This window comes from Mustela putorius, unplaced genomic scaffold (assembly GCF_011764305.1).
Source record: "Mustela putorius furo isolate JIRA1106 unplaced genomic scaffold, ASM1176430v1.1 tig00000992_pilon_pilon_pilon, whole genome shotgun sequence".
Taxonomy (NCBI): Eukaryota; Metazoa; Chordata; class Mammalia; order Carnivora; family Mustelidae; genus Mustela; species Mustela putorius.
In genome coordinates this window covers 2,327,814-2,471,992 of record NW_025421526.1, presented here as the reverse complement: position 1 = coordinate 2,471,992, position 144,179 = coordinate 2,327,814, and the positions used below count along the sequence as shown (strand labels likewise).

The following is a 144,179-nucleotide window of genomic DNA, read 5'->3' as shown; positions in this document are numbered from 1 at the left end:
CGGTACCGTGGGAGGCGTGAGTGAGGGACGGCGGGGTATTTCCTCACATCCCTGCGAGTTGGCACAGGGAAGTAGGAGCGGCCCGGAGCGCTGGGTGTGCGCTGCGGCCTTGTCATTTGTCCGCTTCTGTGCTCCTTGTTAGATGGTCCCCCTTCCCGGGACCTCTGTGAGCACAACGGGAGTGGTGATATGTGTCTTGTAGGGAGTCTGCATTTCCAGCCCAACACCCGCTCCAGAGCCCCCAGGACAGTGTTGCTCAGATTCACGTGAGAAGGGATTAAGGATATTCTCTGTTGCAACATCAGTTATTTTTACCTGAATTATCCTTATGTAAGTGTGTCATGTTGGATCGATTATTCAGTTAAACACACCAATTAACTTTACTTGTTCATTGTTTTCTTCAAACGTAACATATTCCCTTTGATAGTGGAAGTCTACCAAGCCATCTGTCTAGAAGAAAAGTACACTGAATTCACGTTTCGTTTTAGGTCTTTGGAAAACAATTAGCTGCAATTTCTTTTGTGGACATTAGAAAGAACATCTGATTTTAAAAAGAAGAATATTCTCATCACTGTTTTTAATTCTAATATTTGCTAAACTTCTAGGCACTTCTGTGTAAATGCAAAGGAGCGGGGACAGAGGGCGAGATGGGTGAGGAGAAGACTCCGCCCGTGGGGCCGGGGGAGAGCGGGAAGGGAGTTCACAAGGCGGGCTCCTAGTCAGAGAGTCGACAGCGTCCGTATGTTTATCTACTCTTCCTCCTCAGATGTCCCTGAAAAGACAGCAAATGAGTACAAAAACCTTCAGCTCCTTTTTGTGGCTTGTTTCCAACCCTGGGCAGAAGCCTCAGCAGATCAAGCGTACATTTCTGGAATAAAGAAACAAGCCAACGAGACTGTACCGACATCTAAGCCCTGGTGCCGAAGGCTGCAGCACGGGTGTGAGCGACTTTCCTGGAGTGGCCTGTCTCGACAGGTGTAGGGAGCCAGTGAGGAAGGTGGGCAGAAGGTTGAATACAAAACAGCTGCTTGCTTCCCGCAGAAAGGAGCTCCAGGCTCTACGGAGAGCAGGTGTGCAGGGCCAATGACACAAGGACATTAGCAAGGTGCACGGTTAGTCTGGAGAGGGTGAGTTCTCCTAGGGAAGTAGCTTCCCCCATAGAGAAGCTCTCATATTCTGATACTGGAAAGGAAACCCTGATTGTCCTTGTGCTCTCTGCCCAAGTGTCTTAAAGACTCTGTGGTCTCGGGCGCCTGGGTGGCTCAGTGAGTTTAAGCCTCTGCCTTCGTCTCAGGTCATGATCTCAGGGTCCTGGGATCGAGTCCCACATCGGGCTCTCTGCTCAGCAGGGAGCCTGCTTCTCCCTCTCTCTCTGCCTACTTGTGATCTCTATCTGTCAGATAAATAAAATAAATAAATAAAATCTTTAAAAAAAAAGACTGTGTGGTCTCAGAGCTATATTAGTTAATTCCAGTATTTATCAGATAGTTTTTAAATGCTATAATGTTTTATGTTTTACTATTTACATCATATGTGATTGTTTTGACTATAGCTTATAGGTTATTTGCTTTTGGTACTTCTTTTATCATTCTTCTAATTCTAATCTTTTAATTCTCTCCCATCCTTCTTTTTCCTGGCAGTATTTCATTCATACTCTCCAATGTTTTACATTGTTTTAAAGTTCAGGTCCATGGATTTTAAGTAAATAAATATTTAGCCATGCATACCTGTCTTATGAGCAGTTTTATGTAATACGCTAAATTCAAAATGATGACACAAGCTTAAAGTAACACGTTGTAGAAACTCAAAGTTTAATTGACAAAGGATTGAGTAAATAAACACTCAGAAAGACACTGACTGACCTAGCAGTGTCAATATTTATGAAGTAAGAGTCACAGATTTCACATGATCGTTAATAAAAGCTGGTGCTTTCGTTGGCTGGGGGAGCGTGTGAAAATCCCTCCCGCCTAAACGCAGGGAGACAAGCCTTGTGATGAGTCACTACCTGAAAACCCGCCAACAATGAGAACGCGTTCGCTCTGGTTGCAGTAACGAGGGTGAAGCCGGCCCTTCTCATGGGCTACCATGGCCCTGTTCGAGCGCGAGCAGCGGCAGCACCGTTAACACCACGAAACCGACACCGCCTTCCCGCACAGCTTTAAACATACATGAACAGTTCGGGTGTGAAGTACAGGCCTTTCAGTTCTTAACCGAAAGCTACAGTTACAGTTGCAGGGCTCCTTCTTACTCTCGGGCTATCTGATGTGTACCTGCTCCCCTTTGCACGCATTTATGTATCATGGGAATCTCTAATAATAGCTATTAGAGACCATTTTCTACCTTCAAATCATGTGTGTTGTTACAGTTCAAAAGCACTAACCCTGGAACATAATTTGTGATCTGGCTCACATCTCACATGATGAAGTCAACAAACAGATAAGAGGAGTTTATTGTGAAACATTTTTGAGTGTCCCTCAGAGCTGAAACATTGTTTTCAATGTCAAAATGGAAACAGAGTTCACTGGAAAATTTGGAGCAGAAATAAAGCATGCCGGGAGGAGAGCCCTCCACAAGTCGGCTTAGCTACTCCTCATCCCCTCCTCACTGGGGGTTAGAAGCCTGTTGCTGGGTGAAATGCCCCCGATTCGAGTTTGCAGCTGCAGAAAGTGAGGGTTTCAGAGAAGTCGGTCGACATGTTCCCCGTCACAAATCAGTGTTAGTCCTTGCCAAGACTTACATAGTAGTGCTCAAAAGATTCTGAAGAATGTTAATTTACTGAGGCCCTGTATCTTGCTTGAAGGGAGACAGATCCATTAAAAAAAAAAAAAAAAAAAAAAAAAAAAAAGGCCGTTACTTTTCATTTTCCCCACAATTTATTTATCTCATTAAAACTGAAAACTGTTGAAAAAAAATCACGTCGTTATCTCATAAAACTGACATCTGTGTCTCTTATGATCTGTCACTTTATTTTTTTTTTTTTTTTTTTTTTTAAAGATTTTATTTATTAATTTGACAGAGAGAAATCACAAGTAGATGGAGAGGCAGCCAGAGAGAGAGAGAGAGAGAGGGAAGCAGGCTCTTTGCCAAGCAGAGAGCCCGATGCGGGACTCGATCCCAGGACTCTGAGATCATGACCTGAGCCGAAGGCAGCGGCTTAACCCACTGAGCCACCCAGGCGCCCTGATCTGTCACTTTATAGGAGGTTTTGGAGTCCCAGATTGAGTCATGTGGTGTCTGCTCTGTGCTAGTCTGACTTTCGCACAAGAAAAACAAAAACACGTAGGATATCAGGGATATTCGAAAGCTGAGGGTTTCATGGGAAATGGTATCTTTACGTTGTAATGTGGCTTTGCTGTGCTTGAGATGTGCACAGTGCTGTGAGATCCAGAGAACAGCTCTTGGAGCAGCCCGGAGTCAGGAAAGGCCTCCTAGAGAGGCCGTCCTGGCTTCTTTTTTTTCTGTCCCTTTGTCTGTGGTATTTGCTTATTTAAAAATTCCAAATAACACATGAAAGTATAAACAAGAGAGTAGAATTCACCCCAAATCTCTTTACCCAGAGATGATTACAGTTTGATATTTTGGTGAATACCCCCCTAGGCAAATGTGAGTGTGTGTGTGTTTGTCTGTGCGAATAGATAGAATTTTATACAAATGCGGCTATTTTCCACATGTTATTCTGTGTCCTAGTTTATTCCATATCAATGAATTAGAAATTCTGTCACTTTTCACAACTATATAGTATTCCCCTATAGTTTATACCTTTGTTTAGATCGTCTCTGATCAAAGTACAATTAGGTTGTTGCCCTTCTTATTGTTGTTTTTAAATAATTCTGTATTTGGTATCATTGTATATATAACTCTGGATACTCAGGCCATGATCTCTACAGATTCTCTGGAAGAATTGCTAGACCGAAAATGACACACATCTGAAATTTTGATTTATAAATGCCAAACTGCTCTCCAGACAAGTTATACCAATTCCTGTTGCCATGTTTTCCTGGGCCTTTGTCAACATGGAATTTAATCCGCCGTGTCTTTGCCAGACTGACACATGAAAATTCCTTCTGTTCCAGTGTGTATTTCTTTAATCATTAGTAAGTTCGAACATCTTTCCACATGTTTTTGTCTCATTTTAAAACTTTCATGAATTATTACTCTCTTCATTGGCATGTCTGTCACCATCTGGTTGATTCGCGAGACTCTTCTGGTGCCTGGGCCGTGGACGTTTGCCCATCGTAGGCATAATGGCTCATATTTCACCGCTTTGTCGGAGTCAGACCCATCAGTCTTTTCTTTGACTTCCGTGTGGGTGGTGAAAAGTCCTCTCCACATCAAGATTTCTAGAAGCTTATAGTTTCTTCAATGACTTCTATGGTTTAATTTTTATATTTAAGTATCTAAGCCACCTAGAATAAGCTGTGATACAAAAATCCGAGGTAAGGTTTCAGTTGGCCATCTGTCTTGAGTGACATTTTTTCCTTGATTTTAAATAATGTGTAGAGTAGTGATGAAGAGAATGGGTCTTGGAGGGAGGTTGTCTGAGTCCAGCTGCTGGGTCCACAGCTTACAAACTGCCCTGACTGCTCACACATAAAACAGGGTTAAATAGCGATCTCTTGAGTGGTCAGGATGACATACATTTGTGTATGTCCAGGGATGAGGAGAATACATGGCACATTATCAGAGCTCACAAAATAGTGCTGAATTCCTACGCCACATGGGGTTGTTTCTAGACCCTATTCTGTTACACGCACTAGAGTCTAGAAGTTCAAGGGTCAGTACCAATTCCAACTATAACATAACATACCTGTGGACAAGGTCTCTCATTCTTTTTCAGAATTTTCCTAATTCTTCGAGGATTTTAATTCTACTAGGTAAGCTTTAGAGTTATTTTGTTAATTCTAAATAAACTCATTAAGATTTTGATTGTTGTTTTAGAGAATAAATACTATTACTATTAGGAAAAATTAATTTCCTTGTTATTTTGAATTTTTCTTCCTGTTAAATAGGTATGTCTTTCTATTTGTTTGAGTGTTTCTGTTATATAATAAATGTTCATAGTTTTATTCCTTAGGTCCTTCTCATTTCTTGAATGTTCTGAGCTACATCTTAGAGGGTGGATAGGAGAGAGCCAGACAGAGAAAGAGAAAAATTGGTCCTGCCTCTTCAGCTTCCAGAAGTCATAGTTATTCTTGAAACACTCCTACTTCTAGAAATAATGTTCTTTAGTCAATCCACATAAGATACAAGTAGTAAGCTGAACTGCCAAAAAAAAAAAAAAAAAAAAAAAACCTTTCCACAAAGATCTTTCCTACAAAGAAGTGGGAAAGGCAGGCAGCCAGGGTAAGAAATATTTATGCAGCTGTTGCCCGAACGAATCCAGGAAACTTGTGGGGACTGGCAGCCACATACATGCTCAGCTTTTCCTGAGCCTACTGACTTGTTTAAGAAAATCTAAAACCCAATATGTGTGTATGAACTAAGGGATCTGAGTACCGCTCGGTGTGTGTTTGCGGGTGTTTGAACTGAGCTGGACCTGGGCACGTTGCTGAGGTGATTCCAGGTTTTCTCCGTTGCCTGTGGCTCCAGTTTCCATCTGTCCCACCTCAGCTTTCGAACCACGCCTGTGGGACACCAGCACCATGGTGTGATTTCCTGCCTGCGCACTCCCATTCTGTGCCCTGTCCCTCGACATGTCCAGTCCTGAGTAGTGGGGCCTGGTTCATCTGGGCTCACCTGAATATGAAATAAACAACTCCTCTTCCTCTCCTCAGAAGGTCCCTTATCACAGAATTTTAAAGAAATTTATGATCCCCATCATGTGATAGTTTACTACGACGCTCTCTGCCACTTAAAGGTATAGGGTTGCATTTTCCCCTTCCTCAAGCCCTTTAAAAATACAATGTATACTTGTGTAAGGGAACTCATTTCATTCTTAGGGCATGAGTCCAGCCTACAATCCAACTGTTGAAAAAAATAATTAGGCCATTGCTTTTCTCTTTCCCACCAGTCTAATCTTAGGATCTTAGACATTTTGTGAGACAGCTAGGAAGACAGAATGCATCCAGTACTGTCTTCACATTAATTAAAATGTGTACCTTCTGAACTTAAAAAAATACAGGTTGTTCCATTAATAAAGTTTTTTCTTCTAGTAGGCAATATAACCTTTACAGGGACTGTAGGCAGAATTCTGAAAAGACAATTAGAACACAATAATTGGGAAAAAAAAAAGTTGGTAATTTATTATGCAAAAAACGTAGATCAAAAATGTCCTAAAATTAGGTCTTGTTCATGGTTGCACCATTCCGTGACTGTAGTAAACACCATTTCATTGTGTCCTTTACATGGATGAAATGTATGGCCTGTGAATCACATCTCAATAAAGCCATTTTTAAATAGCCACTGATATCCAAATACCTTGGAGCCAAAGAAAGACAGAAAGACAGAAGGAAGGAAGGAAGGAAGGAAGGAAGGAATCAGTGTAATCTGATTTAGTAATGGACTGCGTTACATAACAAGAGTGGTGGGGCGCCTGGGGGGCTCAGGTCATGGTCTCAGGGTCCTGGGGTCGAGCCCCGCGTCGGGCTCTCTGCTCAGCGGGGAGCCTGCTTCCTCCTCTCTCTCTGCCTCTCTGCCTACTTGTGATCTCTGTCTGTCAAATAAATAAATAAAATATTTAAAACATAGCAATAGTGGCTAAAGCGGCCGGGGCGGCTTCTTTGGAGCAGGCAGCTGTGGACACTCTCTTTAATGTTCCCCATCAGGTGATGGGGAAGGAAACACTCAGCATCCTCTGCTTGCCCAGGCGGGCGCAGGGGCTACAGCGCTGCACTCCGGGGAGGCCGAGCCCCGCGGGGCCGGGGCCGGGGCCGGGGCCGGGGTCGGGGCCGGTCCGAGCTCGGCGGGCCCGGCCCGACCGCCCGCAGCGCCCCCGACGCGCAGACACGCGCTCGCGTCCTCGCGGTACGAGCGACCCGGTTTTCTGCAACGGATCAGGTGGAAGAACTGTTTACAAACGGTAAATTCTCCACCGTCTTTAACTCAGCGGACGCTTCCTGATCAAAAAGACTTAGTTTGCGATTCGAATCGCGTTTCAGGTCCTCGGGGCCAGCACGGCTTTCTGCGGGCAGGACCGGTCTTCCTCCTCTACAAATAAACAAAAATGGCAAGTGTTTCCCGTATCTGTAAACCCGCATTTTTAGACTGCATTTGCTTCGTCGTGGCGTCGGGTTTCTCTGGATTCTCAGAAAGTCGGCCTGGTTATCGCTCGGGGCGCGCCGTCGTGTTGGGGGAGGAAGGGCCTCCCCTTCCCGCGCGGGAGGACCAGCCTCTAAGCTAAGCGAACGGAGACCTGCGTGCTTTACGGGAGCTTGTGAGAAAGTACGCGGGGACGACTTCTATTATCTATCCAATGTTCGGTTGAAGTACTTAGAAGGCAAAACCAAACCTTTGTCTCTTGTTCTGAAGAGCAACAGGAGGAGTCACATATGCAAATGGCACGGGGACGTTCTTGAGGTTGGGATTTGGGACCGTTTCTTCCCCGTCCCTCTCAGTAGGGCCCCTGCGTGCCCGAAGTTTCCTGGTGCTGTTCCTCCCTCCTGTCCTCCAAGCGTCCAGCCGTTAGCAGCCCGGGGTTCATAAGAGGACTGTTAGGAAGTTTTAAAGATATATGATCTACTGATTAATGTATATTTAACAAATTATTTCGATTAGATAATACTTTTCACCTTCTGCTCGGCCACTGGCTGTGAAGTATCCAACAATTTTTTGGTGTGTCATGTTGATTTTCCAATATCATTTTTAGTCTAAATCAGTAGTTTTTAGTTAGTGGCCTATTGAAGGCCCAGAAGAAAATCACGGATGAGTATATAGGGGTATAAAGAGTTGAATAAAATAGAACCCCTAGTTTTTGGGACTTTGCAATCTAGTAGACAGGGTAAGCCAAGCACACCAGTCACCCTACAGCAGGGCATGCTGGGAAGGGCAGCCATTAAGACATCCGCTGAGCATACACCATGAGCCTATCACCAGGACTCGTGTTAAGTGGAATGATGCACAAAAAACAAAATGCTAAGCATCAGAGATATTGTTTGGTTATCGGAAATGACTTCATGAAGAACATGGAATAAATACGTCTTTAAACTTAAAGAACACACTGGAAGAACCCATTTTTGTGAAATCCATTGGGGAAAAAAAAAAAAAGAAGTGCTGTGAGTAGTCTGCTCTGGCCAGAGAAGTAGGTACCTGTACAGAACTGGCAGGAGATGAGGGTAACCAGAAGAGTTTATCCCTATCATAGAGGTCACAGATGCCGGTTTATTATTTTTTTGAGGATTTATTTATTTTTGAGAGAGACAGCATGGGTGGAGGGAGGAACAGAGGGAGAGGGAGAAGCAGACCCCGCTCTGAGCACAGAGCCTGGTGTGGAGCTTGATCCCAGAACCCGGAGATCATGACGTGAGCCGAAATGGAGTATGACACCTAACCGACGTCAACGCCCACGGGGCCCCACAAATGCCCAGTTTCAAACTGGTGCCTCAGTTTAAAATTTACAGAAAATGGGGAATCAGTTGTGTTGTCCAGCTGAATTCTTAGAAGCGGAAGACACTGGGTATAGTTGAGAAAGGAGCCGAGAGAAGACTGAGGTGACAGGAAGCAATTTAAACTGGTGAGAGTACCACGTGGCTTGGACCGGGACAACTTAGAGAGCAGAGGTAGAGAGGACATGATTTCTGGAATGCCTGCACATATGGGAACACAGAGAAAGACACTTATGATGACTGCAGGGTTCTGAACCTGTTGAATAATAATAAATTAGCAGAAACAGCGTAATAGAAGAAAACAGCTCAGGAAATTGGAGGGTATGATGCTCTCTGGTTTAGTTTTACTGAGTTTCAGGGGTGGGCAGCTGGCAATGAGAGTCTGTAGCCAGAGAAGCGAGGCCAAGCTCAGCGCCGTGGCCGTATCGTGGTCAGTGAGGTTCACCTGAGGAGCGGTTATTGCTAAAAGAGAAGCCAAGGCTAGAAATATCAGCACTCAGGTGACTGAAAATGATCATTAGATTCAAGGAATGAATGTAGTTACAGGAGAGAGAAGGAAAGAGGACAGGACTGCTGTACAGTTTGGAGGAAATCCCACATTACCAGTTGGAAGGAGAAGCGTGAGACCCTGAAGATGGTTACGAGTAGTCAGGAAAAGAATGAAAAACAGAAAGCCACGAGTGGGAGCCAAGGCGGCTTAAGGAGGAAGAAAGCGCTGGCGAAGGTTGTACAGTGATGGACAGTCGTGCCGAGAAGGTCTCTTGGGTGGTAAAAAAACCTACCCTTGAGCCCAGTTATCTCCATTTTAAGAGATACATTTATCATATTGGAAATGCTCTCATTCTTTTATTTTTAGCTTTTCAAATAAAGTCTGACAATATCTTTACCATTGCCAGTTTTGGAAATTAGTCTCTGATAAAATTTAACTATAATGTCTAAATGCTGATCAAAACGTTCCATAGCTTTCACCATGATAAAGGCCTATCATTCATAAATATGCTTCCTTTCTCCAAATGCCAAGCACAGACAGATGGTGTATGAGAGAAGATCATTTACAATGCTCTCTTTTTCTTCGAGCTTGATTTTCTAGGGTTTTGGCCCACTTGATATAGAACATAGATTTGGGGGTGCCTGGATAGCACAGTTGGTTAAGCATCCAAACTCTCGGTTTTAGCTCAGGTCCTGACCTCGGGGTCCTGGGATCAAGCCCCACGTTGGGATCTGTGATCAGCACCAAGTTGGCTTGAGTTTCTCTCTCCCTCTCCCTCTGCCCCTCCCACTCATGCTCTCTCTCTGTTTCTAAAATAAATAAATCTTTAAAAAAAGAGAGAGAGAGAGAGTGAGAACATGGATTTGGTCCTGTTAGAGTTGAATTGTGTCCCCTCCAAATTTATATGTTGAAGTCTTAGCACCAGTATCTCAGAATGTGAGCTTATTTGGAAATAGGATTGTTGCGGATGTAATTAGTTAAGATATGGTCCCATTGGAATAAAGTGGGATCCCAATCCTTATGAAGAGGAGAGACTGGATCACAGATACACACAGGAAGAAGGCCATGTGAAGACGAAGGCAGAGATTGGGGTGATTAGCCAAACCCAATGAAGGCAAAGATGGTCCCCAAACCAGCAGACGCTGAGAGACGGGCATGGGATGGATTCTCTCTCTCAGACTTCAAAAGGAACCAGCCATGCCAACAGCTTGATCGGGAAATTGCTGCTTCTAGAACTGTGAGACAATAATTTCTGTTGCCTAAGCCACCTAGGTTTTGGTCCTTTGTCGCACGAGGCCTAGTAAACCACAGGCCCACAAGCAAGTAAGTCAACAGCGTGTCTCCCCAGTCGTGCGCACGGAGCTCTCTCCTGCTGCAGAGAGAAGGTGACTCCGTTCGCTCTGAAGAACGCGTATTCGCAGGAGCAGCTGGGAACCGCTTTCTTCCCGATTCACTCGTTTCCCGGAGACAGAGGTTCTTTGACCAGAGTTTGCATCGTGAGGGAACAGCCAGTTTTGGAGAAAAAATCTCTTCTGCTCCATGGGACTGAGACTCTTCTAAACCAAACTAATAATAGAGCTGGCGCTTTGGCAATGACCGGCCATCGCACGGCTGAGCCATCAGAGTTGTTACAAAAATAAAGCCCAGGGACGGTGTCCATTACAAGTGAGGGTTCCGAGTAGGTGTTTTTAATGGAGGAAGTGATTATGATTTCTGGAAATGTACTGTTGGTGCTGCTTTTTTATATTCAGTGTTACTGGGAAAACAGACCGACCGCTAGTTTATAAAGCAGCCTTTTGTACAACTTTGGACATTTAGAGTTTGTCGTGGTTGCACCTGGCTTGGCACAAGATTCTCTCTATACAGTGGAAATATTCTCTGACGGTCGAATTTCTGAGTGGGTGGCTTCCATGGCAGAGCTGCTGCGCTCCAGGCTCCCTTTAAGAACAGGGCATTAGACGTTTCTATTTTCAAGACCTTTAGAAGCTGTTCTGTGGCCAAAGTTTTTCGTCCCAGACAAAACAACCCAGATTCTGGCTAACATTTCCTGGATTTAACATAATTTTATAAAACATGATACAAAGCCATCACTGGCCAACTATTTCTATAATCTAATTTAGGCCTCTCTTCTCTCCACGCCCCCCCCCCCCCACCAAATGCCAGAGCTTTCAAGGGATCATTATCTGAATTTGTGGATTGTTGTGATTACTACAAATCACCCAGGAAATAAAATTATTAAGACGAACCTGTCTGAACCCAAGAGGATATGGTGTCTCGATTGGTGACACTAGGTTGATCTGGTCCCACCTTCCAGCTCGCCTGTGGCCGCATCATCTCCTTCCCTCGGTTCATCACAATTCCCTACCCAGTACTTTTCAAAGAAGAGGGCTTTGCATTGAAAGTTTTAAAACTTCAAACGGCTGTCCATGTAAGCAGTTGTTCAAGTCAGTAAAAGGGCAGGGGAACAATGATAGGACCACTGTGCTGCCCGAGCATTGCTTGAAGAACCAGCCATAAACCAGAGTAGCTAACGTGATAACAAGAACCCACATGGGGCTCAGCATCTGGGAGCACAGGGAACGGGAAAGCTGTACGATTCTCCTCTGAAAGAGGCAGCAGCTGCCCAGCTGATTTCTGCCAATGGAAAGTGGGCCAAGCGTGGACAGACTTCCTGATTTTCAAAGAGAGACCAAAAAGATAGATTTTCTTCTTCATGTCAAATCTTCCCGTGTTTGTTTGTTTTTAAAGATTTTATTTATGACCGAGACAGTAGAGAAGGAACACAAGCACAGGGGAGCTGGGAGGGAGAAGCAGGCTCCCTAGTGAGCAAGGAGCCTGATATGGGGCTCGATCCAGGACCCCAGGATCGTGATTTGAGCCGAAGGCAGACGCTTAATGACTGAGCCACCCAGGCACCCCACTTCTGGAGTTTAAATGTGAGAAGCTGTATTAGCTTCCTATTGCTACTACAGCATATTACCACAAACTTAGTGGCTTAATGTGAATTTATGATCTCATAGTTCTGAATGTCAGAAGTTTGAAATGGGTTTCGTTGGGTCAAAATCAGGGTGTTGGCCCGGCTCTGCTCGCTCTGGAAGCTCTAGAGAAGAATCCATTCGCTCACCCTCCCGGGGTCGAGAGGCTGCCGGCGTCCTGTGGCTTATGGCCTCCTCCTCCCTGTTCAGCTGCGCAGCATCGTGTGATTCCTCGGATCGGACCGTCTGCTCCCTTCATCACGGCTCCTTTTCGGACTCTGACGCTCCTGCCTTCCTCCTTCTCGTGTAAGGGCCATCGTGGTTGCGCTGGGCCCACCGGAGTCATCCCAGACCCCCTTCCCAGCTCAAGATCCAGCTCCTTAATCCTATTGGCAAAGTCCCTTTTGCCGGGACAGTGACGCAGTCACAACTTCTGGGATGAGCACAGGGACATTTTAGAGGGGAGCATTTTTCTCTCCATTCCAGAAAGGGATTCATTTCTTTTTTAAAGCAAAGCCCCAAACAAAGTCCATCTGTGGCTATTATTTTGTGATTTTGGTTAAACTGTCTGTACTGTCTCTGGGCATGAATGTTTGTCCTTTAGAGCTGCGGGTACCCAAGCCAACGGTGCTCTCTGGCATGGCGAAGAAAGGACTGTCTGCAGCTCACACTGACGGCAAGTTCTCAGAGGCACCTGCAGGCGACCGTCTGCGCCACCTGGATTGCTCTGCCGGGAAAGAATCCCACCGGCCTCTGCCGAGCAGGTCGGGCTGCAGCACCTCGGGGATTTACTCTAGATGGAATGACTTGGGGGTGACAAGCAGCAAGGGAAGGGCAACCACTGCTTTTAGGAATGGGGTTTCCCCAAGGTCAAGTTGTTCGGCAGAGGTCACAGGAAGTGCAGAGGTTACCCCAGGAAGGCGCCGACGCGGCAGAGGGGCGAGGGAAGGTCTATGTGGGACCTGCGGCAAGGGCTTAAACTCGTTGGCCTGTTTTGCTCCTGGACCATTTCTACTGAACTAAATTACTCCATTCTCAGCCCAGTTCTTGGGTCAGGTCGCCTCGGCGATTTGGCGAAGACTCATAGTCAGACAGCTCTGCGGAGCGACAGTCCGGCAAACGGATGGGTTGAGCAGAAACAAGAAGGACAGATCCTGTCTGCTGGTCCCAAGGGGGGCAGCCTCCCCAAAGGGGGACTTCGACTGCAAGACCTCGAGGGTTCCCGGCTGCCCACGGAGCCATGCCCGGTGCCAGGGGTCGGAGGACTAGGGAGGAGCAACTGCTGGGTGAATAGTTCGGAAAGATGCCGGGGTCAAAGCCGACTCCTGAGTGTGCTGGAGGGAAGCCTCTTGTGCAGCGAGAAGGGCAGGCACAGGAGGCAGGGGTGAGGCCCACAGGGTCACGGCCATTTGTGACATTGCACCTGCCTACAGGGAGAGCACACCAAGAGGCAGACCACTAACTTCTGCCTTCCGCCAGCAGTTGGACGGTTTGGTATATTGGTGTTCTGACACTATTTCAGTGTGCTTCAGGGGACATTAGGGTGAAAACTAATTCATGTCGCCGTATTCCATTTCAGATATCCGCAGGAGAATTTTCTATTCACTTCTGGCTGTGGTCCTATGTGACCTTTACCAGGTCAGTGTTTCTCCTTAGCTGCTGTCACTTCAAGAGTTTCCCCTGCTTTTTCCTGGGGAGAACCTTGGGCCCAGACGCAACCTGGCACAGGGCGAGTGACATTAACCGCCCTCGTAGCAGTGATCTGACGAATCAGGTTGCTTCTCAGCTTTGTTGGCCCCTTGTATGGACCCAAGCAAGGACAGAGTCCGCACATGACTGTGCAGCCTTTTCACATGACTCGTGGGCTATCCAGGTCAAAGCTGAAACAGGGCAGGTAGGCTCAGCTGGGACCGCGCCTGGCTTGGGTTTGCTTGTCTGCGGGCAAAAAGACCACCTTCTACTCACTCCAGGAAGCACTGACATTGCACTGAGAATATGTGCGCGCACACTGCAAGCACATTGTAAAGAAGGATGCCCCCCTCGCTCAGGACGCCGCCATGTTTGCCCTCAACGAAGGACTAAAATACAGAGTAGGCTTTGGGCACATGGCATCGGGCTTCACCTCGGGCAGGTTACTTCTTAACTTGTTAAAGAAAAGAATAAGATCCATTTCACAAGAATCTTATGAGGCCTAAATGGAGTAATGAGTGTGGAGATACTCTGTAATTCTAAAGTGTCATAGACAGTATCGAGTTATTATTTGCGCAATTTGAATTAGATCTTACCTTTTCTGCATACTGTGTTCTTTGGGAGAAAACACCAATAATCTCACTGATTATCTGGCCTAGGTACCTTCTAATGTTTATAATACTTATCTAAGGGCATCTCAGCTCACTAAGTTGCCTGGAGCCCAGATGCTGTTAGTTTAAAAAAATTGTTTTTGAACTTCTTGGGGAAAATAAAAAGCCAGAACTAACCCAGAACACCCATCCAATAAAGTCTGCCGCACGAAGTACGAAAAGCGCACACTGAATGAGTCTGAATGAGAGCTTGGGGATTCAGGATCCTTTTATAAATTGATAATTGTATAGAAGGATGGATCTTATTAATTTCCAATTTGGCAAACGTCCCCTTCCTAAAACAGAGTTAATTGGTTCGATGGAAACATGTTGATGAAATATTTTGGGAGGAGAAGCAGATTGGGTCATTGACAAACTATTTCCCATGCACAAAGGCACTGGTTTACTGGCTGTTGAAAACACCTGGAAGACTTCATGTTTCACCTTATGATGAACTAGAACAATAGCATCGTAAAAACATTCCTGCGGATTATAAAGCTGGTCAACAGGGACTACCTGTCAGGGACGCTCTCTGAGTCTGGCAAAAGTCAGATCACTGTTCGGGTGACTGGGTGGCTCAGTGGGTTAAGCCTCTGCCTTCAGCTTAGGTCATGATCTCAGGGTCCTGGGATTGAGTCCCGCATCGGGCTCTCTGCTCTGTGGGGAGCCTGCTTCCTCCTCCCCCTCTGCCTGCCTCTCTGCCTACTTGTGATCTCTGCCTGTCAAATAAATGAATAAAATCTTAAAAAAAAAAACAAAAAAACTTAGACCATTGTTTCTTAACTCAGTTTTGGCTTCTTTGTCAATCTTTCACAAATAGTTCGTATTCTCTTGAGGAGGCACATCTCCGCCTGTTACTAAGTCGATCCTTTGACCGAGTGAATGGAAGGGTTTGTGTTTGCCCATCTCGCTGGGCTGGTTGTCAGGAGGGAGTTAGTTTTGTATCTTCCTGTAGACAAAGAAGAGATAAGCCTCCTCATTGACAGGCTGACCTTCACAGATGCTTAACCCGCTTCAGAGCTGTCTGCTGCTGGGAGTGGTGTACCCATCCTCGGGGGTGAGGGGGGGTGCTCAGACTTGGTGCACACAAACAGTCATTGCTGTGGTTCTGTCCCCAGCATGAGGAAGAAGCTCGGTGGGCCAGCTAAGAAAGAAGTGAGTCTAGAAAAATGGTCTTGAGTCCCAGTTTGCCATTTCCCCCCCCCCGGATAAGCACTGCTACATTATTTTATGTCTTGATTATAGTAGACCCTTGAAATACTCAAGGGGTACCCCTGAGATGTGGAATCCTTAAATGCAAGAATACTATTGGAGCTACAAAAGACTGGAGAGAAAGGTGAGAAAATCCAGTTGAAATAGAGATGCTCACCAAATCCCATCTCATTCACTGGTGAAACACTCACTCCCCTACTCCAGCCTCCACGTGGGCACCAGTTTCAAGTGACAGGTCCTTTACTTTTGGGGTTACTGGCAAATAGCCAAACCCTGTTGTGTTAAATCTTTAAGTCAATCACAAGAGTCTAATATAGTACCTACTTCTTAGGTTTGTTGTGACTATGAAAAAAAAATGTAATGGTGGAAGAAAACATGTATGTAACATGTAAGTAAGATCATCCATATAATTGTATAGATATAGAACACTGTATAATCCATAAATGTGAGACTCCTTCCTTCCAAAGTGTTCACCTGAGAGAACGAATTTGGTAAGAGAATTCTTTCTCTTTAGGTGAAGATGTGACAAATGTAGGTGGTCTTCGGACATTTTTTTCTAGAATTCTCTAGGCTCATGGATTTTGGAAAAATCCGGCTGATATCATACATTGGCTCTGTGGCCACAGTCGCACAACCAGGAAGTCAGGCCGCAGCTCCTCATTCACCCCTCCTCGGCCCTTCCTAAGTTCTCTTGTCTGTGCAGTAGGATTTTGCTCATTCACAGTGTGTGGGTGTGTGGGAGGAGATGGTATTGTTTTTCAAATACAGTTTCTCATTTTGAGCCACATTTTGTAAAAAAAAAAAAAAAAAAAGATTTTAATGTGGCTTAAAAGATGCACCACAGAGTTATCATAAATCTCAGAATTAAATTAAAAATGAAAGTTAAGAAAATCAACAATCATGTAATGACTATATTTGGGTTCCTGTGGGAAGTCAAACTCAGAAGAGAAAAAGCAGAAACAAGTTGTCTAGAACAGATCATGTGTGTCTCTTAATTCCTTTATATATGCACAAGCTAAATAAGATATTAAAAATAATTACTTTTAGCACTTGTCCTAGGGGGCAAATGAGGTATGATTTTCATTTTAACATCTCCTGAGCTTGAAGTAGAGAAGCATGAAAAGAAAGAAATCAATAGGGGCGCCTGGGTGGCTCAGTGGGTTAAAGCCTCTGCCTTCAGCTCAGGTCATGATCCCAGGGTCCTGGGATCGAGCCCCACATCGGGCTCTCTGCTCTGCGGGGAGCCTGCTTCCTCCTCTCTCTCTGCCTGCCTCTCTACCTACTTGTGATCTCTGCCTGTCAAATAAATAAATAAAATCTTTAAAAAAAAAAGAAAGAAAGAAAGAAAGAAATCAATAACCCTAACGAAAATGAGGGTGGGAATGAACCAACAAACAAATGGTTTTAACACTTTTTTGGGAGTTGAAACTGACTGAGAATGGCGTGGTGAATGAGACAGGCTGAGAGCTGAGGTTTTACAGACGATGGAGCTACGGGGATGTAGAGCCGATGCTCGATAACGAATCCCAGAAAGTCTCTGGCCTCCGAGTCAATAGCAAGCAAATGGGAACCGGAGTTGAACTAGGGGATTCGCCCGAGGTCCGCAGTGAAGCCGCTGCCAGCACGGGCACATCGGGTCCTCTTCCCCGAACCAACACATGGGCAGACGGATGGCACGTAGAGCTTGTCTGCAAATAAACTGACCAACGTTTGGGGGAAGCAAAGATGACTGACCCTCCGTCACCCGTGGGCAAAGTACAGGAAGCGTTGCTGTGCCTGCAGGACAATAAGCTCATAGTGTGACACAGCAAAGCTGCAGCTCTAGGTGGAGGAGAAGGACATATGGAAGGAAAGGCAAGAGTGATAATACGCTGACATCTGTCTGGTCATTCATTCATTCACTCGACAAATGCGTGCTGAGAACAGCTGGGTGCAGGCCTGTTCTGGTCACACAGACAACATCTGACGTCTGATGGCACCAGACAAATCTCTCCATCTTCATGGAGCTTACAGGACTCCCTTAGTAAGTGAGGCTGCTAGAGACACTGCAACTGCTTTTGGGATATCCTATTACATTAATCATAATTACTTATATAATAATAATTTGGAATGTGGGAATAAGAAATAGAAGTTTAAGTATGTTGTTGTAATATAGAAAGATAAGTAACAGAAAAACTATGAATGATAACATACATGGCGATGAGTAGAGCTGAGTAAGTGCCCGGACTTTCAAGCTCTTGTATACGGGATTCATTAGATACTGTCTAAAGCGGACACCCTGAAACAGATAAAATCATGATATCTAGAATTAGGGAGGCCGTCACCAAAACTGAAAACAGAAACAGCTGAAAGAGTTTGCCTGTGGGGTGTGGCACGGAGGGAGAGAAGAGAAGGACCAGACGGTTATCTTTGTGTTCATCATGTCCTGCTCGCCTGGCTGCCGTGCGCACGTGTTATATGGGTTAGCTTGTATGTTTTGAATTAGGTGACCTCTAAGAACAGTTGTAAGCAAAGAATGAGACTCCTTTTTCATCTACCAACTGTCATGGGATTAAGCACAAAGTCATTAGAAATAGATTTCCTTTCTCTATCTTCTAGTAAGTGTTTACAAATAGATGCCATTTCATTGCGTTCTCTTGCCTGTAATAAATGGTGGGGTTCCAAGAATAAGTCTGCGAAGGTAAGTGCTGGAAATGAAGGCTAGCCTGGGAGCCGTCCGTCCGTTCGAACAAGATAATGCTTTCCCTTCCCCCTCGTTTACCTGTACTTAACCAACAGCATTTAGAAAAGTGGGGGTAACATTTACTTAGTACTTATTTTGTATAAAGCTCTTTGCATATGATAAATCACTTAACATACTCAACAGCCTGGTGGTATTGACATTAATTTTTACATCTGATAGTTGAGGGAATTGAAGATTAGACAAACAAAGAAGTTTGCTAATGGCAATTCAGGGGGTAGGTGGAGAGCTAGATATCCAACCCAGGTCTGCCGGGCTCCAGTAGCTATGCTCTTTCGTTCCTAACCTTTGGTTTCTCCAGTGTGCACCTTCTTAGAACGAGGCCAGATTTTGGTATAATTTCATTGTAGGTTATATTATAAGTCAATATTGTCTATGATTTAAATTTCTGTATGTGCCCAGTTTTTCTAGGTACCTATTGATAATAAAAGTACATATCTATTAGTTTCCTAAAATTTAGGCAAAAAAACCCCTTGTAACGTTTTATTTTCACCCTCACCCAATAATATCCTTCCTATTCCCTATGTTGTATTTAAAAATTTTTTTCAATGGTACTTTGTCCCTGAACAAGTCTTTTGGTCCACTTTATGACCAACTTCGCACACAGGATCTCTTGTATTGCTATTATCTGCTGAAATGACACAATGGTCCTCTCTTGAGTCTACTGTTATCAAAAAGAAATATACTCCAGGACCAAGTCAGATGCACATACATTTGGGGGAAATAGTAATAATAATAATAATAATATAAAATAAACTGGCTCCTGTTTTGTGTACATATAAGGTGTCAGATGCTTTTCATGAATCATCTCACTTAATCCTCTTTCCAGATCTGTGGGGCAGACGTTGTGATCAATATTCTACAAATGGAGACTGTAACCTATTGAGGTTAAACTTTATGTTCAGACTTGGCATAAACCAAGGAACTGATACAACTAAGACTTGAAGAGTAGGTGTAGGAGTATGCTTGTCATGCTTCTGAAGCTGCCTGACATAAATAATTTTACATGTTCTGTCATGCTACCCTTGGGGGCAAGATAGGCAGTTGAATAGTAGGGTTGGACACTGTGACCAGTCTGAAATGGATTTGCTTCTACCGATGCCACTGGAGGGAAGTGGGATACATTCTCTATCTTATTTGGTTCCATGTTGTTATTAATGGATTAGAGATGTTCTTGCCATGTTGTTGCTTTTCCTCTGATTATTATTATTATTTTTATTATTTTGCAGAATATACAAAACTGGAAAGAAGAGAGGGAAAGTGAGAATGAGAATCTTAAAAAATATATAACAGGTTACAGCAAGGATCTGATTTTCTGACAAGAGGAAATTAAATAAGGGTGAAATCACAATCATGCTTTTGTCTGAAAAGTTACCTATTTGAACACAGGGGAGGAAAGATGAAGCTTAGTAAAAACTCATGCAAAATTTGGCCATCTTATTCATCTCAAGCCTACATTACCATCCTCACAATGATAGTTCCCAAATACCTGTCTCCAGCCCAGCCCTCTACATGGCTCTAGTCCTGTGTGTCCGGTAGCTCTGTTGATTGCTCCTCTGGGTGTTATATGTCCAAAAGACTTCTGAAACTTACCATGTCCAAGACTGAACTCTCAAGCCATCCCCGCCAAGCCAGGTCCTCTTCCAATATACTGAAATCAGTGAATATGACCACCATCTGTTCTGCTAGTAAATTTAGGCACCATTGTTGATATATCTTTCTCCCTCATCCTCGCTTCTCCATCTTTAATTTCTCCCCACACCCCATCCATTTTAACTCCTAGAATCTCAGAATTTGTCACTCTTTCTTCTCTACCACTGCCTTATTTTCCATGGGACCATCATTTCTGACCTGTGGTCCATCTGGTCTCAATGTTTCTACTCTAGCCCTCTTCGACCCACTTAACATGCATGAGTGAGAGTTTCATCACACAAATTAGATTGAGTCATAGGTACATGTACAAGATTAAATTCCTCTAACGCCTTTGCATTTCTCTCCACTACAGATAGAAACCATCCCGTTTACCTTCTCGACCTCGTCTCCTCGGTCTTCCTCTGCTCTCTGTACTCCAGCGCTATGGGTTTTCTTTCAGTTCCTTGATCACAGTAGCCTGGATCTTCTGTGACCCTTCTGCCACGTCTTTCCACAGGTCCTTCCTTCTGTCGGACATATTCTTTCCTCCTCCTCATTTGGCCAATGCCTAGTCGTGCTTCAGGTCTCTCTGTTCAGGCGGCATTCCCACAACTCTTTAGGTTGAGATTCTCTTGCTACATATTCTTATAGCTGCATGCTCTGTTCCTGTCCTTTGGAGCTCTTATCTCTGTTTATAATTCATTCATTGGTTTGCATGACATATTTACTGACTGCAATGTGGCAGAATTCTGTGCTAAGTGCTGGGGATAGAATGATGACTAAAACAGCTAAGGATCTTCATTTGGTGATGGAGGAGGTATATAGTAATCAAACCAACACTGAAATATAAAGTATGTCCTTTGGTGAAAGTGCCACAGAGAAAAATACAGCAGACAAAGAAAATAGGAAGTACCTATGTGGGCACAGAAGTGTGTGCTATCTTAAATAATCAGGGGAAAACTGAGAAGGTAACATTTAAACTAGATGAGAGGATGAACCTTGCACATATCTGAAGGAAGACTGCTCCAGGTAGAGGGAAGAGGAAGGGCAAGAGCCCTACGATGGAAGGACGCTCCCCACGTGCAGAGAGCGACAGGAAGACCAGTATGTTAGGAGCAGATTAATAGGGGAGATGATGACAGAGAGAGGACTCGGCTGAGGCAGGACCTCAGAGGTCAATATAAGAACTTGGCTTTCAGTCTTAGTACGTGGGAAGTAGTTACCTAATGTAAGCCAAGGATGTGATCGGACATATGTTCTTAAAGGATTACATTGGCTACTGTGTGGGGAGTAAACTTCACGGGGGGATAAGGCTGAGGAAGGGTGGAAGCAGGGGTATCAGTTGGGAACTTTTCTCCACTGATTCACACAAGGTCAGGTGGTGGATTGGTCACGATGCTAACAGTAAAAGTAGCGGAAATGGTCAAATTCTGGATATTTTTGAAAGAAAGCCAACAGAATTTGTTGACAGATTGAATATGTGTTACATAAGAAAGAAAAATCATGAATTATATTAAGGTTTATAGCAGAGGTAACTAGAAGGATGGAGTCATGATTTGCGGAGATGCACAAATCTATGAGAGAAGCAGCTTTGAGAAAGGTCGTGAGTCCATCTAGACATATTGACTTTAAGATGCCTCTTACATATTCTGGTGGACTTAGAGAGTAAGTAGGTAGCTGCACCTATGAATCTAGAGCTTGGGAGAGAAGTCTGGGTAGGGTGACGTGGGACTGAGGAGGTTCATGGAGCACAACACTCTGGTTCTAAAGCCCAGAATAATCCCGGGCAAACTGGGCTGAGGTTTTATACTAGGTCTGGGGTATAGATATGAATGTGTGCATCTTTGGCTTATAGATGATTCTGCTTACATGAGAGATCTAAAATAGTTAAATTTGTAGAATCCCACATTGAAATGGTGGTTGCCAGGGGCTGGCAAGAGGGGACACGGGAGTTCTAACCACTAGGCTTAAAATTCCAGTTAAGCAAGAAGAGTAAGCTCCAGAGATCTGCTGTACAACGTTGCACCCATGATCAACAATACCGTATCACACACTTACGATTTTGTTCAGAGACGGATATCACTTTCAGTGCTCTTACCGCAATCACATACATACATACGTAATAAAAATTTAAAAAGAAGTTTAAAACCATCTTCCTCCTAACATCTTTCCAAGTTTCTACTTCAGCTAATTTTACCACCACCTACCCAGGAACTAAAGCTCCACATCTGGCATTCATCTGCCATTACTTCTACCTTACTTTCACTCTACACATTTAATTAGTTGGCTAATCTCAAACATCTCAAATACACTTCCTCTACTCCATTCCTACTGACATTTCTTCAGGTCAGGTTTCCACCATTGCTCACATGAACCAATATAGTAACTTTCTCACTAGAAATCCTGCCTCGACTTGCCACCCCATGTAAGCTTGTCTCCACGTTGCTGACAATGACCTTTCTAAAGTTTAAACCTAGTTGTTCACTTCCTGGACTAATACCTTTCGAAAAGTATCTTATTATCTTCCAGATAAAGTTAAAAGCTCTTCCAGCATATAAAATCCTTCATAATTTAGTGCCCTCTGACCCCAGCTCCCAGTCCTACTCCATTCCATACACTCTCATCCACCAGTAACAAACCATTAGCAGATACCCGGATTTGCCAGCCCCCTTCATACCTCCCTGGGCTTGCCATGTTGATACATTTACCGTTATGCTATGCTCGGTGGCGAAGTCCTGTTCCTCCATCTCGACTCAACTAAAAATCGCTCTCATTCATGAATGTTTTCTTGATGTGCCTGTTGGTAGAATGAGCCCTTTTAATCCATGCTTACTGCCCTCAGAGCAATTGTTACAGTGCAGTGCAATGACTAGTTTTCATGTCGATTCCCCCCTAGACTGAGAGCATCTGAGGGCGGGATCTGTTTCTCACTGTCTTTGTGTCTCAGGTACCCGACAGAGCATCTGACCCATTGCAGGTATTCAAAGAATGGTTGCAAAGTGAATTAAACTCATCTGGATTTTCTAATTTCTTCTCATCAGATTTCTTCAACAAAAGAGGGAGAGAATTATGGAAAGATTCATTTTTATCCTCACCCGGCCTGTGATATGAGGCTTTAGCAGACTGTAGAACGTGAAAGGTGAAGAGAGATGGTCTGTGGTGTGCGTTTGCAAACATCTGGAAGGCTCGAGGTTAACAGGATGTGGAGAGCTTAGTCTGCCTTTGTTTTTGCCTTGCTGTTTCAACAGGAAGTATGCGAGTTACCAAATGCCCGAGATGATACATTAGCAAATTACAGGGAAGGACAGAAGAGGCAGTGAAGCGTGGTTCAAAATCCTCATGTGCACTCGGCTTCTAGCTTGTTCTGCCAGGACCCTGCTTTCCTTATCAGACAGCTGGAGCGGACCGAGTCATGTGGAGATTACAGAACTCGCTCCACGGCCACTTCATGCAAGTCTTTATGCTTTCTTCCTTACGTCTGTGCAGCGAAAGAGAAGGGCTTACTCTTCCTGTCTTACTATTCACATCGGAATGAAGTCAAAATAATTTTCAGGCCGCAGCTGTTAATAATTACAGAGAAAGCATGTTATGGCTACACAGTCAAAGCAGTTTTTGTGTCTGAGATGATGACACGCAGTTAACAGCTGCTTTCCCTACTCTACCTGTTTTCATTTTCTTACCTTCAGTTGTATTTCTTCCTGTGACAGACACCACACCTATCCCCTGTCCTTTGCTTGTCAGCTGCAGACTCCACCAAGTCCAATTAAGACTCTGACCTTTGGTCTCTGGGCTGTTGACAAGTCTGTCATTAGCGGTCTCTTAGATTTGAACCCAAACAGTTGCTAGAGTTTATAGTCGAATCAGGAAAGCAGGCTCCCCGCCGAGCAGAGAGCCGGATGCGGGGCTCAATCTCAGGACCCTGAGACCAAGACCGGAGCCAAAGGCAGAGGCTTAACCCACTGAGCCACCCAGGCGCCCCTACAGTAGAATTTCAACACAGTCCCCAAATTCTTCATGAACAAGACTGGTCTTCCTCTCCAGACTTAATTCTTCTGCTCCGATTTTGTATCCTGTAACTGAAGTGTTTGCAGCTTCTCCAAGCAACCTATGGGCAGGTGTACACAGAGTTTTAATTGTGTTTCAGCAGTTTGGGCCTTTGTTTACGTTCACGAGTTCCTTCTGTGGTGTCTCTTCCTTTTACCTCCCTGGCTAGTTCCTTTTTGTCCCTCACAGTTTAGTTAACGTGTCTTCTCTTCCGGAAAGTGTTTCAGATTTCCCAGTTGGCGCAGATGGCCCTCTGCCTTGCTCCCAGAGCACATCGTGCATAGTTTCATCTTCCAACTTACGGCATTTCCTCAAGCGTATGTGTTTCACTCCAGCCTCTCTGTTAACTCACAGCTGCCGGCAAGAATGCGCCTCGTTCTCCTTATCTTTGTGTCCCGTTCTGTCACGTGCTCAGTACGTATTGTTTGAACCAAACTGAATAGAATGATGCCAAACATGGGGTTTTACCTTGTATTTCTCAAGATATTTTCTGAGTATGATTCTATTCCCATCACCATGTCACAAATAGAGAAACATGGGCTATCCGATCAAGGAGAGAACCTCAAAATTCAAGCTTCTGGGAAGAGTCATCTACGCACATTTTCCTCATGCCTCACTCGCCTTTCACAGCTAAGTTCTCTTCAATCCACCACGCCACCCTAGCTGTCCTGGCTTCGATCTCAGCAGTGGCCATATTCCAAAATCCGACGTATGCCTCCAGGCCACCCCTTACTTGTATTTCCTAAGTGATCACTCTCCCTACTTGAAATTCTCTTTCCTTCCATTTTATGATGCGGCGTCGCGTAATACACACTCTGGTGTTCTTTCTACTCTACCCGGCCCGTCCTCTCCTGTCCCTTTGCTGGTGCCACCTCCTCCACTTAGCACTGGGAGTTCAAAAATCAGTCTCGGACTCTTGTTTCTTTCTCACCCTGCATTCTTTTCCTGTGATGTCTCATCCATCCCACAACCTATAAAAAACACTATGTATACACCAGCAACTCCAAGATAGGTTTCTGCAACTCAGATCTCCCTCCTGAGCTAGGAAGTCATCCACATGTTTATCTGCCGTTCCCTCTCGGTTGCCTCTCATGCATCTTGATTTAAACATTTCCGAATCCAAACTCATTTTCTTACTCCTCAACCTACTCTTCATCTAGTCTTTTCAGTCTCCCATCCCCCACCTTCCCAAGTGTCCGTGGCAGGAATGCTGGTATTATCCTTGACTCTTGTTTTTTGGTAAGCCTCTGTCCATGCCCCTCGTAGATGAATCTTGAATCTGCCCTTGTCCTGGCTCAACTGCCACTATCTCTTGGCTGAACTCCAGCGATAGCCTCCCAACTCCCCACGCACCTGCTCCTGCCATCCTCCTGTTTTGCTCATTTCCTTCAGTCCTTTCTATTTATAGATCAGCAGAGTATTCTTTTAGAGATGAAGTTTTAATCATGTTATATTCCTCCCTTTCTCTTTAAAGTGTTCTCCATTTCTCTTAGGATAAAACAGAAAATCCTAGCGTGGCTTGTAAAGGCCCCGTATAATCAGCTCTCACTTTTCCACTTCTCCAGACCTTCCCATTTGGGCCCTAAACACAATAACTGTAGCCTTATTCGTTTGCTCTTTTTTCATTTTTCTTTGAAAAACTCTTCCCCTCTAAAATGTAAATTCTATGAGACCAGTGTCCAAGTCTGTTCTGTTGATCCCTGGATCATAGAAACCTAGGATAATACCTGATGTGCAAAGATAGTCAATAAATATTTGTTGAATAAATGAATCAATCAGTTAATTAATAACAACTTCTTTTGGTACATAAAAGTAGGTCATCCTTGGGGCACCTGGGTGGCTCAGTGCCTTAAAGCCTCTGCTTTCGGCTCAGGTTACTATCTCAGGGTCCTGGGATTGAGTCCCGCATTGGGCTCTCTGCTCAGCAAGGAACCTGGTTCCCCTTCTCTCTCTGCCTGCTGCTCTGCCTACTTGTGATCTCTGTCTGTCAAATAAATTTTAAAAATCTTAAAAAAAAAAAAATAGGTCATCCTTCATGGCTTCTCCTCGGGGCAATTCTCCCAAGTCAAGCATTCTTAAGAATCTTTATTTTAAGAATTAGACTCAGCCGTCCATGTTATTCATTTTCTTTCCATCATTTGTTTATTAGTACATAAAAGTCAACTATATGCCAAACACAAAACTAATAGAAATAAAAATACAGCAAGGTACAGTGAGCAAAAAAAGACCCCAAAGTGTATATGGAACTGTTCTTTAATATTTTAAAACAAATATTTACTAGTTTGAGAACTAGCGTGCTGGGATGCCTTTCCGAGATTTGAAAGATGATGACTGCTAGGAAGTATGGTTTTTTTCTCTTTCTGCTGCATAGTCAGGACTATGGTGCTTTTTCAGTCTGCATATGCCCTGTGGCATTGTGGTGTGCTAAACGCTAGTCTGTTTTTACTGTGATGATTCTAAGAAACTAATACAACCCTTTTAGGAAAGCATTGTCATTTTGATTATTTTCTTCGGCTTGGCTGTCTTGGCTCTCTCACAGATTTTTTGGTATGCTTTAACCCCAGTCTAATATTGTCAGGAGTCTGACCTGTATTTTGGGGAAGTCAATTGTTTCCTCATGCCAGAAGCAGCGTAAGTTTACAGCACTCAGTGCAAGAAACAGTAAAAGCTAGCCAATGTTAGCAGTCGACTGAGTTGCATATCGGTCATTACTCAGCTAACAGCACTGCACCTTCTTCATCAGATAAATCCTAAGCAGGAAATGGCAGGAATGTGTCACGTGACCGTGACTCAGCATTTTCCACAAGCGCTCTCTCACTCACCGTGGCACTATTGAAAGTTCAGCAAATAGCCAGGCTAGTCATGGTAGGTAGGAGACTATCAAGGCATATGCATTTAACTAAAAACAATTTTATGTCAAAAATGTTAGCACTGCCAGGAATTCACAAGATTCGGTTATTATTTGTACACTTGTTTTTTTTCTTCCCAGAGATAGATACCAGTACCCTGGTGCTAATTTAGTACTGAGGAGTTAGCAAATGGCAGACTTGAAAAATATCTAGGGTCACATGTTTAGCGATAATTTTATTTATTTTAGTTACTAAATCTCTTGCACACAGGAAATCAGCACAGTTTGCTTCTGAAGATATGAAAACTTGTGATTTTAGCACAGCATTAATGCTTTATTATACTGAGAATATTTACTGAGAAGAAGTTGGCTCTCCTGGGCTTCCATAAACATTTGTGGGTTTTTGTAGGTTGAACAAAATATGTAGCATTAAAGGACTGCAAATTCCTAGACTAAAATCTGAGGCAAAGTTCAAATTGCTTTTGCTCTTTTGTTCTTGGCAGACTGTTTTTTCAGTCAACCACAGTGCTGATCCTGCCCAGAACTCTCCTTTAAATGCTGTTTTATTAAAATCTTTCTTTAAATCTGCTTCAAACTGTTAGAAGGTTTTCTGGGAGGAAAATTAAGAGACCGTAACATGGTAACTTTTTAAAAACAATTTCTATGGGGGCCTGAGTGGCTTTAAGCATCTGCCTCCAGCTCAGGTCCTGATCCTGTGGTCCTGGGATCGGGGTCCCTGCTCAGTGAGGAACCTGCTTCTCCTTCTCCCTCTGCTTGTCCTCCCCCAACTTGTGCTCTCTCTCTCTCAAACAAAAAAATTTTTTTCAATTTAAAAACATTTTCTAGAATCACCAAGTAGTATTAATGAATCCAGAAAGAGCCATGATAACTGAAATATTCAGTGACTGAGGTAGTTTCTTTCATTATGATGTCCTCTAGATCAACTTGTGTTGTAGCTCTCTGCGTTTAAGCCCCCGTCACAGAAAACTGGTAGAATAAACATTTGCCTTTCCTCTGGTGCATGGGTGGTTCCAGGTGACACAGTGGCCTTTATTTTGTGGCAGAACTCCTGGAATCAGTCCTAACTAACAAACACCTCCGGCTCGGCTGCGTGGGTGTGTGCAGGCCTCAGATGACACACATCCCCGGGCTGCACTCGCTGGTGGCTCAGGCTGATGTTAGAACTCCAGGTGCACTAACCCACGCTTCGTGGAAGGAGAAATCATGATCCTGGTTGTTTGTTTTTTCCACATTTCCCAGGGACTGTTCTGGCAACGTCTCCTCCGCTGGGGAAAGCGCTGTTTGTAGGGTTGGCCCCGGGAACCATGGCCACGAATCTTCTTCCCTTTCTTCCTTCTGGGGCGCTCATGCCAAAAAGGTGCAAGATAAAAGACACTTGCAGCATTTAGTGTGGGTTTTTTTTTTTTTCACTTTGGGCAAGGAGTGGCTGACCAGAGATGGGAGGCTGGGAGAGATCAAGAGGAGGCCTCCCAAGAGATCAAGAGAAGAAATGGTACGGGGACAGAACACGGCGCCAGAGAGGGAACCATTGGCAAGCTTTACCTGATACTCTGGGTCTCCTTGAGAAGACCTGCTCTGTGAGGATCCGGGCGCCAGAAATGAGGGAGAGGGCTGAGGAGAGAGGGCAAGGACCAGCTGGAGCTCAAAGGCTGAGTGTTGAGGAGGAAGGAGAGTTAAAAGACAGCCAGCAAGGACATTAGTGGCCTTGCAGTGGTTAGCAGGACACTAGGACTTAGTAAAAATGGGTCAGAAGCAAAAGGGGACCCATATTCCACACGTCAGAAAAAGATCAGAAAATGACCAGAACAGAGTATGTACAAAAGTAAATATTTAGAATGAAGAGGGAAATCCTAACAAATTACAATCATTTATGTTTGCTCTTACCCAAAAGCATGTGACTGAGGGAACGATTGCCAGGGCTCCTGTTACGGCTCAGGAAGAAGGGCTTAAGGCTTCCAGCAGCATCAGCCTCGTGGCAAATCCGACTCTGGCCACGAGGATATAAACGCCACTGACGTGAACGCAGCTAAAGTCAGTGTCTGGAAGGCGGTACGTGGAGGAAGATGGATGCATTTACAATTCCAGCTTCAAAATGGTCAGTGTAAACTCAGAACGGCTCTAACTCCTGATTTTTTATACAATTCAAGTGAGACCATGCATATGAAGGTGTTCTAAAAACTTGTAAAGTTCTTACTAATGTTAGATATTTATTTTCTTACATTCTGAAAAAGCCATTACATCTCAACCATTCACCAAATTTATCTAGGACTTCAATGAGCCTATTTTTCCCCTAGGCAAGCTCCTTAGAATTTTGTTTTATAACTACTGTGAAGCACTGTGTCTCATTTTTCCTAAAACATTGTTCTCTCAGCTTCGATGATTCATATTGGAGAGAATAAAACTGTTTCAGTCCCCATTTAAAAATGATTTCACTTTCATCATCTCTCCAGACTAACGTTCTAATCTTTGCTTTCATCTTCTCTTCTAAGCCCTCAGTTCCTTTGATAACTTACTGTTCTCATCCTTGTGCTCTCTCGAGACTAATCCTTGTGATTTTTCAAGGTGCCTGGCCGGAACTGAAACAATGAATGGAAAAAGTATTATAAATCATTTGCGTTGTGTGTCTGTGCTTCTGCCTGTTTTCCAGTTCTGCCTAGCATTTGGTTAATTTTGGGCAATAAGTGGTAGATTTGTTTTCCATTTGCTATCTTCCTTAGAGGAATTTCAACAGTAGTTAGTTGGGATCATAGAGGAAATTTGAATAGGATAATCCAGGATGCAGAGGAAGTTTGGAAGAGCGAGCAAAGTTCTAGGGAGAATTAATGAATAAAGCATATGGAGGGGCGCCTGGGTGGCTCAGTGGGTTAATGCCTCTGCCTTCAGCTCAGGTCATGATCTCAGGGTCCTGAGATCGAGCCCCACATCGGGCTCTCTGCTCAGCAGGGAGCCTGCTTCCCTCTCTCTCTCTCTCTCTGCCTGCCTCTCTGCTTCCTTGTGATTTGTCTGTCAAATGAATAAAATCTTAAAAAAAAAAGCATATGGAAACTACGAACTAGGACTCCAATGAGAAAGAAGCATTTGAGAGACCACCGGAGGGCAAGCCTGCTCACAGAACAGGGAGAACCGGTAACTGGCAAGATAAGGGGTTATGATCCTGGAGGACAAGCAGGAAGTTAAGTCACCAGGTTGATATAATGGAGGCGAAGCTGTACCCTGTAATTGGGTCAAAGGTTTTTCATGATGAGTGGCCAGTGTGGGATGGGGTAGGAGACCAGGATGATCAAATAGAATTTGTGGGATAGAGATTAGAGATGTTCCCACTCTGTCTTGATACTACAATCATCTTGACACTTTTTTTTTTTTTTTTAATTTTATTTGTTTGAGGGAGAGCGAGAGCATGACCTGGGGAGAGGGAGGAGAGAGAATCTGAAGCAGAATCCATGCCAGGCTCAATCACGAGATCATGACCTGAGCTAAAACCAAGAGTCATCTGCTTAAGGGACTTAGCCACCCAAGTGCCCCCACCTTTAATTTTTTTTTTAAGACTTTATTTATTTATTTATTTATTTACTTGACAGAGAGACACAGCGAGAGAGGAAACACAAGCAGGGGGAGTGGGAGAGGGAGAAGCAGGCTCCCTGCGGAGCACGGAGTCTGATGGGCTTGATCCTAGGATCCTGGAATCATGACCTGAGCCAAAGGCAGATGCTTAACGACTGAGCCAGCCCCAAACATGTCAATGTTCTTAAAGACATGTCAATGTCCTGGGGCCATAAACCAACTGAATTAGAATCTGGAAGTGGACCTAGGCTTCAGCAGATTTGGAAGAATTATCAGGTGATTCCAGCTTGCGATTAGAACAGAGAACTAGGGTTGGGGCCCTGGTTCCCAACTGGAGAAATTTTTATGACCCTGGTGGTGCAGTGGGCCTTACTCCTGACCATTACATTAGAGCATTCGGGAGTGAGATCTAGGTATCCCTGTTTTTAAAATTCCCTAGGTGATTCCCATGAGCCACCAAATTTAGGGACTGTTGGATTAGAGGGGCTGTAGCCTGTGATCTACTGTGCATTACAGATACAGTGAAATTATGTTGTGTGATAGACCTTGTATATTAAAATCATACTTGCGGCCTTGAAGTTTAAGGCACAGAAAATAATTCAGATACTGTGGTTTGTCTTTGTTCTGATGCCTCAGTACACCCTTCTAATTTAATGGAATTAGAATAACAAAATCTTGAAAACTACAAGAGACCTCAGGAAAAATGCAACTCAGACTCCTTCTCTTCTACATGAGAAATAAGAGGCCCAGAAAGGATGGTGAAATCGTCTGTGATCACTTGGGAAATTCATGACAGAGTGGGATCCTCTGACTTAAATACTTTTCAGTCTTCTTCCACAACGTTGGCTACATTAAAAGACTTAGTTCTGAAATGTTAAATGCTAAAAGGAATAGGATTTAATTTACAAAATCTAGACAATGAACAGAGTTAATGTGATGTGACCCATCCACAAAACTCAAGGATCACTAGAAGTAAAAACTACTCTTGAGGCATAAAATAATTTTATTTTAAAACAAGAAAATCAAAAAATAAAATAAAACAAGTAAATTAGGTTTAAAAAACCTAATCCCCAACATGCTATTTGTGAAGTTGCTGGCCACGAGAATCCTTTAAGCCATAGGGACAGTCATTGTACAGCCACTCTGTTTTTTTAGGGAGGCTAGAATTTTGGGGGACTTTAGACCTGGAAACCCAAATACTTGGATTTCCTAAGGTCATCGGATAAACTGTAAAAGAAAGTTTTGCAATCAGTACCTAGACCCTCAATCATGAGGTTTTCATATCCTCTGAGTTGGTTAGTCCAATTCCTGAATGAATCTAACTTCATAGAAATCAGAACAAAAGGAGATCTCTTTGGGGGATAAAGTTAAATGCATCTGATTACACGGTTTGTTAAATGGACACCCTTCCTTGTGTATTTGTGGACTTGAGTTCCAGTATACAATCTTTGCAAAAAATAGAGTGGGCGTTTCCCCTGTCCCTCAGGGGATATCATTTGTCAGGCTCTGTAGCCAGCTTTCAGGCCCGTATCTTTGACAGTGGCTATGGTGAAGACACAGGAGTGCGATGATCTGGCCTAAAAGTGATGGGAAGGAGGGAATGTGAGTACGTTAGATCACAGAAAGGCTTCCATGGACTGAAACGAATGGCCAAAATCTAAGCAGATGCAATTCAGCAGGTAGAGAAGACTGCAAGGCCTGCCCTTGGACACAGTACAAGGCACCTGAGGGAAGAGGACTCTCTACCTTGCAGCACTTGAAGGCTTCTCATTGGAGAGGGTGTTGTTGCTTAAGGCCCACAGACCGCCACGCCTCTGAGGGGCTTTGCCATGGCCCAGAAATTGCCTGTGGCCTTCTCTAAATGCTTAAAATAGGAAAAATCAAAACAAAACAAAAAACTAACAAGCCCCCCCCCCCCAAAAAAACAGATTAGACCTAAAGGTTTCAACTGGAAAAAGTAAAAGGAAGCTATCAACAGATTTTATTTCCATGTGAGGAAGAAATTCCTCTGTTAAAGCTATCCAGAGATGGAATGAGCTATCCTGGGAAGTTTCAACTTTCCAGAACATTTGGAAAGAATATCAGAGGGGACTTAAGCAACAGATGGATAGTTGAAATACGTTATTATGTTTCTTCAAAACAAATGACTGTGTGCATGGAGAGAATGCCTGAGTACAGCTCACCTGGAGGGTGGCGGGGTCGGGAGATCTGGGACCATTGAGGCCCTGGACTACACAGGCTACAGCAGAAACTGCGGGTAATAGGGCTGCCTCCTCTAATAGATCCTGGGTCACAGACTATTCCCTCAAAAGGTTCTCTGATGATTTTGTTGTGCCCTTGAGGGAAGACTAATAGGAGGACTTACTCTACGATGAGTTCACTATGGCATCTGATAGACAAGGTCCCCACACACTGTCACTGTGGGGAAGCAGAGAAATAAAGTATGAGGGTGTAGCAATTCTGAGTGTGGGGTGTGAAGTTAGGCCGACTGAATTTCACTTCTACCCTGTGTTTGCTGAGTGTAACTTTGGAGAAGTTGTATAGCCACTCGGTGCTTCCTTTCCTCCTATCTAAAATGAAAATAACTAGTGCCTCCATGTAGGCTGGAGAATCAAATAAACATAAAAACCATGTAAAAGAATTAAAAATGATGATAAAAAATGTTAGCTATATTCTTGTTGTTTTTTTTTTAGGTACCTGTTGAAGGTATTTGAATTTTGTCATTAACTGTCATTTATTCACTGTGTGATATAGGGAAAATTCTTTACCTCTCTGGCTTCTTGTTTCCCACCTATAAAACAGTGACTACATTTCTACTAGACAAAAATAATATTGCATCTAATTTCCCTTAAGAGTTCAGAGTCGGGGCACCTGGGTGGCTCAGCTGGTTAAGTGTCTGCCTTCGGCTGGGGTCACGATCCCAGGGTCCCAGGATCAAGCCCTTTGTCAGGCTCCCTACTCAGTGGGGGTTTGAACCTGCTTCTCGCTCTGCCCCTCTCTGTGCTCATGTTTTCTCTCTCAAATAAATAAATAAAATCTTAAAAAAAAAAAAAAAGAACTGAGTGAAAGGACCCTGGAAGGTCTGACTAAGGTAAGAGAGTACAATAATTTTACAAATTTATGTCTGTCTTAGAACATTAAGTCTTAATTCGGAGGCAATGCTCTAGGGTTGGAAATCGCCAGCAAGGTGCACGGATCTTCCCTGTCGTCAGGCATGGGTAGAGCCTCACCCTTGTTCTGAGTTGACGTCTCTAGAACTTAACCCAGAACTTGTAATTCAGAATATCTGAGAGAGATTTTTTGGGATTTGTAGATTCCCAGCACTTCGCGGCGGTTCCTGGCTTGGCTCCTGGCCCGAGCTGGGACTCCCGGCCTGGAAAGGAGCGTGGCCGCCGCAGCCCTCGGAACCCGCAGGGCTTCCCGACAGCGCTGTCCCTCCCGCCGCAGCCGGGTGTTGCCGCAGCGGGAGTGCCGGTGGCCGGGCCGGCCAGGAGCTCTGCCCTGCCTCGTGGTCTACTTAGAAGCGCGGTTTGTCTTGAAGGGAGGCCTCGTGTGCACGTCCGTGTGCGTCCAGACGCACAATCCTCCACTAACAGCCAGTGAAGCCTCCTCGGGAAGGTCATAGGTCTTTGCTTGAAAACTGAGCTTCAGACGCCCAGTCAGCTGCGGCGTGGACGCGCCTCGGGGCGGCCTCCTTGCTTCGGGCTCCACGGCGAGCAGTGCGCGCGCTGACCCACCGGACCGACATGCGCGCTCGCTGCGGCGTCTCCTTCCGTAGAGCGGAAATTCGTCGCGGACCTAACGTTTAAAGACCCGCAAGGACAGCTCCGGGGCACCTCGAAGTTCTCGCGGGCAACGACTGACTGAGAAGCTCGTTCTAAGTTTCTCTGTCGAGTCACGGCGTGTTTTCCCGAGCGGAATCAGAGCCTCGGGGCGGCCGAGGCCGGCCCTTCCGTCAGTTCCCGGCGCTCCCGGAGGAGGGAGGAGGATTTTACCACGTCCTTCTCTCAGCGCAGGGCTTGCGGCTGGGCCTTTCTCCTCCCTCCCTCGTCGCCCGAGGGGTCGCCGGCGGCTCTTCCAGCGGGTCGTCGCGGAGCAGGCGGCCGCGGCCTCGCACGGCGCCGGCAGGGCTTCCTCAGGCTCGTGAGCTCCCCGCGGAGGGTCACGGATACCCGCTTCCGGTCGCCGACACCCGCTTCCAGTCGCCGACACCCGCTTCCGGCCTCCGACACCGGCTTCCGGCCCACCGGGCCCGGCGTCCCGTACCGCGGAAGGAGCCCCGGCCGCCCCTGAGCCGCCTCTGAGCCGCGCTGAGCGCGGGGAGCCGCCTGACCGCGGGCCGGCTGAGCTGGAGCTCCCGTGTGCTGAGCGATGACTTACAAATGTCCTTCTCGGAAGGAGAGTTTATTTGTTCTCGAGAGAAGGAGAGACTGCACGCGGGGGCGAGGGGGAGGGGCAGAGAGACTCCCTGCTGAGCCCCTCTCGGCCTCGTTAGGAGACCCTGAGGTCATGACCTGAGCAGAAACCAAGAGTCCGACGCGTAACCCCCTGCACCCTGGAGGCTCCCCGCAAGAACATCTAAAAAATGGAAGTGAATAGTCCTGTCGCTTCATGCAGAATCCGTGACCCGATGGGCTCTTCCCCCCTGGGAGCTGCCCCAGAGCAGGCGGCGTTTCTGGGTGAGCGCCTGGAGCCGCGCCGCGGTCCGCGCCCGGGACAGCTCTGTCGCGTGCGTGGCGGGACGGAGAGAGTTCCAAGCCTCAGACGTTCTGTAAGAGACCAGCGGAATTACCGAGTGCCCCGAGAATTACAGATACCGAGAGGTCGTTGTCAGGCAATGACGCTGATATAAAAGGGAGAGTCAAGATTATTTCCAGGAAGGTCAACATATGGTGAAATTCTATTTACAATTATAAATGTCAATAAATAATTGGCGACCTGGTCAGAATTACTACAAAACATAAATAGTAAAAAGAATTGTTTAAGCAACTGTGGCTTTTTACTTGTAAACAGACAGAATATCTCATAGTAGGCCTTAAACTGCTGCCTCGTAGAGATTTTTCTTCCTCTTCACTCGGCTGTGTGACAGGACTGTCATGGCTTTTTTTTTTTTTTTAAGATTTTATTTATTATTTATTTGACAGACAGAGATGACAGGTAGGCAGAGAGGCAGCAGAGAGGGGGGAGCAGGTTCCCTGCTGAGCAGAGAGCCCAAGGGGCTCGATCCCAGGACCTGGGATCATGACCTGAGCCAAGGCAGAGGCTTTAACCCACTGACCCCCCAGGCGCCCCATGTCATGGCTTTTGAAAACAGTTCCTTTTGAGGCACCATCTCTGGTCTGAAGCAGAAGAAAGCATTCTAGACCGGCACAGGTGAACTAAATTTTCCCTTTCAGAAAGGCCATGGGAATAAAATTAATTTATGCTTTAAAAGGTAAAGTAAAAAGTATGAAATTACAAGTAGGGGTTAGGGTCCCTGACACCTGCTCAGTCAAAAATCTGTATCTAACTTTTGAGTCCCCTGAAACCTAAGTACTGATACCCTACCACTGACCAGAGGCCTTACTGATAACATAGAGTCAATTAACACACATAACATACAGTGTATAATCTACACTCACCTACAATTTTGCATTGTACTACAATAAATGAAGTTAGAGAAAATAAAAAGAAAGAGAAAAAGCATTTACAGTATTATACTGTATTTACTGAAAAAAGATCACATATAAGTGGAACCCATGCAGTTCAAACCTGTGTTGTTCAAGGGTCAACTGCATAAGAAAACACTGAGAAATTATGAGTGAGACTGATCAGAATTACTGAACTACTTGAATGAATGAAATATTTAACTATTATGTTGTATACCTGACACCAATATAACGTGTGATAATTTTTCTTCAGTAATAAACATTTTTCAGTGAAATTAAAAAAAATATTTCAATAGGAAGGCAATGGTATTGCTTTCAGATAGAGATAGGCCCTGGAGCACGGTTAGCATGTCTTCTAGCAGTCGCTGCTTTACAGAAAATAGAAGGAGGCCGGCAGCTCTGTGAGTGAGGCTGTGCCGGAGGAATCTGCTCACCATGAAAAGTTCCTGTTGGCAACTATTTACTTCAAACTTTAATACGATTTACACACTCAAGTAGATACGTGTCCTTGAACATGGGATTACTCTGTTAATGGCTTCAAAAGGAAAAATTTAAATGTGGACCATTTCTGAATTACCCAAACTGTCAGAGAAAGGATGGAATTAATGAGAAATTGGTCATTTTAAAAGTTGAATGTGTGTATGGGCAGGGAGGAGGAAGAGGGGACTTGAAAACATAACTCTCTATTTCATTCACAAATGTAAGTTTATTTAAAATGATTTCTAACCCATAAAGAGTGAGAGATAGGAGTGCTAGAATATGGGATTTTCATTCCAAAAAAAATTTCAAAATTAGAAGTTCTGATTAGTAACTCAGTCAGATCACAAAGTACTTCCTCATTGTCAGCATTTCTGTCACCAGATCCCTGGCTTTGCAGTCCTCAGACATGAAGGCACCCTTGTGACTGGCTTAGGAACCTGGCACTTTGACCTCCAACAAAGTGGAATAAAAATAAAATATTCTCCAATCATGTGATGTTTGGATTTGAAGATGACCCATAAATCTTTTTCAGCTGTAATTTTTATAAATGGCATAACATGAGTAGGGGTTGAGGAAATTAGGTGAGGGGAAGGAAAGGGAAAATGAAGGTTGTCCGTCCTCCAGGAAGAAGGAGTGTAGACATAGTATGGAAAGGGCTTCACTTTTTTTTTTTTTTAAGATTTTATTTATTTACTTATTTATTTGAGAGCGAGAGAGAGGGACAAGCAAAGTCCGCACCAGTGTGGAGCCCCGAGGCAGCGCCCGATCTCATGACCCTGATGTCATGACCTGAGATCCTGACCTGACCCCGAGATCAGGGCCTGACCCAAGTGAAGAGGTGGAGGCTCGCCTGACCACCTGCCCCGGGCCCCAGGGAAGGCTTCACGCGGTCGTGCAGCTTGAGGCCGGCCCCTGGTTTGGAAACTACTGCTGGATGCTGCACGTAGCTGATGTCCCCGAGCGTCCCCTCCCAACCTGGGCCATCTGTGCTTCTCATCTTCAACCTTCTCTTACAAGAAACAGTGTTTGATTCAAAGAGCAGGGAGCTTGCTGACCCTGTGTTGTTAGGAAAATTGCAGAATTTATGGTGATTCCCGCCCTCCCTCCGGGCACTTCATGCTTCCAGGCAAACTTTGCTTTTAGTGTCTTTTCTTTTTCTCCACTGGGATGGCCCCAAATATTGTCAGATTTTCCATGAGTCTTTATCCTACACATCTTCTCATTCTAAGTGTGTGACTTTTATCACTTAAATCTTGGATAAAATTAATCTCATTTATTTCTCTTCCCTGTCCTTCCAGCATTAGTAACTTCGCCCACACCCCCTCCTCGCATCCTGTCTCCCTGGGGGATCCTTCCCTTCCTCCCTGGGGAATCCTTCCCTTCCTCCTTCAGGACTTTGCTCGGTCAGTTACTGGTGGCTTCACATTCTGCACTTGGCCTCCTTCCTTGAGCCAAAAAAGACTTAAAAAATCTCTTAACTCTGCTTCATCATGGACAAATCCAGAACCTCGTTCAGGTATCCCCTTCCTTGGCTTCTTTAAAACAACCACACTATTGACTCTCTGTTTTGCTTAGTTCTCTTACCTCTTTTACTATTCCTTCTTGGTTCCTCTCATTCTTTCTGCTTCTTCATATTAAACATTTTTAATCAGCCAGGATTCACCCAGGATTTACTTGCCATTCGTCCCTCTCCCTGTCCTCCAGCGTTAGTCATTGTGCGCACGTTCCTGCAGTGTCCACGGTTCCAGCGCTCCCTCAGCGGCCCCTATCAAATCTGTTCCTCCTGCATCAGTCCCTCCTGGAGCTCCCTTTATGTGTAAGTGACAGCAGCTTTGACATAGATGTGACTCTGGGTGATTTATTTAAGTTTCTGGGTTTTTTTTTAATGCGTAACGTTTGATGTAAGATTTCATAACATAACATTTTTGTCGTGCTCTGGGAATAATAAGGCCAATGGAAATGTTTTATTCCTAATGAATGTTTTTCTGAGCAATAAAAGTGAAAAGCAATGTTCGTGGATCCAGTGGGGAGCCTGTGGAGGAAGCAGGAGTAGAAGTCAACAGGGGAAGCACCGAATTTTGCTTGCAGAGGAACTAATACTGCTGGATAAATGCAGAGTGTGACCCTGCCAGCGACAAGCATGAGAAAGCAGAACTAGTCCTAAAATAAGCGATTTAAAATGCTGAGTTTTATTCCATTTAAATATCAGCATAATCCAAATAAGAAGACTTTGTCTTGCATTTTCTGCTGGTGAATTAGCACTTTCCTTAAACATACGCATTTATAAATATTAATCAAGTGATAGATTGCTTATTATCTATCATCTCAGTAGTAATACATGAAACTGTTTTGAACTTAGGCTTTTCTCAATGATTTGTTACATTGAAAAAGCATCGGAAAAATTTTATTTATTCATCAGTTTAACAAACTGTTTTTACATAGTGCTCTGTGCCAGGCACAGTTGCATTGTGGTGAGATTATTATAAGACAAGGGTGCTTGCTTCAAGAAACTTAAGAAGAAAGCTATACAACTAGATAACACACAAAACAGACACATTTAACAGCCAAAAAGAATCATTTTGCTCAGAGCAATCAGTAGAATAACCCCATGACTGGAGCTTGCCCGCCCCCGACCCCGGGTCAGGTGACTGCAACAACTCAGGAATGCTGACGAGTTACCTGCCCTAGACCTGTCTCTCTGGGTCAACGTCCTAAAATAATCTACGGCTCCTTCAGGACTAGAGTCTGCCCTATTTTCTTCCTCCTCACCCATCAACTCTTCTCCTTTCTGTATCCTATTCCCATGGGACTGACCTCACTACTTCACCAAACCATTCCCACTCCCCACACCCCATTTCAATATCCTGACTCTTGAGTTAGTTATGTTCTAGAATCTTAGAACTGATTGGACAGTTTTAAGATCTGCCATTTGAATGTTCTGATCTCAGGTTTCAGGACAATATTTGACAATTTGAAGGTGTTGAAGAAAATTAAAGTGCTTGCTTGGGTCGCCTTGATTAATAACAAAACCATGTGAAAGGTAATCTGGATTTTTGAAGTTAGAGGCTAAAAATGATAATTATTTCTTTCATCCCTAGAAGGTTTAAGAATGAAATGGTATGTCTTCAAATGTTTGAGTAACGACTCTATTAATTAGGTATGAAGAACTCAAGATAAAACTTGGAGAAAAATATATTATTTTACTCTTTGAAAGGTTTTGGACCTCCTGGAGTAGTTGAAACCCATTTGATATAAAAATCTGATTTAAAAAATCAATGCTCCATAAATTTGGGCAATACTTACTGCTGGTACTTGTTCCCATGAACAAACATCTTCTTATGAAGGAAAGGCCAATATTTCCTTCCTTTTCAAGGGAACTGATTACAGTGACTGTTTCTATTTTGGTAAGATACATAAACACATTTCGACGAGAGCAAAAAGCAAAGCATAGCATGGTTGGTGATTCAGCAAAAATGAGGGTGGCTTTGGTCAGCAAAAACAATTTAGATTTTTCTCATTAATGAGTGCCATTTCCACTAACTGGCAAAAACATTGCTTTTAAAGTTGCCTTGAGAAAAAAAGTAGACTGTTCATGAAAGTCCCTTCACTTTCAAGCGTGTGTTAGAATCATAACAAAAGTGACTCTCAGGGAGGACATTTCCTGGGAATGAGATAATGATTCAGTATTTGGCCAGACATTGCCTTCCAGATAACATTCTTTGCCAGCTTTGAGGTTTCTGTGTTTTGGACTACAAACTGCCAAAGTCAACGTTTTCATACATAAAAATAAAGACTGGAATGGCTTTTCAAAACTTGCATGCTTAGTTTGTGAATATGGCAATGTATTTGTAATCTGAGATTTTTTTTTTAATTTCAAGAAAATTAATTTGATAGAAACTAATGCAGCTTCATTTTTCCTTCTCACAAAACAAAAAAAAAGCCCAGCTGGACTGTTGACACAGGGAGACAGGGTCAGACAACGCCACCAGGATAGGCTTTCCATGGTCACAAGAGTAAATACACCCATAGTGTAACCAATGCAAGGAGAGGTGAGGCACTTCACGGGGAGGATTTATTGGAAAATTAGAGTTTAAGTATTCATCCATTCAACAAACATGTATTGACCATTTTCCATGGCAGGGAGCCTCTGACATCACTAAGCTTTCAGGCCAGTGGTGGAGATCATCGAGGAAACAGACGTAACCAGGATAACATTTTGAAAATACTAAGCAGATGTCATTTTAATTCCCACTAAATCATGATCTTCTGTGGCTCCCCACCATGTAGGCCTACAGATGGACAATCGGACCCAACTTAAGACCGAGGAGGTATTGTTATAAGGATGAATAAGGGCCAGAGATTAGATAATATTAGGCAGAAACACAAAGAAGTGTGAAATCCTGGATCCCAGTGAGAGCATTCGAGGAACTAAAGAGATTTTTTTAGCATGGCTGGGCAGAGGGAGGAAATGGCAAAAGACGGGGGTGGCGAGCAGAGGCTAAAGAGTACAACGCCTAATTGCCCTCTGACCACATATTTGGTGTCCTCGAAGAACTGGAAGAGGGCTATTGTGACTGGAGCATGCAAGGGGAATATTTAAAATCGTCCGTGTAAGTGGTATCCAATCTGAACGTTAGAGTCTAATGAATTAACCCAGCTTGGGGCGCTATGAAATAGCCCAGGATGTTCGTTCTCAAGATCCTATTGGAATGAGAGCTTCGTGTGAGCAGGAAAGGTGAGAAGGACCTGGTGTTTGGTCAAGTTGCCCAGATATCTGAATTGGATGTGGGGAGGATGGGCTCTGCCCAGCAACCCCTGGGTGCAGAGTCCCAAACATTCCGAGGGCTCATCTGTGACAAGAGTAGGCTTAGGTTCTGGCTCCGGAAAGAGCAGGAGAAAGTATGTGAGGCAGCTCTGAGGACTCTCCCCCGTGCCCTTGCCAGGGGCAACTTCCCTAGAGGAATAGAAACTAGCATTCATAAGAGGTTTTGAATATGGCCCCTGGAAGAGCTATAGAGCCCCAAGATGGGGTTGATGGGAGAGCGAGACAGGCCTGGGGGCACTGCACAAGGTAGTTATTTTACTTAACTATAAGAATCAGAGGCACCCAGAAAGCGAGTCCATAGTGTATGTCCAAGAAAGAGTGTTGGGTTCAAGTCAGAAGAACTAAATCAGTTGCGGTTCCAAAAGTCAGGCAGGAATTCAGAAACAAGATGAGGATGAGCAAAAGCTCAGGAGCAAAGGTGTGTAGGTCTGGAATCGTTGCAGTGAGCAGAGTCATGATGCTCGGATTCGCCTCCGTGGGCCACCAGCTGTTGCTGCACGAATGCGTCAGCCTCAGTTAAGACACAGGGTCCGGGTAGACATGTCCAGAAATGAGGGACAGTGCTGACAAGGTGGTCAGCATGGGTTGGAACTATCCCCTGCGAGACCACTCCTCAAGGCAAGTCATGGTAAACCAAAGAAGTTACCAAGATCCTCAAGGTGGAATCACTGACATTGGAAACTACTGTCAAAAGAAATCGAGGAAAACCACAGAAGAGAATCCCAAGAATGAAAGGTAACTAGAGGATGGCACAGGGAGACCACACAGCTCTGTGGCCTCCATCAGGTTTCTCTGAAATTCCAGTGAAAGCTATTTTTGCTATAAGACAAGGGAACAGAGATGCGGACTCGGGAAACAGAAAACTCCTGACAGGAGTCTTAGACCAGTTACTTTAGAATTATAACCTATCCTTGGACTCCTGGGAGAAAGTAAGAGAAAAGATAGCTGCTTCTGGTTTGCAAACTGGCAGGTCAGAAATAAGATTTCTTCCATGATGACCTGATGACCTTTGGCATCCTCATCTATTTTTATTAATACATCACCTTGTGGGGAACTTGGCTTCTTATACCTGAGCAGAAAATGTATTTATAGAGGAGTTATTTAGTTAGGGAATAGAAATAGAAGCTGTGGGGGCATCTCTGGCAGGATTTTTTTTTAAAGATTTTATTTATTTATTCGACAGAAATGACAAGCAGGCAGAGAGGCAGGCAGAGAGAGAGAGAAGAGGAAGCAGGCTCCTGGCCAAGCAGAGAGCCCGATGTGGGGCTCGATCCCAGGACCCTGAGATCACGACCCAAGCTGAAGGCAGAGGCTTAACCCACTGAGCCACCCAGGTGTCCCTGGCAGTATATTTTTTTTTAAGGTCTACCATAAGAGTTATACTTGGTGATTTGAACTTAGAGCCAAACAAACAATTTCTTTTCTTATCTTTTTTTTGAAAAGATTTTGCTTATTTATTTGAGAGACAGTGAGAGAGAGAGAGCACAAGTTGGGGGGGGGGCAGCCGGAGGGAGAGGGAAAGAGAGAAGCAGGCTCCCCGCTGAGCAAGGAGCCCAACATAGGTCTCCATCCCGGGACCCCAGGGTCATGACATGAACTGAAGGAAGATGCTTAACCAACTGAGCCACCCAGATACCCCTAAACAACCAATTTCTTTTAAAGCAAGAACATCTATAAAGTTGTTAAAATAAGGAACTAAAAATCCCTGAGTCTTAAGTTTTAAGTAAATGGAAACACGAACATATTAAGTAATCTTGCACGTGCCTTTTGTACTTTTTGCTAGGTCTGTTTCCTTCAAGTATATTGTTTATCCTTCTGAAAAAAGAATTAAAATAAATGATATTTAAAGTAGTATTATAAAAATGATTTTATTATTAATCTGTTAAAATTAAATGAATTTAAGCTGGCTAAAATCTTCAAAAATTTTTTAAAAATACAACTTTTAAGACAGATTATGTTGAAATAGAGTAGGGGGAAAGAAGAAAATATTTATAGTCTCAAAATAGTAAATGAGCTGAAAACGTAGATCTGAGTTTCTTGATAGGAAGGGGAAAAGTAACTTATGTTGGGTCATATACTTTTTAGTATCTAGTGTAAGGAATTGTATACCTTTGTGTCTGAAAGTACATTTTGTTTTTCCCTATATTCTGGGAGGAATTTATCACAAAAATCATTACATATGAGACATCTGATAACACATTCAATTCATAGGTGAAGAAATGCAGAAACAGTCTTCATTGGGCGATTTCTTACAACAATCCTTTCTAAAACAGAAGGTGGAATGTTAAGACAAACTGGTGAAAGTATGTCTGTGCTGGGGTAAATGAGTAACGGGATTTTTATGTGGTCTGGTTGCTGCGCTGGTAAACTGGTGAGAGGCCAGGACAGCGAACCCCACACCCCCCACATGTTTCAAATGTCTCAGATGAGCTTGGGAGAAAAGGAGCAGAGGAGGGATTGAAAACAAAGCCTGCTTTACAGTCTTAGGATTCTGGCTTATAAAGTGACAGGAATTCCTCATGGAGCTATTACTTGTGTAGGAAACAAAGTCCAAGTTCTATTAAGTAAGTTAAATGCTTTTGCAAATTCCTGCCCAGATGGAAGTTTCTGCTTACATTTTCACAGAAGTGGATTGCCATGAAAGCAAGGTCTGGAAAAAATTAATGGTATAGTTTTCACATAGTAAATTGGCTACTGCCATGTTATTTGAAAAGAATATAGAATATTCATCAGCTAACCGAATTAAAAAATGCTTAAACTCTCATTTTCTAGCTCATGTGGTTGATATTCTATTGACACAGCTGTCTTAACCAATGTGGGGCAACACACTGGCTTTTTAATGATTATGATTCATCACCATTTTGCATAGGGGAGTATGTTGCAGAGAAAAGCAGCCCATGGTGGTCAAGACTATCATTAAGAAAACTTGCTTTGTGTTTTTTTTATTTGAAATTTTTTCTTGAGATAGACATAGATTCGCATGCAATTGTAAGAGGTAACACAGAGAAATCTTGTTTACACACTTCCCAGCTTCTGTCAATGTGTAACATGCTACAAACTATAATGTGTCATCACAACAAGGATATCGACACAAATAAGTCCAGTGATGTGATTCAGATGTCCCCAGTTTTGCTCGTGTTCCTTCGTGTGTGTGTGTTTCATGCTACACAGTTTTACCACATACAGGTTTCTGTATCACCCTAGTCAGCACACCGCAAACTATTCCATCAGCACAAGGATCTCTCCCTTTGTTTTTTATGACCATATCCTTGTCTCTTCCCCGTGCACCACTCACTGCCACCCAAACCCCTAACACCTCCTCCTCTGTCCTTCATTCCTAATGTTTGTCCTTTCAAACATGTTACACGTTATGTAACCTTCAGGACTGGCTCTTTTTTCACTCAGCCTAATTCTCTAAAATCCTTCCAGGCTGTTGGAAATGTCAAAAGTTTGTTTCTTTTTATTGTTGGGTAGTACCATGCTATGGATTTCTGGTTTGTTTAACCATTCATCAGTTGAAGGACTTCTGGGCTGTTTCAAGTTTTTGGCTATTACAAATAAAGCTGTATGAAAATCCAGGTGTGGACATAACTTCCATTTCTGTGGGATAAATGCCCAAGACTAACTATTGGGCTGAGTAGCACTTGCATGTTTAGCTGCATAGGAAACCACCAAGCTGTTCTCCAGAGTGGCTGTATCTTTCTACTTCCCACTAACAAGGTAGGCGCGATCTTGTTTTTGTGCATCTTGTCTGGCATTTAGTGTTACTGGTGTTATTCTGTGAGGTATATAGTGATATTTCATTGTACTTTGAATTTGCATTTCTCTGATGGCTAATGATGGTCAATGTCTTTTCTTGTGTTTATTTACCAGCCATACATCTTCTTTAGTGAATTGTCTACTGCCATTTCTTGTATTTTGAAATGCACAACTTTCTAACTTCAGGGGTGAATTTTTAAAAAAATGTTTTATTTATAAACATTGGGGTACAGATGGCCCTTCTTTTCACTACATCTGTATCCTTGGAGTAAATACCCAGGAGTGCAATTGCAGGGTCATAGGGAAGCTCTATTTTTAATTTCTTGAGGAATCTCCACACTGTTCTCCAAAGAGGCTGCACCAACTTGCATTCCCACCAACAGTGTAAGAGGGTTCCCCTTTCTCCACATCCTCTCCCACACATGTTGTTTCCTGTTTTGTTAATTTTGGCCATTCTAACTGGTGTAAGGTGGTATCTCAATGTGGTTTTAATTTGAATCTCCCTGAGGGCTAGTGATGATGAACATTTCTTCATGTATCTGATAGGCATTTGTATGTCTTGACTGAAGAAGTGTCTGTTCATATCTTCTGCCCATTTTTTGATATGTTTGCCCATTTCGTGTGGGTTTAGTTTGAGGAGTTCATTATAGATCCTGGATATCAACTTTTTGTCTGTACTGTCATTTGTAAATATCTTCTCCCATTCCATGGGTTGCCTCTTTGTTTTTTTGACTGTTTCCTTTGCTGTGCAGAAGCTCTTGATTTTGATGAAGTCCCAAAAGTTTATTTTCGCTTTTGTTTCCTTTGCCTTTGGAGACATATCTTGAAAGAAGTTGCTGTGGCTGATATGGAAGAGATTACTGCCTATGTTCTCCTCTAGGATTCTGATGGATTCCTGCCTCACGTTGAGGTCTTTTATCCATTTTGAGTTTATCTTTGTGTATGGTTTAAGAGAATGGTCAAGTTTCATTCTTCTACATAGAGCTGTCCAGTTTCCCCAGCACCATTTATTGAAGAGACTGTCTTTTTTCCACTGTATATTTTTTCCTGTTTTGTCAAAGATTAATTGACCATAGAGTTGCCCTTCAACGGAGGAATGGATAAGGAAGATGTGGTCCATATACACTATGGAGTATTATGCCTCCATCAGAAAGAATGAATACCCAACTTTTGTAGCAACATGGACAGGACTGGAAGAGATTATGATGAGTGAAATAAGTCAAGCAGAGAGAGTCAATTATCATATGGTTTCACTTATTTGTGGAGCATAACAAATATCATGGAGGACAAGGAGTGTTAGAGAGGAGAAGGGAGTTGGGGTAGATTGGAAGGGGAGATGAACCATGAGAGACTATGGACTCTGAAAAACAATCTGAGGGGTTTGAAGTGGCAGGGGGTGGGAGGTTGGGGTACCAGGTGGTGGGTATTATAGAGGGCACGGATTGCATGGAGCACTGGGTGTGGTGAAAAAATAATGAATACTGTTTTTCTGAAAATAAATAAATTGAAAAAATCTTTTAAAATGTTTTATTTATTTATTTATTTTTAAGATTTTTTTTTTAAATTTATTTGACAGACAGAGCTCACAGGTAGGCAGAGAGGCAGACAGAGAGAGAGGAGGAAGCAGGCTCCCCGCTGAGCAGAGAGCCTGATGTGGGGCTCGATTCCAGGACCCTGGGATCATGACCTGAGCCAAAGGCAGAGGCTTTAACCCACTGAGCCACCCAGGCGCCCCAGGTGTGAATTTTTTAAATTGAAACTTACATTGATACCATTACAGATCTTCCTTAACTTACAGTAGGGCACCATCCAGATAAAGTTATCCTAATTTGAAAATACATAAAAATGCATTGAATATACTATGTGCTGAACATCATCCCTTGGCCTGGCCGACCTTAGATATGCTCAGGACACCCACATTAGCCTACATTTGGGCCACATCACCCAACACAAAGCCTGTTTTGTAATAAACTGCTGAATATCCCATGTGACGTATTGAATCCTGAACTGAGAGTGATGAACAGAATGGCCGTCTGGGTACAGAATGAGTCTAAGCATGCCCGTGGTCACCCTTGTGATCACGTGGCTGACTGGAGCCGCATTTCCCCACGCTGACGGGCATCACAAGAGATGTTGTACTGCACATCCCTAGGCTGGCAAACTATCAAATTCAGGATTCAAAAGTATGGCTTCTATTGAATATGTATCATTTTACAACATTGTAAAATAGAAAAATCTTAGGTTGAACTATTTAAAGTGGGTAAAGGTTCCAATTTTTTTCATTGTTTCATTTCAAACAGAGATGCCAGTACATCTCCCACAAATATAAGCTTCCTATTTGTACTCAAGGTTCACTCGAGAGACAGCTGCGTACCTCAGTCAGTTAAGCGTCTGCCTTAGCTCAGGTCATGATCCCAGGGTCCTGGGATGGAGTCCTGTATTGGGCTCCCTGCTCAGCGGGGAGCCTGCTTCTCCCTCTTGCTCTGCCTCTCCCACACCCCACTTGTATGCAGGCTCTTTCACAAATAAATAAAATCTTAAAAAAAAAAAAAAAAAGAGATTCACTTTTGAGTTTAGCAACCAAGAATCCAAGAAATGGCTTTCAGAACACCCTTTAAAATTTTTTTTTAATTTCATAAAATATTTTTGATCGTTAGGTTTTCTAATTGTTTTAGTTAATTAGCTAATAAATTAGGTCAAGTAATAGAAAGTAAGCCTACAGCTTTAAAAATATATCTGAGCTGGGATGCCCGGATGGCTCAGTTGGTTAAGCATCTGCCTTCGGCTCAGGTCATTATCCCAGCGTCCTGGAATTGAGTTCTACATTGGACTCCTTGCTCAGCAGGGAGCCTGCTTCTCCACGTGCTTGTGCTCTCCTTCTCTCTGACAAATAAATAAATAAAAATATTAAAAAAAAAAACCCTCTGAGTTGAAGAATATCCTACACTCTCCATCAACAGCTAGTTTCAGCTAGAAGGAAACTTCCAGGAGACATCAGGGTCACTAAGAGGTTGAACCTATGTTGGGGAGCTGGACCCAGCAGGACAACCACAACTGCCAACCCTCGACATGGGGCTGGTTATCAGTGGAGTCAGCAGGAAACTGACAGGGTGGTGAGAGGCTGAGATCTCATCTTGGCCAGCCACGCACACACCAATGCGACACCGATACTGGGTGGTACTTGCTGGAATTCTCTACGGTGAGAGGAGGAGTGAGTGATGGGGACTGGAATGGAGAGGGCAGTGGCGTGCCCCAGGCCCCATTCCTGTCTAGCTCCCAGTGTAGAAGCAGAAGTTTCCAAGCCAGTGAACATAGAGATGGGTGAGAAGGACTGACTAGGGATGTTGTGGGCAAACAGGACACAGCTTTCATAGTTGTTGGGGGAAAGGCGTCTTTGAATAAGAGGGAAGCCCCTGACCTAAGGGGAGAAATATTATGTCTCGTTTTTGCTTTCCTTCCAGGACCACACCACTAAGGATGGCTTATTTATTATTTATTTATTTATTTATTTATTTATTTATTTGACAGAGATCACAAGCAGGCAGACAGGTAGGCAGAGAGAGAGGAGGAAGCAGGCGCCCTGCTGAGCAGAGAGTCTGACGCAGGGCTTGATCCCAGAACCCTGGGATCATGACCTGAGCCGAAGGCATAGGCTTTAACCCACTGAGCCACCCAGGTGCCCTAAGGATGGCTTTTAGAATTCATCAACCTTGTGCGGGCCTTGTTGGCAGTGGATAGGGAGGGACTGAATAACCTGCTTATTGTTTTGTTTTTTAATTCTGGGATCTCCATATTAGTCCAGTGTTCATACTCCTCAAATACTTTCTAAGGCTATGATCTGGAGAGGACTGAAACCACCCTAAATTAAAGGGAAAAAGAAATTCTGACTGAGACAGAAGTTATTGACTCAAAATATGAGGAGTGAATAAAATATCCCCCACTATTTCCCTGTCTGTTCTTCCCCTCAGCTACCACGATCTTTAGCTTGTAATTTCCGTAGCCAAACTTCTTAAACAAGCTGGCCCCAGTTCCCTTCCCTCTCGCCCGTTGACCTGACTTTTGTCTCCATCTCTCCTCCAACACAGCTCTTGTTGATGGCTACCATGTCGTCAAATTGGTGCATGGTTTTCTTTTTTGAGTCCTTATTTGACTATAAGGCAGAATTTTTTTTGGAGTCAATATTTGACTCCAAATATCCGTCTCACCTTCCTGCTCCCTCTTTCAGACTTACCATAAATTTTGGAGCCCCTCAAGACTTTCTCCTAAACCCTTCCTCTTAATCTACCTATATCTGTAGACATGAGATGTCCCGTGTACCTCTTTGGAAGCCATCAGAGGTTTTCCACTGAATCAAACATACTGTTATTCATTCTTGCCCCTGCCTTCCAGTTCACTTTCTACAGTGTTATTTTAAAAAAGTAATCTTGTCACTTCTCTACTGTTAAAGACTGGCTCCTGCTTGCTTCTCCTACTGCTGTCCGTCTCGGGCTCTGTCAACACATCATCCTTTCAGTTCTTTCTGTCTCAGGGTCTTTGCTAAGGCGGTTCCTCTGCCTGAAATATTTCTGCCTCCCCTCCCCCCCAACCTCGTCTAGTTGTTGACTAATCATCCTTCATGTTTTAGCCCAAATGTTACTTCCTCAGAAAAGCTTCCTGACAACACCAAAATAGAGCAAGCCTATCTCTCACAAGCTTCAGAGACCCCTGAACTCTTCTTCTAAAGGCTTTTCACTGTATTTATGTATTCAACTGATTATTTGATTAATTTATGTCTCTCTTATGAAACTGTAAGTTCCAGAAGAGGAAGAACCTTGGTTATTAGTCCTCTCTGTAGCTCCAGAACCCAGTCTAGAAAATGAGTGAAGAGACAAAGTAGTCATAATCATTCAAGAGTCTGAAAAGTGTCCCAGCCTCCAGGTATCCAAGGGGTAGGTCTTCCACAGCCAGAGGACATGGGATCCTGGAGTAGTTTCACCGGTCCCAGAAGTCAGTGTGGAGTGTGACTGCCTCATGCTTCGCTGTGTCAAGTTCAATTTCTGCTCATCTTCTTTTCTGATGATTTGAATAATTCCTGAAAGCCTTGCTCATCCAGATAATTGTCTCGGTTTTTATTTTTTAAATGTTTTAAAATAACATTTGTAGAGCATTTTATAAAGTATATACATTTGCATGATGTCATTTCAATCTCCAAACCCCCTCTGAAAGAACATATTGTTCTCAGTTGGCGGATGTGGAACATGAGGCTTAGAGGGATTAGGCGACCCACCCGCATTCTCTCAGCTCATAAGAGACTAGGCAGGGACTTCACTCCAGATTTTGTCTTTTCCTACTGCTAGACAATTTCTCATGGCGTCTCTTCACTTGGCCAAGGCTGAATTTGGACCTTGAGAGTTAACAACAACCCAAGAACAATGTAGCTTGCATCACAGCTCCATATACAGCATATAGAGCATGCACTATGGCATTCGTGTATCTCTCCTAATTTGGGAGACTACCTCCAACTGTATCGGTTTCTCTTACACTAGAAGGGAGACATTGGAAGAGTTGTGTTTGTCAAATAGTCACGTGTTCCTTCCTTCCTTGCTTTTTTTCCTTCCTTCATTCCTTTTTTTGTTTTTTTATTTTAAAGATAATGTTCAGGAAATTGTTCACTGGGTTTACAAAGTCAGAGGACAAACCCTCAAATCTATGGAAAAATGAATTATTATTCATCTATTTGAATCATTACTTTTCATGATATTATCAAGCCATATTTATATCACTTCAGATAAAATAAAAAATGTAAAGCAGTTTTTAGAATAGCTTTTAAAATTTTTTTTAAAGCTTTATTTACTTATTTGAGAGCAAGAGCGAGCGAGAGAGAGAGAGAGCATGCAAGCAAGTGTCAGGAGGGAGGGGGGGCAGAGGGAGAGGAGAGAGATTCTCAAGCAGACTCTGTGCTGAGGGGGAGCCTGAGGCTGGGCTGGACCTCATGACCCTGAGATCGTGACCTGAGGCGAAACCCAGTCGGCTTACTCAGCTGAGCCAGGCGGTGGCCCTAGACAGAACAGCTTTTGCAACAGCTGGTTGGGTGTCCTCGCCTGGGGCAAACTCCTACCTTTTGCAGCACAACAGAAGACAGGTGTGTATGTCCACTTCTCAGTGTCCGGGTGCAGCCAAGTCCTCTCCTGCCGGACCTCTAGTCGCACAAGAGTCTGGATGTCCGTTTCTGAAGTCGGGTTCGTTAGTCCTGACCCGCCAGGGAGCGGCTGCTGGAAAACAGAAAACTGTGGAAAGTCTGAGTCTTTGGGCTTTGGGCTAGTTTAGATTTTTATCGCGTGTCTTCTCCCGAAGGCGGGCTTTATGGCGGCCGCTGAAGTCTAATTCTTGGCTCCATAAATTCCATCTGAAGGTCACCCGTAAATTCGGGTCCTGCGTCCAGTGTCGCTGCGCGAACCGGCCCCGCATCTTGGCTGCGGAGGCTCCGCGGGCAGCAGAGCGAGATGGACAGCGGCCGCGCCGCACCCCTGCGGGAGGCAGGCCCCGCGCAGACCCGGCGGGTGGTGGGGCTCGCGTGAACCTGACGACAGCCTCTTCCCTTCCTCACTACAGAGGAGCCGCCGGAGGCCACGGTCCTGGGGGCCGCAGGCCGCACCGACCCGGCTGAGAGCAGACGGGCTCCTGCAAACAGACGAACCAGGCGAGAAAACCTGCCGGTTCATGGAGAAGAGCCCATTCCAGATTCAGGCCCGCTCATAGAAAAGCCTTTTGATTCTAGAAAAGTTAAAATGAAAAAAAAAAAAAATGCATCTTCGGTTACAGGAAGCCTGGTAGCTGATTCTGTGGGGCCAGTTCCTCAGTTTACCGGAGTTGGCCCGGGGCCCTGAAGAGGGTGCCTCGGGGTGTCTCAGACTCCAGGACTGTGAGTTTCACAACGGTTTGCCTCCAAATCCCCTGGGTGTGCGACTAAAAACATCTCAAAAGACGGAGATTTTCCATGGTGGGTCGTTACTGGCCACTAGGTGTTTCTGCTCTTCAAAAAATCCTCAAGCATTTCAGGTTCTTTAATTCAGATTCTTTCTGAGAATACAATGCCGAAACTTCTATTTTGTGTATGGACTTTTGCAATTTTGAAAAATTTACTTCACACAACTAAAATAAGCAGCAAATTTCTTCAGCATCCCTCTTAAATAATGTGATTTCAGGCCGAGAGCTTGCAAAGTGACCCACGAAATGTAGAAGAGAGGTTAATTGTCTTATACTGAAATGACATCTGTAAAATCCATAACATTTTAAAATGAAAGGAAAACTTACTGTAACAAATTGAACTGGTTTTACCTGCAAGCTTGAAGAAAAGGATCCCCTACTCACACTGGGACTGGAGCAGGAAGCTGGTAAGCTCCCCCAGGGCTGACTCTGCCAGATGCCTGCTGAGCCCCTAGCTTGGCCGTTTAGGCCGTTTGACCCTCATCGCCTCACGAGGAAGTGCAAATGCTCCAAATAACTGTGAGGAAAGTCCTTCTCTAAGTACAGGACGGAGTGTTGTATTACTAAGAAGAGTCCATAGTCTAAAATTTAGAAATTTTTTGTGAAAAGCTACTGTGGATAAAAAAATTATAAGAAAGCATGATGATTTTAATTCAGAATCATTCTAGAAAAAGCATTAGTCTCCCCCCCCCCTTATAAATTCCTTCTAAATTACTTCTTGCCTAAAACCACCTTGTTCTGTAGCCAGTGGTTTAAAAATAATCATTCCTCTTTACGGGGCCTCTAAACATATGTTCTTTGTACCTGTGGGAGAGTCTGTAAAGAGAAGTTACATGATAATGACTCATTCTTTTCCAAAGCCCCAATATATAATTTGTAATGTGTGTACACGAAATGATGAAAATGACAAGTTAGATTTCTTTTTGCTACTGATAAATTATTAAAAAGTTAAAGTTGTTCAAACAAATATTTTATTATTGTTTGTGTAATTTTGCTCCTAATGGAAAAATGGTCAAATATTAGACACATATTCAACTGGGTCAAATAGAGTTGAACCTTTTCTTTGAACCCACTGCACCGCTGGTACAGGCTGTCATTGTTGGATCCATTTTTAGATGCCCAGAAATAGATTCTTACCAGGAGGGCAGTCACACGGTTGGACTGGACGCTTCCGGTTACATCTCCCCAGGACATGCGGCGGTGGCCTCACGTGAGATCCTGGGGAGGAGGAACAGAACGGATTCTGCCTGACGGTCACCGGGGTTCTTCGCGGGCAGAAAAGGCGCGCCGTGCGCAGTCCTATGTGAGAAGCATATAGTACCTGCTGAGTCAGAATAAACCTGCGGGATTTCGGCTCGAGGCTTCTGCGGGGAGAAGGAGGAGTAACTGCCTTCAAAAGTCTCAGCCCTTCCTGTGCCTTTTACATTTTTCCAGCGGGGAACGCAAACTGGTTCTTCTCCGAGGGCGCGTCTGTTAGCCTCTTGCCACACGATGTCCTGAGCCGAACTAAGGAAAGGACCCTTCCCTTCCGTCCCGGCCAGACCCCCGCCTTCCCGCAGCCTTTACACCCGCGGCGACACGGGGTCTCAAGGGTCGGGGAACTGGGGGCTGTTGTCTGCGCGACGTGAGCCCGGCGGACCGCGGCTGTCGGTTCCACGAGCCGCACGGACGCGTGAGGCCCGCGGGGCCCGGCCGTGGCCGCCTCGGAACGGCCCTTCGGCTTCCCTCGAGCGACAGGGACCGAGAAGCTCTTCCCTGAGTCGGAGGATCAGGGGATCGCGCTGAACCGCGACCACGAGACCCGGCACCGGGAAACGTTTGCTCCTGATCCCGCGGCCCGTGACCCCGCTTCCCTGTCCCCTGCCCCCCGACAGCAGAGTCCGTCGGGGCCGAAGCGCGGCCGCAGTGTGGACCTTCCGCCCCGGAGAGCAGCGACTGTCGCCGCTCGGAAGCCGGCACACGTGGAGTCTGGACGGTCCGGGGTCGGGTCCATCCGGGGTCGGGTCGGTCCGGGGTCGCGTCCATCCGGGGTCGGGTCCGTCCTGGTCGGGTCGGTCCGGGATCGGGTCGGTCCAGGGTCGGGTCCGTCCTGGTCGGGTCGGTCCGGGGTCGGGTCCAGCCGGGGTCGGGTCGGTCCGGGGTCGCGTCCATCCGGGGTCGGGTCCGTCCTGGTCGGGTCGGTCCGGGGTCGGGTCGGTCCAGGGTCGGGTCCGTCCTGGTCGGGTCGGTCCGGGGTCGGGTCCATCCGGGGTCGGGTCGGTCCGGGGTCGGGTCCATCCGGGGTCGGGTCCGTCCTGGTCGGGTCGGTCCGGGGTCGGGTCGGTCCAGGGTCGGGTCCGTCCTGGTCGGGTCGGTCCGGGGTCGGGTCCATCCGGGGTCGGGTCGGTCCGGGGTCGGGTCCATCCGGGGTCGGGTCCGTCCTGGTCGGGTCGGTCCGGGGTCGGGTCGGTCCAGGGTCGGGTCCGTCCTGGTCGGGTCGGTCCGGGGTCGGGTCCGTCCGGGGTCGGGTCGGTCCGGGGTCGGGTCCATCCGGGGTCGGGTCCGTCCGGGGTTGGGTCCATCCGGGGTCGGGTCCGTCCTGGTCGGGTCGGTCCGGGGTCGGGTCGGTCCAGGGTCGGGTCCGTCCTGGTCGGGTCGGTCCGGGGTCGGGTCCATCCGGGGTCGGGTCCGTCCTGGTCGGGTCGGTCCGGGGTCGGGTCGGTCCAGGGTCGGGTCGGTCCTGGTCGGGTCGGTCCGGGGTCAGGTCCGTCCGGTGTCGGGTCCATCCGGGGTCGGGTCCGTCCGGGTCGCTCCTACCGACGCGCCGGACACGGGCGGGCGGAGCCGCTCGGAAGTCGTGACCCTCGCAGCGACCCGGGCCGAGCCGCACTGGGCGAGGCCGGACGCAGGGACCGCAGGGACCGCGCCCCGCTCAGCGCGTGCAGGAACCTTCGCTCCCGTGTCCACCTGGACTCACCCCCAGACTCTTCCACTCCCCGCGGCGGATGCTAGTCTTCTCCTCCCTTCTGCTGCCCTAATGCGACCCGGGCCCCGCGGCGCTTGTCCCCCGACGGAAGACGAGCGGGGACGCCGCGCTGCGAGGCCGAACTCGCCGTCCAGCCGCGTCTGCTGCGGGACAGTCCGTCCGGCCTAACTCACGCGCTTCAGTCCTGCCGTTGGTCTCATCAGCCTGAGATCCGCTTTCAGAATGGGAAACGTCCGCGACATGCACAGGAGAGCACTTGAGGACGCGCTTCAGACCGGGAGTGCACGCCGAGCCCAAGGCCCAGCGACCTCTGTGGACTCCACAGCTCTGCTCATGCTTCCTACTGAAGTTAGGAGAAAAAACATTGTTTTAAAGATTTTATTTATTTATTTGACACTCAGAGATCACAGGTAGGCAGAGAGGCAGGCAGAGAGAGAGGAGGAAGCAGGCTCCCCGCTGAGCAGAGAGCCCCATGTGGGGCTCGATCCCAGGACCCTGAGATCATGACCTGAGCCGAAGGCAGCGGCTTAACCCACTGACTGACCCAGGCGTCCCCACAACAAAGACTTTTACTTGAATGTTCACAGCAGCTTTAATTCATAATAACCCAAACCAGGAATGACTCAAACATTCATCAGCTGATGAACAGGAGAAGATAAATTTTGATACATTATATAGTATCTTACTATATGATATACTAAGCAGTAAAATGGAATCTACAACTAACCCATGCAATAACGTGGATGAATCTCAAAACCATTGTGCTAAGTGAGAGAAACCAAACTGAGAAGGATGTATATTGTACGATTACATTCATATGAAGATCTACAACTGGCAAAAACTAACCTGTTGTGATAGGAATCAGATGAGTGGTTGTCAGATACTGCGGATTAGGGGAAGGGCTTGGGAAAGGGCCCAAGGCTGGTTTTAGGATGTCGTAAATGTGTTAAGAGAAATTTCTGTTGTGATGTACCACATCAGGACCATATCCCAATTTTCCAATGCATGGTTATTCAGTGAAATGAAGGTATAATTGAAAAAAGCCAACAGCATTGTGGTCCAGGTAAATTATAAATTAAAAAGTATTGGTGGGGGTGGGGGGAACCTGGGTGGCTCAGTTGGTTAAGTGTCCAGCTCTTGGTTTCAGCTCAGGTCATGATCTCAGGGTCCCAGGATGGAGCCCCGCATGGGGCCCTGTACTCAGCGGGGAGCCTGCTTCCCTTCTGCCCCTCCCTGCTCACGTGCTCTTTCTCTCTCTCTCTCAAATAACCCCCCCCCAAAAAAAAAGGTTTTGGTGGTTTGGCATGGAAGCCTAACCACCATTTTCTAATCTGACAAGAACACATTTTCCTGTTGAAAATGTCAGTTTAATACTCAACCTAATGCTTTGAAGTGAGAAACAAACAGTAACGCGTGTGCGTGGCAGAGAGGCAAGAGAAGGTCAGAAGAAACCCAATAGACAGAATCTGTTCTGTGTGTCTGTGTGGATCCTCACAAGGATCAGGAGTGAGGACATGTATTTATGGGTTAGCAGAGTTGAGCAGGATATCGTGATCCCAGACATACTTATGGGGAAATAATGAGGAGTATATTCCAAGAGAAGGTAACTGAGCAGTAACTCAGAAAAGCTAGACAAACTAATACAGGAAAGATCATTATCTAATGCTACAACGTCCAAAGGTTTGGGCTCAAATTTGAGGGGGAAAAAAATCATTTTACCATCCTTAAATGATTAGCCAAAATGCCACAGGGGACTTGATATGATTCCCTGTGAGAAACCATGAACCTTCATGATCTTTTAAGGTCTCTTTCAGTTCTGCAAACTGAATCTTCTTGAAAAGATATTCTAATTATACAGCTAAGAAGATTTAATAATTACCTCTTGCTTGTCTAGAGAAAAACTACTTCAGGAAGTGAAATCACAATGGTTAAACTATTCACCTGTGGTCCTTCATTGGTGCAAAACCCAGTCCAGGCGACTGTATTCCCAGTCCAGGCTGCGGGAGCCAAGCTGGGACTGGGCCACAGCGCCCTCTGGCCTGGACGCCGGCGCCGCTCGAGGAGAGGCTCTCCGGGATTCGGCAGGAACCCATCAGCCTTTGTTAATAGGTTGTTTTCATACAATACATTCTCTTACTTGTTTATGTCATTTATAGACTTCAAAAGTGCTGCTCCCTCTTCAAGTTAAAGGACACTGTTCATTTTAGGGAAATAAGTAACACCACACCCAAGACCTCCTCTACTCCACTTAACTAACATTCCCTGGAGTTTTAATTTTTAAAACCTGACTTTCAGATATTTTGTTCTCATGTAGGAAAGACGTTTATGGCAAAACATCTTCATATAGACAACAAAGTCACTGAGTATTTTAATATCATATATTTGTAAAAGTAAATGGATGACTATAATATTAGGTGGAATCATATTGCATTTCTCTAAACTGCTTTTGACCTACAAAAATGGTTGTTTCGCATGATTTACCCTTATTTAAAAGGATAAATAAGAAACGATGAGGAGAACTGGGATCTAGGAAGCAGAATTATTGTTTAACATATGTAATTTTAAATCCACACTTGAAAAATTAATAAAAACAACTTCAGAGGAGAAGAGAAAAATATGTGGTCATAAATTCTCCTACACTGGCTGGCTTTCTCCTCTTTCCAGACTTCTCCCCATACACTTTGCCCTTCTTTGCCAGAGTTGTTTTCTAAACTATCTTTTAAGCTATTATTTTCAAACTTCTGACTACTTTTAGAAATATAATCTAAAGAAATGTATCATCCGATTACATAAATATATACATGTAAGGGTTTTATTGTTTCAGGATGGTGGAAAATTTAAACGACATAGATGGGAGATCATATAAAATATCATATCATATAAAATTTGATGCCTGCATCTATTAGGATACTATGTAGATACTGTTTTTAAATGTACTTTTAGTATCTTCTATAACTTTTTTTTTCTTTTCTTGGATAGCTGGACTTGTCCTGGTACAAGGCATTACTGTAAACAGGCCTCCAGTAATAAGGCATGTGTGTGGGGGAAGCAGTTTACTGTTCTGTGATCGGGTCTGTGTTTCAGTGAGCCTGAGCTTCCGGACTGTTAACGTCACAGTGTTTCTTGGTCATTTCTCCCCCTTTGGGTGGGGCAGGATGGCCGCAGTGGCCTGGCCTTGCGTATTTCCTGCCCTCCCGTGAATGACTGCTGCTGGCTTGGGTGGCGCTTCCCTGCGCCAGGAGAGTGCGGCTCTCATCCCCGACCAGCAGCGAGGCCGGGGTTGACTAGTTTCTCCTGAGGGCAGGCCTTGTTCGGAAGAGCAGACACCTCCGGTCTCTTTCCAAATGGATACCTCTTCCTTCCCAGCCAGAAGCCGGAGGGGATTTCTCTCCCTACTGTAGGAACTTGCTCAAGCTCCTGCAGGTGAATTTTACAAAATTGTGGAGATCTGGTATGACGGAGTCCCCTGGAGTTCTTAAGCCTCAGATTTGGGAATCCTGAGCCTCAGGGCCCATCAGTGACAGTTCAAGTTCCTTGAGCCTGGTGACCGAGGTGAGCTTCTGCTCTGGTGAGCCACGGCGCTCCGTGTTGGCCGGTCAGTCTTCCCAGTCTTGGGGACAGAGATTTGCCCACTGTTCTGTCCTCCCTTGTGAATCTGGGAAGAGCTGATGATTTTGGGTGTTTAGCTTCTTACTTGTTAGGATGCCGTGGCTACTGTCAACATCTTTCAATGCAAAACAACAAATGCCCTGACATGAGTTTTTAAGGAGACACGGAGGTTCTTCCTAAGGAACATTATAGGAGATGATAAGGGAAACGGGAGCGTCTCTATCTAGGGCAGAAGAGAGCAGAGGAGGGAAGCTGGGGTGAGGCGAGGTGTAAGAAACGAAGGTGCGAATACCAGGAGCCCATCCAAGTGGTGTCCAAGAGAGAGCACCTCCAGACAAGGGCTAGGAGCCCTGGGCCTGAGGAAAGACTGTGAGGTGCCAGGACTCAAACTGGATCAAGGCCTTGCCGGCCAGAAAACCACCAAAAAACGAGAACTTCACGTTGCCTCCCCCAGGACCTGCGCCTGCCCGCCGCGGGATCTGCGCTCTGGAGAGCTGTCCTCCCTCCGGACCAGGTTCTCACCAGCTGAAAGTGCAGCGGGACGGCGCCCAGCCCACCCAACAGCTTTCTCCTGTTTCTTGACATTGTCTTTAGGGCATCTGTTAGCTTGAGGGCTGTGGTGTGAGGGTGGCGAGGGACGGGCGGGCTGACAGACTGGCTATGCCTGAGGACCCTGAGCCTGAGCAACCAGGAGTGGAGCCCCCTGTTCTGTCCGAATACATTTAAAGAAAAGTCCGAAGGGAAATATACCAAATAAGTCCAGGAAATGTCGACCTCTCTCTTGAACAATTTTTTCCCAATATTGTTCTAGGAGATTATTTTGACTTTGCTTCTAAATATCAGAACTTTAATGACCATTTGTAAGCTTGATTGTGTTTAAAAAAAGAGAGAGATAACAGACCCAAGATGGAGTGACTTGTGCTGGGCCCCTGTCAGCAAACCAAGACTTCAAATCCAGCTCACTTGCAGTCCCAGCCTTTCCAGAGAATACGACCTTTAACCAGCCGCGGTGGAATTACCTGATCAGCACCAGTGGGGAGTTGGCAAGAAAGACCCCTGCCCTTCACCGAAAGGAGGGCAGCCTTGCCTGAAACAACTTATTTTTTATTAGAACCTTCCTTTTCAAAAAATAAAAAAAAAAAGGAAAAGTAAAAAAAGAAAGAAACTTCCTTTTCTGGGGGCTGCATGGGTGGCTCAGTCGTTAAGTGTCTGCCTGTGGCTCAGGTCATGATCTGGGGGTCCTAGGATCAAGCCCCTGCTCAGCAGGAAGCCTGCTTCTCTCTCTCCCACTCCCCCTGCTTCTCTCTCCAACAAATAAATAAATAAAAATCTTAAAAGAAAGAAACTCCGTTCTCAGCTCCCTTCTGCCTACAAAATCTTTCATTTCGTCCAGCCTTTCAAGGCTCTTTTGCACCGGCTAGCTGGGTTGCTGCCCAACTCATGAATTGTTGAATAAAGCCAATCAGGTTTTCAGGTTTACTCAGTTGGCTTTGGTTTTCTAACGATTGGTTTTCAGAGTTAAAATATACTAAGTTTCCATTTTTGTTTTTATTTTGCTAAAGTGGTTTATTCGGAGAACAGCCGCTATGTGTCAAGTCTGTAATGATTTTCTTGATGACGCACACAGTATGTGACCTTATTGGGGTGCGTTATTACTACTAAGTTCAGTTTGCCCAGGTCAAATGTGCACATTGAATTTTTTCAAGGAGATGGAATTCTTCCATTACTTCTCATCAAAATTTTATTGTGTATATAGTTTTGGCAATTTATTTCTCCTCAAGAAAGCCAAAGTTTTTCTGGGTCACCAGGTGCAGGTTTCCCTCCAGCCGGTCTCCTCACCGTGATAACGAAGAAGGGTCCCGTCACCCCGCGCCACAGAAGGCAGGCGCTGAGAAGCAGGAGGTTCGGCGGTCGGAAGACGTGAGACCATTTGTCCAGAAGCTTCTGTTTTCCCTCACGACCCGTGAGGCAAGGAGAGCAGCTCCGGTGAAGGAGAAGCGCGTGCGGGGGTTGTGGGGAGCGTGTGGTGAGGAGAGGACACGTTCGGAGACGGTAGGGCGCGGCTTTGGGGAGCGAGGAGAAGCTGTCCTGTCGGGCCAACGGGGTCGGGGGTCGGCCGGCGCTCAGGGCTCTTTGAGATCCGTGGATTTTAGGGGAGACCCGCGGGTGCGTGTGTCCGCCACCGTGTTCGGTGGCCCGAAGTCCACAGCAGGGCCACGGGGAGTTTCCCTGGAGCTGCAGTCTGGCCAGCGCTGGTGGCTGCGGACAGAGCCTTGCTCCTGCCTTTCGTCCCCCAGTCATCTGACTCCTACTCCCTGAGTATTTCCTTTGTATGAAATACGTTTCGGGACCCGCCATCCTTACACAGTGCCCGTCGGTGCACACAAAACGCTAGCGCAGACCCTTCTGTTCCTGCGCTCCTTGAGAGAGAGCCAAGCTGTCACCTCCCTCATCGGGTCCCTTCAGAGCTGACCTCTTCAATGACAGTCTCGGCGCCTGTTCCACTCTTCGTATTTTCTCGACCTGGTCCGGCCCAGCCTCGACCGCGCCGCCCCGACGGGGCACGTCAGAGACCAGGAGGCTGCTGCTGTGTGACCTCGAGTCAGTCCTCTGTGCCCTTCTGGAAACCTCCTTCTCTTCCACCTCCACAGCACATCCCCCCCCACCCCGCTTCACCGGCGGCTCCTCCGGGATCTCTTCTGTCGAAGGTCGACATGCTGGAGGTCATCTTGCTCGGAATCCCATTTTGTCATCCAGTTTATTTCTCCTGGGGAGTCTTCTCTACTAGCAAGTATTTAAGTATTATTTATACATCGATGATCCCCCTAAACTGATTTTTGATGTTGGAAATCCTCGCATTCTGAGATCCTCCCTTGATTATGATGTTGTGTTGTTTTTCTGTACATTCATAAGTGCAATTTGCCAATGCCTTTTTTTTTTTAGGAGTTTTGCAACTGTGTGTCAGTGAGATTGCCTATAACTTTTTTTACCTTTGAATTGAACTTAATTTTTCAAAATAAGCCCTATTAAAGAAGAACTATTTCATATTCCAACTAAGATTATTTTAATAGACCTTTCCTTTCTAGAAACACTGATTAAGGCAGCAAAGTGTTGTGTAAAATGTGGTCCCGAACCAAGCTACAGTGAAAGATAAATGTTGACTTAACTTTCACTTCCTCCCAACAGGACACCCTCTGTTGCTCAGACTTGGAACAAGGCGAGGAACAGCGCCGCAGCGACTGGGAGCCCCGTGGCCGCGACATCAAGGCTCAGGCAGTCGCAGGGCCCCTGGGCGGCTCAGCGGATTGAGCCTCTGACTTGTGCTTTGGGCCCAGGTCATGACCCCGGGCCGTGGGATCGCGCGACCGCAGGCTCCGAGCTCAGCGGGCTCTGCTCCGTGCTCTGTCCCTCGCTCTCTGCTCCTCCCTGCTTGCTCACTCTGTCTAAAATAAGCAAATAAATCAATCTTAGGAAAAACAGAAAACCTCAAGCAGCTGGATATGGACACCTCTTAAGAGAATTTGGGGGACCCTAACAAAGGATCCTGGTTCTACTTGTGATGACCTGTCCGGAGGTGGAGTGGCTCCTCCCAGATGGCAGGGGACAGAGTCTGGCCGGGTGCGGTGCTCCCCCGTGCTGTGCTCCCCGAGCAAAGTCTGGGACTTCTGCTCCGGGGGAGACGTTTGCTTTTTAACCGTTCTGTGTCCAGGGAGTGCTTTGTGTGAATGGTTTGAATGTAGACTCCATGTGGGTATTTCCAGGGTTGGAGGCAAGCCTGTTTTTCTAACATGGCCGGGCAGAGCCCAGCTGTCAAAGGGCTCATTTCCAGCTTGTCTTACTCGCTCACCGCACATTTGTAGACCGAGCACCACAGACCTCTGTTACGCCGTCAAAATCACATCTAATGTCTGTCCTAACTTAGGATTCATGTTCTGTGCCCGACAACAGTTCCTGCCTTTAACATACAGCACCCACACACAAAATAACCCACCGTTACCAGGCACGTGGTCATAAAATTTTAATAATGTTCTGCAGACCAAGCAAATGTTCTAAACCAGAACTGCTCATGCATCAGATTCACAGTCAGAAACCCCATGATCAAAAACATTTACACAATATAAATAAAAGACACACACACACACCTTACGGAACTGTACTTAGGGGGCACCTGGGTGGCTCAGTGGTTAAGCCGCTGCCTTCGGCTCAGATCATGATCTCAGGGTCCTGGGATCGAGCCCCACATTGGGCTCCCTGCTCAGCAGGTAGCCTGCTTCTCTCCCTCCCCCTCTCTGCCTACTTGTTATCTCTGTCAAATAAATAAATAAAATCTTAAAAAAAAAAAAACAACTGTGCTTAGGGAAACTCTATTTGGTGAATGTCACTAAAGGCATATTTTGCTAAACTGCTACTCCCGGTGCTTTTGTTTAGAAAATCTATGCCAGTCATCAGGCACAGCTATTTATTGGATGAGGAGAAAAGAAAGAGATGCTTGTGACAACAAGGTTTTTTTTTTTTAAGATGTTGTTTATTTATTTGACAGAGAGAGAGAGATCACACGTAGTCAGAGAGGCAGGCAGAGAGAGAGGGCAAAGAAAGCTCCCCACCGAGCAGGGAGCCCGATGCGGGGCTCGATCCCAGGACCCTGAGATCATGACCTGAGCCGAAGGCAGCTGCTCAACTGACTGACACCCACATGCCCCATACAACCAGACAGTTTTAAGGTCTTTTCAAGTTGTATAAAATGGACCAAAAGATGCATTTAAGCGTTGTCAGGATGGAAAGCTGCAGCTGAAATGCGGTAGCAAACCGGTCATGAAGCATACAGCCGCTGTGTCTTGCAGACAGGCCTGCACCCAGATAAGCAAAAAGTTTCAGGACACACTTGCTGGCCTTGTTCCGTGTCATTACGTAATGGGATCGATCATGTCTGGTTTCACAAAAGATTTAGAGGATTTGCTCATACCCCTCCTAAATCTAATCTTAGTCTTCTAAGGGATGCTTACTTATCATTGCAGCTTGTAGGGAGGTAGAGGGGCCGGTCCTTCTTCAGAAGGAATCCGGGGAACGAGGTGGTGTGCGTGCGGACGAGTCAGGCTGACTCTCCGAAGCACACGCGCCGCTCTGGTTACGAACGACTTCTGAAGGCGGCCGCTGGTGAGGACTACACTCAGGTCCTATCCTCTGAAAGTCTGCTTCCAGGTTGGACGGTTGGCAGCTGGGCGGGACAGGCTGCAGCATAGTGGGCCACGGTGGCCAAGGTGGCCCTGGCCCCCAGGGCCCGAGATCCCAGGTGTGGCCGGGCTGTGGGGTGCAGCACTACTGGGGGGACCCTGGGCTCGGCAGCCCGCCCTGGTCTGCGGCAGTGTCTCAGGGCTCCCACGGCGGCCCAGCGGCAGTGACCGGAGCCAGTGCTGTTGAAACAGTGACCCAACCGCCCCCTGCTCTGGGGAGCGGACAGGCCAGGCTTCTCCAGGGGCACCGCCAGCAGCCCCCATGGAGGGATAGTGATAATAATTGATGCACAATTATCACTCGAGTGTTCTGTGATTAACTAGCAGCTGTAAAGGATTAGGTAAATATCAAACACCCAAAGAAGAGTAGAATAACTGAAATCCAGTCTCTGAGATTTAAGAAAAAGAAATGGCACTTAATTGTTTTATGTATTAATATTTTTCCTCTTAGTTTATAATTTTAGAAGACTTTAAAAATGCCAGATCCATGATCCCAAGTTTTTCAAGTATGAGGAACCCTTTGTAACAGAAAATATCTTATAGGCCTTTATGTGATCAAGTGATATAGCAAATTCTTTTTCTTAATTTTTTAAATTTTAATTTCAGTAGATTAACATACAGGGTTGTCAGAGTCAGGTGTACAATATAGTGATTCCACAGTTCCTTGTGTTCTCAGTGCTCATGATGTCAGCGTTCTCTCTTCCATCCGGCCCCCAACGGCTGCCCCCCGGTAACCATCTGTTTGTTCTCTATATCTAAGAGTCTGTTTCTTGGTGTGTGTGTGTCTCTCTCTCTTTTGTTTTGCTTCTCAAATTCCACATATGAGTGAAATCTCATGGTATTCATCTTTCTCTGACTTATTTTGCTTACCGTAATGCATTCTAGCTCCGTTCATCTTGTTGCAAATGACAAGATTTCATTCTTACGGCTGAGTATTTCATTGTATACATATGCCAGGTCTTTATCCATTCATCTACTGATGGACGCTTGGGCTCCTTCCACAGTCTGCCTATTGGAAATGATGCTGCAATAAACATAGGGGTGCACGTGTCCCTTTCGTGTTTTTGTGTGGTCTGGTAACACCCAGTAGGGTGATTGCTGGAGCGTTGCATAGTTCTATTTTTAATTTTTTGGTGAAACTCCATGCTGTTTTCCACAGTGGCTGACCAGTTTGCATTCCCACTGGTAGTGCAACAGGATTCCTTTTCCTCTCCATCCGCGCCGACATCTGTTTTCTTGTGTTTTAGTCATTCTGAGAGGTGTGAGGCGGTATCTCCTTGTGGTTTTGATTTGCATTTCCCTGATGATGAAAGACGTTGAGTATCTTTTCATGTGTCTGTTGCCCATCTGGATGTCTTCTTTGAACAATGTTCATATCTTCTGCCCATTTTTAAATTGGATTATTTGTTTTTTTGTGTGTGTGTTGAGATGTAAAAGTGCTTTATAGATCTTGGATACTAACCCTTTATCAGGTATGTCATTGGCAAATATCTTCTCCCATTCTGTGGATTGCCTTTTAGTTTTGTTGATTAGTTCCTTTGCTGTGGAGTTTTTATTTTTATGTAATCCCAACAGTTCATTTTTCCTTTTATTTCCCTTGCATCAGGAGACAGATCAAGAAAGAAATGTTGCAGTGGCTCTTGTCAGAGAAATTACTGCCTGTGCCCTCTTCCAGGATTTTTATGTTTCCATGTCTCTTGCCTGCAGTCCTTAATCCATTTTGAATTTTTTGCGTGTGTTATAAGAAACAGGTCCAGTTTCATTCTTTTGCCTGTAGCTGTCCAGTTTTCCTAGTACCATTTGTTGAAGAGACTTCTTCCCATTGTATATTCTTCCTCCTTTGTGAATATTAATTTACCATACAATCATAGGTTTATTTCTGGATTTTCTATTCTGTTCTATTAATCCATGTGTCTATTTTTGTGCCAGTACCATATTGTTTTGTTTACTACAGCTTTGCAGTGTAACTTGAAGTCTGGAATTGTAAAACCTCCAGTTTTTTCTTTTTCAAGATTGCTTTGCCTATTGGGGTTTTTTTGTGATTCCATACAAATTTGAGGGTCGGTTGTTCTAGCTCTGTGAAAAATGCTATTGGTAGGGGTTGCATTAAATGTGTAGATTCCCTTGGAGAGTGTAGACATTTTAACAATATTTGTTCTTCCAGTCCATGAGCATGGTACATCTTTCCATTTCTTTGTGTTGTCTTCAGTTTCTTTAATCAGTGTTTTATAGTTTTCAGAGTACAGGTCTTCACATCTTTGGTTAAGTTGATTCCTAGATATTTTATTGTTTGAGTGCAATTGTAAATTGAATTGTTTTCTTAGTTTCACTTTCTCCTGCTTCATTATTAGTGTGTAGGAATACAATGGATTTCTGTACATTGATTTTGTATCTTGCAAATTTATCGAATTCATTTATCAGTTCTAGTAGTTTTTTGGTGGAGTCTTTAGGGTTTTCTATATAGAGTATTATGTCATCTGCAAATAGTGAAAGTTTTACTTCTTCCTTGCCAATTTAGATGTCTTTTATTTCTTTTTGTTGTCTAATTGCTGTGGCTGGGACTTCCAGTAAAATAAAAGCGGTGAGAATAAACATTCTTGTCTTATTCCTGACTTAGGGAGAAAAACTCTTCAGGTTTTCACCATTGAGTATCATGTTAATGGTGGCTTTTTTGCATAAGGCCTTTAATATGTTGAGGTGTATTACCTCTAAAGCTATTTTGTTGAGAGTTTTTATCATGAGTGGATGTTGTACTTTGTCAAATGACTTTTCTGTATCTACTGAAATAATCATGCAGTTTTATCCTTTCTTTTGTGGATGGGACTTAGCACATTGTTTTTCCAGATATCAAACCACCTTGCATCCTAGGAATGAATCCTATTTGATCGTGGGGAATGACTTTTTTTAATGTATTGTTGGATTCAGTTTGCTAGTATTTTGTTGAAGTTTTTGTATCTATGTTCATCAGAGATATTGGCCTGTAGTTCTCTCTCTTGTGGTGTCTTTATCTGGTTTTGGTATCAGGGTAATATTGTCCTCATAGAATAAATATGGAAGTTTTCCTTTCTTTTCTATATTTTCTAGAATAGTTTGAGAATAAGTATTAACTCTTCTTTAAATGTTTGAATTCACCTGTGAAGCCATCCGGTTCTAGACTTTTGTTTATTGGGATGGAGCAGGGAGCCTGATACAGGCCTTGATCCTGGGATCATGACCTGAACTGAACACAGACACTTAATGACTGAGCCACCCAGGCAACCCCCCCACTTTCATTCAAAGTTATTATTGATAGACACATATTATTGCCATTTGATTACTTGTTTTATGGTTGTCTTTGTAGTTTTTCTCTGGTCCTTTCTTGGTCCCTTTCATGGTTTGTAGCGTTCCTAAATGGTATACTTGGATTTCTTTTTCTTCTTTGCATATTCATTACTGGTTTTTGATTTGCGGTTGCCGTTAGGTTTGTATAGAACATCTTCTGTGCATAGCTGTGTATATGGAGTATGTTGCTGCTTAAGTTTGAATCCAGTCTTTACTCCTCTTCCCCACCCCTCCCCCACACACTTTTTAGGTCTACAGCATTGTCATATTTTACATCTTTTTATTTTATCACTCCCTTGACTAATTTTTATAGATATACGTACTTTTACTACTTTTGTGTTTTTTACTTTTCATTCTCCCACTAGTGGTCTTTCCATTCAGAGTTCTCTTTAATATTTCTTACAGGGCTGGTTTAGTGGTCATAACTGCTTTTAACTTTCGTTTGTCTGAGAAACCCTTTATCTCTCCTTCTATTCTGAATTATAGCTTGGCTGGATAGAATATTCTTGGCTGCAGATTTTTCCCTTTCAGCACTCTGAATATATCTTGACACTTTTGGCCTGCAAAGTTTCTGTCGAAAAATCTGCTGATATCTTTATGGGGTTCCTCCCCTCCCCAAGTGGGTGACTTACTACTTTTCTCTTGCTGCTTTTAATTTTTTGTTTGTTTGTTCAGCACTACTTTTTTGTCATTTTAATTACTATGTTTCTTGGTGTGGATCTCCTTGGGTTGATTTGGGGGGAGGGGTATCCCTGTGCCTCCTGGATCTGGATTCTGTTTCCTTCCCCAGATTAGGGAAGTTTTCAGCTATTTCTTCAATTGAATTTTCTGCCCCTCTTTCTCTTCTTTGGGATCCATATAATGTGAATGGTATTGTGCCTGATGAAGTCACTGAGTTCCCTAAAACTATTCTTAATTTGCATGGTCTTTTTCCTTCTACTTTTTTCAGTTTTGTTACTTTCCATCACTCTTTCAGGTTATTAATTTGTTCCCCGACTTTATCTACCCTGCTATTTAATTTTTAATTTCATGTATTGTGTTCTTCATCTCTGATTTTTTTTTAATATCCTTGTTAGGGTTTCACTGATGTCCTCCACTTTTTTCTCAGGTTTAGTATCTTTATGAACATTACTTTAAATTCTGTATCAAGTGTTTACTTATATCTGTTTTGCTTATGTCTTTTGCTGTGGTTTGGTCCTTTTCTTTAATTTGGGTCATATTTCTCTGTCTCCTCATTTTTTTTTTTAACTCTCTGTGTTAGGAAAGTCAGCTGCATCTCTGCTCTTGGAGACAATGGCCTTCTGAAGAGGATGTCCTGGAGTGCCTGCCGTTCGGTGCCCCCTGTTCCCTAGGGCCTGGCGCTTTAGGGAGTGTTTCGTGTATGTGCTGCGCGTGCTCTGCTATTGAGTCCCGGCCTTTTTTTCCTTTAGTCCAACTGTCTGCAGAGGCTCTCTGCCTGTTGTGGGCAGCGTGAGGTTCCCAACAGGGCTGTGGCAGGCTTTAACAAGGTGTGTGCTGTTTTGCTCGTGAAATAAGAGCTTCTGTCTTCAGAACATAAAACGCACGACTCTGAAAGGAGGGTTTGGTGGAGTTTATGCTGGCCTTTTGGGTGACGGGGCACATAGCACTGGAACCGAGGCAAGTGTGACTAGGAAAGGTGAACCCTCCCAAGCATGGGGGCCACGCTTACTGTAAGCAAGTTAGGTAGCAAGTGTCATTGCAGTGCCGGTCCCCACAGGTGGCGTGGATTGTGCTGGGGAAGGAGATGGAAATTCCCCCTGCCAGCAACTTTGTGGAAGGGTTTCCCTGTGATCCTTCCCTCTCCAGGACACGCTCTGAAATGAGTAAATCACTCTTTAACCAGTTTGCCCCAAGCTTTTTTCCAATTGCTGGTTCTAAACTGTATCTACAAGGGCTGTTTGTTATGCTGCCTCTTTAACGGAGAGCACCCTGCTTCTTAATGCCCTCCAGGATTTCCCAGAGCCACCCACTGATTTTTATAAATCAAGGCTATAAGTCCTGGTGGTTGTAAGAACTAACAAAATTTAGCCCCTCTCACTTTCAAAGGCAAATGTTAGGGGGATTCATCTTCCCTGTGCAGCTCCTTATAATGAGCGTTTTTACATGAGGAAATACTCAGGCAAAGCTACACTGATGCATGAATATGCTGATGTAAACCTGTATCTTATTAGTCCTGGGCTGTGTGTGGTGGTGTGGTGAAAACATGAGCTCTAGAGCCAGACTGTGCGTGTTCAAATCCTGCTCCCTTATTTCTTAGTGTGTAACAAGGGGAACCTCTATGTATCTCGGTTTCCTGATATTTAAATTGGCAAGTAATGGTGCTTATTTTCATATAATCGATGATGCTTCATTCATACCTGACGTGAAAAACCCTTAGAAGAGTACCTTGGCACATAGCTTATTCATCTGAGAAATAACACAGATACTTACACTGCACTCGTTTTTGAGTTAGCATGGAATGCCCACTGGACTATAAAGCTTGGAGACTAAGAAAAAATCCCAGAGGGCAGGGGCTGTGTCTGTGTCCTTGATCTGCATCTTCAACACTAAGTATGGCGCCTGACATGTAGGTAGTGGATGCCCAAGTGAATGAAATCGGACAGATTTGGGTTCTGGTCCTAGCTTTGCCATTTATAAGCAGCTGCCTAAGTTACCTGACCTCTCAGCTATAAAGTAAGGGTAATTCATAGGTTTGTTGTGAGGATACAGTAAGCATGTAAAGTACTTAGTAGCTATCACATGCTGCATCAGACATGTCTGCTAATAGCAAGAATTTGGATATTGACAAATTAAGGAATTGATGGAATTGCACATTTGAGATGGGAAACTGTCTATGTCAGCCTGTTCAACTGTCCATCAAAGCTGTAGCTGGAAACCCCTGCCCAGGAAAGCAGTCTGTAGCACACTGATTTCCTCACTTCCTCCTCATCCTCCTGCTAATGAACACCCTCAAAACAAGTTTCTAAGTCTTCTGATTGTGCTTGTGTGGAAGGCAATGTTGGATGGCGTCCCAACAGTTAGTCTTTTCTTGCTGGCTGGTTCTCAGAGCTCCAGTTTGTTTGGAATGAGGAGATAGATTAGATTTTTGTTCCCAATCCTTCATTCTCTAATAGGATTTTACATCTACACGTTTTGGTATGTGACTTTGTAGCATTTCCACTGGAGTAGGCAGAGGACATACACATCCTTGCCCAGTTTGTGTTGGAGTTGGCCAGACAATTTGTTTGGCAAATGGAGTGTTACTGTACATGACATGAGCAGAGACTCTAAATGCATTTGTGTGATTTTTTTTTCCGGCTTCCTGTGTACCTACTGTTTGCCATGAGACTATGCCAAGGGTGTCAGTCATGCCAGAATAAGCATATGCATCGGGCAGACATGAAAACACAGACAGCCCTGTATGCAAGCCCAGATGATCCCAGCCAAACCCAGGAGAATTGCAGATGGACTACGTGCCCATTAAATGAGGAACAAATGTTTGTTCTTATAAACCGCTAAGATTTGGGGGTTGCTTATTATGAAACATTATCACAGTGGAAGTTGGTTAATATAGGCACTAGTCTACCCACCACCAGAAGGAGAATCTTACTTAATATAAGCTAATACTGTTGTTCTTTTCCATACAAGAGAATTTTCCAGATTCACTTGGAGCTGAAGGTGGCCGAATGGCCCAGTCTTGGCCAGTGAAATATATGACGATATCTACCGGGGACTTCTGGGAAAGCTTTTGCCTTCATAGTAAAAGGCATTTTGGGGGCTGAAAGTGGTCTTGCCCTCTACTTTCTTGCTTGAAATTTCAGTGGGAAATTTTGAGACCATAATTTGAAAACACAAAGGTGAAAAACTAGCAGCTGTGGATGATGGAGCAAACAAGTAGAAAGTCCAGGCTCCTGACGGCATGGCTCAGTGGCTGCCCCGCATCAACAACCACATGTCTTCGCACTTCTTATTTAGTCACATTTTTTGCTTCTTGCTTTCTAAGCCATTCCTAACCTACGGCTGAGATAATGTCAGTTTCATCATCTTAGTCACTATTTCTCTGAGGTGAGTGATGAAAAAGAAAAGGGAGCTGTGTATTCGCAAGTCTCCTCCCACAAACCTTGGAAACCTTGTTAGGTTATTACAGAGTGGTGTGTGTGTGTAGTCACTATTTGTTTTCCCTGTGTGGCCTCTTTGTTAAGTGTTTCTAATAATAATAATGAACAATGAGCTTATGGTTACTTTTTAACCAAAAACGTGGCGGGGACTGATTTGGATACAGAAAAACATATCTTGGCCAAAAGTGGAGATCACTATGTCAAACAGTGATTTCTGGAAAGGAAGCAGGGTCAACTGTAGAGCCACAATAAGAGCATCTTTTAGAGGGTTGCCAGGGAGTGAGCTGCCAAATGTATTCAAGAAATGTGTGATGTGTACAATACAACCATCTTAACTTGTTCTGGGTGTATCCTCAGTGTAAATTTAGAGTATGTGTGGATTCCTACCAAAGGAAGAGCAAAAACTGCCGACAGGGTGCTACCTACCAGAGTTTTCCTCATTAGGATGAGTGAAGAGTCAGGTATATGACTAAGGAACTTGGTGTCTATACAGATTATTCTTGGAAAAGTTCTCTATAATGTTGGAGCCTGTTCATTTTGTAAGAGCAAAATGTGGGATAAAGGCAAGTTGTCCTTGTAAAAACAGGTAATTCAAGCTCTTCTCAAAGCCAGCCTTGGAGACATAAAGCAGATTCCTTTACTTTGAGAAAAATCTGTTCTTGAAGCTGCACTCCTATAAAACCCCTCAGCGGGAGCCAGCAGCTGTGGGTGAGAGTGCAGCCTCCAAGCCAATGACAAGCATTAAGTTGGCCTGTCTAGTCAGCACTTTTCCTATAAACTGGCCAGCAGACTTTACCAGAGAGAATGTTAACAAGGAAAACAATGACAAAAAGGGCACAAGAATACACAAAAAATCCTTGCTATAGAGGTGCCTGGGTAGCTCAGTGGGTTAAAGCCTCTGCCTTCAGCTTGGGTCATGATCTCAGGGTCCTGGGATCGAGCCCCGCCATCGGGCTCTCTGCTCAGCAGGGAGCCTGCTTCCCCCTCTCTCTCTCTGCCTGCCTCTCTGCTTACGTGTGATCTCTGTCTGTCAAATAAATAAATAAAATCTTTAAAAAAATCCTTGCTATCTTTGCTTCTTTGGTAGAAAATAAGATTTGCTCTGATTTATGTAAGAACCTCAAAGAATGATGACATCACAACATTCTGATAATCCTCACTATTGGATGTGGGGTAATTCCTTACTGTGCTTGCAAGATTCCAACAATAAGAGGAACTGGAATGAGTTCAAGGAGTACTAGACACAAGGGTACCCAGCAATGATGTATGGAGACGTCATAAATAGAACACTGAATTTTGAAACCCTGAGTCTTTCGTCAAAGAGTTTGGTGACCAGTAAGTTGATCTAGTTAATTATAGGACTGTCTTAGTCTATTTGGGCTGCTATAGCAAAATACCATACATTGTATAGATGAAAAAGCAAGCATTTATTTCTCATAGTTCTGGAGACTGAGAAGTCCAAGATCAAGATGCTGAAAGATTTGGTGTCTGGTGAGGGCCACTTCTTGGATTCATAGACAACTGTATTCTTGCTGTGTTCTCATAGGACAGAGGCAAGGGAAATTTCTGGGGTCTCTTTTACACTGGTACTAATGAATTAATAAGGGCAGAGTCTAATCAACTCCAAGGACCCCACCTCAAAATATCATCACACGGGGGGATTAGAGTCAAACAATGAATTTTGGGGAAGACACATTCATACTGTAGCAAGAACCAATGAAACCGTCACTGAAGTCACAACAGGAGACTTTTGAAATGACTTTGAAGGAGTTCTACATTTCTTGGAATGAAAAGGAATTAACAATGTTGAAACTTAAGGACTGCCTACCAGGAAGAAATGTTAGAAATACGCTTTCCAGGTTTCATGATCTCATGGCCAACATTCCATTGCTTGAATACACAAGGTGAGATGGTGAACTGTATTTTGTCCCCAGGCTACTAAAATACTTTGGCCAGATTGAGATCTCAAGATGTATAATGTTTGTAGACTAATTACTCTGGAAGTTCAAGAATGTGGAGTAACATCTTTGCTGAGACATATCTGGTGCAGCTGATGTCATGGCCTATGTGGGAATTTCAAAAGGACAGTGTGATTGAGAAGTCCTTAAAACTGTCCAAAATGGAAATTTTCACAAACTCAAAATTAAGCAATTTATTGAAGGGAAAGAGAAGCCTAGAGTCTTCTGGTACATACATACCAGACATATATGAGAAGGCACAAAGAAGATTTGCACATTTCTTTTAAAGTTTTCAGAAAAGCAAGCTCAGGAAAACTCAGCAACCATGGTCTTACTAATCACATCTGGAATTTTTAAAAAGCCATACCTGACTTTGGAGGGTACTCGAATACTGTGTATTTCAAGTGCTTACGGATACTACATGTGTATGTGTAGTAAATATTCACAGAGTGTGCATCCTTAACCTGTGACTTCTCACCCAGGGCAGAGCTTTTACCAACCTGTGGAAACCACCCCCTTCCCAGCCTCAGAGAAATTCCTGCAGTTATTCCACAGCTACTGATTTGGATAGTTTAGGCAATGCATCTATAACTATTAGGAATCACTTTGCAGTTTATTTGGTTTGAATTTTGTTTCATGCTTGTCTAAGTACCCCTTCCTCTGCCCTTTAAGATTCTGAAGAGCAATGGTGGAAATCAACAACTAATGATGGAGCTTCCAGTATATTGCACTGGGCTGACATGAGGTAGAAATTAACTACTGTAAATCTCTGGGGGTTAATCTTTTTAAAAAAAAGCTTTATGGGGAGCCTTGCTGGTTTCAAGTGTTAAGCATTTTGCACATTTATATAATTTTTAAAAAGCTCGCAAAATACCTTTGCTGAAATAGAAGTAATGTAACATCAAATCATGCAAGGCAAAAACTAATAGATTTGAAAGAGAAATGGGACCTTATTATCATGATTTGAGACTTCAATAACCCTCTGTCAGAATGGACAGAGCCAGCAGGCAATATTAGTAAGGGCATAGTAGAATTCAACAACATCACCAATCAACTGGATACAACCAATATCCATAGGCCATTGTATCCAACAACAGCAAAACACATATTCTTTTTAAGCTCGCATGGAACATGCACATTCCAGCCATAAAACACTTAAAAAATTTAAAAGAATAGAAATCAAACAATATCTTCTCTTAGACCACAATGGAGTTAACTAGAAACCAATTACTGAAAGATAATAGGAAAATCCTCAAATATGTGGAAATTAAGCAACACACTTATTTCTCAAGTTTTTAAAGACTTTATTTATTTTTGCAAGAAAGACTGATTATGCAAGCACACAAGAGCAAGCATGAGCTGGGGTGTGGGTAAGGAAGGGACAGAGCGAGAAGCAGGCTCCACTTAACTAACTAGCCATCCAGGTGCCCTAAACAGCATACTTTTACATAGCATAGTGGTCAAAGAAGGTATCTCAAAAGAAACTAAAAAATACCTTCAGGGCTTGAGTCCTGAATCCAGCTCCTTGCTCAGCAGGGAGCCTGCTTCTCCCTCTCCTGCTCCCCCTGCTTGTGCGTGCTCTCTCTCTGTCAAGTAAATAAATAAAATCTTGAAAAAAAAATAACCTTTCAACTATGTGAAAATGAAAATACAAACTTATCAAAATATGTGGAATGCAATAAAAGCAGCACTTAGAGGGGAATTTATATCATCGAATACATATATTAGAAAAGAGGAAATTTCTGCAATCAATAATCTAAATTTTCACCTTGGGAAACTAGAAAAAGATAGAGTAAATTAAATCCAAAGTAAGCAGAAGACAAGAAATAAGAATTTGGGCAGGAATCCATGAAGTGAAAATCAGGAAATCAATAGAGAAAATTAATGAAGCAAAAAGGTGTTTCTTTGAAACAATGAATGAAATTAATCTGCCTCTAGGCAGGCTAGTAAAAACAGGACACAAATTATTAATATAAAAATTGAAGGTGAAGACATCATTATAGATTCCACGGACATTAGAAAGATAATCAAGGAATAGTGTGGACAACTCTATGGCCCACAGATTTGATAACTTATATTAAATGGATCGATTCCTTGAAAGACACTATCTGTTAAAAATTCACACAAAAAGAAATAGGTGAAGCAAATAGACCTATGTCTATTAAAGGAATTAAATCAATAATCAATAGACTTCCAAAACAGAAAGTATCAGGTATATTGTGAATTCTACTAAACACTTAAGGAAGAAATTATACCAATTCTCTACAATTTTTTTCAAAGGAAAGAAGCAGAGGCATACTTCCTAATTCATCCTATGAGGCCAGGATTATCCTAATACCAAAATACATTGCTAGAGAATAAAATGACGGATGAATATCTCTTATGAACATAGATGTAAAAATCTTCAACAAAATATTAACAAATCAAATCCAATGATGTATAAAAAGAATTGTATACCATCACCAAATGGGACTTACTGCAGGTATGCAAAGCTGAAAAATCAATTAATGTAATCCACCACATTAGTAGGCCAAAGGAGAACAATCTAATGATTGTATTAATACATGCAGAAAAAGCATTTGACAAGATCTAACAGTAATTCATGACAAAAACTCAGTAAACTAGATATAGGGAAATCTTCTCCAGCTTGATAAAGAATTAAAAGCAAACAAACCTTATAGCTAACATCATACTTAATGGTGAGAAACTTGAAACTTTCCCACTAGGATCGGGTACAAGGGAAGAATGACTCCTTTGACCACTCCTCTTCAACACTGCAGTGGAAGTCCTAGCAAATGCAACAAGACAGGAAAAGGAAATAAAAGATGTACAGATGGGGAAGGAAGAAATAAAACTGTCTTTGTTCATAGATGACATGATTGTCTATGTAGAAGATCTGAAAGATTCAACAAAAAACTCCTGGAACTAGTTATTAAGTAATTAGAGCAAGGTTGCAGGAGCCTAGATTAATGTACAAAAGTCAATCATTTTTCTATACACCAGCAATGAACAAACAGAATTTGAAATTAAATTTCAAATTTACCTAATATCATTTAGTGTCCAAAATATGAAATACTTAGGTATAAATGTGACAAAATATGCACAAGACTTACATGAAGAAAACTGCAAAATTCTGATGAACAAAATCAAAGAAAAACTGAATAGTGTATGTTCATGGATGGGAAGACTCAATATTGCTGTGGTGTCCATTCTTCTCAATTTGATCGGTAAATGCAATGCAATCCCAATTAAAATCCCAGCTAGTTATTTTGTGATTATCAACACACTTATTCTAAAATGTATATGAGGAGACAAATAGCCAGAATAGCGCACACAATATTGAGGGAGAACAAAGTCGAAGGATTGACACTCCCCAACTTCTAGACTTACTATAAAGCTACATTAGTTAAGACTGTGTGGGCATTGGTTAAAGAATGGACAAAGAGAGAACAGTGGAACAGAACAGAGATCCAAGAAATAGATAAATAATGTCAACTGATCTTTGACAAAGTAGTGAGGCTTTTCCATAAATGGTGCTGGAACAACTGAATTTCCATAAGCAAAAAAAAAAAAAAGAAAAGAAAAAAATAGACACCGACCTTATGCCTTTCACAAAATTAACTCAAAATGGATCACAGGCTGCAGTGTGAAATACAAAGATCCTCCTAGAGGATCACATAAGAGAAAACCTAGTTGACCCTGGCTATAGCTATGACTATTTAAATACAACACTGATGGCACAATCTATGAAAAAATAATTGATAAATTGCATTTACTAAAATTAAAAACTCATGTTCTGGGAAAGGCCAAGTCAATGGAATGAGAAAGCAACAGGCTAGGAGAAAAACATTTGCAAAAGACACATCTGATAGAGGATTGTTATCCAAAATATAAAAGAACTCTTCAAAATCAACCATTAGAGGGCTCCTGGGTAGTTCAGTTAGTTAAGCATCTGCCTTCAGCTCAGGTCATGATCTCAGCATTCTAGGATTGAGCCCCGAATTGGGCTCCCTGCTCAGCAGTGGCTCTGCTTCTCCCTTTGCCTCTGCCCTTTCTCCCTGCTGGCGATCCCTCTCAAATAAATAAAAACATTAAAAAAAATATTTTAAAAAATCAACCATGAGACAACAACCTGATTGAAAAAGCCAAAGATTTAAACAGATACCTCCTGAATGACGCTATCCAGATTACAGGTAAGGATATGAAAAGATGTTTCACATCATCAGGGAAATTCAAATTAAAACTATGAGAGACCTCTGGACACCTATGGAGTGGTCAAAATCTGGAACACTGGTAGCACCAAATGTTGGTGAGAATGTGGAATGATGGGAGCTCTGATTCACGGGGAGTGGAAATGCAAAATTGTGACGCCACTTTGGAAGTCAGTTTGATGGTTTCTTACAAAACTGAACATACTCTTACTATATAATCCAGTAATTGGACTCCCTGATATTTACTCAAAAGAGTTGAAAATTTATGTCTATCCGAAACCTGCACACAAATGTTTATACCAACTTTATTCATAACCGCCAAACTTGGAGGCAACCAAGAGATCTTCAGTAGGTGAATAGATACATTACGGTACACCCAGACAATGGCATAGTATTCAGCACTAAAAAGAAATGAACTATTAAGCCATGAAAAGGCATGGGAAAGCCTTAGATACACATTAGTAAGTGAAAGGAGACAATCTGAAAAGGCTACATATTGTATGGTTCTAATTGCAAGATATTCTGGAAAAAGCAAGACTATGGAGGCAGTAAAAAGATCAGTGGTTGTTGGGTGCTGTGGGAGGGGGATAAAAAATCTTATCTTAGATTGTCACATACTCCATTAGCCCACTTGCTGCTGCCATTCCCCAGTATTCAATTTACGTCATATGGCAACAAGTAGGACCTCAGTGCATCCTTACACAATTTTTTCAACAGGTTTGGCTTAAGGATTTGTAACATCTTCATGTTATAGGAAGTTGAAAGAAAGATACAGTAACTATTATAACAATTAACAATATATTGGCAGTATTGGGTGCTTACATAATATTACACAGAGCTTATTTGTGAACAGAATTCTGGTTTTATAATCAAAATTCTGAATTAGAATTTGAATTGTAGAATTTATTCATCATATGACTTTGAATAAGTCATTTAACTTCTTCTGGGCTATAACAACCATTCTTCTGACTCATGCAGAGTTACAGAGAGCAATGAGGTATTTAATGGGCATTGTATTTGGTACACTGCAAAGGGGTTAGGACAGGTACATTTCTTTTAAGAGTACATATCCTCAGAACAGATATGTGGAATGACAGAGCGGGGCAGCAGTTTGAGTGTGGTTGTTCTGGGGCTGGACATCTGGTGACAGTCTTAATGTTTCACATGAAATATATGCCTACATGTGATGATGATGGGCCTACTCTGAAACTGTTTGGTCTGACCTGTAATAAAGTCACCATATGCAGCACTGTTGCAGCTTAAGGACAGAAGCTGCATCTGACCTTTTCACAAAGTATAAAATTAAAATCTTGTTGAATGAAATATATTTGGGGCACCAGAAATTTTTAGGCATTTCTTGATATGATGAGAACATTGTGGGCCTTTTCAGGGAAATAAAGCTTCCCTGGATTTCCTTGTGCTCCAGTGGAAAGCCCTGGGTCCCAAGACTCTTCACATACCGTAAGAATTAGATCTTGTATCTACTTGTCTGGTTAATTGCTCTCATCTGAAATGATTATACAATTTTTTTTTTGGCTTATAATTACAATTTTAAATTAAAAAAAATTTATTTTGTTGGTTACCACACAGTACATTGTTTTTGATGTAGTGTTCCATGATTCAGTGTTTGCGCATAACACCCAGTGCTGCACGCAGTAGTGCCCTCCCTAACACCCACCACCAGGCTCAAACATCCCTTTACCCACCTCCCCTCCAGATCCCTCCGTTTGTTTCCGAGTCCACAGTCTCTCATGGTTTGTCTCCCCCTCCGATTTCCCCCTTCCTTCTCCTCATGCCCTCCATGCTATTCCTTATGCTCCACAAGTAAGTGTAACCACATGATTATTATCTTTCTCTGCTCGACTTATTTCACTTAGTGTAATCTCCTCCAGAATTTCTTTTATATTCCTGAGAGAGCCAAATGGCTACAGAACAGACTATGTCCCTAGGTTAAGACACAGTGTGCAGGTCAACCGGTGGCAGTGCTATCTCTATATGGACATATGGTATGAAGCCCAGACCTTGGCACCACCTCTAAGTCATAAAACCTGAGACACATGGGGCTATATGGTCCTTGGAGATATTTTACTCACATAAGGAATAAGGACCCAGACTCGTTATGTTTCTCAGAAGACTATTTCATTAGGGCAGGGGATAGCCGCCTTCTTCAATTTTCACCGTCACTCGGCTATAGTGTGCAGATGTTTGTGCAGGATCTGTGACCTTGCTCTCATTTTGATACCCTCAGGGATGGAGGGGGAAGGGCCTAGTGACTCATTATTCATGTTCACTGTAAGGTAACTAACACGAGCTCTGTCTCTGATCCACAATACCTCACGTGCATATTCAGGATAAAATGATAGATATTTAAAACAATGGTTTTGGTGTAATTATAAAATAATAGTGAATTTCTAGCCAAGGAGACTGATGGCCAAGATGGGGCCCAAACTCTAGATCCCTCACCCAGCCCCTTTTTTAAAAAATCCACACTTAGTTTAGGGAAAAACAAACAAATATCTGAGTATGGGGCAGGACCCAGGCAGAGCATGTAGTGAGGGAGAAGTGAAAGGGCAGGAGATGATAGCACAGCTGGGACCAGGGAAGAGCCAGGAGTCTCCACTCCCGGAAGGCACATGGTAACAAGTTAAAGAGGGATACAGCAGCCAGGGGTCACAAGACTCGTAGGTGAGGGTTCCTTGGTAACTTATCTGCGGCTCTTCTAGGAATCATACCCCTGGGTCAGGGCAGAGGTGCTCCAGAGGCCTGAGGGACATCGGGTGTGCATCCCTTCCTGGCTAGGCTGGCTCCTCCCCAGCAGTGACAGGTCCTCTGGAGAACTACCCCGTCAGGAAGAGCCAGGCCACAGCAGAAGGATGCCCGGATCTGCAGAGCAGCTGAATCCACAGCCAGGTTGAGAAGAGGGACAAGGAGACGGAGGGCCTCCAGAGGGGGGGGGCAAGTTGGCGATTCGTTGAGCACAGCACCGCTGGCAGGAGAGGCGACCCAGCGTTGTTGGAGGGAGGATGGCCCGGAGGCGCTGCCGCGTTACTGGCTATGGAGACCGCCCCGGATGAGACAGTGGGGCCCTTTGGCTCTAGGAGCCCCAAATGTATCTCAAACCTCCATGCGGCTACTTACTAGTGCTGTGACCCTGGGCAAGTCACCTAACCGTCCTGGGCCTCAGTCCTACCTGCAAAATAGGGAAAAGACGACTGCATTTTAATGTGTGACTACATGCTAAGGTGAGGACATGGTGCGCCCTAAAAAATGACAGGAGTTCTCATTGTTCAGTCATTACGCTCATGGGGCCCTTAGGGAGGTTGAAACTATTTCTGCGACGAGTTGTTTCATGTCTGACTCTCCCTCCACCCCGTAGCCCTAAACATGCAGACACATGTGGACTAAGCACCAAGAGAGAAGGACCAGGGCCAGTGTCATTGTGCCATGGGCAGAGGTAGTTGCCAAATCATGCTGCTTTTAATTGTATAAGGAATTCTGCACGCTGTAGTAGGCTTCCCTAGTCAATTAACATATTCAGTAACGAGTTACTGCTATAAAAATATTGCCATCTCTTCAAAAAATCTCTGCTTTACGGAAGTTGAAATTGCCCTTAAAGAAAGGGCGAGAGTGGGGGCACCTGGATAGCTCTGTCAGTTAAGCGACTGCCTTTGGCTCAGGTCATGATTTGGGGGTCCTGGAATCATGCCCCGCCTCGGGCTCCCTGCTCAGTGGGAAGACTTCTTTTCCCTGTCCTCCTGATTTGTGCTCTCTGTCACTCTGTCTGTCTCTCTCTAAAGGAAGGAGAGGGGAAGGGAGGGGGGAAGGAAGGAAAGGAAGAAAGAAAAAGAAAGAGTAGGACTGTCCCAGGGCCACACAGCAAGTGAGGCATGAACTCCAGCCAAGGTTCTCTGTCTCCGCAGTCTGCTCTTCCAAACATCACATTACATGGCTATACAAATAGATTAAAGCCTAAATTTTTTCCTCAGGAAAATAATTCAATTTAGACCAGATCTAATACCCAGAAATCTAATCTTGGTCAAAATAAAAACCTATCATGAGTAAACACCTTTTAAAATTATTATTACCATCTTAACTGCAAAAGATATTATGTAGTCCTCTTGCAGTCAAGAACTATGTGAGCTGGAAGTCACTTCAGAGAGGACGGTCTCCTTCTACTTTACTGATGAGCAAATGGAAGCCAGGGAAATTTAAGTGATTTTTCCAAGCAGTTTGGCAGTGACTGAGTCAGGGATTGAGCTATACTTTCTTTGCCCTCTTAAGAGTGCTCTGGGAGGAGATACCACAACATCCTAAATAGAAACCTTATAGTGACTGGCATACAGATTTCTCCTGCTAGAGATCTTTAAAAAATGTAGAGATATTCAGGGTGACTTAATTTCCCATTAAAAGAGGACTTTGAAAGTGTTAGGAGACAAAGAGAAAATATAGAATAGTAATTATTCTTGGCTCAAGGCACTCCCAATTACGGGACATACCAATTAAAGTCCCTGAATTGCAGGGACACGAAAATGGCAAAGATCTTAAAACTCCACCTGGAGGTTGCAAACTGGTTCAAATGCAGCAGAAGAGCAAGAAAAATGCAGAGGAGGACGGAGGAGAAGAGAGTCAGGGAGAAGCAGAGTTGTGTCATCGAAACTGAGTGCAGATGAGTTGCTTAAGAGGAAACTGTAGCTGCGAAAGTTGAGGGTAGCAATAGTTGAGGAGGAAAGAAGGAGTCATCAGGAGGCGTATCAGTGAGGGATCTGAGCAGTCCTGATGACAAGCTAAAGATAGCTAGCCTGGTTGCAAGCACTGGATCCTGCAAAGACAGAGGCAGCAGAGGTCGAATTTTTATATAGTTTTTGAAATTTATACTTTTATTTTGAAAACTTTCCACCTGTAGAAAATTTGCAAGAAGAGAACATTAAATATCCATATGCCCTTTACCTAGATTTACCGGTGGTTGACATTTTGCTAGAATTGCTCCTATCTCATAAGCATCTTTATGTAATGAAACATTTATATTATGTGTGAATTTTAAATAGTTTGTGTCACACTTAACACCTAAATATTTATTTATCATTATTCTCCAAGAACAAGGACATGATGACATGACTACAGTTTCTTACCACCTTCAGGAAATTTAACATTGATTTAGTCTTATATCTAAAATTTGTATATATGCAAATTTTACCAGGTATCCCAAAAATGTCCCCCAAATTTATAGCATTTTTCTCCCCTCCAATGCAGTATCCAAACAAGGATCACACATTGTATTTAGCTGTTGTATCTCTTGTGGTCTCTTTCAATCTACAATAGCTCCCCATCTTTATTTTCTTTCAAGACTGCTGTTTTTTTTAGTCCAGATCAATTGTTTTGCAGAATGTCCCTCAGTTTCGTCTTGTCTGTTTTCTCTTGGTTGAATTTAGGTTAAACATTTTTTTTTGTGGCTGTACCGTACAAACGGTATTGTAGACAATAAGCTTTACAATCAGTCACAGAGCACCGAAATCCTACAATCCTGCTGCTGATTGATTCTGCTAGTCATCTTGAATACATGTTTTGTGAAGAACATATGGGATGTGCTGAAAGCTGATCTGGACCTCGACGACATAAATGGGATTCATCTCAACATTCTACTTCCCTCTGTGCTACACGTCGCTCAGGAATCAGAGCTACTGGTTCCTTTACTGATAATCAAATCCTTTTCATATTCGAGTTTAGATTTTGTACTTTCTTTTGTCTTAAAGGAACTGACTTATAAATATAATATAAATACCAAGAATATAAATACCAAGAATTAACCTCAAGATAGGTTTTAGTCTTCACTGCAATTCATCGTCAAGTGAAAGTGAAATCCTTTCACGACACATTTTAGTCAGAGTGGTTGAATTTGCCAACTGCTTTGCTTAGCTTCATGCAAAAATGTGTATTTTTTTGAAAATCTTTATTATACATGATTATATTTAATGCTCAGGATGATTCTGTGAGGCCGTGAGATGACTGGGGCCTCAGAGAGGAGATTGGTTGGTCCTGATTTCCAGTGAGACTCACATCTTGGCTTGTTGGGGCCACTATACAGCCGTGCATACCCTACCTTCCCATCTGCCTGATGGTTTCTGTTTCAGATCGGTTACTGGAAGGATCAGGTTAATTAAAATTTGAATCTCCACAATTTTTGTAGAAAAACGGCCAGTTCTAAAACAAAAATCTCATTTTAGTATGTTGTTTTAATTGCATGGTACCCAATAAATCATGACATCTATTTGCTCATTGAGTTTTCAAACTTTCATTTGGAACTCACTTTACTAGATCTAGGTTGACAAGTTGGATATGATACCTGTTAGGGCACGTGAATATTTGCATGCCCTTCTATTCAAGTCTGTGTCCAAAGAGATTTAAGATTGCTTACAGAAATATGTGTGATCTAACAAAAAACAGTAAGAGGAAAAATAAGTAAATGCAGTGGGGGTCAAAGAAAAAGGACATGGACCACGAGATTCACATGCGACACTGTTGGCTGTGGGCTTGTTTTAAAAGTTGAAGATGTTTGAGTGTAAGCACGTTCCTATGCCAGGGGAAAGGAGAAAGTGAAAATTAGAGATAGACAAGTCAGGGGTGAGGACTGCTGGGCAGGAGCGAGAGTTAGTCACTCATCAACACAAAGGGTGTGCTTGTGGAGGACACACAGGGATGAAGCAGCAATGGTTCTTGTCAGCGTGGAACAGAAAGTAAGGCAGCATCCTCTCCCGATGCTGAAGCATGTGGGCAGTGGTGTGGGCAGTAGACAGCAGCTTCAAATATCCAGAGAAGCACTGTATTCCAAGATTGGAAAAACCGGTCTGTATTCAGTTTTCTTTAGCTACCCAGGTGACTACTAAAACTCATGGACTGTGTTGCCTGTGTTGCAGAACATGGAAGTCCTCGTCGGTTTCTGGGAGCACTTGGGGCCTGGGAAATACACTGTTTGGATAGGGCAAAAGTTGTTCACTTAACTCACCACCTTTAGTCTGCAGGAGATTTCCTTCATTCAACACACGCAAGTGCCTCCCGTGTGTCATCCCGACTGCTCCCTCCTTCCAGCTTTTGCTTTTGCTCATCGCTTCTGAGGAAATTACCAGTGAGGAGAGCTCTCAATCTAATCTGTTCTCTTGGGTCAGTCTGCAGAGATTCAGGTCAAGTGCATCTCAAAAGCCCAAGTAGGTACAGGATCATCTTTCCTATTCAGAAATAAAATCTTTTAAGCTGCTTGTTTGCTCTTGTCTCCAGCACCAAAGGAGGCTCCAATGAAGCAGGAAAGCCACACGCATTTCTTTGAGTAGGGCTGATGGATTTCTGGGCATGCTGGGGAACCACAAATTGAGAGGCCAAACAAAACAAAACAAAAAAGCCTTAGAGGACCATCTAACACAGCACAGCCCTCTTATTTTGGAGGTAAAAAATTATGTCTTCAAATAAACTTAATACAAGCGTACACCCAGAAAGAGGGCAAGCTGGAGCTACGAGTCTTCTGACTCCTAGACCAACGGTCATTCTGGCCCACAATATGGCTCCCCAAATAAATCTCGACTAGTGAACTTAAATTTCACAACTGCAAACAGGCATTTTTGAGGGAACAAGTTTAATTTTACCTTCCCATGTGAGCTAGAATATATCAATATTTGCATTTAAAGTGATTGTTTTCAGAGCACTTATATTTGTCCTTCCGTTAAAGCAGACAACAGCCGAGCAGCAAGGATTATCAAAACTCTATGCAACAATGGGAGGAACTGGTGCACTTTCATGTCTGATTATTTCGTTTTGTGAACTAAGTGCTCTGATCTCCCAAGGAGTTTCCAAGCTAGAGGTATGTTATGCTTGAAGATAGGAAACTAAGATAGCTATATCTCTACATATTTATATACAGATACTCCAAATTTAGTACTTGCAAGAACAGATTCTTGGCATTTGGGGGCCTGCGGAGGGAACAGTACTGTAATATACCACTCTGGCATCTTAGTTTTGTGGTCACGGACTATCAGAGCTAGAAGAGGTCATTTTACTTCTGCAGTTTAGAGGAAGGAACTGTGATTCAGAGAATAAGTGGTTTGTTCATGGTTTTTGAAAAGCAAAACCAACTGGACAGTTAAGTCACTGACTGCATCTCTCTGGTTGATTCTATTCTCCTCACATCTACCCCTCCGTGCTATCCTACCATCAAATCCCAGCTACTTCATTGTGATTTCTCTCTAATCCCAATGCTAAGTAATCTACCTGGGATCCCAAATCCTTTTTGGGTCTTAGCTTTTACATTTCATTTAGGGTTGTGTGGTGTTACAGAATCTTGGCTTTGTTGTTGTAAGACAATTTTGCCATTTTCGTGGCTTTCAAAAAATAGAGCTAACAGAAGCAAGCACAATTTTCAGAAGCTGTAGTTCAGATAAAACAGCCTCATAGAAAAATCAATGCCATTTATAAGACTTAATTTTTAACCAAGCTGTTATGTTTAACTTAGATTTCTATTAACAGTGAGCTTACACTAATTAATATGTATTCAGTTGGCTTACTTTTCATTAAAAATTTGCATATAACCAACCATATAACTCAAACAATATCTAAATGTTATATACTTTTCCTGTATTTGGAACATGATAGTACTACTCAGATAATCAAAACCATTTGAATAAGGCAGGAGAGCTTCATTTTATGGAAGAGGGGGCTAAAGTCCAGTGGCTTGAAGGCCTTCAGCCAGGTCACAGAGCTGGCTACTATTTGTCTCTGTGGTTGGGACTGTCTAAACCTGGGCTCTCTATTCTGCTTGTTTCTTAGTATGATTCCTCCCCAGTTACAGATGACTTTCTAATGCTAAGTAGCTGTCTTAAGTGCCTGGGAGACCATATGCTAGTCTAGAAAGAGCATAGGATTTAGAATGTGATGGAGAAGAGTGCTTAACTCCACTTTTTTTTTTTTTTTTTTTTTAAGATTTGTCAGAGAGAGAGAGAATGAGAAAGAGCACAAGGGTGGGGGGAACGGCAGGCAGAGGGAGAAGCAGGCTCCCTGCTGAGCAAGGAGTCCGATGTGGCACTGGATTCCAGGACCCTAGGATCACGACTGCTCAACCGACTGAGCCACCCAGGCATCCCTTAACCCCACTTCTGGAGGCCAGTGATCTAGATACAATTCACCTGCCCTCTCTGGAGCCAGTTTCCTCGTTTGTCAAATGGGGGTGACTACACGACATACGGAGTTGTTGTGGAGAAAGTGTGATGCATGGGAAATGTGTGGCACATGGTGAGTGGTTACCCTGTGGCGCATCCATCCCCCAAGAGGCTGACGCTGGACACTTCCTGAAGTACGGGCTGCCCCCGTGAAAGCACCACGTAATGGGTTCATGCTGGACAGACAGATTGGATAAATGAGGAAGGGGACAAGGGAATCATCTTTATTAGTTCACTTATTATGATGAAACTAGTTCTTTGCAAGGGCAGGGGGAGGAGTCTGAAGGGCCAGAATGGCAAATCTGGTGGACAGGTCCAGATTTTAATGACCAGGGTTGTCATTTTCCTTTTATTTTTATAGTTGTCTTTGGAAAAAGAAACAGTATATATACATTTTTAATGTTGGAGGAGGAATAATTAGAATAATTTTTTCCAAGTGTTGTCATGTCTTAGTGTTAGACTGATCAACTTTTTAGAAAAAGTAATTAAATCCACACAAAGCAACTATTCAGATTGTATAATAATCATTATTTTAAAAAGATATGTTTCAAATGACTTGATTGAAACTATGGAATCTTTCATATATAGCTGCAAAAAATATGTATTTCTTAAACTTGGAAGTACCATGTCAGCACCTGAATATGACAAAATAATAATGAAATTTATTTGTAACTATGTCAATATGTCCTACTTCGTCGGCTGAGAGCAGGCTGAGAATACCGGGGTTCTGGTCATCCTTCCCCCGGCTTGCTTAGGGCAGAGGATCCATGAGGAGGGACAAGCACAATTGAGGCTGTTGTCTCTCCCAGCTTGTAAAGCAGGGTGTCCCTAAGAGAAGGTGCCATTGTGCCTACCGCTAGTTCTGGAGCTGTGACTGACAGATTTTGTCCAGGGGCAGTCTGTAAGAATAGAGAACATTAATTGAAATAAACATTAACATTATTTGAAATAAAGTTCAAGCCTAAAGATGTCCCTGAAAACAATGGAGATTTTGGTGGTAAGTAATTAAGGGGAGGTTTGTAAGTAGCTCAATCAGTGCAATAAACTAACCCATAAACCAGCTAGTTTATCAGAAAGAAACAGGAAGAGACAGCTAAAAAGAATCCTCCTGGAATCAGAAAAAAACCCTCAAAAACTAACCCTGAAAAAGGACCTAAATTTAATGGACCAGATTATGGAACAATGAATGCTCCACATAATGTAAATAATGTAAAATTCTGGGACTGATTTGTAAGTCTCCTGATTCTTCAGAAAGTTAAACACAGACTTACCAAGTAACTTGGTAATTCCACTCAGGTGTATTACCCAGGAGAAATGAAAATAATTAAAAAGAATGATGTACTGCTTCATAGTATGGCATGAATGCCAAGGGAAAGAAACCAGCCAAAAAAGATCACATATATGCTAGGATTCCATTTACACGAAGTGTCCATGTAAACAAACCTATAAAGACACAAGTATTATGTTTGCCTAGGGTGTGGGGTGGGGTAAGTTGGGAGAAATGGGTAGTGGTAGCTAACGCAGTTTTGGCATGAGGAAAAAAATCTGAAATTGATTGCGGTGATGGCATATGACTCTGTGAATATTCTAAAAAACGAAATTGAACAGTTTAAATGAGTGAATTGAATAATGTGTGAGTTCTATCTCAATCTTGCTATTATTTAAAAAAATTATATAGGCCTGACTTGGATACTGACTTAAACATACTGAAAAACTATTTATGGCAATTCCGTTAACATGTGTTGAGATGTGCTCTTATGATTTGTATACTTTACTGTTTTGTTTTCAATTGAAGTATGGTTGACACACAACGTTACATTCGTTTCAGGTGTACATTACCATACGCTCACCAGAGGCAATCATCTGTCACCGTGCAACACTGCTACATCATTGATCATATTCCCTATGTGGTAACTGTTATCCTCTTGACTAATTCATGACCGGAAACCTGTCCCTTCCACTCCTCTTCACCCATTCTGACCATCTCCTACCTCCTTCCCTCTGACGACCATCAGTTTGTTCTGCTATCGGTCTGTTTCTGTTTGTTCATTTATGTTGTTTTGTAGATTCCACAGGTAAGTAAAATCATATGGTATTTATCTTTTGGTCTGATTTATTTCACTTAGTATAATGCCCTCTAGCTCCATTCATAAGACAAATGCAAGATCTTGTTCTTTATGGCTGAGTAATATTCCATTATTCCACAGATGCACACACGCCTGCACACACACACACACATCCCCTATACCTTCTTTATCCGTTCACCTGTCAATGGGTATTTAGGCTGCTCCCATATCTTGGCTATTGTAAATAAAGCTACAGTAAACAAAGGGGTATATATATATATATATCTTTTCAAACTTGTGTTTCCGTTTTGTTTGGATAATTAGCCAGTAGTGGAATTACTGGATCATTTGGTGTTTCTACTTTCTAATGTTTTTAAGGAAACTCTATACTGTTTTCCACAGCGCCTGTACCAATTTACTTTCCATCACTCACAGTGCATGAGGGTTCCTTTCTCTCAACATCCCAGCCAGTACCTGTTTTCCTGTCTTTTTAATTTTACCTGCTCAAATAGTTAATATCTCATTGTGGTTTTGATTTGCATTTCTCTGTTGATTAGTGAGTGATGTTAAGGATCTTTTCATGTGTCTGTCATCTGTAGTCTTCTTTGGAAAAATGTCTATTCAGGTCCTCTGACCATTTTTTAATTGGATTGTTATGCTATTGAGTTGTAGTTCTTTATATTTTGGATAGTAAGCCCTAATCAGAGATATTAGCAAATCTTTCTCCCATTCAGCAGGCTGCCTTTCTGTTAGTGGTTTCCTTTGCTGTGCAGAAGTTCTGTGTTTTGGTGGAGTCCCAATAGTTTATTTTTGCTTTTGTTTTCCTTGCTTCAGGAGATCTATCTAGAAAAATGTTGCTATTGCCGATGTTAGAGAAATCGCTGCATTTTTCTTTTAGATGTTTTATGGTTTCAAGTCTTACATTCAAGTTTCAAGTCTTACATTTATGTCTTTAACCTATTCTGATTTTTGTGTATGGTGTAACTTGCTCAGTTTCATTCTTTTGCATGTAGCTGTCCAGTTTCCCCAGCACCATTTATTAAAGAGACCATCTTTTCCCCATTGTATATTCTTACCTCCTTTGTTGTAGATTAGTTGGCCATATAAGCATGGGTTTATTTCTGGGCTCTCTACTCTGTCCCATTGATGTGTCTTTGTGTCAGTTCCATACTGTTTTGATTATTATAGATTTGTAGTATATCCCAGAAATCTGGGAATGGGATACCTCCATTTGTTCTTCCTTCTCAAGATTGCTGGCTATTCAGAGTCTTTTGAATTCCACATAAATTTTATTATTTGTTCTAATTCTGTGAAAAATGCTGTTGTTATCTTTTAGGGATTGCTTTGAATCTAGAGGTTGCTTTGGGTAGCATGGACATTTTAGTATTAATTCTTCCAATCCATGAGCATGGAATATCTTTCCATCTGTTTGCGTTTTCTTCAATCTCTTTCATAAGAGTGTGTTATAGTTTTGAGAATACAGGTCTTTCACTTTCATGGTTATGTTTGTCAGTATTTTGTTATTTTTGATTACTTATTTTTGATGCAATTATAAATGGGATTATTTTTTCAAAAATTTCTGCTTTATTATACACTATTTCCATAGTGTATAAAATCACAACTGAATTATGCATAGGTAGTTTGTATCCTACAATGTTACTAAATTCACTTATTATTTCTAATAGTTTTGTATTGGAATCTTTAGGTCCTATGTATAATTCTTTATGTCATCTGCATATAGTGACAGTTTAACTTCTTCCTGACCAATTTGAATTCCTTCTTTCTTTTCTGGTTGCTGTGGCTAGGACTTCTAATACTAGCTTGAATAAAAGTAACAGGTGGACTCCCTTGTCTTATTCTTGGTCTTAGAAAAAAGCTGTGTCTTTATTGGAGTATGTTAGCTGTTTCTCCTATAGCCTTATTTATGTGTAGGTACCCCCACTTGTTGAGTTTTATCATGAATGGATGTTGAATTTAGTCAAATGCTCTTCAACTATTGAGTTCTGATTTTTATCCTTCATTTTGATAATGTATTATCATGCTCATTTGTGAATATTGAAGCTTCTTTGCATCTGAAAAATCCACTTGATTGTCGCAGATGAAACTTTCAATGTATTGCTGAATACAGTTTAATATTTTGTTGAGGATTTTTGCATCTATGTTCATCAGGCTTATTGGCCTGTAGTTTTCCTTTCTGTATTGTCTTTGTCTGGTTTTGGTATCAGGGTCATACTGGCCTTGTAGAATTTATGTGGAATCTTTCCTTCCTTTTCTATTTTTTGGAATAGTTTTAGAATAGGTATTATCTCTTCTTTAAATGTCTGGTAAAACTCACTGTGAATCCATCTGGTCCTCCACTTTTATTTTTAGGGATTTTTTTTTTTAAAGATTTTATTTATTAATTTGAGAGAGAGAGAGATCACCAGTAGGCCGAGAGGCAGGCAGAGAGAGAGGGGGAAGCAGGTTCCCCGCTGAGCAGAGAGCCCGATGTGGGGCTCAATCCCAGGACCCTGAGATCATGACCAGAGCCAAAGGGCAGAGGCTTAACCCACTGAGCCACCCAGGCGCCCCTTAGGGAGTCTTTTGATTACAAATTTAGGTTTGGTATTAGTAATTTTTTTCAGATTTTTCTATTCCTTATTCAGTTTTGGAAGATTATGTTTCTAGGAATTCATTTCCTCTAGGTTGTCAGATTTGTTGGCATGTAACTTTTTGTAGTAGTCTCCTAAAATCCTTGTATTTTTGTGGTATTTGTGGCTATGTCTTTTTTTTTTTAATTTTTTAATTTTTAATTTTAATTTTTTTTTATAAACATGTATTTTTATCCCCAGGGGTACAGGTCTGTTTTATTTCTGATTTTGTGTCTTTTTTTTTCTTGATGTGTGGCTGAAGTTTCATCAATTTTATCTTTTGAGAGAAACAGGTCTTGGCTTGGTATTTTATACTTTGTATTTCATTTATTTCTGTTCTGATCTTTATTTCCTGCCTATTATCTTGAGCTTTATTATTATTTTTTTGTTCCTTTAGGTGTAAGGTTAGATTTTTGTTTGAGGTAGGACTGGATTGTTATAAATTACAACTGTTCCCACTGTGTCCCTAGGATTTTGGACAGTTATTTTCATTTTTCTCCGTTTTCCCATTTCTTCATTAATCCATTGGTTGTTTAGCAGCATGGCGTTTAGCTTACGTGGTTTTTTTTCCCTCCCCCTTGTGATTTTTAAGTTTCTTACCATAGTGGTTAGAAAAGATGTGTTATGAATTCAGTCTTAAATTTAGTAAGACTTGTTTTGTGGCCTAACATGTGATCTATCCTGGAGAATGTCCCATGTGCACTTGAAAATGTGTTCTGTTTTTGGATGGTATATTCTACATATCTATCTGTAAAGTTCATTTGGTCTAATGTATTGTTTAAAGACCGTTTCCTTATCGATATTCTGCCTGGGTGATCTATCCATTGATGTAAGTGGGGTGTTAAAAGTCCTTACTATTCTTTTATTATTATCAATTTCTCCATTTATGTCTGTTAATAGTTGTTTTCTGAATTTAGATGCTCTCACATTGGGTGCACAGAGCTTTATAATTATTTTAAGTTTTTGTTGGCTTGATCCTTATATCATTATGTAATGCCCTTGTTTCATATTATAGTTTTTGTTTTAAAGTTTATTTTGTCTAATATAAACATTGTTGCTCTTTTTCTTTCACTTCCATTTGCATCAAGTATTTTCTACCCTGATTCATTTTTGGTCTGTGTGTATCTTTAGGTATGAAGTCTCTTATAGACAGCATACATATGTACCTTTCTTTCCTCTCCCGCTCTACCTCTTTGGATTGAAGCATTTAGACCATTTGAAGTAGTTATTAGTAAGTATGTACTTATTGCCATTGTCATTTTCTGGTTTTCTTAGTACTTCTCTGTTTCTTTTTTCTCTTGCTTGCTTTCCTTGTGATTGATGCTTTTTTTTTTTTTTTTAAAGATTTTTATTTATTTATTTGATAGACAGAAATCACAAGTAGGCAGAGAGGCAGGGGGAAGCAGGCTCCCCGCTGAGGAGAGCCTGACGTGGGGCTCGATCCCAGGACCCTGAGATCATGACCTGAGCTGAAGGCAGAGGCTTAAACCACTGAGCCACCCAGGCGCCCCGATGCTTTTCTTTAATGTTATGCTTGGCTTTTTATTTTTTGTGTACCTATTAAAGGTTTTTGTGTAGCTATTACAGGTCTTGAGTTTGTGGTTATCATTAGGTTTAATGTAACATTCTAAGTATACAGTAGTCTATACTAAGTTGATAATCACTTAAGTTTGAACACATTCTAAAATTCTAAAAGAACTTTTTTACTCCCTCCATATTTTATGTATAAGCATTTTCTATCTTTATTCATAGTTTTCCTATTCCTAATTATGCTTTTTTTCTTTTTCACTTAAAGAATTTCCTTTAACTTTTATTTATCTGGGAAGCTTATTTCTCCTTCAATTTTGAATGATAACCTTGCTAGGCAGAGTATCTTTGGCTGTAGTTTTTTTCCCTTTAGTACTTCCAGCAGATCATGACACTCCCTTCTGACCTACAGTTTCTGCTGAAAAATCAGCTGATAGTCTTGTGGAGTTTCCCTTGTAGATGATTATTTGCTTCTCTCGCTACTTTTAAAATTCTCCTTTCTTTAATCTTTGACATTCTCATTATGTGTCTTGGTTGTGGACCTTCTTGGGTTTATTTTGTTTGGAACTCTGTGCTTCCTGAAACTGGGTGTCTTCCTTCTTTAGGTTAGGGAAGTTTTCAGCTGTTCTCTCTTCAAATAAGTTTTCTGCCTTCATTTGGGGCCTCCTATATATGCATGTTTGTTGGCTTGACGTTGTCCGACATATTCCTTACCCTATCCTCATTTTGTAATTTTATTTTTTTTTTGCTACTCAGCTTGGGTGTTTTCCATTAGCCTGTTTTCCAGATCGCTGATCTATTCTCCATTCTCTAATCTGTTGATTTCCTCTAGTTTATTTTTCCTTTGTTACTGGATTCAACTGCATTCAGTCAGCCTTCAGTTCTAGAGGACGTGCTCCAGAAACAGATGTGATGTGTCTGTGGAGGAGGGGAGTTCAGGGCCTTCCTATGGAACTATCTTGGACCATAAAGTTGTGTGTACTTTACTGTTTTGTGTTAACTTTTAATGTCAATTTAATAAGAGTTGAATAGGAAATCTCCAAATGCTAAATGGTTAAAAAGTAGTCACCTTAGTACTTAAATGTAATATAGAGAATTGGATTCTCTTCTACTAGCAATGAGACTTTGGTTAAAATAGTGGTTCTTTGACTCAGTATACACAGCCATAACACTGACAAAATAATATCAGCTCCTCTTCTATCTTCCAAGACTTTCCTAAAAATTTATATTTACAAGTAGACCACGCTACTTGTGGTAAGGCCTTTCAGATAAGTCCTTATCTGAAAGCCTTGGGGACAAATGATTTGAATTTAGAATTTTTCTGATTTTAGGCAGCCCATATTATTAAATGCCCTCAGTGGGATCTGTGGAACACTGTATAATCAAATTATTTCTCTAAATTTCTCTTTGAGAAATAAACACACTAAAGAGGTATAAAGCAGGACTATAGAAAATATCACATCTGTTCAGGTCCTATTGGTCACCAAATAAATTTTGCTTGCTAAACTTAACAATATCATCAACAAAAAGTTCTGATTTTCAAAACTTTTTGTATCTCCAAATTGTAGCAAAGGGGATGTAATGATGTAATCACTTGTAAAGAAAATATCTGGTTATTTCTAAGGCTGACATAACTCAAAATAAAAATGAGATAGTGTGTGTATGAATGCACCCAGCAACTCTAAAGCATGATGCAAACACAGCTTTGTATTACCAATTACTTAAGAAGGAAAGCCTGTTCACATTTATTATTTTAAGGAGAGAAATAACATCAAAGTAGATGTTTTTGGAGTATCAATATATGATAAAAGAAATACAAAGTGCAAGAACCTTCCATCTCCCAGGCTCAAAGAACAGTTATCCAGCTGTAGTCTACTTTCCTGAATTTTCTTAGTTCTTTTTCTTCAGATTTTGACAACTGATGTATAATGTCTTCTCCCAGTTCTGTGTCATTTGTATCCTGGGTATTTTCAGTAAAATCATGTTCTTCATCTGAATCATCACCACTTTCTTTTTCTTCTTCCATATCTACATCTTCAAGGATTTCTTCACCACTTTCATAACAAAATAAAATATAAACAATTACTATTAAAAAATTTTCTAGATAACTCTCTAATTCAAGACACCTATATAGAATTGTAACCATACAGAAAAAGTAAATTAAAAATCTTGTTATTGAGTACACATCAAAAATGGGTTATTATAGAAGAATAGGTGAATTTACAAAGTATAATTTTTAGTTGTATAACAAATCCTTAAACTATACACACAAGAAATCTTAAATTTTCAATGTATTTTATTCACTTGGCTTAATAGTCCTATATCCTTTAACTGCATATTAAAGCTAAAATAAAGAGAAATACTTTTAACAACATGGATTTGGACTGTACTGATTCACTTATACATGGATTTCTTTTGGAATACAATATCATAAATATATTTTCTCTTCTGTATGACTAATTTCTCTAGTTTTAAGAATACAGTATATAGGGACACCTGGGTGGCTCAGTTGGTTAAGTGGCTGCCTTCGGCTCAGGTCATGATCCCAGCATCCTGGAATCAAGTCCCACATCGGGCTCCTTGCTCGGCGCGGAGCCTGCTTCTCCCTCTGCCTCTGCCTGCCATTCTGTCTGCCTGTGCTCGCTAGCTCTCCCTGTCTTTCTGACAAATAAATAAAATCGTAAAAAAAAAAAAAAAAGAATACAGTATATAATACACAAACCATACAAAATGTGTGTGAATTGAGTGTTTATGTTATTAAGACTTTCAAGCACCATCAGGCATTAGCAGTTAAGTTTTATGGAAGTCAAAAGTTATGTGTGGATTTGACTATGCAGGGGGTCAGTGCCTCTACCCCACACATTGTTGAAGAGTCACAGTGAAAGAATATTCTAGGAAAAGGTAACAAAACATTTTAAAAACTGCTTTACCTCTTTGTCTCCTTAGACAGCAGCAATGAATTTACAAACTTGGAGCACAGGAAAGAAGCAGATGGTAGTACATGGGCTGGAGTATGAAGAAGCTAGAGTAAAAAAACAAAAACAACAACATTAAAACAGGGCTTCATTTAAAAAGACTTAATGCCACCAGCGGAATCCAATAGGGTTTGTTTCCAGTAATCTGGAATCATAAATTTATGTTATTTGTATATTGTGCAGTTCTAATACCCAAACCAAGTAATTATTCAAAAGTTATCTGTTACAGGCATGCTTGGGTGGCTCAGTCTTAAGCATCTGACTTGATTTTGGCTCAGGTCCTGATCTTAGGCAAGTGAGATGGAGCCCCGTGTCTGGCTGCTAAAGATTTTCTCTATCCTCCTCTGCCCTTCCCCACATACACACACTCTCTCAAATAAATCTTAAAAAAGAAAAAATAGTTACGTTGCAAATTGTATAAACTCTAACTTAAGGCGCTTTAAATCTGTTTGTTATGAATTACTTACCTCACTAATTGCAGGTATGTTTTCTGTTAAGGGTAGTTGTACTAATTCACTCTCCAAAGCCTCATTTATTTTTTTATCCTGCTGTTGCCTGTGTTTTCCCAATATGAAATAAAATGGTGTTGTTGGAAGACTTTCTTCTGCTAGTAGCTGTAAGGATTTAAGACAAAGGGAAATTTCTACAATAAAAAGGAGGAACTGACTTTGATTCAATAAAAAGTATTGGCAAAAAAAAAAAAAAAAAAAAAAAAAAAAAAAAAAAGTATTGGCAGTCATAAAATGTCAGAGGTGAAAGGAGCTTTAAAAATTATCTAATATGATTCTCTTTACAAGTAAAACAACTGAGGCCTAGCAGCCCACTTATTGGGGAAAAGCTAACAGTGGACATTTAGATAACAGAACAAATACACACTACTGTTTCTCCCCCAATGACAAATGACAGCAAATGGGTTTTCAAAAGGACATAAACCCACAGTGAGAAAGAAAATGGGTAAGTAAGATGTTGGAAGGTTTTGGAAAACAAGTTCAAGGTAGTAGGTAACTTAGTAGACCTGAGAAAGAATTCTAAGCTGGCTGGGGGGAAAGTCAAGAAACACCCAAATTTATATTGCTGAATCCTACAAATGCTCAGGAATTGGTACAATTGCAACAGTACCTCAGAAAAAGGCTAACAATAACTGGGTGTCCTGGTTTAAAGTCCACTAAGAGAGCATGCAGATTCCTAGATTTCCTTCTGAGCCCCAAGAGAGGGCTGGAAGTACATTCCTTGGAGGGATGGAACAGAAGTATGTCTTTAAACTGAACTGCCTGGTGGGGCTGGTGGCAGTGTCTTCACAGCTGAAGGCAGCTGTACCTCAGAGGGTGCTTTTAGGTTGCTATCCTCCAGTAAAGAATTTAGAAGAATTTTATCGGGGAAATCTAACCAGTCTAAGAAAAAAGACCTACAAACAATGACTTTGGAGACTTTCTCAAAAATAGCTAGGTGGCAGAGGCCTGCAGACAAACTCCCTCTCGGCGGAACCTTCCAAATGGCTTTCTTGATCCCTTTTAAAAGACAGCCAAGGATGATCAGGCTGTGATGAAAACCTATGAAAGAGACCAAAATAGACGGAAAACAAATGATGGGAATGGGAACGTGCAAACCAGAAAAAAGCAGATTAGATGATGGGGATGAAACAATCTCCCAGGAAACAGAAGATGGTCCAGCACTAAATAACAAGAGTCCCAGAAAAAGAATGGAGAAAATGAAGGCAAAGAAGTAATTTCCTCAGTCATTTCTAGGACAAAAGTGTACTTTGCCTGGCCTACATAAAATGGCAAGCTGCACCCCACACCGCTTTTCCTCCACCCATAATTCTTACTACTTCTAAAGTACTACATATTTCACTTAACGCTTGCTGTATCTTTCTGCTAGACTATACACGTTGTAAGTTTAGAGAACTGACTGTTTTGTATTCCAAGCGTCTAGAACTGACCCTAGTCTATTGATGTTCAACAAAAAAATTGTTTTACAAATTCAACTGAGTTTTCAGAGGAAAATAAAGCTAGTTTACAGATAAAAGAACAGGAATAAGAATGGTATTAGACTTCCAGTAACACCCAAAACTATAAAATAGGACAATACCTTCAAAGTTCTAAGAGAGAATGATTTTCAACCTATACCTTTGCAACGCGAACAACCAGACAAGTGGGTGAGAACAGAGATTTCCAAACATGCGAGGTCTTAAGTTTGCATCCCACGCACTAACAGAAATGTGCTTCACCGAAGCAAGGGGAAAGCTAGAGGAGGAATGAATGCCCAGACGATGGCAAACGGAGATCCCACGACTCCTGTGCAGCAGGTATTCACAGAGTAGCTGGTCCAGACTGAAGCAGGACAGAGGCTCTTGGAAATACTCCTTCAAGACTTGAAAGAGTACCTCATGTACCTGAAATACTGAGAGAAGACTCACACCACTTGAGTCTGGGGGTGAATTAGATGAGAAGTAAATGGAGAACTACGCAAAGAAGAAGATGGCAATCCTTAACTCTGGAGAAAACAGCTGCAAATAAAAGGAAAATAATCTGTCTGGTAACGACATGACTCAGCTAGGAACTGTGTTTACAGTGTTCTAACGAGTACTGACTGATTTATCTACACTGAGAAAACCGGGGAACAGGAAAGGGGTTTGTGTTATGTGCATGCGGGAAGTGGTGGTGTGGAAAAGAGTAACAACTTGAATAGATCAGTAAACAGACAATAACCGAAAAATGTAGAATTATCAATAGAAACACGTTTCTTAGAGATAGGAAGGCAAATAAAAACTAGCTAAAAGAGTTGAAAGTGATTATCTTTGTGGGTAACGGCACAGTGGTGTTGGGAAGTTTTCCTGAAAGTCTTGTAGAATTACTTGACTCCTTAAATCACAAGCATATATTTTTGATATTACAAATTAAAGCTACACTTTAGAAGAGTAAATATAACCTCAAAGAGGCAAGTAGCTTTTAAGTTTATGCTTAATACCATGTTTGGGCAGGTGGAACATTTTCCTCATAGCTGAACTCAGATAAGGTTATCTCTGGAGGGAGGCAATGCAGTCTGCACCACGAGCGGCTGAAACATACCTGTTTGCTGGTTGGTGTGAGTTTCTCTTCTGGAGACTTCGTACTGAATGTCAGTAAACTCTGAAAAGAGAGATTAATGATGCAAAATCTAAATAAAAATGAGGTCAATTCTTCATCCTTATATAATATGCCCAAAGGAAAGTAATAGAAGATTTATAACATATTTAATAACTGCTGTGACAATTAGAAGATTGTCCTGAGAAAAGTTATTGAAGAATTGGCAATGAAACAGATTCAACTCTTGGATCAAACTAAAGCCAGTTTTTATTATGGCAAAGCAAATACTAAAACTAAAATCTATCCACCACACTAATAAGTACCATTTAAAGTATTTTAGTTTAGTTTTTTTTGTTTTGTTTTTGTGTGTGTCATGGAGATAATGCAAACAATACCCAAAGAGACTCAAAGGTGTGGGGTAAAGTTGTGCTAATACACTTAATACTAGTAATACTGTTCTACTGAGCATATTAGATTTACTTCTTTTGGGAAGTAATCCTTTAATACCCCTGGTCCAGCTGTTATGGGCTAGTACTTTCAAATACTAAGCAACTGAAAATTACATATACAAAGTGGTTGCCTTTTTGAGGTGGGATGGTCACCTGTGACTTTGTTAGGAAGTAAAACTGGGATCTGTTCAGCCACTGGTAAGCTTCAGAGGTGAATGATTCGGGCACATCTCGTGGAACAAACACTCCCCACTGGACTTCCTCTCGGGAGATATTCTTTTGAATATACAATGGTCTTGGTTCACTAGGTTTAAATACAAACACTAGAGGGGAAAAAACAAACAGACCATAATATTTTGCCTGCGAAGGTTAGTTCCAGCCTCAGGATGACAGACCACACTAATCTGGGACTTACCCCACTGAGTAAAATGTTCAAGTCATGATTATTTTAGGCTTTGATTCAACAAATATCTACTGGATGCCTGCTATGTGCCAAGCAGCTTAGGAATGAGGGCTATGAAGATGAAAAGGAGGAAGAAGAATCCATGCTCCAGAGACCAGGTTGGCCTCCTGCAGCAGGCACCAAAATGTGATTGCGGAATTTTGTCTTAACATACTGGAACGGGGATCTGTAGACAGTGTACAGAGGAAGAATGATTAAAGCTTCTTAAAATGCTTCAGAGGGGAAAAGTCTCTCTTGGGATGTTCTGAATGTCGAGTGGGACTGGCCTGGTAAAAAATGAGGGATGTACTGGAAATCTCCTAGGAGTCAGTTATGAATGCGTACGGAACGAGATGTTGGACTAGGAACTCGAGAGAGGACAGTACTTCAGGTAGAGTGGCCTAAAATAAATACTTGATTTAAAGGCAGCTTGACTCACGCTCTATTAAAGTTGTCAAAAAGAAAATTTAGCTAATAGATCTCCTCTTATTATCAAAATATGGTCTGTACTTACAGTCTGAACCCGCTGAAGACTGAGAGACTGCAGCAATATTCTCCGAACAAGGATCGGGTTCCATAACTCTAATGGTTAACTTTGCGCTCCATTCCACTGGGGAGAAAAGAGCAATGCACTTCTAGAGAAAGAGTCACTGAAAGCTTTTTTACTAAGCCTGTTATTTAAAGTGGGTACTCAATTTTTACTGGGACAATCAATTCTATTAATTCTCAGGAAGAGGGATATTACACTTCCAAATAACACATGGAGACAAACTGAAAACGTCTGTGGAAGCTTCCTGCGAGGGGCAGGAAGCAGAAAACCCAGGTACTATGAAATGGTTATTATTTCAGTGCAACTACTTTCCGGTACTTTTCCGCAGCTGCTGAACATGGGCAAAATGTTAACCAGAACCACTGTAGAGAAGACATGCAGAGTTTCACACATGGTCATTACTAAGCAACCACCATGCCTTGCAAACATACTCAAATGCATAAAATACCAATAAGTAAAATGAGTAAAAGTCCACATTTGTTATTGAGGCTTGTGAAAGGAGACATTCAAAGTTAAAGCAGCCATGGATTCTGCACGTTAGTGCAGGTTACAGATTCGCAGAAACACTCCTCGGGTTGTTTATGAGATTGTGGAACACAGAAGGCAACAGAAAGTTATACACAGTAGGGAAAAGCAAGGCTAATGGAAGTCAATTTATGGTCAAGTACACAGATTACAAATAATGTGCATTTCTTACAGGCTCAGCACTCCAAAGTTTGCTGGTATAATGTGACATGTGAAAAATTATATGTACTCTACGCATAGAAACATGAAGATATGATCCAGAAGTCCTAAAATGCCAAAGCTTACTGGCCACTTAACAGATGCTTCGCCACTTTATAGTAAAGTAAGTATCTTACGTGCACAGCTGAGCAGATTCCAACAGCAAAGAATGCCATTTTCAGTAGCGCCAAGAAGATACTTTGAACAAGTCAATCTCCCAAAGCAAAGGTGCCTATATTAAAAAACCATAAGAAGTTAACCATCAGTTCCGGCACGCTGAGTTCCAGCACGCAGATTTCTAGGATAGTTTTACGCAATGCAGATTTTTAGAAAGACACATTTTTGCTCTCAATTATCCTGCAGAAAAATGGGACTAAGGAGAGCAAAATATTTATTAAGCTATTTTCTTTACAAAAATAGGTTTGAGGACCAATTCTTTTCTTTAATATGCTATACAGTATAGTTTATTGAAACATACTATAAACATGTATGTGAAATACACAGTCATTTAACAAAACCCTTTTTTATGTTCATTTAACTTAGAAGAAAATTTGCAATATAAATTCTGAAGAATTTTTACAAAGCAATTTCAGAATCAGGTATGCTGGGAATTAAAAACTATTGTTAGCTTTTTTTTTTTTTTTTTAAGATTTTATTTATTTGATGGACAGAGATCACAAGCAGGCAGAGAGGCAGGCAGAGAGAGTGAGAGGGGAAGCAGGCTCCCCGCCGAGCAGAGCGCCCGACGCGGGGCTCCAGCCCAGGACCTGAGCTGAGGTCCGGAGCCGCAGGCGCCCTCTTGTCAGTCTTCTGCCATTCCTTCCTCAAATGGCAGTTGCCTGAAGTGCCAGATGTTGCTGTTTTTTCTTTCGCCTTTTTGAACACAACAAGGTTTGAGCATGACATTGTTTTTTTATAGGAAAACAAAAGAAAAGCATTGTCTGGATCCACTGACCCTTATTAGCGTTTATTTTTAGTAGCACAACCATGAAAAATATTGATTTTGAAGAAAAAAGAAATCTGTAGGTCAAGAGTTAAATGTGAACTCTCATTTCAGAAATGGGTAAAGCCACAGCAAATGGTTCACATACCCCAAATTTTTATCTTCCTACATTTTGGTTTGGTCCTGACCCCCACTGACCCACAGACTACCATTAGCAGAAGCATAAATTACTACTAAAGTTTATGTGGAAAGACTCATTTAAATAAAAAACAAACCAGTATGACATACTTTCCAAATTATTTACCTTATATTCCCAGCTCGCTGACAAAATGTACATTTAAGCTCCCATGTCTCTGAATCCCATATTGTAACGATTTCCTCGAAACTAACTGCTAGCAGAGAGCCATCTTCAGAGAAACAACAGTTAGTCGCTTGGTATTTGTGGTAACTACCCACAAAGTCACAGGTCCAGCCAACAGCTTTTTCTGTGGAAACATAGAGCATATAGTTCAGAAATGGTATAAATGCTAGATAATATTTAACGGTAGTTAGAAGCAGTACGGATTACAGAAGAAGCGACAAAAAACCCTGCTCCTTGAAACCGGAGTTAGAAATGCTCCAAAGCACTGACTGGCTTAAAATATATGCCCCGTCCTGGAAATCCTGACCTCCCTCTGGTGGACAGTGAAGGAAGGAACCGTGAAAGAACCGCCCCCCCCAGCCACCCCCGCCTTAAACACAGACCCTCACTGAAATAATCAGCACATGACTGATCAAAAAAGTCATGAAAATGTACAGATTTTGGGGAAAAGGATGTAAAATGTAATCTCTTAAATCTTTTAAAATTAGGCAATAACCCACAGAAGTTAAATAAGGCAGAAAATGTCCTCCCGGAACGGAGACCATTATTAAAGAGGTTAATTCTTAAAATTATACACTCTTTAGACATATCATATTTAATTAACTTACTGTATATATCAGAATCATCTGTTAATATCCACACTTTGAAGTGACCATCTTTACTAGCTGTAACCAAGGTGGGGTTTTCAAATTTTTCTGCATTACAGAAACAGAGAGCTGTGATGTGGTCTTCATGTGGCATGTTAATCTTTGTATTGAGAACAAACCTGAGAAAGAGGCAATCATCAATTTATTCTTACCTCAGAACAATATGATATATTGTCATGTAAGAATTTTTTACTGTACATTTTACAATAGCATCTTTAAGAATGGGCAAGATACATTGTCATCTAGAATGACCAACAACTGGGTGCTCTATCCCTAATGGCCACAGAATACAAAGAGGTCTAACACATGACCTCTTTGTGTTAATTTATGCAATAGAGAGATTATGTATACTGTCAACCTACATAAAATAGCAGTCATCACAGAACAATACAGGGAAGCCTATCACACTAAACTCTGCAAGAAAACTATACAGAACTCAGATGGCTATCTACTTTCAAAAATAAGCCCCAAAGCCCCTACCTGTGGCAAGAAAATACAGCAAACTACCTCTTCAAACCATCCTGGTTAGCATCTAATATTGAGCCATCCAAACTACCTCTCAAAGCTTGTTTCTAGCTTGACAAGGTGCTGCCATGAACGCATGATAACCTAGCATGGTGCTCTTAAAAGAACAGTGGGGCAAGACTCTGCTGTGATTTTTTTTTTTTTAGAAGTCCATACTACAAGAAAAGTGACTAGCAATCATCGATTAATCCCTCTGGGTCTGTTTCCTCAACCTTAAAATGTGGAAAACAAGTTTATCTTACAGTGTTTCTGTGAAGACTGGTTCTAGACAAGCCACGGGGACTTGATAAATGGCTACTATAATCAAGGTCTGAGAAACTAGTAAACTCCCTATCTAATCAAACATACATGTTACACTACAACATACCTCTGCTGCCTATCAGTGCATTTTCCCGAAAGTAATATAATTGTGAATAGAGCAAAGGAACTAAGAAATTTGGATTCTAACTCCAGCTTTGCTTGCTATTATGTCTGATGTTTTTGGGGATGAAGGTGGGGTCACGTTCCCATGTTTCCTCATTCATACATAGAGAGGATATTACAATTTGGGGGTACACCAAAGCTTACTCAGAGCAGAAAGCTGAAAGGCTATTTATTAGTACAGTAACACCTCCCTCATTCCTCTAATTCTAAAATTTATCAATATAAAACATTTTAAAGACTGACAAATGAAACCATAAAATACAAAGTCCCATATTTTCTACTCTGAAATTAATTAGTCATATTGGTAGTATTACCCTTGTGTTTTCTTGTCGTACACCCACAGTTTCATCTGCGACTCCAGCTCGGTTTCCTTTTCTTGACGTTGTTCCACTGTCGCAAGCCAGTTACCGTAGCGGCCAAATGCGGCCTTTGTTAGCTCGATTTGGATCAGACCATAATCATTGATATATTCCTGCTGTATTATATCTAACTGATGGGTTAAAAATATCCAAAAAGTTAATTAATGTAAATACATAAATGTTAAAGTTTTCAAAGAAATGGTAACTACAAAGATAATTTCTAGAATCTGCAGTAATAAGTTCTCAGATAAAGGAAAAAACTGAACTATTAGTTATGGATATCAAAACTGCCATTAAAAAAGCACATTATAAGCACCAGTTCAGTGGCATTATTCTTTAATGACCTTTTAGTGATGACATGTACCTGTGTACATGACACAATAGAACCTTTAATTGACAGTAATGCTTTTCTCCCTTGTTTCTATGAACAAAGAGCTTGATATTAAATCTCATGGTTAAATTCCACATCACTAAAAACTAGAGTAAAAATAAAATCTACAATTTTGACACGGTAAAGATAGCAATGTTCTAAGTAGACTATTTTGTTTCTTTTATCCCATTCCCTTGTCTATTTACTAAACATGTATTGAGTAAGTATTATTTCCAGGCTCTGTACTGGAAATGTATAAAGAACTAAGTTTCCTTTCTTCGGGGGTTTAAAAGCAAGGGAAAGAGATCAAGTGGAGAGCTGCTATGACAGAAATTAATAAAGGGTACTATGGGGGCATAAAGAAATAGCAAGTCTGGATTAATAAGCAGCATCCCTCTTTATACTGAAAATTTTATCATTGGTATGTACATATGACAACACTTTACCACAAAGCAGAAACATATCTGTATTTACAATCCTTATTTTCTTATTTCCCTACTCTTGTAATTCAAAGGCAGAGATATTTGAGAGCTAAAACACAATTACACGGACAGCCAGCACAGGAGTGCCCACTGCTACTAAGTGGGGCACCTGGGTGGCTTAGTCTGTTAGAAGCTACTAAGTAAGTTACTTAACTCTAGTGGTGTTGTTGGAAACCTCCATTAGTTTTAAGGCTAGTTAATGGAGGGCAATCTTACATTGTATAACTGCTTATCATGCTGTAGAGAATAAAACTGCAAATGGCCAGGTTTTCCATTCAAAACCAAAGCTTTAGTTCTGGGATCAATCATCAAACCAGTAAAGATATTGCTGTCTGCAAAAGAAGTGACAAACAATAGTTAAGATCATACAAATATTCACTTTTAAATTGTGCATGATTATAAATCCACTGGGTTTTGTAATACCTTTTACTAGGCCTTGAATTACTGCGGATGCCTCAAGGTTTCGGTGAATTATTATTATCTCTGTGGGTTAAAAAACAAAAAACAAAAAAACCTATAAATCAGTCAGAGCTTCAAGGTTAAAAAAAAAAATCAGTTCAATTTATATCATTCTAAAATACAACAGAATACAAAACAACTTAGTAAGTTCAGTTTACTCAGTATTATTAGAAAATCAGGAATTAAAAAAAGACATCAGGAGTATATTTTGGGATTTAGCTAAAAAACAGGCTGGGAAGGAGGGGCTTTTTTGTTTTTGTTATTGGAAATTTTAAGTTTTATCAGTTGTACCTATGAATATATTTTAAGTGTTAATTCAGAAACTTACATACCCAAAAAGAGATTGTTTACTTTGAAATGAGTAATTGCACTAACGGATTGCTCACGGTTATTTTTTTTAAAAGGTATTTATTTATTTGACAGAGAGAGACACAGCAAGAGAGGGAACACAGCAGGGGGAGTGGGAGAGGGAGGAGCAGGCTTCCCACTGAGCAGGGAGCCTGACATGGGGCTCGATCCCAGCACCCTGAGATCATGACCTGAGCTGAAGGCAGAAACTTAATGACTGAGCCCCCCAGGTGTCCCCAGTTATGGTTTTTTTTTGAAGGGAAAGGACGCAGTGGGCTCTGAGATCTACATTTAGGCTGAAAAGCAAAAGAATGAGCAAAAAGATCTGGAGGTATACAAGACTGCCTCTCATCTTGTCAGCACCCACAGGACCCCCCTGCTGAGAGTACAGAACATACCTCGTTCTTTTGAAAATATCACTGCCTTTTGTGAAGGCACAAAAGCCTCCCATTATCTCCACATCCCACATGTAAAGGTTCTGAAATGGAGACGGCACGAGAACCAAATACACTTAGCCCTACGTTTTTATAACAACTACCCTGAAAATGTGGATTCTGGTGGCCTCTAGAGTCAAAAAAAGGAAATGGAGAAAAGAGGAAGAATGGAAGAAAACAACGCTTATTAAATCTTAACGTTCCTCTTAGTTTTAGGTCTCTCGTTTTCCACTCCCCAGCTGCACAGTTCTATCTCTCCACGACAAAGTCAGACGTACTGTTATCAGAATGAGAAGTACAGAACAAATCCCCTGCTGGCGAGACTGAGATGTGTTCAATAGTAGCTCCCAAACGGGGGAGGAACTCCTTATTCTTCTCTGTTGCATCGCGCCACTCGACGAGGACAGATTCACGACCACCACTCAGCAGACTGGTGCCTTCCCATCCATCCACGCAAACGAAAAGGACAGTATTTGGGGGAAAAGTAGAAAAATATAATCAACACTTAAATTTTTCCTACCATGCTAGAGATATAAACTATTTTGTAAAATATGCAAACAAGTATCTTCCTATCTTTTAATAAACTTGACAAAAAAATTTTTTTAACAAATAACGTTTTTTTTTGTCACATACAAATAATACAGGCCTGTATACAGGAATACGGGTCTGTAATTCATCAGTCCTACACAATTCATAGCACTTACCACAATACATGCCCTCCCCAGTGTCCATCACCCAGCCACCTCAACCCCCCACTCCCCTACCCTCCAGCAACCCTCAGTTTGTTTTCTGAGATTAAGAGTCAACAGACTTAACAATCACTGATTCTGGGATTTTCCTTTCCAACAATATCTAACTAGTTTGTTCTGACCAACTCTTCTGCCAATAACAGAAAAACTAAATGAAACAAACATCCTGTAGGACCAGATGGCTTCAACGACAAATTTTTCCACTTAAGAAATGAACCTATTTCATACTCTTCCAAGCAACAAAAAAACCACAAACAAACAAAAAAAACAAAGAACACTTCCCAACCTGTTTAAAAGAACAGCATAATCCTTTACCAACCCAATAAATTATAAGAAAGTTCTAAGCCAATTTCATGATCGATGAAAATTCCCAAAGTATTAGCAAGCTGAATCCAAGGATATATTAAGAGGATAACATATCGCATAGCTGAGTTTATTGTAAAACTGTGAAGTTATCCTAACTCTTGAAAAATAAGTGTAATTAACTCCATTTACATAACAAAGAGAATGATCATGAGTATCTTAAAAAATGTAGAAAGAGCAAAAGAATTCTACACCCATGATAAAAATTCTCAGTAACTCAGCATTAACTCGAGTTCCTAATACACTGACCTGAGACAAGAAGGGGTTAAGGACTGGAAAGAACTAATTAATTCAGTGTTCACACGGTGTGACTGGGCGCAAAGCATAGCCAAAACAGTTTATACTGTTCATATTTGCTTGAACTTATAACTAGTTCTCAAAGCAACTATAATTTGTAGCTCAATTACAAAGACAACTAATTTTCCTCCTCCATTCTCTTACACTGATACAGGACTAATGCTGACATTTTACTGACAACCTTGTACTAGATATACCACAAACAGTACATATATGTGTACCTATTTTTTAAAATGTTATTATTTATTTGAGAGCACATACAAACAAGAGTGGGTGGAGGAACAGAGGGAGACAGAATCTCAAGCACACTCTCATGCAGCTTAAACGAAACACAAGTTCTGAATTTAAAATTATAAATGCAAATGAGGTAATCTAACAGTTAAAAACACATTTCTGAATTAGACTTAGGTCCAAATCCTACTTAACAACTGTGTGGCCTTAGGCGAGTCAGTTCTCAAGTACAAATCTCATGTCATGGGCAAAATGACATCTATTTCATAGCTTCAAGAACTAAGTGAGGTAGTAGACATAAAGCACAGCATGATCGTTTGTACCAGATAAACTACGGCTACTCTTACGGACAACAAGCACTTAGCCATGTGCTAATTACAATTACATTTTTAAAAACTAACGTAATTTAAATAGGTTCTTTATTGTTAACAAGGATTTTATCACTGACCTATAATATATCGTACTGTGCTGAAGAAAGCTCAAACCACAGGAGTTATATACAAGTGTCCACAATTCCTTTGGTCCATGCAATTCTAAATCTTTCAAAGTATAAATGCAGTGAATACTAATCCAGGTATTTCAAAAGTTCATTTTAATTATCAAACTTCACTTACCTGTCACTGAAAAAGCCAAATCCATAACCATGTCATGGTGCCAATGTAAACATGTGTACGTGTATTTCTTATCATCATCAAAATTCCTCCTATTGGAGAAGACCAAAATTGTTAATTCGACCAAAAGCATTAAGTTAGGAAAGGAAGGGCAAAGAGTAATGAAAAGTTCTCCTCGATAAAACAATTTTAGGCAACATGGAAATTTTAACTCCTCTCTCAACCCCCAGGTTAGAAATTCAAAAATAATTAGTCTATGAAATGAAGAACACAGGAAGACAAGAAACAAAGGATGCCAGCAAAGCCTCATCTCTATTGCCAGTACATTCTTCACCCTGAACCACAGACAGCTCTGTTCTGCACGACTAATGCAAATGATACGTAAGGGGTCACCGTGCTCTCCACAGTGAACTGACCAAAGACGAATTTTGCCATCCTTGTGTCCCGTGGCTATGCAGTCTTCCTTCGGGTGACATGCTACACACGTAAAATTGTTCTTAGCATGTTTCTTATTTTTTGATGATGATAAAGTAAACCTAGAAGAAAAAACTGTCAATTATTAAAGTCACTTGGTAAGTGGTGATAAAAAGTAGAAGGGAGTTCATGCCCTTATCAACCAAATTGGAGAGCATTGAAAATTCACTGACTATAAATGCATGACTTTAAAAAGAAAAATCGTGACTAAGAATCAAGAATATTGTTTTTGCAAACACTTACTAATATACAATATAAACTCCATGTGACCAACATTCCACCATGATCACTTGTCCACAGAGGCCACTGACATCAAAGTAAAGCCCAGACAGTACTTCGAGTGGCTTTTGCTCGAGCCAAGCTTGTCCAAATTTCTTGTCAACCGAAGCTAAATTTTAACATTAGGTACGAACAGACCTAATAACTTATATCTGAGACAACTAACCGATGTGTCCAAAGACATCAGGATCCGTATTTCACTGCAAAGGAAACACGTTAATCTTGACAGGGTGAAAGGGAAGAGAGGACCGTGTCACTGGAAGAGTCACTACTCGTGCCTGGCACAAGTCTCCTCAAAATGTGTTATTTCATTCCTCCTTACAATTCTATTAAATATATATTAATTTGAGTTACACTGAGCTTCAAGAAAGAGACTAAATTTGACTCATTTTAAACCCAGGTATTCTGAAGCCTACACTCAGGCAGTAAGGACCACCTGGGCTAGCCTTTTCAAACTAGATCCAATTTTGACATATATGCACACAAGAATCTAAGTGGACAAGGGGTTTTGCTTGGGCAAAGCTCTCTAGGTTTTTGTGACTAATGATTCCTTTAACCCTATCCATTGTGGGTTAAAAACTACCTCTATATGTAGCAATTTAATAATCACTTGCAACACGAAACTAGAACCAGCTCTGAATCATAGGTATGAAGTTGAAATAAAATTACAACAAACTCAAGTAAGTAAGGTGATCAAAAAGAAATTCTTACCTCGATGTTGTTTTCTTTTTGAAAAAATAGACAGACAAGTAAAAGTCCCGTACTGCAGCAACATACTCTCCCTAGTATTGTAAAGAGGTGACATTCACTAAGATAGGCAACACTTTTTGAGAAATGGTTCTCATCACAAAAGTTAACATAGTAACAATCCCCCCCCCACACACACACACTAAGCACAATAGAAAATGCTATAGTTAGCTATGGATAGAATAATCCTTTTAAAATTAAAAGAACTTGGGTCCTCTATTTGAATTTTTTCCATTAAGGCATAATTTACATACAAAATAATGCAATGTCTGACATTTATATTCATGTAACAACCACCACAGGATTTAGAACATTTTCTTCACCTTTAAGTGTTTCCTTGTCCCCTTTTCTAGTCATTCCCAATGTCCCTACCCCGGCCAGCAGCCACTGATTTCTATTACTTCTCTGGTCTAGAACATCACACAGAAATCTTGCGCAATGTACAGTTTTGCGTCTGAACTCCAGCTCCTCCTCATCTTTCCGAGATTCGCTCATGCTCTGATCCGTATCATTAGTTTCTAGTATTATGAAGCAGCATTCCAGTACGTGAATACATACCACAAATTACTTATTCTCTTGTTAATGTACATTTAGGTTATTTCCACTTTGGAGCTCCTATGAATACTAATCATTTTGGTCACGTCCTCATTTCTGTACGTAGGAGGCAAACTTCTGGCTCATGGAAAGGACAGATGTTTACCTTTGCTCTGTATCTTGCTAATGTTCAACACTGTCAGTCTTTACTATTAAAGTGTTTTCTCTACTATAAGAAATCAACCTTTTTTAGAACAAAGCCAAAAGAATGCTACCAACTTAGACTATAGAAACACACCACCACAGTGTGTCATCTAGGGACTTTTGGTGGTGCTTGACTTGAAAATAACAAAGTGATTATTAATAAGGAAAGGCTAAATCAAGGTAGAAACATCACAGAGTTATTATTTCTGATGAATATTTAAATATACACTCATGTTACAATATTAAATGAAGACAAAGGTAAAAAGCCTTCGGATCCTAATTCAGTTTGGGAAAAGTTATTTTACATATGCTTAGGAAAAAGTCCAGAAAGAGACTCTTCAAATATCAGCAGTAAGGTTTAATTTCTTCACTTTAAACTTCTCAATTTTCTAAAATGGGCACACTGATTATGGACAGGAAGGTCATATTTTCTAAAGACACATAGTCTAAAATGAAAGGATCTGAGTGGCTTTTACATGGAGCAGGCTAAGAAAGAGTTCCAGTGCTGAAGTATTGGTATTTTTTTGAACAATTAGAAGGTTTACAAGAACAATAGACATATACAAAATTAAGAATCCTAAAAAATCCACACTACATATACAAGCTGCAGTAATGGAGCAAACTTCTTAGCTCTTAACAAAAATACTATAACTCAGGGCAATACTCATGGACTATAACATAAAATGCTCAGAGGAAACACTGCTGCCAAGAGGTATTATATACAAAATAGAAAACCAAAACAAATTTTACCTCATTTCCAAAGGCAATGCACTTGGGTGACTGGTTTATATAATCCAAAACAAAGGAGAGCTCCTTAGCTTCTATTTCCTGGCTCGATGATTTTGGCAGTTTCACTGAAACCAGCTGAAATACATCTAGCCAAAGGAAGCTATATTAATATAAAGCTTCTCTAAAAAAAATGAACATGTACACGTATTTATATGAAACTGTTAATTAGTATTCTAGAATTCATTGATGGCAATAATTCTAGGCCACCTTGAACAAAATGAGTCTTCAGGTTGGAGTACTCATTTGAATTTTCAAGTTTGAAACGGAAGTCTAATTTTACAACTCCTAAACATACATGCTCTATATGTGTTAAAACAGAAAACAGTTTATCTTTCTAGTATAATCTGTATTCCACGGTATTAAGCTGACCTTTACAATGGAGATGGAATATGGTGTACTGATGAACTTAGCAGCCAAAGGCAACAGCCCATCCGAGAGCTTTCAGAAATGCTATATGCTTGCCACATACTCACAAGATAGATCTCCTCTTATATAATACTGACATGCGGTTCTCTTTATGTCCCATTAAAAAAAATCTCCTGAGAAAATAGCTGTATTTTATTATGCTATTTCCTTATTCTCTCAGGTATTATAATGACTACAAACTTCTGTAACACATCAATTTACCATTTTCCCGTTTCCAGTCCACTTATTATTTGCTCTGAACTCCTGGTTCTTCTAGCCTTCTGAGTCATCTCAAACTTCACAAGCCCAAATGCTGAACTCTGGATTTTCCTTTTTAAATTTAGTCTTCCCCAATTCTGCCCACTGCAAGGAATGGTACCACCATTCCCCCAGTTGCTTAGACGGAATCCTCGTGTTGTCCTGGACTCCTCGCTCACATCTCACATCAAACTATCAGCAAACCCTGTTGGCTCTGCCTTCCAAGAACACTCAGAACACAATCAATTTCTCATCGCCTAAGCAATGACCTTTTTTTTAAAAAAAAAAAAAAAAAAAAAAAAAAGGTTTTTATTTATTTATTTGACAGAGAGAGACACAGTGGGAGAGGAAACAAGCAGGAGGAGTGGGAGAGGGAGAAGCAGGCTTCCCGTCGAGCAGGGAACCCTATGCGGGGCTCGATCCCAGGATCCCCGGAGCATGAGCTGAGCCAAAGGCAGACGTTTAACGACTGAGCCACCCAGGTGCCCCAAGCAATGACCTCTTAACTGTACTCTCTAATTCCATCCTTGTCCGCATTTACTCTATTCTCATCAAGCCAGATCATCCAGTACAATTAAGTCAGATCATTTTACTCTTCTGCTCAAGACTCTTCAATGGCTTTTTTAACAACTCAGAGTAAAAACTGAAGTCCATTCAATGGCCTTTATGGCTATATATGATCTATTCTCCCCTGGATCAAATTCAACCTCCCTGCTATTCCTCAAACATGCTAGATATCCTGTAGCACATGCTTCTCCAATACTGTTCTTCTCAGAACATTCCCTGACCACTTATTTAAATACATATTTCTCCAAAGCTGCCTATTCCCCTCCTGCTGTATTTTTCTCTAAAGCATCTTTCAGCTTATTATATCTGATGACTGATATAGTGCTTATTGTTGGGATCATCTGTTTTGTTCTCTGCAGCCAGAATAGTATCCAGCACATAGTACGTTTTTAGTTAGATAGTAAATGAATAAATTACATACAGTCAAAAAAAAAAAAGATACCATAAAAGATGAAAAGTAAATAAAAAATGTTTTTAAAACGGCAAAGCACACTTCAACATGATTTATACAATTTTTAATCAGAGACTGGTTTTGGATTGTGGAACAAAGAGGAAACAAACGAAGGATATATATTTAGATCTATTCTATGAAATGCTATTTTAAGTTTAATTCACATTTTCATGTTTACATTTATTCTCATATGCTGAGGATTCATGTGTTAAGTACTGGAGAGTAACACTAATCCCACCATGAATCGAATTCAGACTACATTACAGCATTTGGTTAACTCCAAGAGGTGAAGGCCAAGGTCTTTACTTTAGAGATCAATAGTTTTCTATCCTGGCTTGCATGTTGGACTCAACTAGGGTATATTTAAGTAAACAGGCCCCCACACAGGGCATCTGAACATTTTGTGTTAGTTGAGTGATTCTTATGTTCAGCCAGTGTAAAGAATCACCAATCTCACTAACATGGATAACAAGTTTTGCTACAACTATTAGCAACTACCACTGCCACTGAGAAATCGTGGTGTTAGTACACAGACTGGTTACCAACTGTGAAGAATGAGCTTAATCGTCTGGGGAAGTAAAAAAAATTCAGATTCCTAGACTAAATTTCAAAACTAATGAATCAATTGTCAGGGAGATTAGGAATCTAAATTATTAGTATGTGGACAGACATTAACAATCTATCCATAAAAAGAACTTAAATACTGAAAAGTGTTACTTACCTAAAACAGTCAACTAGGAAGGAGACTTAATTAAGAAATGTTGCCATTTTCAGAACATTTTTTGGAAAGTCATTGAGAGGTGGTTTATGGGCTACATAAGAAAACTGAACTTACTACTGCTTTTATGATTTCGTGAAAACTGAACTTACTACTGCTTTTATGATTTCGTATCACATTTTTGATTAATAAAATACTCATTAATAAACTTCATCAAGTGATTTTTAGCTAGAAAATGTACTTTTTCCAGTTTTAACTATTCTCAGGTAATTTAAAAGTCCATGATATAAAACAATCTGCAAATTTGTTCCAGCCAAAAACACACAAACACACATACACACACACAAAAATACTTCTCCTCCCTCCAACTAAATCCAGACAATAAACAAAAAAACACCATGGAAAGGATTCATTTAGCTAGTGAGCCATGAGCCAGTCTAGCAGACTTCTCAGTAACCATCTTAAAGCTGCTTTCATCTTTGACTTTTTTTTTCAAGTTTTTTTAAATTTATTTGACACAGAGAGAGAGATCACAAGCAGGCAGAGAGGCAGGCAGAGAGAGAGGGGGAAACAGGCTCCCTGCTGAGCAGAGAGCCCAATTCGGGGCTCGATCCCAGGATGACCTGAGCCGAAGGCAAAGGCTTTAACCCACTGAGCCACCCGGGCGCCCCTCATCTTTGACTTCTAAAGACAGCTATATTTTATACAGAACACCATAGGATGCAGTGGCCTTACTGAATTCCAGTTTTAGAAAAATTCTTTGGATATATCCCTCATGTCAGTGTTCTGATGTATCAAATTCTCTGCTAAAGGGCAATTTTTGTTACCACTGAAGATATTCTAGGAATTCATAAAATGCTCTAAAACATGGCAATTTCAATGAAATCATGTTCCAATGATAATGAACATGTAATCAGTAACCCAGAACCACTACTAGCTCTTAGTATCAAACTGTTTTCTACACTATTTCTGAAAGATCAACAAAATGGGTGTTCAATAATGGATAAAAGGACAGTGAGGCTTAAGAATGACCAATTAAGGTTAGGAGAAAGACAAACTCTAGCCCACCTCTTCAAAACAGCTTTGAAATTTGAGCTCTGCCATCTATTTTTACAACTATATAGTAAGTAATCATTCCCACACTGTGTATTTCAGAACTAGAGGGAAGCATCCTCAAAATGAATGCTGGAACAGAAGGAATTTAAACGCTTTAACATTTAAACTTAAATGTTAACTTCAAACTAAAACCAAACTCTCAAATTTTGAGAAATTATGGAAAGAGTAACCCAATGCTATATAAAACAAACTTAATTATACTATACCTGGTTTGTCTTTATTTATTATAACAAAGACAGAATCCTCAGCACAGGCTAGAGTAAACAGGGCATGAAGTTTATGTCCCACTGTGAAAGTCTGAAAGATAAAAAAAAAAAGTACCATATTGTTTATCGTCTGTCTACCCCCAACCCTCAAACATAAGTTCCATAAAGGGTAAGGACTTTTCTTTAATCCATTTTGTTCACTGCTGTATCCCCAAATCAGAATACCTGGTATACAGAAGACACTCAATATATATTTGTTGAATAAACTTTCAAATTAATACATATAGATCCACCTGCTTCTTTTTAATGGTTACACGGTATTCTACTGAATGAATATGAAACTTTAACGGACATCAAGGTTATATTAATTTTTTTTCCTACCATAAACAATGCTACACACACATCATTATTTCAACAAGAGATTCCTAAAAGTGAGATTGCTAGAGCAAAAGTTATTTTTTCATTTTCATTTGTACTCTAGTTGATTATGTACAAAAATCAAAGTATCTGTTTCTCTATACTTTACCTATCACTAAATTGTTTTTGCAGTTTGCAATTTGGCTAAACTGACAGGGGAAAATGCTGTGCCATTTCTTTATTACTGAGATTAAACACCTTTTTATGTTTACTGGTTATTATTTTTTTCCGTGAATTACATATACTCACCCTGTGCCAATTTTTTCCTACTAGGTTATTAGTTTTCCCTTACTGGTTTTCTGTATATTTTCTGTGTATTAGGGACAGTAACTTTTATAAATATTTTCTTTTGATTTTATTGCTCATCTTTTTGTTACAAGTTTAACATTTTCAAATAGTCAACTTTCTTTTCTTTTATGATGTATGAGTTTCATAATTTGTTTAGAAAGGCTATCTAAAGATTAAGCCTTATAACATCGTATCTGTCATTAAATTATGTTGCCATCCCTTTTCAAATAAGAAAACTAGAAAATCAAAACACATACCTTTATTAAAATGCCATCTATATAGTCCCACAGTTTAATCGTGCCATCAAAGGAACAAGAATACAACTAAAAGAGTAAAAATAGTACAAAATTTATTACAAAATAGAACTTCATTAAGATATCAAACAAATAATTAAGTGATACAGATGACATGTTTTTGTTTATTCAATTAGTAGCCCTAAACAGGTAGAGTCATATTGCTTAGGAACTTCAAGTTTTAATTAAAATGAGGGGGCACAAAAGTCAGCCCTCTATCTTCAAGAGGGAGATGGTAAGTCACTAAGCTATGGAAGCACTTCAGAGCCTGCTGATATTTCTCGCAGTGCCCAGTGCTTTTTTATTAGCAGAACTGTTATCATCTTACATGGGTATTAAAAGAGTGCTTCTCAAATGATAAGACTGTCCTGTTTAAAAAAAAAAATTGTCCAACACATCCAAGGGACAATACTTTTATAAAGTACAACAGTAGTTATGTGCACTTGGATGCTGTGGCAATGGCGGGTGCTCTAAAGTTTTGGCCACTCAATTTCTACACTATCCTCATTGCAGTTGTAACCAAACGTTTGTGGCAGTGGGTTGTGCCCAACACTTTGGTAGCACCAGAAGGCCTTAATAACATATATTTTTTGTCCCGATGGACTTGATTTTACTTAGGTCACAGTGGATTCCTTGGTGCTGTTACTGTGAAAAATACTTTGCTTATAACGTTTATAAAGAATTTAGTTTTCCGAAAGTGTCAGTTTTAAGATTTCTGCCAAAGTGGACATGGAATTAGAGAACAGAAAATTATGACTACTATCTATTCAAGTAAAAGAATTACAGTGAAAAGAAACATGCATTGCAAGTACTACACATTAAGGAAAAATCATGAACATGGATCAGTAAAATCAAGTAAGGCAACCACAAAATCACTGTCGAAACAATGCTTAGCACACAAATCCCAAGACTCTGAAGTCCAGAGAATCTGCATTCCTGATCACCTCCACCAACCCTGTCAGTAAAATTCTCCTCCTCTAAGTTTGTTAACTTTCAGTCATCTGAGATAGATCTTTTATGCATTGTATATGTTGTTTTTTTGTTTTGGTATAAAATTTAGTAATACAGACTTCACAAATACCAATTTTAACAAACGGTTATTTCTGCTATGAAAAAGATTCAAATGCAACAAGTAACAGCACTTTTGTCAAATCCTCATAGGACAGTAAAGAAATAAGTATGCGTTTGCACGGTGAAGAAAAGCTACTTAACTTTGATTTTCACAGTAGCTCATTTAATTCTGGAAAGAAAAGATCACTGTCTCTTTATGCCCTACTTCCTCTGTGATAATAAAGTGAATGGCAACGCAAATTTATTCTTGTATCAAGCAATAACTTCCACATGGGCTAATCCAGAAAAATGGAACTTGATAAAAAAACGAGAGCAAGAGTAAAATGTTTGAGATCTCTTTAGTAGTTGCTAGAATGTAAGGATAGAATGAAAATGACATTTCATTATTTTTGAATTCTGAGAAGAGCTGCTTTTGTGGGGTGAGTAGGAGGGTTGCATTAAACTGGACTCCCAAGTTCATCCTGCAATTATCTGGTCCATCCACTGACTAAAGAACCCCTTCTTGTCCAGCACTGGCTTTGATTAGGTGAGATCTGCACCAGCACTGGAGTCTCATCTGTAACAGAACATGTCTCTAACAGCAATCCCTTTTAGCCAGCATTTTCAAAAATGTGTTCCAGAAACCAAAGGGCTCAAGGGCATATAAACTGGAGAAACGAAATGGTATACACCCCTTCCTGATATTCACAACGCTTATAAAAGGACTTGAGAGGCTCTACAACCAAAAAATTCACCTAACTGTGCGTAGCCCTGAATTTCAGAAACTCATATAGCCAAGAATGTCTTCTTTTAAACAACACCTATCAGCATCCCTTGGAACAAATGGTTTACAGAATACAGTATGGGGGGCAATGTAGTTCTAGGCTGTGAACCTATTTTAATAACTAAAAATATGTGGGAAAAATACCCTGAATCAGAAAATCTGATTTGTAAGTATCCTTTGGAAACCTTTTGCAGTGGAAATGGTATAAAACAAAAGTAACTGCCATTAATTCATATGGAAAAATTTTCCAAGACCCCAAAAATAACCTCTCTTATGCTTTTCTGACACCTTGGGACTCATCTTGCTGATGGATGTATGACATACATGGAGATAAAGCACAGATGCTCCCAGACAGTTTAAAGGTAGAGAGGTAGCCCCTGGGAAAGGAGACTGGTGGTGCCACTCTCGCTGGAAGGGTGCATGCTGCCTCTGTAACACCTTGTTGCAAAATAAATACTGAACACAATTTTTGCTTTTCTTTTTTCTTTGTAAAAATGAAGTGGCATAATACAAACTTTTGAAAAGCAAGAGATATCTGTATTTTTCTAATTATAACCTGGAAAGTCTCCCAGCCAAAATCAATTCATAATCTCCTGGGAACAACAAAGCCAATACTAAAATATCAATTATAAATCATTTGAGACCTGTAGATGATTGTTGGGGTTGAGTTGGATTCCGGTCACCAGATTTCTGTGTCCTTGCAATATGTGTACACATTCTTCTGTAGCTGTGCTATGAACTTTAACAAAGTCTCCAGAGACACAGAAGATATACCTGCAAATAAGAAAAAATCAAGCCTCATATATTCTGCAGAAAGCATCATCTTTTTTTATAGCCCATGAGAAAATTTGTAACTTGCAACAGAGGTTTCTTTTACAACAAGTTTCCGGAACTCTATAGTAACACTTGAGCGGCATGTATTAAGTCTACAGCAGCACTCTGACAGCATGGTCCCATGTCCCTCACGGTCCCTGATCACTGGGACACCACCTCATAAACGCTCCGTCGGAGCTCTGTCCAGTTGGCAAGGCCTCTTCTACAGCAGAGTACACAGACGATGACAGCTCTTGTTGCTAAACGGTTGGTCTTGCTTTTTGGATCTGCGGCAGAGGTTCCTAAATTACTAAAGGTCGTTAAGTGGGGGGCAAGGTTTACTCGACAGTTTTCATTATGGATGCAGTCTCAGAACAAAGCTCAGAGGTCCAAATCTTCTAGTTTCTACAAAGAAAAAAGATGTGTATTGTGTGCCCATTCCTACTAGACCCTGCACCTGCGTGACCGGCACCTGGAAGGTCAACCGCAGAATTCCTGGGCTCCACCTCCGCTCTGTGCCCCCCACGCCCTGTACGGGCCTCGGCCCGAGTCCTGCCCGCGCGGTGCCGAACCGCTTCTCTGCACAGGCGCGGACATCTGCGCGCATCTGCCTGCCGCCCAGAGTTCGGAAAAGGCCGTCACGGCCTCGGATTCCCACGTCCCATCCAGTCTGAACCGCATCACCCGACGCCCAAGGACCGAGGCACCGCGGGAGGAGGAACCCGCGCATCAGGCCTTGCCGTGCGGGTCCCCGTCGCGCTGTTGCTCGGACACGTTCGCCTCGGACCCAGGACGCGGCCGACCGCAGCCGCAGGCGGGGGACGCAGCAGATTACGGACGTCCGAGGTGTGCGGTTCCCCTCGGGCTGCGGCCGCCTCTTCGCTCCCCGGAGCACCTGCATCCCGCGCGGCACCCGCAGCCCGCAGCGCCCCCGTCGCCGGCGCGGCCCCTGCCTTCTCGTGCCCCGTCCCGCGAGCCTGGTCCCGCCGTCGGACCGCAGCCCCCTCGGCCGCGACGCTGTGACAGTCGGTCCGTGTCCCCCGCCCTGAGGTCACGGTGTAGACTTGAGCCCTGGGGCGCTGTGGCCGGTCTGCCCGGAGCCGCCGCCGCCGTCCCGCGAGCCCCTCCTGCAAACGCGCAGCCCCCGCGGCGGATCAGCACCGCGTCCGGGGACGCTCAGGGCGGCGCGGGGCCGGGCGAGGACCCGTGCGGAGGCGTCTCGGGCGCGACGCGCGGGCACAGGGGAGGCCCCGTGCCCGGTCCGTTCGGCTCCAGCGCGGCAAGGCCGGCCCCGGAGGCACCGCCCGGCGACTCTCGCCCACCCGGAGCACCGCGCCGTGCGGGACACGAGCCCCGGCGCCCGCACTCCTCCGGGGTGGGAGGCGTCTCCACCGACGGAAACGCGCGGGACCCCTCCGTCCCGCGGCCCGCCAGACGCCGGCAGGGACGGGGCACCCGGAGGCTGTGCGGCCGCCGAGGAGCGGGTCCCGCCGCGAGCGCCGGGCACGGGGGCGGGTCCCGCAGTGAGACCTGAGCTCCGGCCGCGCGGGGCCGCGTCAGACAAGCCGGGCGCGCGCGGGACCCGGATCTGAGCCCCGCAACTCCAGGCCCGGCTCTTCCCGACGGGGGCGCTCCTCGGGGCGCGCAGGGGCCGCGGCGGCCGAGCTGTCCCCGGGCTGCCGCGCCGGGTGGGGACACGCGGGCCGCCCAGCCGGCCGCCGCCGCACGCGCTTCCCGGAGCCACAGACTGCGAGCCCGGCCCGGCCCGCCCCCCCGCGACTCACGCCCCCCAGCCCGGCCCGACGCGCCGCGGCCGCGTACTTAGAATCCGCGGAAAACGCCGCCCGCCTGAAGCTCAGCTCGCTGCCGCCGCAGCGCACCACGCGCACACTCTCCGCCGCCACCATCTTCGCGCAGGCGCAGGGCCCCCGGCTCGCGGGCCGCCCCGAACGGCCTCCGGCGCGCGAGTCTCCGCCCACAGAGCCCGAGCGGGGGCTCCTCTAGGCTTCCGTCTCGGTGGTAAGACCCAGCCGCCATCTTTGGTGTGGGCGACGTTAACGTCGGACACGAGTGGAAAAGGGGGAAGCGAGACGGAGACACAGAGACGCTCCGTTGAGGTTAGACGCCGCTGAGCGCGTACTTAGTACAAGGAAGCTTCTCCCGGCTCCGTCGATCGGCTTCTGTCCCTTCTTCCGCCAGGACTGAAGGGCGGCGTCGGGCTACCACGTGACCGCCAGCCGGCCCGCCCCGCCCCGCCAGGGGCCGCTCCCGCGCTGTGATTCGGCGCCGCGGGCTGGCGCGGGCGCTCGGCCTTCTCGGGGCCGCCGCCGCGCTCCCGGTGAACGGCCGCTGCCCGCTGCCCGCTGCCCGCTGCCCGCGCGCTGGCTCGGCCCGCCGCCTCCTCGCGTGCCGCCGAGCGTGGCGCGGGTGCCCGTGGCCTGCACAGCCCCAAGGGTGGGCGCCGGCCGCCTGCCCCGCGACTCGGGCCGCTGAGAGCCTGCGCGGAACCGCTCGCACCGCCCGCCGCTCCCTCCGACCTTCTCGTCCTTCGACCCTTTCGTGGGCTCCTCGGCGCCGGCTGCGTGGGCTTCGGCTGCCCCGTCGGTCGGCGGGCGGGGCCCTCGCGCTCCGTCCCCGCGCCTTCCCGTGCGGCCGCGGCCGGGCTCCGCTTCCCCGCAGGCCGGGCAGCCTCTGGTCCCCGCCCGTCCGGCCACCGCGCGCCGGGCCCGGCCGCGCCTCTGCGTCCCGCGACGGCTGCGGCTCGGCGGGGGGAGCGGGTGCGCCCTGCGGCGGCACGTCCCGCTGTGACGCGTGCGCGGCCCCGGTGCCCCGGAGAGCAGCGACGGTGCCCCGTGGTGGCCGGCGCGAGTCAGCGGGGGAGAGACGAGCCCGCCCGCCGGCGCGCGAGGAAGCGCGGGTCTCTGCGGGGCTGAGGTGCGACCGGGCGAGGCCGTGCGTGTCCGCGCCGCGCGGTGACGTGAGGTCCAGCCCCGCGGTAGCAGCTTTACTGGAGCCGCCGCGGCGCGGACGTGCGGTCGGAGCGGCCCGTCTCGGGCCGGACACTTCGCCGTCGACGCCGGGCGTGTTTTCCGGCCGCGCGTCACGTCGCCTTGTCCCCGGCCCGGGCGCACGTCCCTCGCTTCGGCTGCGCCCGGTCCCCGCTCTTGAGCGACGGCGCCGTGTCCGTCGGGCGGCGCCGCGGAGCTGGCCGAGTCCTCGTCTGCAACGAGGATGCTGGCTCGTTGGCGCTGCCCGGGCGGCCGTGGGCACGGCTCGCTGCGGGGCCGCGGGACTCCAGCGCTGTCCGGAGCGATCGCCCCGTTCTGTCCGCGGGGACGTCCGTGGAACCGAGACGAGTCCCGGGGAAACCGGGCGGACGACTCACGGCAGCCGGGACCGGAAGACCCGACGCCGCGTGTTGAGGCTCGGGTTTGGGACGATCCGCGGAAGACGAGGCCTGCAGACGGGGCGGGGAGGACCGCTGACGCGGCGTCCGGCCCGCGTGGCCTGGAGCGGGCGGCGAGCAACGGCCGGAAGGCGGCGGGAGCTGCGTGGCCGCCGTCGGGATGGGGCCTGTAACGCGCGCCGCCCCGTGGAGGAGGACGATGACCTTCAGTCCCGAGGCCGGGCTTCGCTGGTCCCGGCGTTGGTGCGGGGCCGCAGGCTCGGGTGCGCGCGGCCGTCCGGAGGACGAGGCGGAGGGGAAGGCGGCGGGTGCGGCCTGCAGGGGCGCGTGAGGGGCCGGACACTTCCCGGGCCTTCCGGAGACGGAGCCGCGCGAGGTGGCCATCTCCCCGCGATCTCCCCGCTCTCCTCCGGAGTCGTGCGGGAAGGTCCTTCCAGGGCGATCGTGACCTCGGGTAGCACCTGAAACCCTTCTGGCCACGTTCACCCTTTCAGGGGTGTGTCTCCGGGCTGAAATCCGTTTTGTCCGGAGTCCCCGGAGGAACAGACCAGTAGGATCGACGGCGGCCCACGTCGGGTTGAAAGGGACGGGGATGGGCGCGCTCAATTCGGGCGGCGGGAAGGTCCCACCGTCCGCAGGGGACACCCTGGAGGGCTGGTGCCCCGGGGCGGCTTGCGCGGGAAGGTGATGGTGTCGGTGTGGTCCGTGCAGGGGAAGACCCGTGCCCAGGCCCGCAGGCCGGTGCAGAGCAGCGCAGCCCTCGTTCCGACTCTGTCCTCGCAGGTCCGTAATGGGCCCCGAATGCCGCCCGCACCGGGCAGTCCGCGACGCCATCCACTCCAGTGCCGGCTCCGTCTCCAAATCCCGTCGCAGACAAACCGAGAAGGAAGGTTCAGCCGAATATCTGGGGATCCACCCGATGACGCAGTTAGGTTGACGCATGAAATGAGCCATAAACCGGCAACGACTGATTGGTTCTTTGTCCCTACAGTGTTGCCTTTTCCAGATACTCAGACAGCGTCATCTAGTACCCAGCTTTCGAGTCTGGCTTCTTTCATTCCTTTTTCATTCCTTTCATTTCTGGTGATTCACAGACCTGTACCCCTGGGCCTAATAATACATTATATGTTTATAAAAAATTTTTAAAAATTATTTTAAAAAAAAGACAACTACTACTCATACACACAACCGTCTGGATATTCTTCAAAGCATTATGCTAGAATGTGATACACAGTATTATTCCACTTATATGACATTCTCAAAAAGACTGATGTATAATAAAAGACAAGAGATTGGGAAAAATAATTACAAAAATACATGAGTAGCTAAGCAATAAATACAGGTCCCAAACTTCAAAAAAAAAAAAAAAAAAAGAGTTATGCCGACTCTTGGTTTAGGAGGTAGGAAGGAAGTATGGAGGAGGGTGTCCATGAAAGGAAATACAAATAATATTATTTTAATTTTTACAGATTGAAGACATACTGGGAAGTACCACTATAAAAGAGAACTTTTGTTGTTATACTGATACGTTGTTTTTCTCATTATAAAAGTGGCATCTCAAAATTTAAAAATTCTAGTTGAACTCTCAGATCTCAGTTTGAGAGACTAGGCAATAGAGCATAACTCCTTAAAGCTAAAAAGACTGAAGATTTTGTACAGCTATGCAAAAAAGTCCTTAGGTAGATCCTGAAGGATCCCCCCAAAATGTAATTATGCAAAAGACTATACTTTTAAGTACCTGGTGTTAATAAATACTTTATGCTAGTTATATCCCCAAAGAATATTCTAGTTACTGATCCCAATCTCTTGCTAAATTCTCATTACTATTTATAAACAAGTAGTTAACCTTAGCTATACATAGGAAGTACCCTGGAGTGTTTTAGAAAATAACGAAACTTGGTCCAACCCCTGGAGATTCTGTTGTAGTTGCTCTGCAGTGTCACATGGGTATCAGAGTTGTTGGGTTTTTAAAAAAATTGTGGTGACATACACATAACAAAGGTTTTTATTAGTGACATTTAATATATTCACAGTGTTATGCAACCATCACTGTATGTATCTATCAAGAACATTTTTGTCACTCCAAAAGGAAATCCTTTACCATTAAGCACTCACTACCTGTCCTCCTTCAAGTGCTAGTGTATAAAAATAAAACTGAGGGATGCCTGGGTGGCTCAGTTGGTTGGACGACTGCCTTTGGCTCAGGTCATGATCCCGGAATCCTGGGATTGAGTCCCGCATCAGGCTCCCAGCTCCATGGGGAGTCTGCTTCTCCCACTGACCTTCTCCTCGCTCATGCTCTCTCTCACTGTCTCTCTCTCAAATACATAAATAAAAAATCTTAAAAAAAAATAAAACTGATTTTTGTGTGTTGATATTATATCCTGCAACTTTGATGAATTCATTTATAGCTCTAATATTTTTTTGTTGTGTATCCTTTAGGATTTTTTAAAAAATTTATCAGATTATGTCATCTATGAATATTTACTTCTTCTTTTCCAGTTTGGATATTTTTTGTTTCTTTCTCTAATTAATCTGACTAGAACTTCTAGTTCTAATATATCTAGATCGAATAGTTCTAGATCTAATAGATTTGACTAGAACTAGAAGTTCTAGTGGACATCCTTGTCTTATTCCTGATCTAAGGGGGAAGGTTTTCAGTCTTTCAGTATTGAGTATGATGGTAGCTGTGGTATTTTGATGAATTCCTTTTATCTTATTGAGAAAATTCCCTTCTATTACTAGTTTGCTGAGTGTTTTAATCATGAAAAGATTTTGTCAAATGTTGAGATGATTATGTGGGGTTTTTGCTTGATTCTATTAATGTGGTATGTTACCAAATTGATTTTCATATTTTGAAACGCTCCTGCATTTCTGGGATAAACCACTTGGTTATGGTGTATAATCCTTTTAATATGTTATAGGATTTGGTTTTCTTGTATTTATTGAGGATTTTTATTCCTACATTAATAAAGAATATTGGCCTATAGTTTCCTTTTCTGTGGTGTATTTGGCTCTGGTATTAGACTGATGCTTGCCTGATAAAACAAGTTAGGAATTGTGTCCTCATCTCCATTTTTTTCTGGGTGACTGAAGGGTTAGTGTTAATTTTTTTTAATTTATTTTTTTTTAAATTTATTTTCAGCATAACAGTATTCGTTGTTTTTGCACCACACCCAGTGCTCCATGCAATCCGTGCCCTCTCTAGTACCCACCACCTGGTACCCCAACCTCCCACCCCCCACCCCTTCAAACCCCTCAGATCGTTTTTCAGAGTCCATAGTCTCTCATGGTTCAGATATTTGGTAAAATTCATCAGTAAAGTCATTTGATCCTGAACTTTTCTTTGTTGGGTTCGTGATTGCTGATTCAGTCTCTACTTGTTATATGTTGAAATAATTCTGTTTCTTCTTCTGTTAGTTTTGGTAATTCATAAGTTTCCAGAAATTTTCTTATTTCATCTAGGTTACCTAGTTTATTTGCTTATAATTATTCATACTATTCTAATCTTTTTTTTTTCTATAAGATTGGTAGTGATGTCCCCACTTTTCCTTCTGATCTTATTTTCATCATCTTTTTTTTCTTAGTCTACCTAAATGTTCAATGAAATATCTTGCTGATCTTTTTAATTTTCTCTATTGTTTATTATTTTCTATTTTATCTACACTCTAACCTTCACTATGTTTTTCAACTGGCTGTGAATTAGTTTGCTTTCCTTTTTTTATTTTCCCCTAGTTCTTTAAGGTGTAAAATTAAGTTACTGATTTAAGATCTTTCTTTTTGGGCATCAAGTTTTTAAATGCTTTCCAGTTGATTCTAATGCTGAAAGACCAGGTTAAAAATACTGCTGTGTTTGGGGACAGGCTAGGCCTAACTTACTGGTTCTTTTCCTTGGTTTCCCATTAGAAACATCTGAAGATAGTTCTAGATTTGAATTGTGATCATCATTATGGACTTGTGATGTATTCTGTTTCTTTACAATGTATTTTGTCATGAAATTGGTAGCAGTGGGCACTCTTAGCACCCAGATACGGCTTCTAAATTCTGTTTTCCGCTAAAAGGAAACAAAGCTGCTTGAAGAAATGGCTGATTTTAGGTCTGAGACACAGATGAACAAAGCAACTTATCATTACCAGAGAGCAAGAGATCCATCAAAGACTACTGTGGTTGAGTTGAGTGGACTCCAGAACAGCTTGAAGATGGTCCCATTGAGGTGGAACATTTTGAATATAAAAAAGAAGAATAACTGCAATGGATTGAGATATATGTTACGGATAAAGTCATGAGTTCATCATAACACAAAAACAAAAACAAAGTCATTGGTCATCTTTGAAGGATACCAGGAATAAAGTTACTACTGCAAAGAACTTACTGAAGCCCACCCGAAGAATCAAGCATTTATAATCAGGGGTAAAATGATAGAGGTAGGGTTTCTCTAGTAGAGGAGATTTTATCTAGGTATAATAGTTTTATAAAACTAATGGTACATAATAGCATAAATAACTAATATCAACAGATATTTCATAGTGGAAAATAAACTTCAGAGTGTTTTTAAATTTGGTTAAACTCTTACTTTATATGTATTTACCAAGGAGATTGTTTTAAGTCAAGTGGTAGGAGAGTATTGCATATATTTTGCAGCCCTAAGCAAGGTTCTATAAGAAAAATACTAGCTCAGACAAAATTTAGCTCAACTGAAAACTGAGAAGGAAAGACATGGAAAAAGCTGGGTTCATTATTCCAGCTTGTTAGTGAGAAAACCCATGCAGAAAGGCAGAAAATTAATATTTGGCAGCATTAAATGGGGTCAAACAATAAGGGTAATGCTACAGGTCTGTCTTCAGCCCCTCCCTTTGAGAATATTAGAGGTAAACTAGTGGTTTATATTAGATTATGAGTGGTAACTCCTTATCTAAAACCATTACAATATTTCATCAAATCTACAAAACATTTTTGGATCTCTGAGAGAGGTCTTACAGTCAATGGCATCTTATAGTTGATAGCATCTTAATTCACTGTCTTTCAAAGAAGTCATAATGTTATTGTCTGTATATATAGGCTGGGTATTTGTTATTCTGGTGACATAATATCTACAAACTCTTCACATTTCAGTCAACAGGCCATTTAGGGACATTTCTTATGCAGTGACAAGGGAGTTTTTATGATCCATCAAGTCTCTCAAAAGAATATAGCTGTAACAATTTTTGTGTGTTTTGTTCAATTTTGTTTTTTAAGAACTCTTAAGTAAACTTGAGGCTTATCTGACATACACATCTTAAGTACTTGCATTTCTCAACAAGCCCCCATACTTGTAAACGTCCCTCTGAGTCCTATATGCTTGACTTATACTTGATTTGAGTTCCTCGACCTGAGTGAGGTTTGAAATAGTTCTTGTAATCCTTAGTTCTGCATTCTGGGAATATCTGCCTTGTTCATTGTTCTCCATGACTACATCTGAGATGGTGATTGGCAGACTGCCCTTTGGGGGGCCATTTATTTTCTGTGGTGCATGTCATGTTGCTATACATTCTTTCAGAGACTCAGGGATAACTAGGGATTAAGCTGTTGCAAAGCAGTTTTGGGCCAGGCTTTGAGTTTCTTCAAACAAACTCTGTAAAAATTGAAGTCATTTAGTCAATTTCATGGTAAAAGAGTATGATACACTGAATAAAATCATCACATGTATAGTAATATTTCAAAAATCTATCTCTTGTTACTGCTAATAACACATTATCCCCAAAATGTATTGGCATAAAACAATTTTTTTTTCTTTTTTGTTCACAGTTTTGTTGGGTTGGGAATTCAGGAAAGGCCTAGCTAGGCACTTTCACTTGGTGTCTTGTGCAGCTGTAATCTTCTATTGGTTGGGCTGCAGCCTTTGAAGGTTTGATTGGACTGGACATCCAGAATGGATCACTCATTGTTGGCAGTTGATGCTAGCTGTCAGCTGTAAGCTTAGTGGGGTTATCAACCTGGGTACCTAAACCTGGCCTCTGCAGCATGGCAGTCTCAGGGTAGCTGGAATTTTGACATAGCAGCTGACATTTTGCAGAAAGAGTGACTCAAGAGAATCAAACAGTAGCTTCATTACCTTTTACGACCTGTCAAAAGTCATAAGGGTCCCCACTGCTGTATCAAAGTTGTCATAATTCAGCATGTAAGGAGCGTAGAAATCATTACTCTCATCCTCTCAGCAAGAAAAAGCTGAACCAGCTGAAAACCCAACTATTCTTAGATCTTTCAAAGAATTAAGGTTATAGGAAAAAGTACTGTCTCTGCTCCCCAAACTGGAGACAGACAGATACAGAAAATCATGGCTTATTAGAATAGATCCCAAGAGCAGTAACCACCACTGCTGGAACCAGTACTTGGGAAAGGAAATTTAAGCTGTAATTGACAGATTACTGAAGGCTTAGTGTGGAGAAGATTAAAGGTTAAAAAAGTACTCATGACGGTCTGGTCTCAGAAGACCCTAACACTTTCATGTGTTTTGCCTCAAGAACCCTACCGGACACTCACAGTGAAAATGGGAGGAATAAATTCCCTCATGTGTCCATGACAGGGAGGGGAAAATAGCCATTTTAAAATAGGCCCAGAGCATTCTGCTCTTCTTGACAAATTCTGCCCTCGACAGCTATCTTACCAGAGCCCAACTGACTGAGATTTTACTGGAGTCCAAGTGACCAGGGGGAAGGGAAATAAATACTCAACTCTGCTCTCTCTAGCCTTCTTGTCTCACCAAAGGGGGGAAAATCTGAGAAGCACTTGTGAAGGTTTTAACCTATGGGAATAGGTTCACTAAAAGACTAAGATCTAATTATAACACTGTAGAACACTTGCACTTCCTCACACTTTACCACCATATCCTCCTGTAGAATGAAAGGAGAATATCACTGACATAACTGTGTGGCTCAGACCCTATTTAAGGATAAGTCTCTAGGGAAACCCAAAGACAATATGGAAACCTAAAGACAAGAAGGGAGACAAAAATAAGAATACCATAAGATATTTTAATTTCTGACACCTAAAGCTAAATGAAGGCTAAAGCTACTAAAACAGTAAGGACAGCTTAACTAAAGCTGCTATAAACAATAAATATAGCCAAACCCTAGCCAGATCAACAGAAAACCTTACTAAGCCTATTGACCTCAATTTCTTTTACCCAATGTATCATGTCTGTCTTTCAACAAAGTTGAGAAGTTTCAACAAAGTTGAGTTTAGTATAAGTCATACTAAAAGACAAAAACTAGTTTGAAGAAACAGAGGAAGCATGAAAAACAGACACAGGTATGGCAGAAATGTTGGAATTATTAGACTGGAAATTAAAACAACTATGATCAATATGCTAAGGACTCTAATGGAAAAATGGATAAAATGCAAAAACATACAGGTAATGTAAACAGAGAGATGGAAACTCTAAGATAAAGAGCCAAAAGGAAATTCTAGCAATTAAAAAATACCTTAACAGAAATGAAGAATGTCTGATATGCTCATTAATAGAATGGCAACTGCTAAGGAAAGAATCAGGGAGCTTGAAGAAATTCAGTAGAAGTTTCCAAAGATGAAATGCAAAGAGAAAAAAAAATGCAAAAGTGGAACAGAATATCTAAGAGCTGTGAGGCAATTACAAAAGATAAAACTGAATGTATAACGGGAATACAAAAGGAGAAGAAGGAGCCATAGGAGTGATAATGATTGAGACAAAACTAATGATAGACACCAAAGAAGAGATCCAGGAAGCTAGAAGAACACCAAGCAGGGTAAATATCAAAAAAATTTACACCTAAGCATATTGTATTCAAACTGTAGAAAATTAAGGACAAAGAGAAAATCTTAACCCAAAGGGGGGAAAACCCATTGTAGCTATAGAAGAACAAGGGTGAGAATTACCCTGGACTTCTCTTCAGAAACTATACAAGCAAGAAGGGAGTGGAGTGGAATATTTAAAACATTGAAACAAACAAAAAATCATTGACTCAGAATTCTGTATAGAGTGAAATTTTCTTTCAAAAATGAAGGAGAAAGACTTTCTCAGACAAAAACTGAGGAAATTTATCTCCAATACACGTGTCTTGCAAGAGATGTTAAAGGTTCTTCAGAAAGAAGGAAGATGAGATAATAAGAAAAATGAAAGATTTCCTATTAACAGTGGTTTGTTCAAAATAAAAATACCAACAATGTATTGAATGATTATAGCATATGAATAAGTGAAATAAACAACAGCAATGTTATAAGGGTGGAAAATAGGTAGGTATAGGGGATATTTAAAAGTAGTGGTACGGTGTTATTTGAGTGGACTTGTATTAGTCATAAATGTATGTTGCAAATTGAAGGGCAGTCGCTAAAAGAGTAAAATACATACATATATATATATATATATTTGATATGCTAAAACATGTAAGGAAATGGAACCATGTAAAATGCTCATTTAAAACAAGAGAAGGCAGAAAATGCATGGAAGACAAAGAATAAGGGGCAACACATAGAAAAGAGTAAGAGAATTATGGTAGATGATAACCCAACTGTAAGAATAATCACTTTAAACATCAGTGATCTAGACACACCAATTAAAACCCAGAATATCAGAGTGGAACAACAGCAATGAAAAAAGACCTAACTGTTTTTCTATAAGAAATTTATTTAGATGTAAAGACACAGATAGATTAAAAGTAAAGGAAGGTGTGCTATGCTTACTCCAATCAAAAGAAAGCTAGAATAACTATATTAACTTCAGACAAAACAGGCTTAAGAACAAGAAATATTGTAAGACGTAAAGGGGCCTCACATCATGATAGAGGGTTCAATTCTCCTGGAAGACATGTCGGTCTTTAGTGTGTATGTGTTTAACACCAGAGCATCAAAATGCAGGCGGCTGCTAGGACTGCAGGGAGAAATAGATCCATTGTTAGAGCTGGAGACTTGAAAGCTAGAGTCCAAGGCTGCCCAGTTTCAAGTAAAGGGGAAATAGACTCACCTTTCAAGGGAAAAAGTGGTATCATTATATTGTAGAAAAGACTAAGGCAGGAGATTTTTTTTTTTTTTTAAGATTTTTACTTATTTATTTGGCAGAGAGAACAAGCACACAAACCCAGGAGCGTACAGGTCAGGGAGCGGCAGGCAGAGGGGGAAGCAGCTCCCCATTGAGCAGGGAGCCTGATGCGGGGCTGGATCCCAGGACCCTGGATTATGACCTGAGCTGAAGGCAGACACTTAACTGACTGAGCCACGCAGGAGGCCCTAGGACAGGAGATACTACAGCTATCTTTGGAAAATACAGTCCTCAGAGGCCTATACTCATACAAAGGAAGTCTCATCTTTTGCAGCTTTTCCTCCGCTTTACAGGATGTTCTAGTCTTAGCAGTTTGTGTGTTCTTGGTGAGGTTACTTTTTGTCGCGGCTTACACTGGTGTTGGAATTGTTCCTACAGTTGGAGCCTCTGCCAGTGGTATAGCTGCCCTATTGCTCTAGTCGCTGCTGCTCTATTGGGGTTTGCCCGTCTCTCCAGCCAGCAGGGAACAGTCTTATGCTTTCAGTAATCCCTGATAGCACTACGTGAACCCGCGGCAATGTATCTTTTCGTTTTACTGCACGAGCACTTGTAGAGGATGAGTAGGCATGCGGTTAAGAACAGCCTGGAACCAGTACTGGGAACCTCTGTTCTCTTGACTCTCAGGCTCTAAAATCTTTTCCAGTGCTGGGAAGCTTTTCTCTCAGGATTCAGCTGGGTACAACCTGGACTTTGTTGTTCTGTACCCCTTCGTCTTGGTCACTCTGTCAGATGGATATCTATATCTCAATCCGTAGCATGTAGATGGGGCTAAATTTCTTTCCTATAGGTCGTAAGAGTCCCACCCACATTTGGGTATTTCTGGGCAACAATTGTGTTTCCCAAACACTTTTGGAAGGAGATTTGGAATGTGGGTACAGGGCAGGAGAGAGGTGTGCACCTAACACCACTAACACACTATGGCCCATGTTTTACTTGTTCAGGAGCCACTTCAAATCAGATCTGTCAATCCTAGAAAGTACATTAAAGAACCCATTGTGGGGATTGTGGGTAAAGGATTTAATAAAACCTTGACTGCTTCTACCATAGTAACATGACCTTGAGTTAACTTTCTTCTTCTTTTTAAAATTATGTTACGTTAGTCACCATATACTACACCATTAATTTTTGATTTAGTGCTCCATGCAATGTGTGCCTCCTTAATACCCATCGCCGGGCTAACCCATCCCCCCCCCCCCGCTCAAACCTCAGTTTGCTTCCCAGAGTTGGTAGTCCCTCATGGTTCATCTCCCGCTGATTCCTCCCCTTGATTTTCCCTTCCTTCTCCTAATGTCCTCCATGCTATCTATTCCTTATGTTCCACAAATAAGTGAAGCCATCTCTGTTCCACTGGAAACTGTATGAAGACAGAATATCATGTATATTATAGGCAGTATCATCTGTGGTAAAATGACCCCTGATCAATAAGTTGCATCTGGACAAGGAGGAACTACAAATGAGCCATGAATGCCTGATAAGGACGTTTTAATTTATGCTCCTCTGAGTGTGTTGAGTCGTGTGTGTGTGTGTGTTTTTTTTAAATATTTTATTTATTATTTGACAGAGAGAGATCACAAGCAGGCAGAGAGGCAGGCAGAGAGAGAGAGACTGAAGCAGGCTCCCCGCTGAGCAGGGCGTTCAATGCTGGGCTCGATCCCAGGACCCTGAAATCATGACCTGAGCCAAAGGCAGATACTTAACCCACTGAGCCACCCAGGGGCCCCCAAGTTATGTTTCTTATGATAAGGTCATTTGTGCATAGGAGAGATATCAGAGAAGAATGCCCTAATTCCGTAGGTCTATTGACCTTCTACAAGACTGGAGACCAGTTTATATTTAAGTGAAGTATATTAATACTTTCAAAATATGACTAGGAATAAAACACCTATTGCCAAATTTAGCTTTTAAAATTATTCTTGGATTAGTGAGTTCTTGCAGCTCTGTTTCTAAAGTAAATTTATCAGGATAGCAATCGATTCATCGTTGCCTCAAATATTAAACAATAGCATTATTTTAAGTAGAATACTTCAAATGTATATAAATGAAAGGAACACAATGAGTTATAAGTAAATAACATTTACTTATAAATTATTGTTTTCATGATCATTTGATTGCAAGAAACAGAAATACTCTCAATAAATGTCCTTATTGGAAAAAGTTACGGATAGGAGTTTGGGAAATCTCATGGATTCAAATTATGTGAAGTATAGCTGGGCTTGATGGAGAGTAAAAGCATGAAGACCCTAAAAAATAGTTTTTCTGCTTTTGTAACAGAATGACCAGTCACTGCCTCTGATGAGGGTCAGATGTCATTAACCTCTCTTTGTAGCTTCTCTGATATTATTTCTCTTCAGTTCTATGTTGTTTTTGTGTTTATAAGATATGATCATAGTACTAAATCTTTATATTTCTATATTTACATGTTTATATGTATACAGGACATTTATAAATAAGTAAATACACATATGTTTGGGTATGTGTACCAAAATTATTTCTTAAGCTGTTGAGGTGCACAATTAAACAAGATTGGAGACCAGTTGTTAAGAAATGAACGAACATGGAAGAAACTTTGGACATCTCCAACACAGTATTATTTTCAAGACTGCATTCTACAGCAAGTTGGTTTTCCAAATACTGTAGAACTTCAAAAAGTTCTTGATTACATGTAGCTGTTGTCTACTCTGTTTTGTACTGTCCATATCTGGACCTTCCTTATGTTGGGCTCCCTGCTCAGTGGGGAGGGAGCAGGGAGCCTGCTGCTTTTGCCCCCTCTGCCACTCCCCCTGGTTGTGTTCTCTTTTTCTGTCAAATAAATAAACAAAAAATTCCTTTAAAAAACACAAAAAATATTAGAAATCACGAGAACACTAACTCACCAAAACTGCAAAGAAAGCAGTATTAAAAAGAAAATTTTTATCTTTTTTTTTTTTTTTTTGGTTTTCATTTTTTTAAATTTTCATTTAAAAATTTTTTTTAAAAACTTATAATGTATTTTTATCCACAGGGGTACAGGTGTGTGAATTGCCAGGTTTACATACTTAACAGCACTCACCAGAGCACATACCCTTCCTAAAGTCCATAACCCCACCCCCCTCTCCCAACCCCCTCCCCCCAGCAACCCTCAGTTTGTTTTGTGAGATTAAGAGTCTCTTATGGTTTGTCTCCCTCCCAATCCCATCTTGTTTCATTTATTCTTCTCCTATCCCCTAAACCCCCCATGTTGCATCTCCACTTCCTCATATGAGGGAGATCACATGATAGTTGTCTTTCTCCGCTTGACTTACTTCACTAAGCATGATACGCTCTAGTTCCATCCACATCATCGCAAATGGCAAGATTGCATTTCTTTTGATGGCTGCATAGTATTCTATTGTGTATATATACCACATCTTCTTTATCCATTCATCTGTGGATGGACATCTAGGTTCTTTCCATAGTTTGGCTGTTGTGGACATTGCTGCTATAAACATTCGTGTGCATGTGCCCCTTCAGATCACTACGTTTGTATCTTTAGGGTAAATACCCAGTAGTGCAGTTGCTGGGTCGTAGGGTAGCTCTATTTTCAACTTTTTGAGGAACCTCCATGCTGTTTTCCAGAGTGGTTGCACCAGCTTGCATTCCCATGAACCGTGTAGGAGGGTTCCCCTTTCTCTGCATCCTCGCCAGCATCTGTCATTTCCTGACTTGTTAATTTTAGCCATTCTGACTGGCATGAGTTGATGTCCCATTGTGGTTTTGATTTTTATTTCCCTGATGTCGAGTGATGTGGAACATTTTTTCATGTGTCTGTTGGCCATCTGGATGTCTTCTTTGCAGAAATATCTGTTCATGTCCTCTGCCCATTTCTTGATTGGATTATTTGTTCTTTGCCGTGTTGAGTTTGCTAAGTCCTTTATAGATTTTGGACACTAGCCCTTTATGTGATATGTCATTTGCAAATATCTTCTCCCATTCTGTCAGTTGCCTTTTGGTTTTGTTAACTGTTTCCTTTGCTGTGCAAAAGCTTTTGATCTTGATAAAATCCCAATAGTTCATTTTTGCCCTTGCTTCCCTTGCCTTTGGCGATGTTCCTAGGAAGATGTTGCTGCGGCTGAGGTCGAAGAGGTTGCTGCCTGTGTTCTCCTCAAGGATTTTGATGGATTCCTTTCTCACATTGAGGTCCTTCATCCATTTTGAGTCTATTTTCGTGTGTGGTGTAAGGAAATGGTCCAATTTCATTTTTCTGCATGTGGCTTTCCAATTTTCCTAACACCATTTATTGAAGAGGCTTTTTTTTTTTTTCCATTGGACATTCTTTCCTGGTTTGTCGAAGATTAGTTGAGATTAGTTGATCATAGAGTTAAGGGTATATTTCTGGGCTCTATATTCTGTTCCATTGATCTATGTGTCTGTTTTTGTGCCAGTACCATGCTGTCTTGATGATGACAGCTTTGTAATAGAGCTTTAAGTCCGGAATTCTGATGCCACCAAGTTTGGCTTTCTTTTTCAATATTCCTTTGGCTATTCGAGGTCTTTTCTGGTTCCATATAAATTCCAGGATTATTTGTTCCATTTCTTTGAAAAAAATGGATGGGATTTTGATAGGGATTGCATTAAATGTGTAGCTTGCTTTAGGTAGCATAGACATTTTCATAATATTTGTTCTTCCAATACAGGAGCATGGAATATTTTTCCATTTCTTTGTGTCTTCCTTAATTTCTTTCATGAGTACTTTATACTATTCTCAGTATAGATTTTTAGCCTGTTTGGTTAGGTTTATTCCTAGGTATCTTCTAGTTTTGGGTGCAGTTGTAAATGGGAATGACTCCTTAATTTCTCTTTCTTCTGTCTTGTTGTTGGTGTAGAGAAATGCAACTGATTGTTGTGCATTGATTTTAAATCCTGACACTTTACTAAATTCCTGTACAAGTTCTAACAGTTTTGGAGTCTTTTGGGTTTTCCACATATAGTATCATATCATCTGTGGAGAGTGATAGTTTGACTTCTTCTTTGCCGATTTGGATGCCTTTAATTTCCTTTTGTTGTCTGATTGCTGAGGCTGGGACTTCTAGTACTTTGTTGAATAGCAGTGGTGATAATTCATCCCTGGCATGTTCCTGACCTTAGCGGAAAAGCTTTCAGTTTTTCTCCATTGAGAATGATATTTGCGGTGGGTTTTTCATAGATGGCTTTGATGATATTGAGGTATGTGCCCTCTATCCCTACACTTTTAAGAGTTTTGATCAGGAAGGGATGCTGTAATTTGTCAAATGCTTTTTCAGCATCTATTGAGAGTATCATATGGTTCTTGTTCTTTCTTTTATTAATGTGTTGTATCCCATTGATTGATTTGCAGATGTTGAACCAACCTTGCAGCCCTGGAATAAATCCCACTTGGTCGTGGTGAATAATCCTTTTAATTGACTGTTGGATCCTATTGGCTAGTATTTTGGTGAGAATTTTCGCATCTGTGTTCATCAAGGATATTGGTCTGTAATTCTCTTTTTTGATGGGATCCTTGTCTGGTTTTGGGATCAAGGTGATGCTGTACTCATAGAATGAGTTTGGAAGTCTTCCTTCCATTTCTATTTTTGGGAATAGTTTCAGGAGAATATGAATTAATTCTTCTTTAAATGTTTGGTAGAATTCCCCCAGGAAGCCGTCTGGCCCTGGGCTTTTGTTTGTTTGGAGATTTTTAATGACTGTTTCAATCTCCTTACTGGTTATGGGTCTGTTCAGGTTTTCTATTTCTTCCTGGTTCAGTTGTGGTAGTTTATATGTTTCTAGGAATGCATCCATTTCTTCCAGATTGTCAAATTTGTTGGCGTAGAGTTGCTCATAGTATGTTCTTAAAATAGTTTGTATTTCTTTGGTGTTAGTTTTGATCTCTACTCTTTCATTCATGATTTTATTTATTTGGGTCCTTTCTCTTTTCTTCTTGAAAGTCTGGCCAGGGGGTTATCAATTTTATTAATTCTTTCAAAGAACCAGCTCCTAGTTTTGTTGATTTGTTCTATTGTTTTTTTTGTTTCTATTTTATTGATTTCTTCTCTGATCTTTATGATTTTTCTTCTCCTGCTGGGTTTAAGGTTTCTTTCTTATTCTTTCTCCAGCTCCTTTAGGTGTAGGGTTAGGTTGTGTACCTGAGACCTTTCTTGTTTCTTGAGAAAGGCTTGTACCGCTATATATTTTCCTCTCAGGACTGCCTTTGTTGTGTCCCACAGATTTTGAACCCTTGTATTTTCATTATCCTTTGTTTCCATGATTTTTTTCAATTCTTCTTTAATCTCCCTGTTGACCCATTCATTCTTTAGAAGGATGCTGTTTAGTCTCCATGTATTTGGGTTCTTTCCAAACTTCCTCTTGTGGTTGAGTTCTAGCTTCAGAGCATTGTGCTCTGAAAATATGCAGGGAATGATCCCAATCTTTTGATACTGGTTGAGTCCTGATTTAGGACCAAGGATGTGATCTATTCTGGAGAATGTTCCATGTGCACTAGAGAAGAATGTGTTTTCTGTTGCTTTGGGATGAAATGTTCTGAATATATCTGTGATGTCCATCTGGTCCAGTGTGTCGTTTAAGGCCTTTATTTCCTTGTTGATCTTTTGCTTGGATGATCTGTCCATTTCAGTGAGGGGAGTGTTAAAGTCCTCTACTATTATTGTATTATTGTTGATGTGTTTCTTTGATTTTGTTATTAATTGGTTTATATAGTTGGCTGTTCCCACGTTGGGGGCATAGATATTTAAAATTGTTAGATCTTCTTGTTGGACAGACCCTTTGAGTATGATATAGTGTCCTTCCTCATCTCTTATTATAGTCTTTGGCTTAAAATCTAATTGATCTGATATAAGGATTGCCACTCCTGCTTTCTTCTGATGTCCATTAGCATGGTAAATTCTTTTCCACCCCCTCACTTTAAATCTGGAGTTTTCTTCAGGCTTAAAATGAGTTTCTTGGAGGCAACATATAGATGGGTTTTGTTTTTTGTATCCATTCTGATAGCCTGTGTCTTTTGATTGGGGCATTTAGCCCATTAGCATTCAGGGTAACTATTGAGAGATATGAATTTAGTGCCATTGTATTGCCTGTAAGGTGACTGTTACTGTATATGGTCTCTGTTCCTTTCTGATCTACTACTTTTAGGCTCTCTCTTTGCTTAGAGGACCCCTTTCAATATTTCCTGTAGAGCTGGTTTGTTGTGTGCAAATTCTTTCAGTTTTTGTTTGTCCTGGAAGCTTTTTCTCTCTCCTTCTATTTTCAATGGTAGCCTAGCTGGGTATAGTATTCTTGGCTGCATGTTTTTCTCATTTAGTGCTCTGAATATTTCATGCCAGTTCTTTCTGGCCTGCCAGGTCTCTGTGGATAAGTCTCCTGCCAATCTAATATTTTTACCATTGTATGTTACAGATTTCTTTTCCTGGCTGCTTTCAGGATTTTCTCTTTGTCACTAAGACTTGTAAATTTTACTATTAGGTGACGGGGTGTGAACCTATTCTTGTTGATTTTGAGGGGGGTTCTCTGCACGCCCTGGATTTTGATGGTTGTTCCCTTTGCCATATTAGGGAAATTCTCCCCAATAATTCTCTCCAGTGTACCTTCTGCTCCTCTCTCTCTTTCTTCTTCTTCTGGAATCCCAATTATTCTAATGTTGTTTTGTCTTATGGTGTCACTTATCTCTTGAATTCTTCCCTCGTGGTCCAGTAGCTGTTTGTCCCTCTTTTGCTCAGCGTCTTTATTCTCTGTCATTTGGTCTTCTATATCACTAATTCTTTCTTCTGCCTCATTTATCCTAGCAGTGAGAGCCTCCATTTTTGATTGCACCTCATTAATAGCTTCTTTTATTTCAACTTGGTTAGATTTTAGTTCTCTTGTTTCTTCAAAAGGGCTTTTATCTCTCCAGAGAGGGTTTCTCTAATATCTTCCATGCCTTTTTGAGCCTGGCTAGAACCTTGAGAATCATCATTCTGAACTCTAGATCTGACATATTACCAATGTCTGTATTGATTAGATCCCTAGCCTTTGGTACTGCCTCTTGTTCTTTTTTTTTGTGCTGAGTTTTTCCGCCTTGTCATTTTGTCCAGATAAGAGTATATGAAGGAGCAAATAAAATACTAAAAGGGTGGCAAAGACCCCCGGAAAATACACTTTAACCAAATCATAATAGACTCCAAATCGTGGGGGTGAGAAAGGGGATAAAAAGTTCAGAAAAAAAAATTAAAAAAAGAAAACAAATAAAGAAAAAATATAAAAAGAAAAAAATATACATATATTAGATAAACTAGTTAAAAATGTTAAGAAAGAAAAGGGTAAAAGTTAAAAAAATTTAGCAGAAGAAAAAAATAAAATAAAAAAAAATTAAATTAACTGCAAATTAATGAATCATGGGGAGAAAGCCATGAGTTCAGTGCTTTGCTTTCTCCTCCTCTGGAATTCCGCTGCTCTCCTTCATAGGTGAACTTGGTTTTGGCTGGATTTCTTGCTCATCTTCTGGGGAAGGGGCTTGTTGTAGTGATTCTCAAGTGTCTTTGCCCCAGGCAGAATTGCACCACCCTTACCAGGGGCCTGGCTAAGTAATCTGCTGAGGTTCGCTTTAGGGAGCTTTTGTTCCCTGAACGCTTTCTGTAGAGTTCCAGAGGACAGGGATGAAGATGGCTGCCTCCCAATCTCTGGCCCAGAGGAGCCGAGAGCTCGGGGCCCCACTCCTCAATGTGCCCTCAGAGAAAAGCTCCCAATTACTCCCATCTCCCTGGCCTCCAGCCATGCTCTGAGCTCACCAAGGCTGCGACCGGTTCAAGGTAACCCCAAGCTGAAAGCTCACTTCTCAGCTTCTGTCTCTGTAGCCAGTTTCTCCAGTCTAATACCTATGAGCTGTGCGACACTCAGACACCCCGATCCTTCTGTGACCCTGCAGGACCTGGGGTCATGCTGACCTTGCGTGGGCTTCACCCCGGTTTAGCCTCTGGAGCGATGTCCTTCAGCAGAACAGACTTTTGAAAGTCCTGATTTTGTGCTCCGTTGCTGCTTCTTCTTCCTGTCACTTTGGATTCACTTCTCTGCCAGTCCTACCTTTCAGAAAGTGGTTGATTTTCTGTTTCTAGAATTGCTGTTCTTCTTCTCTTCAATCTCCCATTGGATTTGTAGGTGTTTGCAATGGTTTGACAAGTTGTCTAGCTGATCTCCTGCTACCTAATGTCATCTCAGCCACTACTTGTCCGCCATCTTGACTCCTCCTCTGGAAAATTTTTATCTTTCAATGGCATTTTTTAGAACATTAGAGAAGACTGAAAATTAGTTAACTAGGCTCTTTTCTTAAGAGGCCAAAATGATAATGACATGATAAATTTACTTCAGAGTTTTTTCCATTATATTCTGTTAGTGCTTGTGATTGAAGGGAATATCATTCCTTTGCTTTTGCTGGTCCCTGCTATTTCATCCTAATATTCGGATAGAGCCTCATGTTGCTTTTCTATCATATAGAGAAAGCTCTGCCTACAAAGTTTTCCTACAAACAAAATGTAAGAATTAAAGAAAAGGATTGATTATCTAATGTAGTTGTGTCTCATGGCTAAGGAGCGGCATTTAAGGAGAAGAAACAATTCTTAGGAATCTTTAGGTCCCAGGAATCAGTTTGAAGCTTGAGAATACAGAGAAGCCATGTCTACTCTGCAAATCAATGCTAAGAGCTGTTTTTAGAGGGCAGGATCATCTGTGTGTACCATGTTAAATTATGAGAATGTTTCCATTTACAAGATGAATTTTTACTGTATTTCATCAGCAATTACTACGTTTTCCTCAAGAGGACTGTGTAAATTTCCTTTATGATTTTGTACAGGTGAAGATCAAGGAACTTACTTGAAGCTCATTTTGGAAATCCTTTATTCTCCATGGTGTTCTGTAGCTTAATTTTTAGGAACAGGAGAGCATGCAATAGGATATGACCCACAATAAGCTTTTATGTTTATTTTTTGAATTTTTATATCCACTGTTTGAAGCAAGAAGACCCAAATGTTAGTTTTTACTTTCGCTATTGTCCCCGCCCTTCACCGGGTTATCTGACTCTATCCCTCCCAAGCACACTGTATTATACTCAACTAGCAGAGGGGCCTGGGAGCCTAAATTTCTTCACCTTCTTTGTTAAAATTTTTCTTCTCAGCAGAATACCCTCTCAGAATAGAACAGAAGACCCCAGTGGAACACCAGGAAGCATGTCTCACATCTCCTGGGCCTGGCCGCCATCCTTTACTTATTTATCAACATTTTTCTCCCTGGAGATTTGGCAGTGATGATCTCAGGACTCCGGGAACTTCCAATCACGTACTCAAGGTGGGGGATTGGAGGATATGAGCGGCTGGATCATTCTTAGTTTGGGAAATAATTATTTTCAAATAAACTCACAGGTGCTCCTGTGGCTGAGGGATTGTATTTACAGTGGGGAAAAATGCATGATATGTTGAAGCAGAGACTGACTCCCCATGACCTATCGGCCCACATTCAGGCTTCTTGGCTTAAAGGACCGCCACAAATTGTCCTGACATCTTTTTGGTTTATCTTCTCTTACTTACCTCTCTGAACTTCACAGGGCTTACAGTCTCCCAGCATTCCCAAGGAGTCAAGATCTGTGCCTTTTCAAATGTTATTTCCATCCGCTGTCGTTCTGTCCTAAATCCTTTCTGAGAGCCACAAAACGAAATTCTCCTCAGTGAACTTTCTCATGTCTTCCTGCTTTCCACTCAGAGCACTTGAAATTTTCTTTACTACTCATTCCTGTCCAATTGTATCATAGCTCTTGAGCTGTCTCACGTTAATACTTGATTTACCTTTGTTTACATGTTTGGGGGGTGTGGTTGACACACCGATGTGACACTGATTTCAGGTATACAGCATCACTATACCATGTGCTGTGCTCACGAGTGTAGCTACCAGCTTGTCACTGTGCAATACTATTGCAGAATCATTGACTGTATTGCCTATGCTGTGCGTTTTACTCCTGTGACACACTTACTGAGTAACCGCATTTCTCTCTCCCCTTCACCTTCTCTGCCTCTCCTCCCACCTTCCCTTTCTTCTGGCATCCACCAGTTCTCTGAATTTAAAGGTCTGGTTCTGCTTTTTTTTTGTTTGTTCATTTGTTTTGTTTTTTAGATTCTACCTATGAATGAGATAATATGATTCTGACTTATCTCACTGAGCATAACACCCTCTGGGTGCGTCCATGTTGTTGCAAATGGCAAGAGCTCATGCTTTTTTAAAAATAGCTGTGTAATAATCACACACACACACACACGCACAAATACACCATATCTTCTTTATCCATTCATCTATTGATGGACACTTGGGCTGCTTCCATATTTTGGCTATTGTAAATAATGCTGCAATAAACATATTAATAAACATTAAAATGCTGCCATAAACATGTTAAAAATAATGTTTCATGTATCGTTTTGAATTAGTGTTTCCATTTTCTTTGGGTAAATAACCAGTAGTGGAATTATTGGATCATATACTATATATTTTTAAAAAATATTTTTGGGAAACCTCCATATTATTTTCTACAGTGATTTGTATTCCCACCAATAGTAGTTAAGGGTTCCTTTTTCTCCACATCTTTGCCACCACATGTTATTTTTTGTCTTTTTGTTAATAATCATTCTGATAGGTGTAAGGTGACATCTCATTGTGGTTTTGATTTGCATATTCTTGATGACTGATGATGTTGAGCATCTATGCATGTGTCTTTTGGCCATTTTTGTGTCTTTTTTGGAACAATATCTATTAAGTTCCTTTGCCGACTTCTTAATCAGATTGGTTATTTTTTTTAAAAGATTTTATTTATTTATTTGATAGGGATCACAAGTAGGCAGAGAGGCAAGGAGAGAGACAGAGGAGGAAGCAGGCTCTCTACTGAGCAGAGAGCCCGATGTGGGGCTTGATCTCAGGATCTTGAGATCATGACCTGAGCCGAAGACGAAGGGTTAACCAACTGAGCCACCCAGGCACCCCTGGTTATTTATTTATTTATTTTGCATTTTGTTGCTTATGTTTGTAAAGTTTATATGTTTAAAAACATATAAGGTTATTATATGTTTATGTTTGTAAGTTAATTTTGGATAGTAGCCCCTAATTGGATATATCATTTGTATATATCTTCTGCCATTCAATAGGTTGTTTTGTTGATGGTTCCATTTGCTGTGCACAAGTTTTTTTGTTTGTTTGTTTGTTTGTTTTTATTCTAGTCCCAAAAGTTCATTTTTACTTTTGTTTTATTTACTTTTGAAGACATTTTAAGAAAAATGTTGTTATGGCTAGTGTCAAAGAAATTGCTGCCTTAGCTTTCTTCTAGGATTTTTATGGTTTTAGATGTCACTTTTAGGCCTTTAATACATTTTGAATTTATTTTTGTGTATGTGTTAGAAAATGGCCCAGTTTCTTACACATAATAGCTGTCTAGTTTCCCCAGCACCGTTTATTGAAGAGAATGTCTTTTCTCCATTGTATATTCTTGCCTCCTGTGTCAAAGATTATTGACCATAAAAAGGTGGGTTTATTTCTGGGGTCTCTGTTCTGTTCCATTGAGCTGTGTGTTTATTTTTGGGCCAGGACCATGCCATTTTGTTTACTACCACTTTATAGTGT

General features: G+C 42.2%; 1 protein-coding gene, 1 long non-coding RNA gene and 1 pseudogene across 2 annotated transcripts; 1 reads left to right on the top strand and 2 right to left on the bottom strand.

Moving 5' to 3' along the window:
• Window positions 1-16,816: 16,816 nt before the first annotated feature.
• Window positions 16,817-24,248, bottom strand: LOC101673886. The gene is made up of 4 exons (XR_200258.3): window positions 23,609-24,248; window positions 22,637-22,725; window positions 20,322-20,517; window positions 16,817-17,834 (listed from the first exon to the last, which is right to left on the bottom strand). It is a non-coding gene; the product is annotated as an uncharacterized LOC101673886 (long non-coding RNA).
• A 36,886-nt stretch (window positions 24,249-61,134) lies between these two features.
• Window positions 61,135-73,535, top strand: LOC101692564 (annotated as a pseudogene).
• Window positions 73,536-94,630: 21,095 nt separating this feature from the next.
• WDR75 (WD repeat domain 75) lies at window positions 94,631-121,100 on the bottom strand. The gene is made up of 21 exons (XM_045086467.1): window positions 120,934-121,100; window positions 118,944-119,073; window positions 116,430-116,495; window positions 115,468-115,558; window positions 111,708-111,832; window positions 110,184-110,254; window positions 109,136-109,255; window positions 108,723-108,811; window positions 106,747-106,905; window positions 105,651-105,710; window positions 105,444-105,559; window positions 104,331-104,506; window positions 103,030-103,187; window positions 102,365-102,545; window positions 101,255-101,349; window positions 100,359-100,454; window positions 99,556-99,725; window positions 98,957-99,016; window positions 96,356-96,502; window positions 95,844-95,935; window positions 94,631-94,967 (listed from the first exon to the last, which is right to left on the bottom strand). The coding sequence occupies exons 1-21, from the start codon at window positions 121,017-121,019 to the stop codon at window positions 94,760-94,762; spliced, it is 2,496 nt and encodes an 831-aa protein (XP_044942402.1). The 5' UTR covers window positions 121,020-121,100; the 3' UTR covers window positions 94,631-94,759.
• Between the last annotated feature and the right edge of the window lie 23,079 nt (window positions 121,101-144,179).

What these genes read in the sequence shown, in the direction of transcription:
- WDR75 (XM_045086467.1), bottom strand. Translation starts at nt 121,019, where the DNA reads ATGGTGGCGGCGGAGAGTGTGCGCGTGGTGCGCTGCGGCGGCAGCGAG. An exon ending in TAGATGGCATTTTAATAAAG is followed by an intron (nt 115,559 to 116,429) that starts GTATGTGTTTTG and finishes TTTATCTTTCAG; the next exon opens with ACTTTCACAGTGGGACATAA. An exon ending in ACATACCTGCAATTAGTGAG is followed by an intron (nt 95,936 to 96,355) that starts GTAAGTAATTCA and finishes TTTTTACTCTAG; the next exon opens with CTTCTTCATACTCCAGCCCA.